This window comes from Pantherophis guttatus, chromosome 7, assembly GCF_059756535.1.
Source record: "Pantherophis guttatus breed Tessera chromosome 7, ASM5975653v1, whole genome shotgun sequence".
NCBI classification, from domain to species: domain Eukaryota; kingdom Metazoa; phylum Chordata; class Lepidosauria; order Squamata; family Colubridae; genus Pantherophis; species Pantherophis guttatus.
The window spans coordinates 39,517,694-39,661,872 of NC_142069.1; the positions used below are offsets into that span (position 1 = coordinate 39,517,694).

General features: G+C 37.7%; 1 protein-coding gene across 2 annotated transcripts; it reads left to right on the forward strand.

Annotated features, from left to right (window-relative positions):
- The first annotated feature begins 20,218 nt into the window (after positions 1 to 20,218).
- Positions 20,219 to 79,375, forward strand: KITLG (KIT ligand). Of its 2 annotated transcripts, XM_060694633.2 has the most exons (10): positions 20,219 to 20,804; positions 53,984 to 54,097; positions 62,645 to 62,707; positions 65,501 to 65,683; positions 66,631 to 66,790; positions 68,146 to 68,235; positions 72,762 to 72,871; positions 74,509 to 74,585; positions 75,044 to 75,130; positions 78,165 to 79,375. In XM_060694633.2, the coding sequence occupies exons 1-9, from the start codon at positions 20,790 to 20,792 to the stop codon at positions 75,081 to 75,083; spliced, it is 852 nt and encodes a 283-aa protein (XP_060550616.1). In that variant the 5' UTR covers positions 20,219 to 20,789; the 3' UTR covers positions 75,084 to 75,130; positions 78,165 to 79,375. The 2 variants fall into 2 exon arrangements, with proteins under 2 accessions (XP_060550616.1, XP_087730149.1); XM_087874023.1 differs by lacking the exon at positions 53,984 to 54,097 and having other exon boundaries at positions 20,514 to 20,804.
- The last annotated feature ends 64,804 nt before the right edge of the window (positions 79,376 to 144,179 follow it).

Here is a 144,179-nt window from a genome sequence, read left to right on the forward strand (position 1 = left end):
ATATCAAGGGACTACAGTAGGTTCCACATGTTTTTTTTATAACTCTTTGCACATTGAACCCCTGATGAGGGCATCTAAAGATCCACTATGTAGATGTGATGGAAAATTTGATTCTGATGTTGTACAACCTTCAATGACCTTTGAAAGATATGAACTCAACCAAGAAAACTTATACATGTTGTTCTTTATGTTGCAAGGCTACTGGGAGAGTTGGAAAACTGTGTGATGGAAATTCTACATTCATGGAAAGCAACATTTTTAGAATTCTTGTTTGCCAACATGCAGTTATAAACTAAATAAAAGCGAGGTAGTTAAAATACAACATATATTACACAATACATAAATAGAACTCTTTAACCTTCCACAAAATTACACTGTGTTAACAAAGATCATATTTTGCTGAGAAGCAGCTGATAACACACTTTCAGCACAATAAAGGATCAGAACAAGCCTGTTTGATCTTTTTTACAACATTATTTAACTGAGTTTATGCTACACAATTATTAATCTTTTAATCTTTTTGTAAATAAGGGCGACCTTTTGCCCCAACAGGCATAGCTTTGCCTCAGGGTCAGAGAAGATCATAATAGTTTAAGATTAGGTGAAGAGCCTAAGCCCTTCTTTTCCATAAAGGCTATGCCCATCTCTTTATCTTGGAACATGCTTACTTGATAGAAAGCTCCAATGAAAACAGGCATTTTAGTGAGAATATTTTCTGATTATATACGGTACATCAATTTAAGCAAAGTGTGAACTTTGAATTAACATTTCTTTAGAATTATTGTTCTACAAAATTGGTCAGTAGTAAGTAAAATAATAGATTAAGTTGTTCTTATCACATATTTTCTAGGTCCTCTTAGATAAACTATTCTTAAAATAATGAGGTGGTACACTGCAGGGGCAGGTTTCAAAACCCATCGCTACCAGTTCGCTCGTGAGAGCATGCGCGTTCTGCGCATACACAGAACGTCCAGGTGGGTGGGCGGAGCCTCCCGCCACCGCTACTACTGGTTCGCCCGATCCAGGGTGAATCGGTAGTAACCCACCACTGGTACACTGTCATAGAGCAGAACAGAACAGAACAGAGCAGAACAGAACAGAATTCTTTATTGGCCAAGTGTGATTGGACACACAAAAAATTTGCCACTGGTGCATAAGTTCTCAGTGTGTCCTCAGTATGTCCTTTAGTAAGGACACTGTAAACTATCTTTACTAAAATTATCTTCTAATCCAATTTTAAAACAACTTACATTGATGAGGTCCATGCAATTTGCACTTTTCCATATGAAATGATTTGGTTAGGTAACATCTCTTATGTGAACTTATGTGTTACTTTTGAATTTAAATGATAATGCTAAGAGCTGGATACCAGAGCAGTATGGGCATGAGCAATAAATGTGATTTTTTTAAAAAGATGAGGTCTTAGCTTCAACATGAAATCACAGGGCATCCTATGCTAAGTCATTTTCTGATTCTATCATCTGCAATGTGAGAATAGCAATCCTGACCTACAGTACATTATAGTGGAACTGGATACAGGTAGTCCTCGATTTATGACAACAATTGACCCCAAAATTTCCATTGCTAAGCAAAACAGTTCTTAAGTGAGTTTTGCCTATTTTACAACCTTTCTTGCCACAGTTGTTAAGTGAGTCATTGCAGTTGTTAAGTTAAACATGGTTGTTAAGTGAATTTGCCTTCCCGTTGAGTCTGTTTGTCAGAAGTTTGCAAAAAGTGATCACAAGACCCCAGGACATTGCAACCATCATAAATACCAGAGCCACAAATCTCTGACACCATAGGTAATGATTAAAAATTATGATTTATTGCTCAAAAATAAGCAATAGTTTATTCAGTGGTGGGGTTTTTTTGTGCACAAACAGAAAACAACAAATCATATCATAGCTTAGCAAAATGTTTGAATCTATAATTACTCTAGGAACATCTATTTTCAAAATCTGGTCCTGAGACTACTGACTAAAATGAGGTCATACAGTACACAATTCCCTCTACATTCCTACCATTTGATAATGCTAAAAAGCTCCTTGCACTTCAATTATGATAGTCATTAGACTGAAGTAATATACTGTGGCCACTAAAAGGGTCAGACAGCAATTGGTGTGAAGCAAGAGGATTCTTTTGCAGTTCTCCTATTCTGGATTATATGCCAGGAAGAGACTAGAGAGGAAATAGCATTATAGGGCTTTAAAAGTGAATTGAACTGTTCTTCTCAAGTTCTTTTAGAATTATTTTTTCTTAGCCTGTAGAACAGATAGTACGGTACACATTTTTTGTTATTCCTTTTTAGGAAGATGTCAAAGCTAAATTATTTTCTCTATAGACTTTACTGCTCTGAGGTTTGTTGCTCAAGATTTTTTTTAAATTTATTTTTTATTTTATACACAAACAAACACATAATACAGTACATCAGTCCTTCCATGTGTCATCTCGGTGTTTCTTCAGTGACTTCTTCTTCTTGTCACTGCTCTGGGTAATTTTGGTTTTTGTTTAAAAGTGGGAAGTAATCATAAACAATTTTCCTTTAGCGTTTTCCTACCAGTTTGTTACCACGAGGTTTGTTTGTTACTGGACTCAAGAATAAAAGTTTTGTTTTGTTTTTAAAAAGCAGGCTATGCATACTTTATTTATGATCTAAGATTCTCCTGTAAAATAATGCTCAGAAGTAATTGAAGTGCAGGTAATTATAGAGGGAAAAATTATTAATCCTAAGGCTATTGTGGTGCTATCATATGAACTGAATTGCCTCATAGAATGTGCATATACTATTAATAATCAAGTTTTTTTAATAATTATCAGAAACATATTTTAGGAGGTGGGGCCGATGACAGCTTTTCTGAAGCTAATCTGAAGCTAATTGTTCGTTTTAAATGAACTTGAAAACTGTGTTTTGTTTGAAATCTTGGAATTCATCTTAGGTGATTCACATTTCCTGCTGTCCTTGCCCTGTTTACCTTTTCCATGAAATTATTATTGAAAGTTCTATGTGGCAGACCCTTTTTTTAAAAAAAAAAAATAGAAGGATGTTGAATTTTATAAACAATTAGCAATAAATTGTAATAATATTATAATCTATTGAAGTATCTATCCCACATCTCAATACTTTCTACTTATCCCAGATCATTTCATATTCAACCTACTGCAGAGTACATAAAATGCTGATAGGTGACAGATCTTTAGATGTGGTGGAACTCCAACTTTCAGTTATATTTGGAACCTGCCAGATTAAGGAGGCCCACTGTGAGACTCCATGACATTTGCAATCTCTAGCAACTTCTAAACTCAGTGGAAGAAGAAATGGGTTGAGATGCTTAAAATAAATAAATAAATAAATGTGTTTCACTTGGATCAAAGCTGTGGATCCTTTTATTTTTCCTGATGCTCAGACTGTATGGAGCATTGTGCCCCAAATGGGAGAAGTCAGAAATTCCTTTTTGTCTCCTTTTAATAACTAGAATCTTTTTTTTTTAATTGCAAAAGTTTTACAATTACATTTTCACCCCTTTTTTCACCCCCCCCACCTCCCTCCCCAAACTTCCCATCCTCCCTAACCCTCCCTAACCCTCCCCCCCAGACTTCCCTATTATGTACTCAGAACTAATAACTCTAATATATAAGCTTGAACCCATCCCTCCCCCTGTGTAATTTTTCCTCTTTGTCTCTTTACATTAAAATTTTTCTAATACATTATTTTCAAATAAAAGCTATTTGATACTTTCTAGTTTGGTATTTGTTCTGAACATATTCTATCCACCTTTTCCATTCCCATTCATAAATCTCTTGTGGACAATCTTTTAAATATGCTAAAATCTTCGCCATCTCTGCAAAACTAGCCATCTTCAAAGTCCATTCTTCGATAGTGGACAAAGCTTCATTCTTCCAATATTTACCTATCAACAATCTTGCTGCTGTTATCATATACAATATCAGTTTTATTTCACCCCGTGTAAAACCCTTAACTATACCCAATAAAAACAACTGTGGAGAAAATTGAATTTTTTTCTTCAAAACATTCTGCATGACCCACCAAATTTTTATCCAAAAAGCCCTAACTTTCCTACAGGTCCACCAAACATGATAATACGTAGCATCTACACATTCACATCTCCAACATTTTGGCTGAACATTAGGGTACATACATGACAACTTTTTAGGATCTAAATGCCATCTATAAAACATTTTATAAAAATTTTCTCTCAGTCAAAAGATTCTAGTTAAACCTGAGAATAACTAGAATCTTTTGACTCCCCCCTCCCTTGCTCCACTTTTTGATCTCCCCCCCAATCCAAATAAAATTAGGTCAAGGATTGGGAAAAGTCTCATGCCATAAATTCCCTATTCAGACCATACGTCATTCTTAATGATTCAAGTAGAGAATCTTACATACTGATATGTAAAGAGGATATGCAAAAGAATAAAGCTAATACCTCACACTTCTACTACAATTGTTACTACCCCAATTTCACCAAATTCTTGGTGAGCTTTGCCTTTGATGAAGACAGTAAGCAATGTCCCTAGTAAGGTCATTTATGAATATGTTCAAATACTGAAATTGAATCTGCTGTAGAAGGTTGGATCTAATCCCCACTCTCACCATATACTATCTACTTTGGTCTCAACAGGCAACTGTGCATTTCTTACTAGATGTTCAATATTCTGAAGTGGCTAAGATTTGTGTTTTAGAAGTGACTATATTGAACAAAATTCAGTTTATGCTTAGTTTATGAACATATTTTTTCATTTTGGATGCTTTATTGTTTTATGATCAAATGTGGTCAGCCTAAAATTTAATGTTCATTTTGGTCACATCAGAATGCACTACCTTTCTCTTGAAGCTTTACCCAATGGGTCACAGGGTTTTCTCATCTTTTCTAAAAATACATTGTATTTTCTCCCTGAAGTGTCTCTTTGTCAGCTTGTGTTGAACTGAGCACTAGAAGTCAAGATGAGAACAGAAACTAGATATAGCTATAGGCTGTTTTTGTATGATTTCTATACAGAACAGGTTAATAAATAGCCACAGGATTGCTAAAAATAACCTTCCTATACAATATAAGGCAAAGGGTTTTCATGAACCAGAAAAGAAGATATAATAATGGAGCTGAACAAAGCTAATGCCCCTTAATTCAAATTTGATTCCAATTGTGATGTAAATCTAGATGAATTAGTGTAGGGTAATTAGTATAGCTAGTCAAGATTAGGGTGATACAAGTATCCTTCTACTTGATTACAAAATACTGTAATCAAAACTTTTCAGGAATTGATTCAACCACTCTCTCCAAATTCTAATCTTTTTCTCTATAATAATTTTAACTTGGTGTCTATGTGAATGTAAGCCTGAATCTCTCCATTTCTAGCGTAATACACACCATGAGCTTTTCTGCACTACACCCTTCAGATATTTGTCTCCCTTGCACAAACTGTTTAGAAATAAAACTAATTTATGAAATCCCTTTCTGAATTTCAAGCACTTCCTTTGCCTTGGTCATGGTGATAACTTGATGTGCTGTCTAGAGCATGCTTACAATGACCTCTGATTGATGCATTATCTTGCTTCTCTACTCCTTCTGGACCAGTGAAAATTGTAAAAAAGAGCTTTACCCACCCACTTTTTTTTAAAATCACTGAGCAAGAAGAGGAAAGTGGCAGAATTAAGTTCAAAAACATAAACAAAATCCTTCATTTTTTGGTTCCTACAATGAATAGTGTAAAAAAAAAAAAGCCACATACATTTTATCTTTGTCCCACTGTTGAAACTGTACAAAATAAGAAAAACAAAACAAAACTTGCAGTGAGAGGCAGTCACTAGGGATTTCAATGGAGAAGGTATTCACACCACAGTAGCCAACTGGAGTGGAAGAGCTTGGTATAAGGTATAATTTGTAAACCCAACAACCTATCTTAAGCCAGTGCAAGACAGAAAACACTATTTTTGATGCATAGCCAGAGAAGGAAGACAGAGTCAGCATGAGCTATAACTGAAGTGGATTGAGGATAAAGTCATGCATTCTGGTATTCCAATACTGGTAGATGGAAGGTTTCTCCCAAAATATGCCAGGTCAGTCTTTAAGATCTCTAGAGGATTTGCATGTGATGCTGAGATAATAGGTGGCCTTATTTTGGAATTCCTGCTTTTAAAGTTATGTGCTATACAGATACATTATTGTAAGTTTCTATTCAGTGTCTACTTAAAATGGCTTCACCCAGATTTTTGTTCCGTTTGATATATTGGCTCCTGCTGATTTTAAATATTCTGTGTTTTAGTGTAGTTAAAAATGATTTGTAATATCTTAAATTAATAATTTCATACTTTGGCATATTTATATTTATAAATTCTTAGTTTTAGATTTAAGTTACACTTCACACACAGATTCACTAGTGTAGTGATATTAGAAAACATTTGTCACTTAATACTAAGATCCCTTCTATGTTAACGAATGCCTCATATTTATTTATTTATTAGATTTATAACCTTCCCAAGCTCAAGGCAATATACAGAGTACTCCTTCTTCCCATGGCATGCCTGTCAATGTTTGTGATAAGACTGTTGTGGTAGGATAATATATTTGGAACAGGTTCAGTACTAAAAAGCACTCTAACTTTAGTTGTTTAAAGATCAGGATTTTTCTTTGGGATTCTTTGGAATGATATTGAAATAAATAAATAATCAATAATTTCTAAAATATAAACAGTATTCAGAATAGCCCCTTACCTAGTGAGCATAAATAAAAGGAAAAAAAACTTTATATTTATCATTGTAAATGAGATTTAAGAAAAAAAGACAGAATAAATCAATGTTATTGGGCTTTGAACTCTAAGTTCTATTAAGGTGATGCTGAAATACTGTGGAACAATTCTAAGAATCTATTTCAACCAATTTTAGTTCCAGTAATTTCAATGGGAATGATTAAGTATTGCTCTTTCTTGCAGCCCTGATGTAGCAGAACTTTGTACTTCATTAAACAAAAAGAATGACAGTATAATGACACAGATTTAAACTGTGTGCAGAATTCAGTTAGCTGTTCATTGTTTGAATGTCCTACATGCGTCATTTAAGTATTTCTGAGAACAGAAATATAGACAGGTGATGTATAATGTGACAAAGATTACATGGATTGGCTGGGCATTAACACCTACCCCAGGCACTTCCTTATGGACATTCCTCAGGCCTCATATTCAATCAAGACCTGACATGGAGTGACACAACTCCTTGCTTGCTTTATGCTTCAAACTTGTTGCACCTGAATTTAATCACTGAGACGACATAGGTAATAACAGAAGAGCACAAAAACTCTCTGAGGTCATATAGCCTAAAAAATGTTTTGTTTTTTTAAAAAAGAAGATCCTTTGCTTCTTTTGATAGAAATCAATGCCACGTTAGAAAAAATTTCCAGAGAGATGATATTTTCCAACTAATACAACAGAAAGACTTGCAATGATACCTAAAGAATTAATAAATTTATTGTTGCATAAAGCTGTTTTATTTGTTCACTCCATTGCTATGCCACTTAAATCAACTATTGACTCGTGGCAGTTTATTTTTTCACCAAAAAAATTCACCAAAGGAACTGTCAAAAGTGAATAAAAATCAATACAAACAAAAATGTACAATATAAAAACCCATATTAAAAATATCATAAAAGTGAAAGTACAAATCACAGGAGAGGGTGCATAAAAATGGTACCTCAACAATGGCACCATCTAAACAGGTCCCTGGTCACCTGGGAGACCCAGACATGACAATGTAGCAAAGACTTGAGGGTCTTCCAGAATACCAAAAGGGATATAGTGAGTCTAATTTTGGCTGGAAGAACATTCCATAAGGCAGGCATTGCAGCAGGAAAAGCACATATCCTAGGACCGTGATGGTGAACCTATGGCACGCATGCCACAGGTGGCACGCGGAGCCATATGTGTGGGCACGCGAGCGTTGCCCTAACTCAGCTCCGGCCAATGGTACCTGCAACATGCCTACTCTGCCTGATCTAGTGGGTTGAATGTATAATAAGGAAGAGGTGGTCCCTCAGATAACCTGGTCTCATGCTATGAAGGGCATTAAAAATTAAAACCAGCACCTTGAACTGAACCCAGAAGCAACCAATGCAGCTCACAGAGCAGAGCTCTACTCTAGAGGTGCATATACCTATCTGTCTACTGTCTACTGCAGAACTACTTGTCTACTGCACTTTTTACAATAATAATCAACAATAAAACATTTATAATTTACCATCAGCATTTTAAATATCCATTATAAGACTATAATAAAAGTCCCTAGAGCAAACTTAAATCAAATAACAAAAGCAATGCCTATGAAGTGCTGAATAAAGAGATAACATTTAGAAGTGGTTCAGATAGATACCTCTCTAATTTATTGGTGGATAAAAATGTGGGGTAGGTATGGCACAATTAGACTTGAAATATTCTGTTATATCATCCCATCTCAACAAAAGACAAAAGTCTTCATGTGATATTTATTTTCTAATGGGACACTCTTTAGCTGAATTTGTACCGCCCTCTCAACAACACTCTAAAAAGTGAAGGTTGATCCAAGGAGGGCTTCTTCAGGGGGGATCATACCATAGCATTTTTCATGGCTGCCAGCAAAGAGGCATTAACAATTTCCTCAATTCAACCAATCATATCTCCATCTGTTCTCCAAAGCTTATGTAAATCATCAGTTGCACTAGGAAAAAATGCCATTTCAGTGAATGTTGTCCACAAAACTGAACTGAAAGCAGTTTGATTTAAAGTCTGATTTAATGCACTTAAACAGGAAGGAACCTTGCATAACATACAGTACCTATCCCATTTCCAAGCAATTTCAGGTGATACCTGGGAATCTATTGTCCTTGGAAAGAAGTCATGGAAATGAAAGGCGTTGTTTAATAAAAGATTATGGAAACTGAACACAGGTTCACCAGTTAACTTCAAAAGATTCCTGCTCCTATTATATTTCTAAGAAAATCCCTTTGACCATAGAATTTCCGACAGAGGGCAGAAAGTAGGCTCTCTATTTACCTGTTTCAGACCTGGTTTAGCACAGATTCTTCTTTGTTGCACACACTGGAGTGGGATGAATATGTGCAGGAGAGATCATACACTTCAGCCATCACATCTTCCAAGATGGACTGAGAATTGTTTGAACTACAATCCATGGTTCTATCACCCTGGCCCATGTCTTCAGGGTCAGGGGTGTTAAACTGGTGGCCTGCGGGCCAGATGCATCACAGGCCATGCCCACTCCAGCTCCACGAAGGCAAAAAACATTGCAGTACGTCACGTGACATCAACGTGACGTAGTGAGTTTGAGACCCATGGACTATATGAATCTCATTCAAATACACCATCAAAATGTTAATGGCTGTTAAGTGCCTTGTGTCAGCCTTCAAAAGCCAGGGATTTAAGTATCCCAGAAATTTCTGTAAATCTATGTCAAGAAAGACTGACAATTAGGATTGAAACAGATCTGGTGAAGTCACCTTGCCTAACTCCTAGGCTTGTTACAAAATACTTCTAAGAATGACATTCTTAAGACAACACACATACACTTTTTCCTTTTTGCTTTAGGTCATCCCTGAAATACAAATGGGAAAAAGTAACAAAGAAAGAAATCATGCTTTTCAAATAACATTCCAAATAAATAAAATGGATTAAATAGATAAATCAGTACTGGAACTGATAAAACCCTGGGGATGTTTCAGGAAGAATTAGTTACATTTTTTGATATGCACAATATGAAAGGGTCAACTATTATGTTCATATAGAGAGATAGTAAAGAAGGGCGAAGAGCAAAAAGTAAAGGCAATATGATACTGAAGGCAAAGCAAAGGGATTACTTATCCCAGAAGTGAAGGTTAAAGAATTGTTGATTTAAAGATTTGTCAGAATCCAAATGAATAATGACTCCTTTTCTTCTGGTCTGAAACTGTTCCTCCCAGAGGTATGATTGCTTCCCACTATCTTCTTCCTCAGGAATGCATCTAAAACTAACATGCTTTTGGGACCTGATTCTGGATTCTGGTTTTTCATGTTGGCTTTGTACACTGCACACAGTTACATTGGGGCAGCTTATAAATGCTGCTAGACAAATAAATATTTTTTGCATGCCTTGAAGTATTTTATTTTTGTTATTTAAATAATAAAATATTTAAATAGCAACCAGGGAAAATATGAGAGTAGTAGTGATAAGTAGAGAATTTTTTTAAAGCATGCTCTTTCACGAGCTTTACTCTGAGAAATTGCCACTTCCCCATTGGAGGAGCATTTTAATTCCAAGAAGGAAGGTTCTGTGGATGCCAATGGAAGCTTGTCTTCAAACAGCAGGGTTTTGTTTATTTTTTTAAGATGAGTTAACTTTCACTGTCAGGTAAAAGGTTGACTATTCTTTTTCACAAAATGTGATCCTGATCCTTATCAGCCCTCCAGGCCACAATAACACATTAATTATAAAAAAACTACTATGAGAAAATATTTATTGTTGTATTTATAATGTCAAATAAATGGAATTATATTAATGTTATGATGAACATATTGATTATAAAAAGGGACATTAGCAGAGCCTTTTTAAAAACTCAGTGATACTCAAGGGTAGAGGGCTCATTTGAGTCCTCGTCACTTTAGTCAATGTCTGTCTGTCTGTCTATCATCTATCTATCATCTATCATCTATCTATCATCTACCTATCATCTATCTATATCTGTCTGTCTATCTATCTATCTGTCATCTATCTATCATCTATCATCTATCTATCACCTATTGATCTATCATCTATCTATCTGTCTGTCATCTATCTATCATCTATCATCTATCTATCATCTATCGATCTATCATCTATCATCTATCTATCACCTATTGATCTATCATCTATCTATCATCTATCTATCTATCATCTATCTATCTATGTCTGTCTGTCTGTCTGTCTGTCTGTCTGTCTGTCTATCTATCTATCTATCTATCTATCTATCTATCTGTCATCTATCTGTCATCTATCTATCATCTATCTATATCTGTCTATCATTTATCTATTATCCAAGACCAAGTCATAGAATTTAAACATATAGGACACCATTAATACTTGCATAAATAACAGCACATACTTATTTAAAAGGAAAAAAACCCTATAAAGTTAACAATTCACACACAGTGCAAAATGGTTTGTCTAAGCTTAAGGCTACAATTAAAATTTTTGATAGTTCCTTTGAAGCACCTGGTTACTGATCATTCAGTAAGAATACTTCAATCTCCTTATCATGAACAGAGTATATCAGACTCAACAGCAGGTATATTAGCTACAATCACCAGTACAACTACAGAGGGCACTTTAAAAGGATGTGTGAAAAAGACTATCTCTATACCTGAGCAGATACATATTCATGAATTCATTCCATTCAAATGGAAGATTGACATATCAGGTAGCTATCACCCTAGTAGGGAGAACAATCCAAGCTAGGGAGAAGAACTTTCTATGTAAGGGATACAGAAATATATCAGAATGATTGAAGAGTCTCCATGGGCAGAGAGCAATGTCTCTATATGACATATGGGAAAGTTTGGTTCTGTCTACTTGAATGTCTAAGTCCCATACCTAAGGTTAAGTTCTTTGAGGGTTTATTCTAGACCAAAAGCAAGTTGGCATGATATTGACTGTTCATACTGTCTCAGTTTATTTTTGCTGCTAGGTTAGATTATTCCATAGTTAAAGTTGAGGAAGTTGGTTTATTGCAATAAATAGAAGCTTAGTTACTTATTCCTTTCCAAAAATAGTTATCAGTCACTTGCTAGGAAAGAATCTCTATTCTCTTCAAAATTGGCAGGGTGGACTATAAACTCTTCGGAGTTCCCAGATCTCTAGCTTTTGCCCAAACATGCCTTCAAGCAATTTGTCAAACAATACTTGCTTGATTTGGTTTGTTAGGCTGAGAAATACAAGAAGATTCTATTTTCTATATGTGCATGTTTAGGGTTGCTTACTGCCTTAAAATTATAAATATACAGAGTTTAAGGATATTTTAAAAATGCATGCACTATTCTGCATTGCATGCATTAATATTAGCTCTACGACTTTTACTCCTGAGACAGGTGCTATGAAAGAGAATAAAAATGGAAAAATGGAAGCAAGTCAGATTTTCTAAAGAGATTCATAGAATTAAGTCATTTCTAGGAAACTGAATTGAGAATATGCTGAGTAGCCTGTATCAGTGGGCCAACTGAAGTACAGAAAAAACAAAAACAGATATCAAATACAGTTGCTCCAATAAGTCTTCTAAATCTTAGTTTCAAAAGTGTGAGATTGAGATTGAGTGTATCAGTTTATCTAGTTCCACTCATGTTCATGTTTAGAACCTGTAATCTAAATAAGATGGTATTTTCAGTCTCTGCAGATTCTCTGAAGGTGGAAACCCAAGAGAATAAATTTCCCCAATATTACATTTATATTTAAACTTAAAGAATCATAAGATAATAAAATGGCAGCCAGTATCTTGATTAATAGTATCACAGCAGGCAAACAGGATATTTAACAACAGCATTTTACCATACAAAATAGTTTCTAGATTTTTTGTTTTAAGTCATTTTTTATTTATAGATAGATAGATGATAGATAGATAGATAGATAGATAGATAGATAGATAGATAGATAGATTATTGTCCTGGCATTTTGTTTTACAGAGGAAAAAAAAGTAACAGATACACTGATAGCGATAATGATAATGCATGTAATAATTATAACCATAATTATACTCACGTATTTATGATCATATTAATTATACTAGCATAATTATAGTTATAAACAACATTCATATTTTACTTACACAAAACAATAATCTTTCTTCATCTAATTTCTACCTCTTATCTCTAACCATTGATAAAATCTATTCCACGTTGAATAATAGTCTATCTCCTTTATCTTTTATTTTCAATGTCAATCTAACCATCTCTGCATAGTCCAATATTTTCCAAATTATATTTTCATCTGGTGGGGTGTTCTCATTTTTCCAATATTGTGCAAATACAATTCTTCCTGCTATCAATACATGTAGCATTAAATAGATAGTCCCTTTATCATAATTTTCTGGTATTATGCCTAACAAAAATATTTCTGTCTTTAAATATATGCTGCTTGGTCATCTTTTCCAGCCATGTGTGTATTTTCGTCCAATATTTTCTTGCTTTCATACATGTCCACCACATATGATAATAGGTACCTGAAATCTGATTACATTTCCAACATTTGGCAGAAATGTTGTTAAACATTTTTGCTACTCTTTCTGATGGCAAATGCCACCTGTAAAACATTTTATAAAGATTTTCCTTATATGCAGTAGCCATTGTCAGTTTGTAATTTCTATCCCAAAATAGTCTCTAGATTAATGGTCCAGCTTGCACAGAATAGTGTAACAGAATAACAGAGTCGGAGGGACTTGGGGGTCTTCTAATCCAAACTCATGCCATTCCAGACAAGTGGCTGTCCAGTCTCTTCTTAAAAAGCCTCCAGTGGAAGCACACCCACAACTTCTAAAGGCAAGCTATTCTGAAGGCAAGCAGTATGTGTAAATATACCTAGGGTAACACTGAGATTGGTTGTACTTATGATGAAATACCAATGGTCCACATAATGGGTAGTACAGGCCAGGGGTGAAATGTAAAATTTGTTACTACCAGTTCTGTGCACGTGGCTTGGGGGAGGGGGTAATGTGACTGGGCGTGCCCAACTTTTTTAAAAAAAAAAAACTTTTCAAAACATTTTTTCTAATGCTTTGAAAAGCCTCTGCCAATCAGGCAACTCAGCTGGGATAGTCAGAGACTTTTCAAAGCATTTTTTTAACCACATCTTCAGCCAAGAGGTTGCAGAAAAAAATGCTTTGAAAAGCTTCTGATGATCCCAGCTGAGCCGCACGATCATCAGAGGCTTTTTTTTTTAACTTTTAAAAGCATTTTTTCGTTGGAAGAGGTTGTAGAAAAAATGCTTTTAAAAGTTAAAAAAAAAGGCCTCTGATGATCGTGCGGCTCAGCTGGGCATGCGGGGGGGGCGGGCAGGGATTTTTGCTACCGGTTCTCCGAACCACCCGCTGCCATCGCTACCGGATCAGGCGATCTGGTCTGAACCGGGAGCATTTCACCCCTGGTACAGGCCCATTTTAGTGAACATGACAAATGGAAGATTGCAACTTGAACTGTAAGTGAAATAAATGATAAAGGAAGTGAACGAATGAAAGAAATGAAAGAAAAATAGCTGTATGTCTGTGAAACTAACCCAAAGGGAAAATATGTAAGAGGTTTGAACAAAAGTAGTCCAAGTGAGGAATGGAATTGAGAAGACATGCAGGGAAGTGAACCCTTTAATTTAGGTATGAATGAAAAAGACAACATGTTGGTATCAGTGGTGGGTTGCTACCGGTTCACCCAGGATCACCAAACTGGTAAGCGGTGGCGGCGGGAGGCTCCAATCACCCGCCCGGAAACTCCTGCGCATGCGCAGAAGTATTGCAAGTGCGCAAGCGTGCGTTAGCCCAGGAGCAAACTGGTAGCAACGGGATTTGAAACCCACTACTGGTTGGTATGTCAGAAAGTATAAAGTGATGTCATCTAGATAATTGTGGGTTTGCATGAAGGTAGGAAACAGGTTGGTGATAGTTGCATGTTACACGCCAGTGAATGGTGATAATGGAAGGATCAGAAAGGAGTTCAAGGGTGGAACTGGGTCACATTTTGAAATAATGTGATTTGAGGAGAAAATGAATTTGCAAGGTCACATAAATGGGAATCAGATGTAAGAATACAGAAAAAGTAATCATGACATTCAGAGACTGAAGAATGAATGAGACGGGTAAGGGGTCAGTATCTGTTCAGAAAAATGTCAATTCTGAATTAAATATGATGAATATTTAAACATAAGTGTATCCATGCATACACATGGCGTAAGAATTACTGTAAATTTAGACTTATAAAAGACTCTAAGAATGAATATTACAAGCATGATAAGAGATTCTAAATGAGGGACATATTATTTTGGGAATAATTTCAAGAGTGGACCTTTAGGAAAATGGGCAGGGGTGGGGGAAGGAAAGAAGTGAAAGAAAGTATATTGAAAGTAAAATTTCTTGCAAAAAACCTTGAATTTTGCCTGAAAAAATATTAGAAGGGAGATTATTCTCCCAACAAATTGAATGGAAAGTGAATATAAGGAAAGAGGAACAGGATGAAATGAATGTTACAGAACATGCTTTTGTGGAATTGCACTTACAATATGGGAATTGTGGAAAAAAATGCTTTATGGAATGATGAAGAGGAAAATGAGAATGGATGCATACAAAGAATGATTATTGAAAAAATGAGAGTGAGAGAAAGATTCTATGTATTATGAGAATCAGAGAAAAAAATGCAAAGACTGTAAACAGATCAACGAAGGACAGTTAAAATTTAAAGGAGAGAAAATGCAGCCTGAATCAGGTGTAACTAAAAAAATATGACTCAAATGTAAAAATAATTTTATGTTTTATTTTCAAGCACTAAACAAGAAGCATCCAGCAGAGTAAATGGAATTGAAAATAGTTGAAATGGTTTGAAATAAATCTTAGGGGAGTGAATACTGGAAGAAGCATTTTAGATATTTGTATTGGAATTGTAGTGATATGTCAGAATAGAATTGAAGAAAATACTAAGAATGCTAGTATCCAGGAAAAAATGATAAAAGGGGTAAAATATTATGAGAACATAAAACTGTTAAACAATGTTAAGGCTCTTTCTAATTAAATTTGTATTTTATTTATTATGAATGCCTTTATGAAGCTTTAGTCATCCAGCTCCACACATATACTATATATTTACAGTACACATAACATTATAATAACTGAAAATCTCTACAGTATGGATAGATAAATAGTATACAATACAGCATATGCTAAAATATACTTTAATCTTCATCATAAAGGTTGAAAAAAAATAGTCAATTTTTCAAACTTGGGATTTAAACTGAATCTGATAGATTGTTTTCATATTAAGAGGCTATTCACTATTTTACAATTTGAACAGTATCAGTTTTGCTATATTGATTATTTTATGGAGCTTTGCTCTATAACTGTGAAGTAAACAAACAGATATGTTTGCAGGATCCAATCTGGGTCGGTCACCAGGACCAGAAGTTTAGTCTTCCAAGCTTTCAGACTCGTGCTGGAGCCCATGGTTCACTTCTGGTCCCGGTGACTGATTCAGATTGGATCCTGCAACATTATCCTGGAACATGTATATTCGCCTTCATTCAAAACAGACATGTTATTTAGGGCTAGTAATGTAGGTGATATAACAAGAGAAATATTAGAATAAAAATTCTATGATTTATAGCTTTCAATAAGTGAAGATATAATCTCTGCTCAATAAAAGTATCATCACTGTTCTCCATACAAATGGAACAGTAGCCAGAACGAATGACTAAGCTACAGGGATTTATTTCACATGTCTGGAAGCTGGTTTGTAAATTTCTGATTGAAAGCATTCAAGAGATGATACCGAACACAATTTTAAAAATGCAGTGCCACTGTATTTCAGGAAGGAATATGCAGGCCAGATTTTTGGTCTTCCACAGACCCCTGAGAGATTGAGTATGAGAATATGCACCATGTTTATTGCTGCATAGTCCCCAAAGGCAAAGCATCATGGGTATGTTTATAGGTGTCCATGTTTGCAAGTATATTAATTTCTATCAAAACTCGCATCATATTTTTGTGAAGATTTATTCTTTTTGAACATCTTTACTATGGGATTATCATATGGATATCCATTGGATTGTTGGCATTTAATATTCTTTTGGCTAATACTAGACCTAGAAGTCACGAGGCAATGATTCTAGAATGCAGCACCATGATCCACAACTGTTAGTCCCAGATAAATATGTTACATAAAAATCTATGCGGTACTAACAAGATTGATTCCATGGCCAAAGGACTATTAGTACCGGCAATCCGTAGACAGTGATACTAGATACACAATAGGTTCATTCTTTCTGTGAAAAAATATACTTAAATATTGCTTAATAATTTAGGAAATTGGAGACATGTTGAATATGCTAATGATTGGTTCAAGATTCAACCTGCCCACAGTCAGGAATTTACAATCATATTTCAAAACAGAGTCATACTTCCAGATAGCCGCCAGGTAAATAGAAATTTTATATAAAATGCAGATAAAAATTCCATTACATATTTAGTTTGCGTTATCAAACAAAATATTAACAAATAAAAACAAAATAAATTGAATGATACAAGCAACATGGTTATAGTCATAAGTGGAAAGACATAGATAATAGGAAGGAAGAGAATAATAATAATAATGCAGTCTTAGTAAATTATTTGACAACGTTGTGGAAATTAGTTGTTAAGCAGAGTGATGGCATTCAGGGAAAAAACTGTTCTTGTGTCTAGTTGTTCTGGTGTGCAGTGCCCTATAGCGTCATTTTGAGGATCAAAGTTGAAACAATTTATGTTGAAGATGTGAGGGATCTGTAGATATTTTCACAGCCCTCTTTTTGACTCATGCAGTATACAGGTCCTCAATGGAAGGCAGGTTGGTAGCAATTGTTTTTTCTGCAGTTCTAATTATCCTCTGAAGTCTGTGTTTGTCTTGTTTGGTGCAGAGCCAAACCAGACAGTTATAGAAGTGCAGATGACAGACTCAATAACTCCCCAAAGAGCTGCTGATTGAGTTCTACAAACAAAAAAAGTAAATTCTACCTGCAATTATGTTTTGGAAATACCCATGTTAATAGTTAGTACTCTGAAACTGTACTAAAATATTCATTTCTGACAATACAAGTAGCTATACTTAATTCTTGTTCTTTGGAACTATGACTATATACAGTATTTCCTTTGCCAGTAAGTAAGTGCAGTTAGCCAGTTCATTAGAGAGAGTGACTCAACAAGTATTAGGAACTGAGTTAAGGTCTTTCTTTGTCCCCTCACCAGCTCATAACATTTTTCATGCCACCAACTTGCCCTGTCATTGTTTAATCTTGTAGGTCTTGCTGGTTTTATTCTGTGTAATTTGGTTCCTTACACATTTGCTGTTCTGCAAGTCCTGAGTAGATGGAAGAAAGCTCCATCTCATACATCAGTGACAAAGAAAAAAAATTGTTGTCCTAAAAAAATTAAGCTGCATTTTTCCAGGACTATTGTGCTTTTACAAGAAAGATTTAAAAAGGGAGGCAACCATGTAGCTACCTTTAATATGTGAAATTGCCATTGCAGTATGTTTGACAATTAAATTGTGTCTGATGAATGACAAAATGTTTATCTAACATTCATTCATTCATTTTATCTAGTAAACATTAAGGAATCTTATCAGTATAAGAAACATCATTTGTGATATTGAAATAATGTGCTTCACTTCTGAAGTTTCACTGTGCTTCATTTCTGAATATCTCTCCATACAGAAAGAGAAGTTAGGGAGAAGTAAGAAAGTTAGGGAAAAAAACAAAAAGAGGCCCTAGGAAAAGAATCAGGAGTTTGGAATTGTGCTGATAACAGTTATCAGTTTTATGATAATACAGAATTTACATTCATGTTTTTTCCTGGTAACATGAGCGAATCACTGAAATGGAAGGGTCTATTTTTAATTGTCTGTTCCTATACTAGATCCAGGATTGGTATAAAGCTGTGCATGGCATGGACATAACTTGAATGTGGGGAAAATTATAATTAATTACCACTGACATCCACCTGACCCAACAGAATGGGAGGGCAGGGTATGTTACGGATTCCCCCTATTAAGGAAATCCATCTACTGGGACCAAGAAAATGGGCCCTCTCCATGTTGGTTCCCTCCCAGTAGAACATCATCCCCATAAAGATAAGTTTGATTCCCACTGTAATACTTTTTTGAAAGGCCCTGAAGACATAGTTTTGCCTGGAGACCCCAGGGTGATACAAAGCCCGTTAAGTTGTTTGTTTGATTGATGTCACCAGAGGGACAGGGTTTGATGGATATGTATTTGGAGTTTTACTTTGTAAGATACTTAGGATCACTGTGAGTTGGTCGGCCATATAATTTTTTTCTTACTAAATACAATAATTTTTTAAAAAATATACAGATAATCCTTGACTTATGACCATAATGGAAGCTGCCTATCATGGTCATAAGTCATGATAGTGGTAAATCATGTCCCCTACATGACTGGCCCTATTTTATGACCTTTTTTGCAGAGGTCATGAAGTGAATGTCACCGTAGTTAAGCAAACCAACAGTTTCCCAAAGGGTGTAAGGAAATGCCTGTTTTTGGCAATACCATTGTAAGTATGCCATGTGACTGGGGGATCATTGCAAATAGCTGTAAATGCAAGCCAGTGTCAAGTGTCCGATATGTGGTCAGATGACAACTGGGGGAGGAGCTGTTTGGTATTTTGGAACTGTGTTGTAATTACTTTGAACTGTGGCTAAGTGAATGGTCATAAGTCAAGAATTGCCTGTATTCTCATGTGATATTCCTGTATGCATTCAGTTGGCTCTATCCTCTTTGGACATATATTCCCTGGTAGAACAGCTCCATTCACATGGTCTCTCAAGCAATTCCACTAGCATAATCTTCAGAGGGATAAATGATCCATTTGGGTTATGACACTTCTATCGGATCCTTAATTAGTAAAACAAGAATATGGTATGGAGCTGTTCCAAAAGGATCAAGAATGTTGCCACAACAAAGAAGCCAAGCCAATGGCAATGGAATTTCAAATCCATTCTATTGCTAGCTACATTTATTTCCATAATAAAATAAAGTAAAATCTTCCTCAAGTCCATCTCAAGTGCCAGTGGCACTTCATGAACCCATCCCACCTTTTCTTGATGTTTGTCACTGTTTTCTTCTTGGATATTTTTCAATGTCCTAATACAGTCAACATTCCTGAAATTCCTAGGTAAGACTCCATCCCAATACACTATGGGTAACTTTGCTTAGCTTCCAAGATTAGCTAAATGCATTGTGGGCTTTTCCCTATCTTTCTATAAGCATGACAGAACTCTGCCCCGATAACACCTTTCTTCTGAGACTTCCTTGTGATGTTGGCTTCATCTCATTGGTCTATAGGTGACCCACTTTAAGGTATCCTTCACTATACCAGTGCACATTTGCATTTTCCCTTGAACAGTGTCCAAAGTTTGCCTTAAGGTGTGTAAAATGCTTGGAGGAAGGTCAGGTGACTCAAGTGACTGGGAACAGGGGCAGAAGAGGGTGGGGACAGCAAACTGCATGCGGCATAGTTTTCTGCCTACTCAGTGGTGTGTGGATAGCAGTTCAACCCAGGCAGTGGAGAAAGGCTGGGACTCTTTTTTTTTCCCCCTTTCGCTCTCCCCGTCGGCGTTTATATACTGCAATTGTCTGTCTGGTCCTGCTTGATTCCCTTCTCCCCTTTCTCCGGGCTCCTCCACCGCTCCACTTTCCCCGTCCCCTGACAAGGACTCACATAGAAGGCGTGTCCTCTCGGGGCGGTTGCTGCCGCTGCGGAAGGCAGCTTAAAGCTATAAAAGAAGTGATCGGGTGCCGGCTTGAGCTGCATTTCCCGCCTCTGCTTTCCTCCGAAGGACTTGGAGCCGGTGCCGAATAGAGCAGCGGGAGCGCCGCCCGCGTGCCTGGGGGCGAATTGAAGGCCAGGGCACGGCAAAGCCATAGAGGGCGCTAGGCAAGCCTCAATGCGCGGTCTAGCTGCCTTTGCAACATGCTGGAACTACAGATCAGCTAAAAGGACTTTGCACACCGCTGTCGGAGCTGGATTGCAGCGCTCTCTTTCCTTATGAAGAAGACACAAGTGAGTATCCAGTGAAGAAGTTTTGCGTCCCGCCGGACTTGGTGCTGATGGTGGTGATGGTATCTGGACAGACTTATACAGGGCGGGTGGGATGTGCGCTCCGCGGGGAAGGATGAAGACGTCTGGTGTCCAGGCAAGTGGAAGTTTGGCGGGGAGAAAAGAGGGGGTTGCCTTCCATAAAAGCCAGACGAGAGATTACCTTCTGGCTGTTGGGTTGCCTTACAGCAACGAGGCTGCCGAGTTGCTTGCAGAAGCGCCGCTAACTTTCTTTCCCCCCCCCCACTCTTGCGCGTGGATTTGCGTGGCGGAGCATTGTAAGCCGCCTTGAACCAACCTCGCGCTTCTATACAACGGGATCTTTCTGATTAGGGGGCAGGTAGGTGGAGGAGAGGGCATTCTGATGACGATGGCTCACTCTATGGCCGGGGGGGGGGAGGGAAGCATTCTTAAGGCCATTGGGGCTGGTGATCATTTGTCAAATCCCTCCTTTCCTACCCTGTGACTACCTGGTCGTTTCCACCAGGCAGGATTCTGACCAAATAATTCTTTACAGATAGGATGAATCGTGCAAATACTGGATCAATAAGTAAACTGAAATGGCTCAATACCAGCTAGAACTAAGGGGTAGAAGTATTGCTTCTTTAATAATCATGCAAAGAGTGCCTGTTTGGGGTACCCTTTCCTCTTTGCTTTTATCTTTCATTGACATCCCTCCTTTTTTTTCCCATTCCGTATCTGAACATGCTCCTTTCTGTACAAGGTGCATTTTGTGTCATAATTTATTTCAGCAAGGGGACTGGCTGTAGAGGAGGAGAGGAGTAGGAATTGAAAGAAGATTGCCCAGAATGACAAGGAATTGCTGACAAGAATGAACTAAATGTGTTTGGGACTCCCTTGCAATAGATAGATGATAAAAAGATAGATAATAGATAGATGGAATCTCCCAGTATTGTTGCCTTGCCGGTTTTTACACAGCAGTGCCTTCTTCACCCCACCCTTTAATCCCAATGTTTTCCTAGCTACTTTCTTTGGTATCTCCTGCTGTCTTGGCTCATGTGCCATTTTGGGTCTTCCACATGTAAGGAATGAAATGAAGGGATTCAAGCAAGGAGACTTGGGTGGGATCTGCAACATTTATTCGGTGTCATTCAAACAGAAACAATGAAATTAGATTGTTTAATTGGAAAAGTTGTGAAACAGAAAGATCCTATATTTTGGGATCAGTGAGGTGTACAGAAGTATTAATATATCTTTCTTATAATTTTTAGATCTTGCTACGTTTGGAATGTTAAGATGTGATAGGTAGATTGAAAAACATCACATCAGAATCCTGAGGGGAGAAAACTCTTTGTGCAGTCAATATATATTTCATTCAAATTATAGTAGTGGCAGTTGCTATTTAATTTTGTTTAGTTTGTGTATGCTAATGTCTGCTCAGAATGGAAAGTATGAGCTGGATTGGAGAAAATTCTGAACTCTGTACTCTGTACTCTGTATGATGGAGTAAAAAGGCAAAAGTGTTACTTAAAAAGGAAGGCAAGTAGAGTTCAGTTTGCAAGCTGTTGAGTTTCACCCTACAGTTCCATTTTGCACATGTAAATATGACTTTGAAAGTTACCAGTTGCACACTGAAGCTGAGATACTGATTTTACGCTAAAAACTGATGCAGTAGTCTATGGTGGGTTCAAGAGTTCTTTTCTGTGGCTTATGAATCACCTTCTGACCTACCAGCTTTCTTCTAGTCAGAATTCAGAGATATAATTGAACAGAGAACATTTTTTAGGAAAGAAAGATGGATAGTTGCAGACAAATTTCTCTTATCTTTCTGTATTGTGTTAGCTGATGGGGAAAAGGGTCAGAGGTTTAGGTGGGGAAAAAATGTCCAGTTTCAGAAGTTAAAAGAAACCAAGGTAATGGTTTATAACAAGGTAACGATTCACATTTAAGACAAGTGGAGAAGAATTCTGTCAACAGTGCATTGTATTTCTCCGTGTTCTTTTCCTATAATGCACTGTGAGCTGGGATTAAGGAAGCTTTCCTGCAGATCGTGCAGTGCGGGATTTAGGTTGTCATCAGGTTGTAACTGCGCTGGCTGATTTCAGGGCCTCTTCAGCCTCTGAGGGAATTAGTCACTGTTCCATGTTACCTTAGCCATTGTTTTGTACCTTTCAATCTGCTCCATTGTTCAGGCTTCTGTACTGCTGAAAGCTCTGGGGGAGGGCAGTAAGGGTGGAAGGGAGGGGGAAAATGCTACTTGAATCTTTTCTGGTGCAGGAATTTTTCATTAAAATCGGTATTAGATATTGGAATTCAGATTTTTTTTTCTTCTGGAGATTTGGTGTATTTACTCAGAAGCAAGTCCATCTATATCTATGCTATAGTAGCATACTATACTTACTATGCATACTTACTATGTGTTAATCCTTAGATTTAATCATTAGCAATGCATTAGATAGATGACCTGATAGAAAAATACTTATATATGTAAATGTATTTTCAACTGCATATTTGAATGCAATTAAAGATTATATAATTATCAACTATACATGAAGATATAAGATTCTGTGTTCTTTTATTTTGGCCATTTAGAATTTGATCATGCCCATTCTCACTTGGGATGATTGTGATGATGTACTCTTGTTGAAGGATTGTTCTGATGAGAGGATTTGCACAGTTATATGCAACTGTAAATGAATACTAATATAAGAAACAAATCTGTGTAATTGTTGTACCAGAGAAGTATTTCAAAGTAATAATTTCTGTAAACATGCATTTATTTTATTTTTTTTTAAAAAGCAACCTGATTGATAGACTTAAAGGCAATATTTCATAATATATTGGGAGAAGTACTTTTTAGAAGCATGGGGTTGATCGCAACAAGTTTGGAGATCACCAGGCAGACTCAGAAATTTGACCTGCTGGCTAGACATGCAAACTTTAGGAGACCTTAACAGTGGAAAAGAGCTAGAGGCAGAAAGAATACAGCTTTCTTTTGCTGAATGGGTACATTCATTGCCAGCAGTTATATGACCTTCAGGGCTTCTCTGGGAGGACAGTCCGAGTAGTACAGCATTTTTGTTGTTGGAAGAGGCTTTTGGAAATAATGAAATAGATGGTGCACAAAATCCTGGGGGAAGCCAGCAATTTATGGAGGCATAATTGTATCCTATTCTGAAAACATATGTTGCAAAGGGCCGGTATCCATTTAGCTTAGACTTAAAGCCACTCAAAGTAGGCTTTTGTGAAGTAGATGTATATGAAGTTATTCTGTTGAAAAGAACTATGTTCCTATGCAACTCTAAGGTTGATATGCGTGACTGATAAGCCTATATAAATGTCAATTCACAGGTTTATAATTAAGCATAGCCCTCATTTGTTAGAAACAGCAAACACAACAATCAAATCTACTAATCAGTGTTGCTAAGAGAGTATAGAAAGTAAAATGAATACATACAAAGAAAGACTCAGGTGAAGGACTGGAAAAAGTTGCTTTAGAAATCAAAAGGGATGGGCTAAATTGAAAATATAAAGAATTTTTAGTTTCATTTTGGTCTGAAGCTGATGTAAGAGAAATCATCCTTCTCTTAAATTTCATAAACCATGGCTTAGAACTGTTGTTTGCAGCCAAGTCTTGTTAATAGTTTTATATCTGGATGTGTTTGCAGAACTCAATTCAGATAAGTACTGTTGCTGCTATAAGCACTTAACTGTAGGGCATGCAGCATAGTATTATTTATTTATTTATTTCCCACCTTTATTATTTTTTCTAAACAATTCAGGGCAATGGACATATCTTATACTACTTTCTTCCTCCTATTTTCCTCACAACAACAACCTTGTGAAGTGAATTGGGCTGAGAGAAAGTGACTGGCCCAAGGTCACCAGATGGCTTTCATGACTAAGGCAGGATTAGAACTGAAGGTCTTCCACTTTCTAGCCTGGTGCAGTTAACCAAACTGGCTCTTAGTACTGATATATGTAAAGTGAAGTTAACTTGGGAAAAATGGATCTTAACTAGACTTTTGTAAGAGTAGGGATTGAAGAAGGGATTCCGTATAAATTGGCACTTGCTTTACACAGCTTTGTTTCAAAACCGAGACTATTTGCATGGACTGTATCTTTTATAACATTGAGAGTACTTAGTTTGGTACTTTGGCACACTACTCTTAGTGTTTAAAACAAATATCAACTGTTTGGGTTGCTGAAAGACTTCAGCCTCCTGTGTTAACTGGCATGTACATGATTCAACAATGAAGTTATATTTCTATAGTTCAGGCAGGTTATTTGTTAGTTGAAGTTGAATAACCTGGGATAACATGTAGTGAAGTCAAGATTTAAAAATGACAGCCACTTCAAATAAAGCATATCGATTCACTTCACCTATCTTCAGTTGTGTTTTGTTGGGAGGTTCCATATTGCTAATGGGTGTTCTGCAATTTGCGAAATGCCAAATCAATAAATTTAAAGGAACCTAATGAGAGATGGACCCTTCATGGATTACTGCCTTGTCATGGCAAAGGGGCTTGCATAGTTCAATGAAGCTTTGAGCTATGCCATGCAGGGCCACCCAAGATGGACAGGTCATAGCAGAGAGTTCTGACAAAACTGATCCTCTGGAGAAGGAAATGGCAACCCACTCAAGTATCTTTGCCATGAAAACCCCATAAACAATACCAAAACGAAAAAAGATATGACAGGGAAGATGAGCCCCTCAGGTTGGAAGGTGTCCAATATGCCACTGGGGAAGAGCAGAGGGCTAGTACTAGTAGTGCCAGAAAGAGTGAAGTGACTGGGCCAAAGCTGAAAGGACGCTCAGCTGTGGATGCATCTGGTGGTGAAAGGAAAGTCCATGCTGTAAAGATTTTTTCTTCATAGGAACCTGGAATGTAAGATCCATGAATCAAGGCAAGCTGGATGTAGTCAAATAAGAGATGACAAGAATGAACATCGACATCTTAGGAATCAGCAAACTAAAATGGACAGGAATGGGTGAATTTAATTCAGATGACCATCAGGTATACTACTGCAGGCAAGAATCCCTCAGAGGAAATGGAGTAGCCTTCATAATCAATAAAAGAGTAGGAAAAGCAATACTGGAATCCCCAAAATGACAGAATGATCTCAGTTCGAATTCAAGGCAAACCATTCAATATCACAGTAATCCAAGTCTATGCCCCAACCACTGATGCTGAAGAGGATGAAATTGACCGGTTCTATGATGCCGAACAGCACCTTATAGAATTAACACCAAAAACATGATGTCCTTATCATCATGGGGGATTGGAATGCTAAAGTAGGAAGCCAAAAGATAACCGGAATATGAGGTAAATTTGGCCTTGCAGTACAAAATGAAGCAAGGCACAGGCTGATAGAATTCTGTCAAGATAATATGATGGTCATAGCAAACACTCTTTTCCAACAACCCAAGAGAAGACTCTACACATGGACATCACCAGACGGTCAACACAGAAATCAGATTGACTATGTGCTCTGCAGCCAAACATGGAGAAGCTCTATATACAGTTAGTAAAAACAAGACCAGGAGCTGACTGTGGCTCAGATCATGAGCTTCTTGTTGCAAAATTTAGGCTTAAATTGAAGAAATTAGAGAAAAGCACTAGGCCACTCAGGTATGAACTAAATAATATCCCTGATGAATATACAGTAGAAGTGACCAATAGATTTAAGGAATTAGATCTGATAGACAGAGTGCCTGAAGAACTATGGACTGAGGTTCGCAACATTGTACAAGAGGTAGCAACTAAAACCATTCCAAAGAAATGAAGAAAGCAAAATGGTTGTTTGAGGAAGCTTTGCAAATAGCTGAGGAAAGAAGGGAAGCGAAAGGCAAGGCAGAAAGAGAAAGATACACCTAGTTGAATGCAGAATTCCAGAGAATAGCTAGAAGAGATAAGAATGCATTCTCAAATGAACAGTGAAAAGAAATAGAAGAAAACAATAGAATAGGGAGGACCAGAGATCTCTTCAAGAAAATTGGAGATACGAAGGGAACGTTTCATGCAAAGATGGGCATGATAAAGGACTAAAATGGCAGGGACCTAACAGAAGCAGAAGAGATTAAGAAGAGGTGGCAAAATTACACAGAAGAACTATACAAGAACGAGCTTAAAGTCCCTGATAATCATGATAGGGTGGTCACTGACCTCAAACCAGACATCCTGGAATGTGAAGTCAAATGGGCCTTAGGAAATCTGAGCAACAACAAAGCTAGTGGAGGTGACAGTCTTTCAGCTAAGCTATTCAAAATCTTGAAAGACGATGCAGTAAAAGTGCTACACTCAATTTGCCAACAAATTTGGAAAACTCAACAGTGGCCACAGGATTGGAAAAGGACAGTTTACATTCCAATTCCAAAGAAAGGCAATGCCAAAGAATGTTCAAATTATCACACCATTGCACTCATTTCACATGCTAGTAAGGTTATGCTTAAAATCCTACAAGTTAGGCTCCAGCAGTATGTGGACCGAGAACTACCAGAAGTACAGGCAGGATTTCGAAGAGGCAAAGGAACTAGAGATCAAATTGCCAACAAACACTGGATCATGGAGAAAACTAGGGAGTTCCAGAAAAATATCTACTTCTGCTTCATTGACTATGCTAAAGCCTTTGATTGTGTGGATCACAACAAATCGTGGCAAGTTCTTAAAGAGATGGGAGTACTAGACCATCTTATTTGTCTCTTGAGAAACCTATATGCGGGTCAAGAAGTAACAATGAGAATTGAACACGGAACCACTGATTGGTTCACAATTGGGAAAGGAGTCTGGCAAGGCTGTATACTGTCACCCTGCCCTTTTAATTTATATGCAGAGCACATCATGAGAAAGGCGGGGCTAGATGAATCAAAAATTGGAATTAAGATTTCTGGAAGAAATATCAACAATCTCATATGCAGATGATACCACTCTAATGGCAGAAAGTGAAGAGGAACTAAAGAGCTCTTGATGTGGGTGAAGAAGGAGAGTGCAAAGTTGGCTTGAAACTCAACATTAAGAAAACTAAGATCATGGCATCTGGCCCTCTCATTTCCTGGCAAATAGATGGGGAATCTGTAGTGACAGATTTTATTTTCTTGGGCTCCAAGATCACGCAGATGGGGTGATCTTGCTCCTTGGGAGGAAAGGTATGGCAAATCTAGACAGCATACTAAAAAGCAGAGATATCACCCTGCCAACAAAAGTGTGTATGGTCAAGGCTATGGTTTTCCCAGTTGCAATGTATGGCTGTGAAAGCTGGACCATAAGAAAGGCTAAGCGCCAAAGAATTGAAGCCTTTGAACTATGGTGCTGGAGAAAACTCCTGCGAGTCCCTTGGACTGCAAGGTGATAAAACCGGTCAATCCTAGAGGAGATCAACCCTGACTGCTCTTTAGAAGGCCAGATCCTGAAGATGAAAGTCAAATACTTTGGCCACCTAATAAGAAGGAAGGACCCACTGGAGAAGAGCCTAATGCTGGGAAAGATTGAGGGCAAAAAAAGAAAGGGACGATAGAGAATGAGGTGACTGGATGGAGTCACTGAAGCAGTCGGCGTGAGCTTAAATGGACTCCAGAGGATGGTAGAGGACAGGAAGACCTGGAGGAACATTGCCCATGGGGTTGCGATGGGTCGGACTCGACCTCACAACTAACAACAACAACAACAATGAGAGATGGAATAAAGATTATTTTAATAGGCAGTTTTATTCCTACACTTTTCTTCCTTGAATTCAGCATATCCTTTATTTATTAGTCTAATGATACTAAGGATAATCTATTTTAATAAAAAAAGAGCCGAGGTGGCGCAGTGGTTAGAGTGCAGTACTGCAGCTACTTCAGCTGACTGCTAGTTCAGCAGATCAGCGGAACAAATCTCACCGGCTCAAGGTTGACTCAGCCTTCCACCCTTCCAAGGTGGGTAAAATGAGGACCCAGATTGTTGGGGGCAATATGCTATTTAGTATACTGTCTTTGGTGTAAGCTGCCCAGAGTCCTCGGAGAGTGGGCGGCATAGAAATATGAATAATAAATAAATAAATAAATATAGCTTTTCCTGGGAACATTTATCCCAAAAATCTTTTCATTGCCCATTTAAAGCTTGTTAAAAAGTGTAATTATTAATATGTTTAGATTAAAAAATGAAAATGAATCCAAGAGTTGCTGGACGAGGGGTGGTGATGGGCAGGAGTTCTTCCCTGAATATATCATTCGAAAACTACAAGCATCCACAGGCTTTCATCCTCAAATTACTTGTTCTGGCATGGAACCTTGGAGGTTATCAGATCTGCTTGTAAAAATTATTTGAGATCTGTAGTCTGAGTTGCTTAAATATGTAGATAAAAAAATGAATTTCTAGTTTCTTATGGCATTAATACCAATCAATAAAATGCACTGTGACTTGCAATATTTGTAGTTACTCAGGAAATACTTAATGCTTGAACATTAATTTACAAATAATTTGCTTTTAACTTCTGTTGAAGAATTTGTCTGTATTTCTGTATTGACCTGGTATTGATCTGGTATTGATCTGGTATTGATTCTGAAGCTGGCAAATGCTCAGGAAATCCAGGCAGAGGATCAGGGGTGAAATTCAAAGTTTTTTTTACTACCGGTTTTGTGGGCGTGGCTTGGTGGGCGTGATGTGGCTTGGTGGGCGTGGCTTGGTGGGCATGGCAGGGGAAGGATACTGCAAAATCTCCATTCCCACCCCACTCCAGGGGAAGGATACTGCAAAATCTCCATTCCCACCCCACTCCAGGGGAAGGATACTGCAAAAGCCCCATTCGCTCCCACTCCTGGGGGAAGGATATTGCAAAATCTCCATTCTCACCCCACTCTGGGGCCTGCCAGAGGTGACATTTGCTGGTTCTCGGAACTACTCAAAGTTTCTGCTACCGGTTCTCCAGAACCTGTCAGAACCTGCTGGATTACACCTCTGCAGAGGATAGTTTGATATTATACCTTGAAATGCCATGCAGTGGGAAACAATAGAAGGAGGAAACTCTAGGAAAATAGTGGGAGAGAGGCTTATTAGTGCACACTTTGTATTATGTAGTATATTAAGTGGAGACAAAGGAGACACCTCCACTCCCCAAAAAACCCACAAAACAATACCATTCTCTACTTATCTTCAGTGCTGACCATTGTGCAACCATAGGGTTGATGAGCTAGACATGCACATTTTGCCCTCCAGGGGAACTTAATGAAAAAGCATTTCAGTTACTGCTAATCCCTGGATGGTAGATTAGATAGGTCTTTTTCTGATCTAATATGGTTTTTCACTTTACTTGGGTAAATATTTGAAATACAAACAGAAGAATGTAGATGGAACTATTGAGATAGGCATTATAGGTAGCTCTTGACTTACAATGTAATATAGAGCCTGCCCATCTACATAGTTGCAAGTTATGTCAGTTGTAAAATGGACCACCATGTTACAAGACCCATTTTTATGACCTTTTTCGCAGCAGTCATAAAGCAAATTTAAGCCGCAACCATTAAGCAAATTCTTTATTCACTATGGGCTGTTTTTGCAGAAAACCAGAAATAAACACAGCAAAGAAGTTGCTAATTGTGCTTGTCTAAAGACCAGTTATCAAGCACTCAAAATGTGGTCATGTGACTATATGAAGGGGGCAGACATCAGAATTGGGTCAAATGGTTATTAAGTGACAGGTCATACGTTGAAGACTCCCTATATATAAGCAATAACAAAGACAAGGTATAAAGTGTAATATTCATAGGAATTTCTAGAAATTTGTGAGAAAATGCTTCTTTGTTTTAATATTTAGCAATTTCAGCATCCTTGAAGAACATTTCTATATTGTTTGTTTGTTTGTTTGTTTAGAAAATGTATACAGCTACCCAACTTAAGTGAATAATTCTAGGTGTTTAACAACAATACAGATTTAAATCTTTTGGGCAGCAGATTTTCCTTTGAGCTTCCAGATATGCATTAGTAATTTTTCTGAGTCTACATGAATATAGATGTGCGTGCAATGTATCATCTGTTCATCTAATTGTAAGGATATCCTTTTCCAGAGTTTATATTTATATTTTTTTGTAGATAGAGTTTGTACAGAAGAATAAGAAATAGAGAGAGTAGATGGAATACACTGGTTGAGTTCTTCTCTCTTGTTTCCTTGGCAATTAGATCTGAGAACTGAAATAGCTAGTCAGAGAAATATAACTTACAGATTTTTGAAGAACTATTGAAAAACCACACAAAAGTGACTATATACGCTGTGTTTTGTTTCCAAGGCTATATTCATCAGGGCATCGTCTTGATTAATTGCTCACAGTCTGTACTGGATGTACAGGGGCAAAACAGATTTTCTGATTGCTTTCCAGTCCTGAATATTATCAAGAAAACTTTAATTATAGAAGCAGATTTGAGCATTTATGCATTTGTGAACTTATAGATACTGATATGTGATCACACTCCACAACCTGCTGCATTGGTCAATGAAGGAAGACAAAACTTTAAGTATATCGGTAGAGGCTTGATTGCCAGACTTGCAAAATGCCATGCCATTCATACAGTGATCACAGAAGAAAGTATGCAGAGGCAGTTGGTTTCAGCAGCAACTGCTGCCCTTTTGACAGATTCATGCTTCAGTACAAAGTACATAATACTGTATATAAACTATGAAGGTGCAGACAGATTAGCCAAGATACAGTACACTGCATATTAAAAGCATATTGAAATATTCTGACAAACTTTTCTGAATTTGTCTGACATACTCAGAAAGTAGGATTAAGAAATTAATAAATCTATTACTGTTTCTGCAAATTAAGTCTTTTTTTTAAAAAAAAAGACTAACATATAAGATTTTCTGATCATCTGTTTTCTTAAACATGTTGATTGCAATATTGGTAATGAATTGCCAAACAGACAAATGTTCATTGTAATTTTTTAATGGTACAGTTCAGGGGTGAAATGCTCCTGGTTCAGAGCAGATCGCCCGATCCGGTAGCGATGGTGGTGGATGGTTCGGAGAACCGGTAGCGAAAATCCCTGCGCCCCCCCCATGCCCAGCTGAGCCCCGCGATCATCAGAGGCTTTTTTGTTTTTACTTTTAAAAGCATTTTTTCTACAATCTCTTCGGCCGAAAAAATGCTTTTAAAAGTTAAAAAAAAAAGCCTCTGATCATCGCGCGGCTCAGCTGGGATCGTCAGAGGCTTTTAAAAGCATTTTTTTCTGCAACCTCTTCAGCTGAAGAGGTTTAGAAAAAATGCTTTTAAAAGTTAAAAAAAAAAAGTTGGCCACGCCCACCCAGTAACATTACCCACCCCCCCACCAAGCCACGCCCACAGTAACAAATTTTACATTTCACCACTGGTACAGATTTTTTTTACATTTCACCACTGGTACAGATTTTGTTATTTATCTATTTATCATCTATCTAGCTAACTAGATAGAAAGAAAGTAAATACTTTGCTTTCTTTTATCAAAATCTTTCCTCGCAGTTTAAGCTGCTAAGCTGCTTCTTGCAATGTAAATAATACTACGGTACCTTCTAAGAATTGCTTAGGAGCTTATGCTTTAAAAATCCCTGAATATCTCTGACCTTTTTGTGCTATCTAGAATGTATTAGGAATTGTAAATTGCATTACATAGTGTGAAAACAGCAATTTCTTGTGGTGTTAAGGTTTGATTTTGAAGTATAGGGAAGGGAACTGAGTATAGTAAAGATATGGTCCAATTTATCAAATGGAGTTCAAGAGAATTTAAAGGAAGCACAATAAGTAAACAAGGTTGAAACGAAAATAATTATAGGATTGTGTAAAAGAAACATCTACTGAGAATATGGAAGGGTGTTCAGAATGCAAGCTTCCTTCTGTACTGTTTCTTTTCCCAAGAGAAAATCTTTTAAGATCTGTTAATATGTTATTTCTGTCTTGACATTTGGTATGTATCAGCAATAATTTAAGCATATTCATCATATCTGTATCCTTTTTCTTGAAGAATAGCAAAATGGCTCATAGCAGCTCTCGCCACAATAATTATTTTATACACTACCAATGATTATTTGGAAGCTTTTGTTAATATCATTGCAATGTCTATCTATACTTCTGTTTGTTTTCCTTTCAGTGTAATTTTCCTTTTAATGCTAGTTATTTGAGTAATTTTCCTATTGCGATACTCCCTTCAGGCTTATTCTTCATATAATGTTTGTGAGCTATACGTTAGCTACCATAGTTCTACACTTTCTTTTATTCCCATGTGGATCCCACTACCTTCTTTGCCTTCTGTGTAAATGTTTGCCCTCTGTGATCTGTTCATGGAAACACAGTGAGATAAAAATAGCTATTATATTTCTAGTAAACTTAAAATGGCATGAAAAAGGAGTGAGGTGGCTGCACAGGCCTTGAATTGACAAATAGTTGGAACTTGGAGATCTCTGGACAGTGAGATTCTAGTTAGTTAGTAGTGAGATTCTAATTAAGAATCATTGTAGAGTAAAATACCATTCATTTCTCTAAACTGTTTATACTCACAACATCCTGCACGTATATTTTGATCCAAAGAAACATGATACATTCTCAGAGTTAAAGTCAGTAGAAGGCAACTTCCTTTTCCTTGAGCAACATTCATATTTAGGGAGAAAGGGGATTTCTCTTTCAGCCAAATTGCCTGGCCACGATCTAAGCTTCAGAGAAAAAAAAATAATAATCTTGTCCTTCTCAAAGGGGTCTCCTTTCACTTTAGAGGCAAATCTTTGGCCCTGATATGTGTTTGCCACTCTCCTTGAAGAGTAAACCAACTTCTACAGAATTAATGTTTTGTAGGATTAATAAATCAAATTCTTGGCAACAGTCCAGAATGATTTGACATTGCCTTCTTCCATAGTGGTTTTTCAGTCTCATAGCCCAGACTACAACTAAATTTTCCAGATAGTCACCCATCTAAGCTTTAGTGATGTTAATTTTTCTGAGATTAGCAAGATGGCTGCATCTAATAATGTATAGGTCTATATTCCTATCTCCTTTTTTTAAAATGTATGGTTGTTATTTGTTGTTTGGCAGTGACATGTTGACAGGGTTACTATTATTTTATGATTGTATTAAATTGTCTAATTATTATAACTGTAATTGATGCTGATGACTTGTTAAAATAATTACATTAATTAATTTTACAAGTAATGTTACAAGCAGAAATATATTTTTACTCATAATTTTAAAATTCTGCTATATAAAGCTGTGATTTATATGTGCATGCATGTTTTAAATAGAACAAGATCGACACCCAGAAAATAGAAAACGAGGCAGCTCAATTAGAGTGCCATAGCTTTCATTCAGGAGCAACTAGGAATAAAAGTTAATAATGTTGCAATCTTAACAAAAAGCCATAAAGCAGTATAACTACTGAGTGTACTGTATTTGGTTTCTGCAAGCAGAAATTCAGAATTGCATAAGTTCATATACAGTATAATCATGAACCACACTGAATAGCAGGGAGGGAGGAAACTGCAAAAAAATTCTTCTTCTTTTCTTTAACCACAAGTTATGAATTACTGCAAGCTAATTTAATTAAATCCATTTGCATTTCTAGGCCTGAAACTTTTAATTTGCTTTTGACTTCAAAAGAGTATAGATTAGTGAAGCAATGCTAACATTATTTTTTCTTTTTAGTATACTAAGAAAAAGATTTCAGCTGGAGAACTGTGTGTTATCAGCTTATTGCATCAGAGGGCCTCATAATAGAACTTTTTAATGTTTCTTCATATTTAAACCACCAAACTTACCCTACTGGACTATTGGGCTCCCCTGGCCCATAGACAGACCTACTCACAATAATGCTTGTTTTGTGGAGTGTAATAGGCTGTTGGCTGGATTTTTGGTTGACTGTATTTTAGGAGTTTGGACTTGTATTGGTGTAGAGCAGTGTGGCTAACCTTTATGCCATTGCATGCCAGGAGGGGGGGGTGGGGGAGGTTCACACGCACATATGCCCACACCCATAATTCTATGCGCCCACCGCTGTGCCTGCGCACATGACCCCCTCCCCCTGGGAGTGTGTGTCTCCTGGCACATGATGGCCCTATAGGCTCGTTTTTCTTTCTCACCTGGCTCCAGATCGTCTGTATGAGTCTAGGGAGGGTGAAAACAGCCTTCCTCACCACCTCAGAGGCCCTCTGGAGGCCAGAAACGGCCCATTTCCCAACTTCCAGTTAGACAGGAAGTAACATTTTTTGCTGTCCCCAGCCTCCAGAGCCTCTCTAGGAGTGATATGGCTATGTGTGCCATCTGAGGCACGCGTGCCATATGTTCGCCATCATGGGTGTGGAGCTTGGTGCATTGTGGTATGTTTTGGGTCTGATTATCTTTGAGGTTGATCTCTGGTTTTATTTACGATCTGACTTTGGAAGGTTGTTCAAGAGAACCTGGAGTTGTGGAGAAGATTGGGCAGAATCAGACTGACTGTGTTTGTCCTTCTCCCCTGGGTGAGAGCTGGGGTGTGTGTGTGTGTGTGTGTGTGTAAATGTCTTGCTGCCTGGTGGGTGAGAAAGACCAGGGAGGGTGGTGTTTGAGGGTTATATGGATGTAGGGTGAACGTAGAGAAGGATGAGGAGGTGTTTGATGTGACAACTCTGTTGCGGTAAAGAAATTGTAGTGGTTTGAGGGTACTGAGAATGAATGCTATAGCACCTGTCAGGCTCACCTTATCCCTGGTTGTACATTAGTTGAAGGGGGGGGTCCCCTTTCAGATCAATAAAAGAGTTTTGGGGATGGAGAATAGTATGGCTGGTAAGGAAGGCAAGGTACGGCAATGTATTTTGGTGGTGTCAGATAGTGGGAAATATGGCAGGAGACAAGGGTCATGTCCCTTGTGGGGAACACATCCTCAGTATTTAGTACTGGTCTTTTGTCTAGTCCTTGCATTCAACCCATTTACCTAGTCAGCAAATCTGTGGATACCTGAGTTTTAAGCTGATTCTTGTAGAGAAGATTGATCTGACTTATATCACGAAGACCTAGCTAGGTGCAGTTGGTGGGGTTCCTGTCTTAGAAATGTGCCAAGCTGGTTTTGGAGTGTGATACCAACTTAGACTACAGAGACAGGAAGGGGTCTGGCTGTTGTCATCAGAGAATCTCTGGTGACTTTCAGGGGTATCACTCCACAAGTGTGTGATTATAAGACCTTTTTTTAAAGTTGGGCTTGAGGGATCAGGTGAGATTGCGGTTGCTGTACCAACCTCCCTACTGCATAGCAGCTTCCCAGCCTGAGCTCCTGGTCCTTGCTACAGGGCTGGTGATGGAGTTCCTCAGGCTCATAATTTTGGGGAACTTCGAACTGCCATTCCAGGGGGTAGGGTTGGAGGTGGCTGTCTCAGGGTCAGGTTGTCCAGAGCTCAATTATGAGTTGTCTAGAGTCGTATGCTTCTATAGCAGTGTTGGTGAACCTTTTTGGCACTGAGTGCCGAAACAGGAGTGTGCTTGCATGTACGGGGGAGCACCGGAAATTGAAAGATTAGCTCACCAGTGTACACGCACAGGAGCACCAGAAACTGGAAGAGCAGTTCCTCGGCACGCATGCACACGCCGGGAACTGGAAGCTCACCTGGTCTTCCAGTTTCTAGCATGCATGTGCATGTGAAGACCAGCTGGCTGGTGCACATGCATGTGCTGGAAACTGGAAACTCAGCTTCCTGGCATGCACATGCGTGCCAGGAAGCTGCTCTTCTGGCTTCCGGCATGCACATACACATGAAAACCAGCTGGCCGGCACACATGTGCACACCAGAACCTGGAAGAGCAACGGGCGACTGTTGGCATGCCCTGAGAGATGGCTCTGTGTGCCATAGGTTCGCCATCACTGCTCTATAGGGAAGCAGATTGGTCCACCCCAGTGACTGATTTTCAGAAGGAACTGCAGGTTATAACTAGGATCTGCTCTTTAATTCTGCCAATTCCTAGTTGCTGCTTGGAATAGAAAGGTGACAGGCTTTGATTACATTCTTGTGACCTGTCCTGAACTGTGGATATGCCCCTCCCCTGGTATATGTCAGAATTCAGAGATGAAAGCAATTAAGAAATAACTAGAGTACCACTGGTAGAAGACAAAGAATGAACTCAACCGAACACAGGTAAGAGCTGGTATTATAGCCTACCTCAAGGTGATCTGTGCAGCAAAGTGTAAATACTTATCCACACTAATTGCATCTGCAGATAATCACCAGGTGACCTGCAGGGGCATACAGAGGCATTTGCCTAGTTTCTGGAAGACAAAGTTGCTTGGATTAATTTCCAGTTAGATGTTGGTGTGGCTGCTGGTCTGGTGGAGATGTCTGTTGCAGATTCTTGCCCAGCTGTCTGGGAATGGTATAACTGTATTACACTTGAAGAAGTGGACAGGACCCTAGAAAATATGACTGCAACCATCTGTCTTAGATCTGTGTCCCTCCTGCCTTGTGAAAGTTTCCTGGGAGGTGACATGTGAGTGGATTCTGGCAGTGATTAATGCTTCTCTGCAGGAAGGGGTTGTGCCCCAGCCTTTTATGAAGCTGTGGTCTGCCCTCTTCTTAAGAGGCAATAGCTAGACTCATCTTATTCGATAATTTTTGTCCTATTTCCAACCTTTCCTTTTTGAAGAAGGTTGTTGAGAAAGTGGTTGTGTTGTAGCTCCAGAGGTTCCTGGATGAAACAGATTATTTAAACATCCCAAGATTGTTTTTCAAGAGGCAACTGGCCTTTCTGGTTTTTCTCTGAAGATGTTTTGCTTCTCATCCAAGAAGCTTCTTCAACTCTGATTAATTGGACCCTTTTAAGTTGGCATTCAGGCCTGGTTATGGCATGGAAATGTCATTGGTTCTGCTTTTTGATTATCCCTAGTGGAAGTGGGATGGGGTAGTGTGTCCATCCTTGTTCTATTTGACATCCTGGTTGTCTTCAATATCATTCATATCTTTCTGAAGTAGCTGCAGGGGTGGGAATGAGGAACACTGTTCTCTTGGTTCACTTCCTTCCTTTGGCCATTCTCATTCAGTGTTGATAGGAAGTGAGAAGTCCCCCCTTAGGTTAGGTACTTTCTCTGCTCCTGTGTAACATCTACATGAAACCACTGAGTGAAATTGTCATCATTTGCTGAGATATTATCAGTATGCTGATGATATCATGATGGAATATAGTAAGGAGGTGGAAGGACACATGTGAAAGAAAGCAAGTGAAAACAGCTCCTCCCTAATAGTTTACAGAGTATATTGTAGATGTCAACAGTTGACAAGATGTTGTCTATAGGGGTGAAACTATAAAGAACTCAGCTTGGAAGAATCACCAAGTGTCCTTCTTGATTTTGGGCTTGCAGATTTTCAGCTGTATGTCTCAGCCTACAGTAAGTTAAGCAATGTCCAATCCTCCTTCTTGTAGTGCTTGGAGACTGTTAAGGGCTGATTGGGAGCAATGGGCTGAAACTGGTCTCTGGTAAAATGGAATGGGTCTGGATTAGAGGTTTTTGGTCCAAGGATATTTGCCATCTTTGGCCCTGGATGGGTTGCATTGCTCCAGATGGACTCATGTGTAATTCATGGGTTCCCTTGGACTTGCAACTCCTGCTGAAGGAGCAGGTGGCACTTGTGGCCAGGAGGGCCTTTGTGCAACTGTGGATATGAATTAGCTACACCCTTTCCAGGACTAAAAAAGCCCTCCTCACAATCATCCATGCCCTAGTCATCTCTCAACTTGACTACTGCAATGTGCTGTACATGGGGCTGCCCTTGAAAAGTATTTGGAAGTTTCAATTAGTTTAATGTGTGACAGCCTATGTGGTTTTGTGCAAGTCTAGATTTGCACATGTGCTACTTCACTTGCAGGGGCTGCATTGGTTGCCAATTTGCTTCTGGGTCCAATTTAAGCTATTGGTTGCTAGCTTTAACATCCTATATGACTTGAGGCCGGATTAGTTGAAGGATTATTTTCCCCAATTATATCTACCCAATCAGTGGTGAAATCCAATTTTTTTTACTACTGTGCCTATGGGCGTGGCTTGGTGGGCGTGGCTTGGTAGACATGGCAGGGGAAGGATACTGCAAAATCTCCAGTCACATCCCACTCCAGGGGAAGGATACTGCAAAATCCCCATTCCCACCCCACTCTGAAGCCAGCCAGAGGTGGTAGTTGTCATTTCTCCGAACTGCTCAAAATTTCCGCTATCAGTTCTCCAGAACCTGTTAGAACCTGCTGGATTTCTCCTGTACCCAATCCTGTACCCAATCCACCAGAGTAAGGAAGTATGTTATGTTACATTATGGGTCCCCTCTATTAATGAGGTCCATCTAGTGGGACCAAGAAGCCTTTTCCATTATTCCTGTGGAATATCATCCCCACAGAGATAAGATTGGCCTCCTTGATACTCTTCTGAAAGGCCCTGAAGACATGGTTTTGCTGGTGGGCCTGTGGGCATCAGGCTGATACAGAGCCCATCAATTGGTTTGTTTGATTGTTGTCAAGGGATGGTGGTGGTGGTATTGGGCTTTGTATATGGGTTTTATTTCTGTAAATTGATTGGAATCTCCATGAATGAGTTGGGGGCAGCTATATAAATTTTCTTAATAAATAAATCTGCTGCTGCAGTTCTAGACTTCAGTCAATTTATTTTAAAATAAATGTAGTTCTACATATTAATAAAGGAAGAATGCCAACTTGATTTTAGTTCATCCTTCTGCCCCTTCCTGCATCTTCAAGGAGAGCCACAAAGAGTGATAATTTTGTATTGTGCTCAGCTGCTGAATTGCAACCTTTCCCTGTAATTCTACTGACTATATGTTGCCTACTATTACTCTTCTGAATTGACTTTACCCCTGGTGATTTCAAGGACATCCGTTCTGTCTCAACACATTGTTTCTAAAATATTAAAGTGTATTATGTGTGTCTTTGAGTATATACGTCTCTCTTTCTGTGTGTATGTGTGCTTCAGCAGCAAAAGACCAAGGCTACACTTTAAGTTCCAATTAAACTGATTTGTTATTCATGCCAATGTACAGTTAGTCAACTAACAGCACTATTTTGACAGTAGATAAGGGTTAACAGAATTCAAGAGGGGTTGGACTTGTGGCAATGTAGAAACTCTACATTGCCTCTGATGGCGAACCTATGTCACGTCTGCCTGAAATGGCACGTGTAGCCATGTCGCCCGGCACGTGCAGCATTGCCCGTTCCCCTTCCAGGTTTCTGGCGCGCATGTGACAATCAGTTGGCCTTTATGCGTGCGGCAGTGCCAGAAACTGGAAGAGCTAGTCTTCCATTTTCTGGCATCAGCATGTGCGCCGGCCAGCTGATCGGTGCGTGCACATGTATGGCAGTAACCAGAAGACTTGCTTGCCTTAGCTAGGATAAGTACCTTATCTGGAGTGCACATGCCCCCTGGGCAGCTCCTCCTCCTGGTTGTGGCCCTGATGAGTGAGTGCCTGCGTACAAAGTGCTCCCTTTTCGGCCTTGTTGCCTTGCACGCATGTACACTCTCCTTTTTCGGCCCGCGGTGCCGAAAAGGTTCGCCATCACTGCTCTAGACTGATTCCTCTTTTGACTCCTCCCCAGGCCTTGCCACACCTCTCCCCCCACCCAACACACCCACACCCACACCCACCAAAACCCAAAGCATAATATCTCGATATTAAACTGGGATCACAAGTTGCCCTGCTCTAAAGGCTCATTTTAAGAGTTTTCCTAAATGACAGCAAAACCAGGCCCTGTGGATTTTGAAGGGAGCATATATTATCCCACAGCACATGGGCAGCTTCAGAAAAGTGACATTTCCAAGAACTTTCAAGATAATATAATGTAAACTGTGCACTTAAAAACACAGTGGTACCTTGATAGTCTACTGCTGTGAAACTCATCAGATTTGGTACTCAACACATTTTGATGTCAAGATTCTGTTCCAATACTCATTGGTTGTTGGTTACTCAATACACAAGTTATAGCTTATCAATGATGGCTGCCTTGTGATTCACTATATTATTCCTTATGGGAAAAAATTGTTTGGTACTCATAATGCCTCCCAAAACCAATTAATAATGAGTATTCAGGTACCACTGCAAACTTTAAAAGGTTTGGGTAGCATATGAGCTATATGGAAGATGGCTTTAGAAATGGGACAAGGCCTATCTTATTAATTTCAAAGGGCACTTTTGAATTTCCAGACTTTAACTCTGCAAAACTCATATCTTTATTTCAGAGGTCTTTCCATAATTGACAGGAATTGGAAAGAGAGCAGACTAAAACTAAAAATATCACCCACTGTCTCCGGATATTTTTATGAATGTGTCCTGTTATTAATAACCTGTTCCAAATCATGAATACAGTAAACTTGCCTTTTCCTTTTTATTATCATTCTCTTTCTCTACTATGGCACCATCCAGTGAGATAAACAAAGTTCATTTTATTGTATTTTCTTACATCATGATATTAAATTAAATCTGGAATCCAATGTGGTAAACAAGACCTGGGAGCCTGGGTTCCCCCCCCCAACCATAATTCTTAGGGATTTTAATTTATTTTAGGTTCCAACGAAGCAGATGGAAAAAGCAACTGAAGCCAACATTATTTCTTATAGCTAAGAAAATTTGAAAAACACTGCAATAATTGAAAGTAAAAGGAGACTAGCCTCTTGTCCGCAATCCCTCTCCAAAAGGCCTGGTGTTATTAAAGCATATGTAGTGAAGACGCCCGTTATAGTCATGTATTCAACATGTCTTGGTGGGGCTTTTCTTGATTTTTTTATACTGCAACATACTTTTTCTGTACTGATATGCTTGGGAACTAAGGAAAGCGTCAGCCTTTTGCAGGGCTTCTTTTTAAAAGATGGCTATTAGTAAGGAGACTTTTTCCCAAGCACAGGCCACTTTGAAGTATAAAAGTCAGTTTCTCTGTGGTTTTATGTATAGCAGCAGTAAATTCAAAGAAATATCAAGAGTCTTTACATACCTCAGGAACAGAGATATGATATGATGTGAAAATCTTAAAATACAGCACAGTCATCAAATAGGACTCTGCTTACTCTGGTACTACTTGCAAAACTAATTGTCTTATGACACATTGTGATAATCAACTTTCATTCTTTCATTGCATTTCTCTTATGTTTCTGCTTAATTGTTTCCCATATTGCATAATATTTCAACTTTTAGCAACATCAACTATTAAGAATCTTGTTTTGGGCCATTTTATATAATAGGGAATTTTGCCACAGGTCCAAATTACTTCCAGACAAGCCCATGTGACACTTTTGATATTTACCATTGGAAATTGCCACAAACCAAAGAAGACATAGTTAAAGCTATTAGACACAAACAGTTTCCAGTATGTTTTTCTCATGATGACGGTATTCTGCAACTATTGTTCTGGACATCGGGGTTCCATGTGTGCACATTGACTCAGCTCATGATGATCAGAAGCTTTTCTAGAGAGAGAGCCTGCAGAAAGAGTTAATTAAGTCAAGGCTTGATACTTTTCATGAGACACTTATGGGAATTATTTCATACTGAGAACGAAGTTATGTAAATGCCAATATTGTCTATGAACATTCCAAACATGATTCATAAATGAAGAAGCTGTACAGTTGTGTCACTGATTGTAATCTATAAAAGAAAAGGCTGTTGGTAAGATGAAAGAGAAACAGCACTCAAAAAGAAAACTATTTCTAAAAGAAAGAATACAACTTGTTAACTAGATAATTGGGCTTAATAAGGGGGTATCATACATTTTGACAGTAGATTAAATATGTATGCGCATAGAAAACATACATATGAACATAGCAAAATATCAATAGTAATATACTGTAATAACATTTAGAATGGGAATACTGTACTGCCCATTAAAAAAAAATAAACAGGGCTTTTTATATACTTTTCATACCTGCAATTTTTCCAAACTATAAATTAACACATCTAATTTTATATGAAATGTTAATCATAAATAGCTTTTAGGAACATCCCAGTTCTTGATAGATTGGGGGGGGAACCCCAGCCACAATTGTTTGGTTATGCAATAGTCTGCACAGTTTTGAAACTTTGGTGACTAAATTCACTCTGCATGTTAAACAAAAACCAAATTGAAAACTTTATTCTTCCCACAGTGTGTGAGCCCAGATGCACACTACATTAAGCATAGCTTCTAAACCTACTTCAGTGGAAATTCCCACACAGAACTGGATAAGTAATCCAGGTGGAATGACTGAGCAGATTGCATACCCTCTCTTTATTAATTGATCATTTATTGAGGATAGGATCACATGATGTCATTCTCTACCAATATGCCGTTTACTGGGAAGGTTATTATGCAGGGTGATCTCTGGTTGTTTTCATTTATTAAGTTTATTGATGGATCAGTAAAAATATGTACATGTCCTTAAAAAGAAAGAACAAAAATGATCCAGGAGAGATAATTGGTTTCTTCCCCAAACCCCCATAACTTTAACCTTAGACTGTCTACTGTTGACCTCACCCCATTCCTAAGAGGTCTGTAAGGGGCATACATAAGGGCACCAGCGTGCCTACCATCCCTGTCCTAATATCCCTTTTTATTCGTATCCTTTTTATGTATTCATAATCATGTTTATATTTTTATCAGTTATGACAAAGATAACTGAGAAAGAAAGAAAGAAAGAAAGGAAAGGAAAGGAAAGGAAAGGAAAGGAAGGAAGGAAGGAAGGAAGGAAGGAAGGAAGGAAGGAAGGAAGGAAGGAAGGAAGGAAGGAAGGAAGGAAGGAAATCTACCTAGCAGAGCTTTGGTAATTGTGGTGCAAATAAAAAAAAATCACTATAGCCAGAGTGGAGAAGCAGGTTCAAATCCAGAAAAGGGGTTTTTAAAGCTATTTTCCAGCCAGTTTACACACAGGAGAAAGGCTGCTGAAAGTTACCATGTCGGAAAGTCTGTAATTAAAGATAAGAAAAGGCTGCTTTTATGGGAAGAGAAAGGAAATAATGGCTTGGTCCATGACTTTCTCTTGCCTGTGAGGAGTTATGGAGGTATTTTGTTAGTTGGATCTGTAATAACTAGGAATCTGCTGGACATCTGGTTAGCATTCCTATAAGAGGGAAGTGAATATTGCTTATGCTTGCACACATTGCTGAGTATTGTATTACTAGAAGCTGTAGTATTTTTTACTGGTGAGGAAGAAAAATATTTTGATAAGAGGAATAACACTTTCCACTGGAGAGGTATGGAATGGAAAGGGAATAAATAGTTTTATCTAAAAATAATATTTTTTATTTTATATGTGGATTAGGGAAGTGGGAGGTTTTGTATTGTATATATCCTGTGGCAGCCTTACATAATGCATATACATACAAAGGTTAGTGTATGTACTGTATAATACCATGATGGCGAACCTATGGCATGCATGCCAGAAGTGGCACGCAGAGCCATCTCTCCGGGCCCGTTGCTCTTCTGGGTTTCGGCATGCCAGCCAGCTGATCTTCACGTGCACGGGAGTTCCGGAAACTGGAAGAGCAGCCGTCTGGTGCGCATGTTGTTTATTCCAAAAGAAGATTCTTTAAATTCATTAAACTGCTATTTAAAACCTCTTTAAGAATTAAAGTAAATTTACCAAGAGCAGTAAAACCTGTCTTTCCGAATAGCTGAAAAGCAGTTAATAAGCAATTTCCTTATTGCGTAAAGGTGAATCCTGTATCCACAAAGGCGCCAACCGGAGTTTGGGCAAAGATGGCATTGCCTGGTCCCCAAATCTGTAAACCTGTTGGAGATTGCTGTTTTATCCTCACCTTGTGAGAAGCACTTAGTAGGAGCACTTGTGGATGAACTGTGGTGATACAGTGGTGAGAATGCAATTTTGCAGGCTAATTCTGCTGACTGCCAAGAGTTCGATCCTAACCAGCTGAAGGCTGACTTACCTTCCGAGGTTGGTAAAATGAGGACTCAGATTGTTGGGGGCAATATGCTGACTCTGTAAACCGCTTAGAGAGGGCTGTAAAGCACTGTGAAGTAGTATATAAGTCTAAATGCTATGGCTATTGCTATACCAAATCTTCTCCCTGTTGAGAGAAGAATTCTAAAGAGCTGGTCCACCTATGGCTCTTTGTTCCACTATGGTCATGAGAGCAGAGTCATCTTCAGTTCACCAATTCTTCCTTGAAAGTCCACCATTTTTATTTTCAAAAAAAACAAAACAAAACAAAGGTTTTGAGTACTGAAGCATTCTTAGAAATAAAAATGGTGCTGAAAGCTTGCACTTTGCTTTGTAGTATTCAAACTTCCTTTTTGTATAATAAAAATATTTTTAAATATAAAAAAATCAGGTATAACAAGAAGCCTGGTTGTTTCAACAGAACGTGCCACTATACATTTTGATGCTTATGGGGCTAGGTTCGGGATCCATTCCAGATGGATGGAACCAGAATCATTCCAGATGATGGCGAACCTATGGCACACATGCCACAGGTGGCACGCGGAGCCATATCTGTGGGCACACGAGCCAGCTGATTTTCATGCCTTCTGGGCCCACCAGAAGTAGGAAAACAGGCTGTTTCCTGCCTCTGGAGGGCCTGGGGGTGGTAGGGGTGGGGAAGGCCTGTTTTTTTGCTCTCCTGGGGAGGGCAAAAACAGCCTCCCCCCCAGAGAACCTCTGGAGGCCAGAAACGGCCCATTTGCCAATTCCCAGGGGGATCAGAAGGCCCATTTTTTGCTCTCTTCAGGCTCCAGAGCCTCTCTAGGAGCCTGGGGAGGGTGAAAACAGCCTTCCTATTTGGCAAACGGACCATTTCCAGCCTCCGAGGGGCCTCCGGTGGGGTGGAGAAGGCTGTTTTCACCCTCCCCAGGCTCCTAGAGGGGGGAGCGCAGGGAGGTCATATGTGCATGTGCGGGGGGCGGGGCGCATATAATTATGGGTGTGGGCATGCGCACGACCCCCGCTTTTGGCACGCGATGGCAAAAAGATTAGCCATCGCTGCCCTATACTATCCTTGTGTCACGTTAACATTCTACTGATAAAGGGTCTGCAAGCCAAGATTGAGATTGTACAGGATTGATATTAATCTAGGTTCCTCACATAGATTGTTATAGTCTGTTCGCTAGAACAAGATTCTCACATATTGCAGTTTTTTTGTTATCATATAATCCCATATAGATGTCTCCAAAATCTTTGCTCAGAGACTCCAAGCCATTTCTTCTTCAAGTGGTGATAAATTATACTACAGAATGGTTGTGTATCTATATTATAATTTAAAGTGATATTAGTGTGGGACGGCTAAGTACTCTGACATTTCTAGTGTAGAAAGTACTCTCTAAGCCAATTTTCACCAACTGAAAATTCTGCATCAGTACTAAAATGGCATCATAGGATCATAGAACTGGAAATGATCACAAAGGTCATCTAATCCAATTCCATGCTCAATGCAGGATCCACTAAGCACTCTGATAAATAACCATCCAACTTTTGTTTGAAGGCCTCTAGCGGAGAACTCACCCACATCATGAACCACTGGACATCAGTGATACATTCAGGAAATTTCTCCCAATATCTATCATGACCTTCATCTACCTTTTAGTTTTACTTCATTGCTTCTGGTCATTCTTCTGAGTGACATTTTGTTACCATACTTCCCCTTAGTCATCTTTTCTGTGGGCTAAACATATGCAAATCCTTCAACTCGCAACTCAGTTGTGTCATCAGACATTTAAAGAGGAAAAATAACTTCTATTGTTTTTGCAGTTCCCAGGTGAAGTGAGTAGAGCTGACAGGTTTCTGTGTGGGAGGAAGAAGCTGTGCATCATAATGTCACCTTGTAAGCTTAAACCTATCATCCTGGTATCACACTTGTTATTGTATTTTCAGGGAATCCTAGCACAGTCCTTCTAGGTAAATATTTTAGGGGACAAAGAAGTTCTTTGCAATTAGTACAATTCATCTCCAGTTGCAAAGATCTCAGAAAAAGATGTTTTCATCTTTACATTATTACCCAATTCATGCTTCTGTTAATCTACTTCTACAATTGGGTTTGCAAGATTACATGATTTATATCAGAACGTTGCTAAAGTTAAGCAGTCCAGAAATTTTTACCCCCAAGACGAAAGGAAAGGAGAATGATGAAATTTATGTAATTTGAATGCTTAAATATATGAAAAAGTAACTAATTTATTTATTTATTTATTTATCAACAAGTATAAGGAAACAAGTAACAGTATAGACATAGACATGGACATATGAAAAAAATTGGCACAAATAAAAGGATAAAAAGAGCCATAAACACATAGGATTACATATAAATGGGGACAGTAGGACAGGGAGGGTATGCACGCTGGTGCACTTATGCATTTTATGTATTTATTGATAATATTTCTTCACCCATTTGCTCATATACAGTTCTCCATTGTTAGATCTTGGACTAGGAATCTGAATTATTTTATGAGAAAAGACCAAATAACTTTAACCATAGAGAAAAGGATTGACAACCAGAGAATAAAAATAACAAAGGAAATAATAACCTTCTTCCCCCAGGTAGGGACTGAAGAGTATAAATACTTAATTGCCCACCCTGTCTCTTGCACAAGAATACTTAGAAGCTCATATTGTTGCAACTAGAAGATTTCTAGTGGGACACAAAAGAATCATAATAGGTTTACTTTATAGTTCTTTATAGGCATCTATTTGCACAAAATAATTGCCAACATTACTCATTAAGTAGATAAAAGTTGGTTGTAATCTATCATGCGAGCAAAGCACATGTGCGGAAGGCCGTGTGCATGTGCAAAAGTAAGCACTCATATTTTTGGTGCATGGTGAACCAGTGGTAAAATTATGTAAAACCCACCTCTGAACCAAGGTAAATAATGGGTGGCATACATGCATATTCAGTGTAGAGTTATACTATTATTATGGTTTGTTGTGCAGTCAGCCAGAAGTTTATACTGGATTTGGTATTTTCATCCATCTATCAACTCTTTCCCAAGAATCTGGGTTAGGCAGATGTTGTTTCATAAAGTAGAATGTAAACTGTGATGCCACTGTTTGCAATTTTCTGTTGATAAAGTTGACAATGCCATTGGTGTTCAAGTGGTGCTCCAGATGTTTTGGGATTGTACTCCAGGCATCTAATTACTATTGGTGTTACCTTTGTTTTCTTTTGCCACAGCCATTCTATTTTCAAGTCTGTATTTTGTGATTTTGTCCAGTTCTTTCTCTTCCCTTTGGCTGCCATCTCAGATACTGTAACTTCCAGACTTTTTTGTCTTTCTTATTAATAATAGCTAGTTTGGGGTTTTGTGAACTAAAAATCCTAAATAGGAAGACCAGAAAAATAATGATAATGAATCATGCCCTTTGCATCCTAGATATTCAGTTATAATTGCACTTGTGATGTACATAAATTGGTTTGTTTCTTGAAGTGAGCTGGCACTTTCATTTGATATTACCGTATTGGCATTTTTAATGTTTGCGCTGGCCATTTTTTGAAACAAGCTTCAATACAGGCAATCTTATTCTCTTATTTTTGTGCTGTTCCAGATGCTCCATGACTCTACCTCTTTAGTTAGAGAGTTTTGTTCTTTCTGAGGCAAAGGAAAGTATGTCTGGTTTCCAAATGAAAACAATTATATAGCTGTGCTGGCTTCCCCTGCTGTCAAATCCCCTTGGTTTGCCTCTACAGTCCAGGTTGCTTCTGACAAGGCTTTGATTTCTTTGCCCTGGTAGACCTTTGAATTTTTTTTTTTCAAATTCTGATTCTGTGAATATTTTATTTTGTATTATGAATCCCCATTGATTTGTTAGCCTCTGTTCTGTGATTTCTGATTTTGGATATTGTTCTTCCCAGAGTTGGTGATTGTCATTTCAAATATCCTTCTATTGTTGGGCTTGATTCACAATAAGAGAACATTATTTCTTTGGTTTTTATCTCTGTATATTTGTGATGGGTAAACCCCTTTTTTCCAATAGTTCTGCAACTGTTGGTCCTGGTTGCTCAGCCAACAGGACCTGTAACCCATTTTTCACCAGATATCCAGGAACTCAAACACCTATTGTGGTCCTTGTTGACCCAGTTGACAATGGAGCTGGTAGGAGATTCTCAAATAAAATCTTTCTTAGCTGTACTTGAAGATATATACATTACACACACATACACAGGTATGTATATAATTCAAGGTGGCAAATGCGAAGGATCATAATTCATTGATCAGCAGGGGCTTTGCAGATAAAAGGTCCAATCCTTGGCATCTCCAAGTACAGCTGAGAAAGATTTTTATTTGAAACCTTAGACCATTATTGATACTCATTGTCACTGAAGATCAATTGAGCTAAAAAAACAACTGTTTTGATTTCAGCATGAGAGCTCATCTCTGCATTCCCTTCTCTCCAAATCCGTTAAAATGATCTTTTCCTTCCTTTCGATTTTTTGCCATGGATAGGAATGATTTATTCTTTACCTGATCTTTCTTGGGCATTAGCACATTGAAACCAATGGTGGTATTCAGCCAGTTCGCACCACTTCGGGAGAACCGGTTGTTAACTTTCTGAACAATTTGGCAAACTGGTTGTTGGAAGAAATCATTAGGGCAGAGAACCGGTTGTTAAATTACTTGAATCCCACCACTGATTAAAACCAAACACAAGGCCTAAAAGCATTGGAGTTTTCTAAAGAATGACATATTAACAGAAGTAAAATGTACCTTCCCCCTCCCCATCCCCCAAAATAGGAATAGTAGAAAAACAAATCTTAAAATAGAACCTGGATCTGGTTATGAAATCTGCATTTTAGTTGCAGTTATTTTTGTTCTGCTAAAGAGAGATTTTTTTTGCTTTTTCTTAGTTTAATATGTCCTATAGATCTGAATAGATAACTATAATATTGGAATATTAATGTGTTAATGGCAAAAAGTGGGAATTAAGGAAGACATCCTTAGAGGATATTGCAATAAGACCTTTAGATCAAAGCTGGGAACATGCAGTTTCTCCTACAAAAGATCTATTGTAGTAATCTGGAATTCGAACCCTAACTAGATGCATGTTAGGGTTCTTCTGAGATTCTCACATCCAATGTCCTAATAAAATATGCATTTCTTTGGATCTTTTCTGCATACACAGCTGGAAGAAATGTGATTTCTGTCACTATTGACACTATTTAAATGCATAGTACTAAAAGCAATACTCTCAGGCAAAACACCACTTCACTATTTGTAAAACTTTACAAACTCTAAAATTTGTAACTATCATTTATCATAGGGGCATTTTCTTAGTTTTAAGGAGAGAGGAAATAAGAGAAGAATTATGTTGGAGACAAAGTGTGATATATCTATATATCTATATTTATAACCATGTCTATATATCTGTATATATCTATTTATCTATTCACCAAATAGTAATGACAACATCTGTTGTTTATCAATGATAGCAGTATAACCCACCAGAATTGCCGTGATAATAATGATAATGAAACAGTTGCTAGTTTAAGCTGCTTTAGCATCTATGTAATCTGTTCCAACATTTATGTTGGAAGAATAACACCACAGTAAAAACAACAGTTTCTTCTTAATTTCACACATACTTGTTGAAAACATATTCCAAACTATTAGCAGTGTAAAATTTGGCACAGTTTCTTGGCAATTGTAGAAGCAAAGAACTTTTAACTGGATTACATTTATGGAAGACATCTTGTGTTTTCTTTTCTGATATATCAGTTATCATTCAGAAATGTGTGTTTCTTTCAACACACCATTTTCATGAGTTCCCTCAAATTACATCCAGGATGCTTAGAATCGCCACAGAGCAGGGCTGTAGGGAACTATATTTGATCCCCCCCCCCCCCGCTCTTCTGCTCCACAGTGCATTGGGTGTTTTTCATTTAATGTCACACCCAGGGCAAAAGTCATTTTCTTGTGTATGCAAGTGCTTCCTGATATTTTTATGAAGCTTATTCCTATGAAGCTATTTGCCTAACGAATACAATATATTGCCTGCAGAACAGGGTGCTCGTGGGTGCGCTTGCAAGCGCAACACTTCTACACATGTACAAAACAGTCCGGGTGGGCGGAGCCTCCCGCTGCTGCTGCTACCGGTTCGCCTGATCCGGGATAGCAACCCACCACTGCTGCAGGATTCACAGACTTGATAACAGTCATCTAGAATCATTGTTTAAAACGGCAGGAATGAGTGCAGCTTGAATTAAGTTGCTTCTCCTTCTCCCTTCTTACGTTTCTATAAGTATAGGAAAGGAGATTATACTTCAATAGCAAAATGCATGCTTTACATACAAAAGAACCCAGTTCAATCCCTTACCTTTCTAATAAAAGATATTAGAGAAAATTATTGTGTAGCAAACTTAAATAGTTATTGCCAATTAAAATATACTGCTGGTAGCTCCATATATAAAATTAGAGATGGATTGGGGTTTAAATAGATCCTAACCATATAAGTTTGACCTGTGAACCTCACTATCCAAATCGTATCTGATATTAGACTGATAGATGACCATTTTGTCTTTCTATATAGCAGAAAAGGATTGTTTTGATGAAGAAAATTTTGCAGAAAAAAATGTGTTAAATATTATCTTCTCCAGATAGGTGTTTTGTAATCTGTTTTACACTGGTGATCCTCTGAAAGTCATATTCATTACCTGAGCAAATTTGATTATTCTCTAAAGCAGGGCTGTCAAACTCCTGGCCCATGGGCCAGATGTGTCATGTGCTGCCCACGCCCAGTTTAGCGAAGGGGGGGAAGTCCCGATACATCACATGATGCTGCTGTGATGATGTGAGTTTGACACACCTGCTCTAAAGGGTATTTCAATCAGTAATTTTCTTTTGTTCACATTTTGACGGGAACCAACTTTATCTGTACTTTCTGGTTTTAATTTGCTGATTAGAAAACAGTTTTTTTTTTAGAATTTTGTGCTTCTCCCAAAATTGCAAAAAATATCGGCATGAGCATAAGAATAATTTGTTTAAGAGCATGTATGTTGCATTTTAAGAATTCTACTTAAAAACCAGTTCTAGAATCATTTGTTAAAATTGTAGGTCAGTGTAGAAATAGTAGAATAGTCAGGCTAAACTAAAAATATAAATGGATGCAACAAGAAGGTGCTCTTAGAAATACATGCATAATATTATCCAGTGTGAATATTTCTTAAATTTATATGCCACCCATCTCAAAGAATAATAGTAATGAAGAGGTTTTCATGAGTATAGTTCCACATGGGTTGTACATTGCAGACAGAATCCTTGATAATGGAGAGGTGCTTCTCATGAATTCTCCATAGGATACATGTAAAACTGTTCTCCATAGAGCAGGGCTGTCAAACTTGGGCAAGATGCGTCACACGCTGACCACTCCCACACCCAGTTTAGTGAAGGTAATGTGACGACGCCTTGACAATGCGAGTTTCACACCCCTGCCATAGGGCTTTCAAACTTTTCTTTGTTTCAAAGGTAACATTGGCTAAAAATTCAGCTTCAGCTGGAATCATAGTATCAATTAAATCGGTGTTTCTCAACCTTGACAACTTTTAAGTTGTGTAGCTGGGGAATTCTGGGAATGGAAGTTTACACATTTTAAAGTTGCCAAGGCTGAGAAACATTGAATCAACAGGCGGATGTGTCACAGCTGGAGAGGAGACTGATCTCAATTTTTTAATGTCATTGTTGTATAGTTGATTGTGGCTGAATAAAAGCTAATTAGGTTTTAGGATAAAGTGTTAAATCTAGGATTGTTCTCAGCTGACTCTCAACTCAACTGTAAAACAGAACCTGGAGAACAAAATGTTTGGTGCTTCTCCGTTTCTGTGAAATCCTGATGCCCTGCAGCTGCTGCTATTTGAGAGGCCATGCCTATAGTATGAAATTGTTGCCAAGCAGAGAACTGGTTGGCTTGTTTGGCTTTAACCATTCAGAAACTTTTGAAAACTGAGTTACTCCAATGGCCTTGTGGTAAATGATAGGATATCCTATACCACTCGTTTATATTCTAGAGCAGGGGTCTCCAACCTTGGCAACTTTAAGACTTGTGGACTTTAACTCTCAGAATTCCTCAAAAGCTGACTGAGGAATTCTGAGAGTTAAAGTCCACAAATCTTAAAGTTGCCAAGGTCGGAGACCCCTGTTCTAGAGCACATGGTTTTAGGCATATCTGTATGTTTTAACTTTTCTACTTGACTTGTTTATTCTTAATGAACTTAATTTCTTGGTGTTAGATTTCAACAGAATGGGGTTTATTTTAAAAAATCTTGGTTTGGTGTGTGTGATTTAGACAAAATTTAAACAATAAATAGGTGCTTTATGCATTTGGTTTTTTTTCTACAGCCTACTCAGAAAAGCTTAAGGTGTTCATTTTGACCCAAAGCACCTCCCATGAAAAAAAAAACTAGTTATTACAGATGACTATGTGTATGTTCTTACCTGTTGTATAGCTCCTACCATTTAATTAATCGAATAGATAATCCTGTATTATATTATGAATTACTGATGAACCTCTGTAGTGCATTTCCATTATAGAATGGTAATTTTGTAAGCATAAAAAGTAACCATCTATGTGGTGAATTAACGTATTATAGATTTTTTATGTATCTATTCCTACTGTCATCATAATGCAAGCAGTGCAAACACTTTATAGTTCTGACAAACTTTTTATGTGAGTACTATTACAAAAATGAAAAAGAAGCTAGTTATTATTTCTATTTTTTTCACCAACTTTTTTTTTCCAATTGTGCAATTTGTTTTTATGTGATAAGGTAGTCAAAATTATAGGCATTATTCCAATGGTCCCTTGGTCACTTCCTGATAATTCTCTGCTTGGAATTTGACTTTAATTTCAGCCATAGCAAAAAAAAAAATAAAAAAAAAATCAAGGCATGTTTTATACCAGTCTTTCCCAATTCATCACGATCAGAATCTATGTAAAATAAGAATTTTTCCTTCAAAGTAAAAAAAACCAACAACCATATTTTTCTGCTTTTTTTTTCCTGAGGTTATGAAATCTTGATAGATTGAGGACATGATTAAAGTTTTAAAGATACCACTTTTAAAGTTACCACATTTGCTTTGGAAGTTTGTTTTGGTTGCTGAAACTGTTGCCATCTAAGTCCACATGTTGCTTAACACTTGTCTCAAGTTTTATAATTTACAAAAATTGTTTTATTTAAAGAGCCAAAAACAACAACATGTCTCTGAAGTATATTTATATGTTGTTATTATGTAATTTGTCTTTACTAAAGTTACCAGTTTACTCTCTCTCTTTTCACAGACTTGGATTATCACTTGCTTTTATCTTCAATTGCTCCTACTTTATCCTCTTATTAAAGCTCAAAGTCCCTGTGGGAATCCGGTGACAGATGATGTAAATGAAATTACAGTACTTGTAAGTGGTTTCTTTCCAAATTTCTCACTAAACACTGTTCTGCACGAGATGAAAGGAGATACGCTTGGCAGAAACATGGAAGCTCTTTTTTGCTTGTCTTAATTATTAGTTTCAGTTCATTTTTCTCATGTAAAAAAATCTAATAAAGTTATCTTAATTTTTAAAAAAATGAAGAGAGGACCCTGCAAATCACTACAAAATACATGAGTCTGTTTCAAGCCATAAAATAACTATGGTGTTTCCCAAGGACCCTTTTTTTGCCTGCCTGTAAATTTTCCTCTGAAATCTGTGGTAGTCTATTACTAAATTCTCTTCAACTCTAAGGAATATTTTCTATGCTTTTTATCATTGGGGTAAATCAGTGGTGGGATTCAGCCAGTTCACACCACTTCGGGAGAACCGGTTGTTAACTTTCTGAGCAGTTTGGCAAACTGGTTGTTGGAAGAAATCATTAGGGCAGAGAACCTGTTGTTAAATTACTTGAATCCCACCACTGGGATAAATATATATGTTTGTGCCTAATTTAAATCATCCAATCAAGACACTGAAAGTAGGAATGCCCTTTAGAGGCTATTCAGAACATAAATTGGAACCAGAATCTGGGTTGTTGAGCAAAGCAGCCATGAAGCAAGACACTCACACGACTGCAATCTCAGCTGTCTGTCATTAAGCAATTTCTTGCATCATTAAGTGGACAGAGTCTCAAGTAAGGAGTGCTAGATTCCTTGAGTGGGGGAGATGCTGGGAGGCCCACTTTAGCACTGAAAATCCTCTGCAAGTTAGATTTTCAATGCCAAAGCAGAGAGATGCTTATGTACTGCCTGAGCCAGGTCTTCCTTACACAATTTCTGCCTCTCTGCTAAGGCATCTGCTGAAATCAAGCATGAGACTCCTTAGGAACAAGGGGTTTATCTTGCCTCGGGGGTGGGTGGGAGAGGCTCAGTGCAGGCTGCACACAAGTGCCTCTCTGGTGTGGAACTAAAAATCCTTCCCGCAGATAACATTGACTTCCTTTGGAAGCCAGCATGGAAGATTGTAAATGATGATCACATGATTGTGGGGCACTTGGGAACCTGTCATAAGTGTGAATGGATTGAGTGGTGGGATTCAAATAATTTAACAACCGATTCCCTGCCTGAATGACTGGCTGGGTGGGCATGCCAGGGGGTGTGACAGGCAGCACTCGGCCTCCTGCAACCCTCTGGGAGCAAAAACGGGGCATGGGGGGGGGGAACATGCTGCCCACCTACGCCCCATTTTGGGCCTAGAGGCCTCTCTGCAGTCTCCTGAGAGTGAAAACATGCTTCAGGGGCTGCCCCGCCCCCCCGTGGCCCATTTTGCACCTAGGAGGTGTCCCTGAAGCCTCCTGGGAGTGAAAACATGCCACGGGGTCTGCCCTGCCCCCTGTGCCCCATTTTGGGCCTAGGAGGCCTCCCTGAAGCCTCCTGGGAGTGAAAATGGGGCATGGGGGTGCCACAGCCCCCCGTTTTGGGCCTAGGCTTCCCTGCACTTACCTGGGAGCCAAAATGGGGTGGGTGGGGACTCCTGGAAGGGGCAGGGAGGGTAGGAGCCAGCCAACAATTTAACTACCAGTTCGCCCAAATCGGCCCAAACCGCACTACTGATTGTGAAGCACCCACATGATGAAGGGATAGTGGTGCAATGTTTTTCAATGGTCAGAACTGCTTTAAGACCCTTTCTGAAGCTATCATAATTTTAAACTGTTAAGTGACCAGTTGTAAGCCGAGGACTACCTGTAGTATATATTTTGCCTCATGGAACTGGTCTTCTATAGTTCAGCTTCCCTCTTTTGTTGGGCCATTCCTCATAGCCAATGTCAACATTTCTTGGCTTCATAGAAGATTATCCACTTTTCTCCAAGGGTCATAAGTGGTTAGGATGAGATGGGGCTGGAGATTATATTGCAGTCATTACAATTTTCTACTAAATGCTAGCTTGGGAGTTGTTGCTCTAAGAAAAGGCAGGGAATGGAACAATGTTACAGAATACTGCTTTCAGCAAACAGCATATGAAGGAAAGTCAACATCATTCAACTCTGGCAGTATAGACTGAATGAAATATTGATGCAACTTTCTATGTTTTTGCAAACTCTATTTAACTCAGGTCATACATTATGCAAGCACAACCAATTACTTCTTTTCTTGGCATGCTGATGGTCCCTTTCTTGTTAGAAAAAGACATCCAAAGATGTGATACATTTTTACAGAAGTTGTTTCATGTCTGCAGCAGTCAAGACCCAACAAGCCAAAGCAGATCAACTAATCTTAGGCTGTGACCTGCTAGAGATTTGATCCTTTCTTCTGTTATATCTTTTCCTCATCCCTTCAGTTTCTAATCAGTCCACAAATCCAAGTTTCAACAACTCCTAACAATATCTCTCTCTCTCTCTCTCTCTCTCTCTCTCTCTCTCTCTCTCTCTCTCTCTCTCTCTCTCTCTCTATATATATATATATATATATATATATATATATATACATATATATACATATATATACATATACACATACATACATTACATACATACATACATACATACATACATACATATATATATATATATATATATATATATATATAAAGTTTATTGTCATTGTACGTATATACACAATATACCCATACGACAAAATTCACATAACACCCAGAGACGAAGGCCAGCACACATGACAATTCCCAGACACACCCCCACCCACGAAAAATTTCACACTCCTAAACCACCCAAGCATCCACACAGCAGACCAAGTAATGCTGTCCAACAGCTCACTGATGGTGGCCCTTTAGTTCATTGTTGAGTGCAATTATAGCTCTGGGAAAAAACATTCCCATCAGATAGCATAAATCAGTTTTCCTATGGCATGAACAATCCCTTTTCCAAGTGTAATATGAATGTGAAGATCCACCAAGTGAAAATAATTAATTGATTGTAATTTTTAAAAGTTCCTTTTGGGTTTTGTAGCATGTAAAATAATGCTAGTTTAGCTATCAACTGCTTCTTATTACAAGGAATGTTATCTCATAAGGCTCTTCTAGAGTCTTGTTATCATCTAAACTAAAAAGTGGTCAGGCATCTTATGGCATTGGAAGACACAAGGAAGCATAAATACATTTTCTCATCATTAGTAAAATAATCAGTTCACTTTGAGTTCAAAGCAGAGCATGCAGCATAAGTAGGGTAGAAAGATTTTTTAAAAACCTAAACCTAAAAATTGCAATGGTGAAAAGATAGGAGGGTTAGAAAGAGAGTGTGGGACTAGGAAATTCAGACATGATATTTCTATAATTTGTCATTAAATCCCAGCATGGTGACTCTAAATTTGCAATTGAAATAGAAATTGATGTCACACCAAATATACTGCTATAGTTCAGTCGGTATTTACATACGTTAAGTAACTTTAAGTTCATGGATTTTTGTCTGAATAAGACAGCATGTCTTTTCAAAAATCTAAATTTGTTGCAAGGCTCCAGCTATGTATCAGTCTTTCTCTTCCCCCCCCCCCTCTTCTGTAATAGTTATTAAAATGTTCATACTCCTTCACTTTGTAATCTTGGCTACTTAGTTTTTTTTAAGCTGTGCATGAAAAGAGCTTGACAGCCTTTGATGCCAGTAAAGTAGGTTGTATACATAATGCATGTCAATTCTTGTTGTGCTTCTCGATCTGGAACAGATTTAATCTTGCACTGACCTTCCTTAAAAAAATGCATGGTTGCTGACATTGTGAAGCCTCTAATTTCTCTGAGGATACTGAATAAAGAAAATAGGAACTTCTCTTTTGCTTAATGTGTGGCTGATATTGGACCTGGCTAAGAGATCCCAAATCCTCTTTTGTGTTCAGATGAATCTGAATGATTCTTTTGACCATGCAATCACCCTTTTGCCTTCCCTCCTCAAATTTACATGAGAAGATGGGTATCTTCCAAATCTATAAGATGGTTTTGAAGTTGTCTCAAAATCCTGGCTTCTTCCAGAGCTGTGAACCATAATTTTCTTATTTGGGGAAAAAAAAGAAATTATATTTAGTGTAAGATTTCTCAAATGATTGTATGATATTATTGAGGCTGCAAATCAAATGTGGATGGGACCCAGAACTAATTTGGGGAGTGAGTTTCAGAAAATAAAGCAGTGAAATCTGGATCAAGTCATCATTTGTCTTTACTCTAGTGTAAAAAAGAAGGGAAAGGAAAAGCACCTATACAATCCCTCTATTATATATATCATACAGTTTGTTCTTGAGTCAAAAAGGTATAATGCAGAATTATGTAGGAATTAAAAATTAATGCAAGATCTAAAAGCCAACATTGTATAGAATAGATCTAGTTTGGAACTTAAATTGGTAACTTACATAACCATTGATTTATCTGAATTTACTTAAGTTTATCTAAGTCTGAATATAACCTAATATTTGATTTTGAATTAAAGCCCAGATGTGCTTTTGATAAATTATTTAGGTATACCATGTTTTCCCGAAAATAAGACCTTGTTTTATATTTTTTTGAACCCTGAAATAAGCGCTTGGCCTTATTGCCATGCGCTCAAAAGCCCAAGGTTTTTTATCAGGGGATGCCTTATTTTGGGGAAAACAGGGTACCCATTTCTAAAATTAATTAAAATGGAACATGAAATCCCCATAAAACTCCAAATTTTGGGGGTTTTAAATCTGAGCCGAAATTATTTAATAATTTTAATTATTTTTAATTGATGTCTGTCTTTGTGCTTTTAATAGGCTGTACACCGCCCTGAGTCCTTCGGGAGAAGGGTGGTATAGAAATAAAATTATTTATTTTATTTATTTATTTATTTATTTAAAAATGGTTTAAAATATTGGTCCTTTAGCTATCAATAGAAATTGACAAATTTTATAAAAATTTCACAGTCCTAGAAAATGTTTATTTCAAAGTAATTTTAATGTGTTTTCTTTTGGTTTGAATATCACTTGTTTGACAGGATTGTGAGATGTAAATGACATTATCTTGCCAAATACTAACTCTTTCATTAATTGAGTGATCTATTTATTAATTAGACAAATGAGTCTAGTACCACAAATTTAAATGGGAAGATAACATTACTTTGATTAGGTACTAGGTGAACTCTAGCTATTTACATACCTATTAACTGGGTTATTATTAGCATTGACTAATCCTTAATTACATTTTAAATTGGCTCATTCTTTCTGAAAACTGTTGGGCAGTAATACCCAAGAAGCCAAACTCTTCTCTAGCAGCTATTCTGAAAAAAAAAATCATGCCTGAAAAAAATGGCAGATGCCATTCATTTTAGAATGCAAATGAGCAGCCCAGAGTCTACAAGCTGCATGTAACCCCCAAAACCCTACAGGCCTATAAAGCCATAACAGAATAAACATAACCATCATTTTCAGACCCATTTTTTTCACTTTACAAAATTTTGGTGGATTTAAGTGTTTAAAAGTTATAACTGTATCACTTAAAAAAGAAAAAGAAACCCATTTTTAGTTTTATATTTTGCAGAGTTTTAATGGATTGATTAAAAGTTAGAAATGTATCACTTTTTTTAAAAAAAATCCTTTTTGAAAGGCCCAATATAAATTACATTAAATAAATTTCAAGGCAAACCCCTATTGAACCTTTCTTCTAGCTCAAAATTAAAGAAAAAAGAACCTGGAATGTTTGATTTTACCAACTCTGGTGACGCCATGACATCACTGGGTACTCATCCCCTGTAACCCCTAAACAGGATATAAAAATAAAATGTTGCTCATTCTTCTTCTAGGGAAATTCATTAGTAGAGTAGAAGTGCTATAAGTTTTATATGCAGAAGTTATAATTTAGGATTTATTGCACTAAAGCATGATTTGTTTTTATTTTTATTTTTTTATTTTTTTTTATTTTTTAAAAACATAGTCGCTAGGTTCTCACAATACACCAAGCCATAAAACATGAAGAGTCAGTGCAGTGTAGTGGTTAGAGTATGACTGGAGAAATCTAGGTTCAAGTTTACTCACAGCCACAAAAGTTCATTAGGACTTGAGGCCATTCATTCTTTCTCAGCCCAATCTACTTCCTAAGGTGGACATTTGGAAGGAAAATGTGGGAGGAGAGAATTTTATGCATGCTCATGAAAAGAAGGAAATGTAAATATCTGTCTAACACATAAATAAACTAGAATGACCATATGCATATCACATAATTGGCCAAAAATCAAATTCACGGCATTATACCATAGTGGTTGCCTGGAGTTACATGATGATCTTTCAGCTCTCTGTGCAATCATCAATATGATGAGCTCATTTTATGTCCAAACTGAGAGATGAAGCCTACTAAATAATAATCTGTGGTTTGGAGAAGCAATTATATAAGAATGCTCAATTAATAGGACCTGGATTAGATTCGTTACAAACAAATTTTGCCAACTTAACCTTATCTCTTTTGACAAAGTTGGAAAATACTAGAGACATAGTGCACCTGGACTTCAGGCGCTTTGACAGAGTGCCTTGTGATATTCTCCTTCATAAAATGGGGAAATATGAGATACTGTACCTCTGTTAGATGGGCTTACAGTTGGCTAAATGATCACGTCCAAAGAGTGTTCATCACTGGCCCCATTTAATCTTGGAAGGAAGTATGTGGTGGAGTGCCACAGATCTCTGTCCTGGTACTTGTGCTGTTGAATATTTTTATCGGTGACTTGGGTGGTTTCTTCACTCATTGGTAACATTTGCAGGTGACTCATACATTTTTAATGAAAGGGAGAAAATTCAAAAAGCTCTGGACAGGCTTGAATAGATGACAGAAATGAGTAGAAAACAAAGAAACATAAATTTATGCATCTAAATAGGAAGAATGTAAGGCAAAAATGGGAGAGTCCTGGCAACAGTAAAAAAAAAAAAAAAAAGGATTTGTGTATACTGGATGACCACAAATTAAACATGAACCAGCAGTATAATAGAGCTGCTAAAAGCATAAATGTTATCTTTGGGGTATTAACAGACGATAGAATCAAGATAACAGGGAGTAGTTATTTCATTTTATGCTGACCTGGTTGGAATAGTGTCCACCACACTTTAAAAAATACAAGAACACATTAGAAAAAAACTTAGAGAGGGAGTTTTGTGAGGAGTATGGAAATCAGGCCCTGTGAAGAATGGCTACAGGATCTGTGTATGTTTAGATTACAGAAAATATTACTAAGTCAAATTATGATAGCAACCTTCCAATTAGAATACAAAGGCTTTCAAGGAAAAAGGAAAGGCTATGGAAAAAATGGGACAACTCATCGCAGCCAGATCAGCACGGCGGGGTCACCTGTGCCAACTCATTGCTGCCAAGCCACCGCAGGACAACCACACAGCCAACTTGCCATGGGGATAACTCACTGCAGGTGGCCAGAGGAAGAGTTGGGTGAGTCAGCAAGTAGGTGGGTAGAGCACAGAGTGGTCTGCCATGCCAAACTCCAGGCCTTAGAGCCTTGGGACAACGGCAGTGGGCAGAGCAAGCAGCAGGGAGGTGGCAGAGGCTGAGGCATCCCATTTTCACAAGCCCCACTGCCGCTGCTGCTACTGCTGTTGAATTGCACTGTGTTCCGGGCTGAAGAGGTTGAAGATAATGGCAGGGAGGTGGCAGTGGGGGTGTGTGTGTGTCCCATTTTCACATCCCAGTTGCCACTGCCATCCCCAGCATCTTTGGCTCAGAGCTTGGTGCAGCAACAGCAGCAATGGCGGATGGTGTGAAAATGGGACGTCCCTGGCCACTGTCACTTCCCTGCCGCCCATCCTGTTCACCGCCGCCCTTCCTGACTACTTTTGCCCAGAGCTTTGTGCAGCAGCAGTGTCAGGGGACAGAATGAGAAGCCCCTGGCCACCACTCTGTGCTCTGCCCATCCTTTCATTTGCTCACCTGCCTGGCTCTCTTTCCAGAAACCTGTGGGAAGTTATCCCCACTGCGAGTTGTTTATGTGGAATTTTCGTGCAGCAACTTAGTGGCAGTGAGTTGGCAGAGGCAACTTGGCAATGATGAGCTGGTGGTGCTGAGATAGCCACAGCGAATTGTCCTAGACCCATGGAAAAATATACTGACCCACTACAGAATTCAGATAAAACAGAAAAACAAGCCATTGTGAGACTTAGATCATTCCCCCCTTTCTCTTTCATAGGCAAGAGAACAAAGCAGAACAAACTTCAGTTTGATATTTCACATACAAGAGACTCTGACAAACAATAAACCAGGAGTCAACCTCGTGCTCTTTATCATTCACAGTAGCAAAGGATTAAAACAGATACTGTATAGTCAAAAATACCTGAAAGACAATTCTTCAACAAGGAACTGGAAAAAAAATCTTTGAAAATAAATCTGGTCTGAATCAATTGGGTGGTACATAATTCATTAAAAAAATATCAGCATTAAAAAATGTTCATTACACTGTCATGCAAGTGGCATGTCAGGTAAACATGTTAAGTTGCCACAAGCATGATCGGACTTTAAATGTTTAGCTCTATTTCTTTTCTTTTTTTTCCCTTAAATAGCTAAATTGTTTTTCATGTTCTTTATTGTCTGTAGGTTGGAAATCTTCCACATGATTATTTGATAGCCCTTAGATATGTCCAGAAGACGGACACACTGGTATGTAAAGCTTTTTGAATTATTTCAAAATATTAACATATGCAGCATCAAATTTTCTTGCTTTTCAATTTTTGGAAATGCAAATAGATTGTGAACTTTTTAAGTCAACGATTTTTCAAAAGGTTTTTCGTATAAAATTATATTTTGGCCAGAAACCATTACATTCCTGTTGGTAAATTAAACGTTTCCATTTAAATTCTATTAAAATTTAACATGCTGCATTTTAACTGTTTTTTTCCCATATATTTTATTTAATAATAACTTGAAATAAATATGCACAAAGGAGCAATATAATTTTAATTATTTGTATATATGTAGTAATCAGATGAGTGAAGCAGCGTATGACTCAACCTATCTAAATATTCAGTTATATAAAATGAATCATTTTCCCATGGTAGATGGGAACAAGAAATCTTTGATTTTATGCAGCAGGAATATTGTAAGATTTTTATGCCTGCATTTCTTCTGTCTCCTCTAAATTCCAAACATGGAGGTGTGTGGTTACTGACATACTCACAGTATTAATAAGGAATTCAATTTTGTTCATCTAATTAAATTGTAAAGAACATAATATTATAAATGGTTTCCTGCCAAGCCTCTAATTTTTCCTGGCCAAAAAACAGATATATAACTGCAATGTTTTAAGGTTGTTTCTTTGCTGCTAATTAAAAGCCTAATTAAATCTCCTTGCTGGCAGAGAGAATAATAACTTTGTGCGTGTGAGAGAGAAAGATAATCATCTTTAGTGAGTACTCAAAAACATCTTGTGAATACACTTGGTTTTATTTGCCAGTATTCTATGGGCTTAGAAGCACCACCAGTTCCAACTTTGGAGGAATCATTAAAAAAAAAAAGATATGTAGGTAGAGCCGTGGTGGCAGAGTGGTTAGAATGCAGATTTGCAGGCTAATTCTGCTGACTGCCAGCAGTTTGATTTTGACCAGCTCAAGGTTGACTCAGCCTTCCATCCTTCCGAGGTAAAATGAGAACTCAGATTGTTGAGAGTGACTCTGTAAACCATTTAGAGAGGGCTATAAAACATTATGAAACATTATATAAATCTAAGTACTATTGCTATAACACTTAATATACTATAACAATTAAATTTGTCCTGTAATCTACAACTCCTACACTGCAGAAACATATGGACCTCATAAACGAACCCCACTCTGTCAAGGACATAGGAGTACTCATCTCAAATGATCTAAGTTCCAGAGCTCACTGTAACAGCATTGCCAAAAAGGCATTAAGAGTTGTTAACCTAATCTTGCAAAGCTTCTTCTCCGGTAACATTGTACTGCAATCTAGGGCATACAAAACCTTTGTCAGACCAATTCCTGAATACAGCTCATCTGCCTGGAATCCACACTATATATCGGACATTAATACAATTGAATGGGTCCAGTGGAGAAGAGTACTCCACTCCTCTGCTCACAATAGAATCCCTTACACCACCAGGCTCGAAAATTTGGGCTTGGACAACCTGGAACTATGCCATCTACGGTCTGACCTAAGCATAGTATACAAAATTGTCTGCTACAATGTCCTACCTGTCTATGACTACTTCAGCTTCAACCTCAACAATACACAGGCAAACAATAGATACAAACTCAAAATAAACCGCTCCAAACTCAATTGCAGAAAATACGACTTCAGCAACAGAATGGTCAACACCTGGAATGCTCTACCTGACTCCATTGTTACATCCTCTAACCCCCACAGCTTCAACCTTAAATTGTCTACTGTGGACCTACCCCATTCCTAAGAGGTCCGTAAAGGGGGCGTGCATAAGCGCACTAGCGTGCCTACCATCCCTGTCCTACTGTCTCCATTTATTTGTACTCATTCCTTGTTCATGTCCATGTTTATACTTATATCTGTTATCTAGTACATGATCGACAAACTAAATAAATAAAATAAATAAATAAATAAAAAATTAGGCAGGAAAGCCTTATAGGGTAGAGATCTCAGTAGATGCTCAATAATATCTTTTAATACTAATAATACTAATTATTTTTAAATCTAATAGTACTTTCAAACTGAGTTTGATGTTCATAACTGAAAATCAATGTTTGTCCTGAAATATTAATGGGCTTTGGTACTATCAGGATTCAAACAATAGTGTAAGTCAAAATCAGACAAACCTCATTATGACTTATTGTGATGTATGAACACACTTTGTGTTAGTAAAATATGTTCACTGTCGAGGTGAATCCAATCTATATATAAATGAAGCAATATTATTAATGCATAGTGGTTTTGACATGTAATTTGTATTCCTGACATGCAACATGAAATGCATCTCATTTTAAAATATAGGACAAATTCAGTGCAAATAAATATTGGATTCTGTAGTCTGAAAATGTTGCTAAGAAAACTGTATGGAGCTTTCCATGTCATCACCAGGAGTCAAGATTCATAAACATATTGAGTTCGGATGAACAAGATAAAATAGATCTTGTTCATCCCAATAAAGAATAAAGAGGTGAAATTAATGGACACGAGAAACAAGTAGAATTAGCAGAAATCTGCTGACAGTCATAGATCCATGCATATTAATGGCAGTTGAATATTAGTTTAACAAAGTGCAAAATAATGCTTCCAATGCAGATTGAGGTGAAATAAATGCTTATAAATGTTGATAGGTGGATAGATAGAAAATGAATGAATGAATGAATGAATGAATGAATGAATGTATGTAACAATGTATTGAATTACTTTTTTACAATTGTACATTATTAAAGCATGCACAGAATATAATATATTTTTTCCTTTTGTTATCATTTCTGACAGCCTTACCACTGTTGGTTGCATTTGATGGTCCCTGAATTGTTAAACAGTCTAAATAATCTTCTCAATAAATTTAAAGAATTTCCAGATATGTCAAATGTCTTGAGTAATTATTCAATTATCAATAAACTAAGGCGGATCATCAATGATGTGATGGCATGCTTACCTTCTACCACATATAATAAGGTAATAATCTAAATCTGAACTTTCTTCTATATTACTAAATAATATCCTGAAATAAAAATGTATAAAGAATGGGTGACTGTAATATAATGTTTTTGCAGAGGTTACCTTGCTACTATAATAAACCAAAGATTCTTAATGTTTTATTAAATCATGACTTTATATAAGTAATTCCTTCAGTTATTTATATATTTAATTATGTATAATTTCAATTTATATATATCTATGCATGTATCATATTTATACCCTCCCTTGTGTTTATATGATTGTAGTGGAACATAAAGATAATATATAAATAATTATTGCATGCAATTCAATTTCTTCTATCCCTGTATTTAAATAAATATGTTTATTTAACATATACACAATATTTTGTACATACATCTGATGCATTGAAGCTGTGTCAGCAGGACTTATTTCAAATATAATCTCTGAGTAGTAAGCATAGCTTGCTTGCACTGCTAATAAATCTGTGGAAACAACACTTTGCTTTTCATAGTAATAGATGAAACAGAAATTTGGGAATAAGAGTTCTCCAAGATACATGCCATCCTCCCCTCATTATACACCTCTGATTTAAAACATAAAAGATGATATTGAAACATAAAGAAACTATAATGTCTAAAGCCAGCTTTAAACTTAGCTGCTTCAATTTTCAAAGTAAACCAAAACAATTCCTGCTTTAGTATTTTAATTGTGTATTTAGTATTTATATAAAAAAGCTTTTCAGTTGAATATGAATTTGCATGTACAGTTTTCATAATTGTTTCTGGAGTGCTGCATTTTGATATGGCCCAAGGGCTAATCAATAAATAAAGATTGATTGATTGATGTACAGTTTTCACTTCTGTGTTTTGACACTTGTAAATAATGTACTCACCTAGGAAGTGCATAGTGATAGACTAGGTGGCCTTATTTTTAAAAAAATGGGATTCTATCCTCTTTCTCAGAATTATAGCCAACATGATCATCTATATGAAGAAGGTAAATTTGTTCCAGAAGAGTTCTTCAAGCACTTTTACAGCATTATTGAGGCCTACAAAATCTTTTCAAAAAGACCAGAACAAAGTGACTGCATTCTTCCCTCAACAACAGAATCCTCTCCAAATGGTAAATGCTTTTTTATATATAGAAATATCCACAAATGTCATGAATCACCTTTAATGGATTGGTGCCGATTCAATATGAGCTTGTATTATACAGGGTAAATGTAACAGAGTTATATGCTGCTTAGAATAGAGCCATCTAGAAATATCAGTAATAAACAGTGCTTTGACTTTATAGACCTGTACCCTGCTTTATCAGGGTCCTAAAGACACTGAGCATGTCAGCTGGAAAGCTGACAGCCTGGGTTTGAGACCAGAGTGCTGCGCGACAGGGTGAGCTCCCAGCTTACTTGCCCCAGCTCCTGCCATCTAGCAATTTGAAAGCATGTGAATGCAAGTAGATAAATAGATACCACTTTGGTGGGAAGGTAACAGTGTTCCATGAACCTCAGCACATAGGCATGCTAGCCACATGATCACGGAAGTGTCTGCGGACAACGCTGACTCCCTTGGCTAAGAAATGGGGAAGGGATCAAAATCTTTCTACAGTTTAGCCCATTATTCTCTATATTCAAAACTCATGACTATTTAATTTTTAAAACAAAATAAACAGTGGAATAAATTTATTTACCTCTTTATGTCACTTTCATCCCAATCTTCAATTGAGAAGGTTCCTGAAGGGTCTGCATGAAGATTTTGAAAGAGCAGTCTTTCCCATAGGTTTTTTTTTATCAAAAGCACAGGTGGCTAGAATAAAATTGATGGTGACACAATGTTAGCATTTTCAATCTGACTCTTTGATATTTAAAATATTCCTCAACAGAATTCCATAACAATGTGTCTTAGGAACATAAAGCAAGCCTTCAGGATTTTGTAGAATGATATTTTTTTTTAACATAGAATAGCAATAGCACTTAGACTTATACTGCTTCATGGTGCTTTACAGCCCTCTCTAAGCAGTTTACAGAGTCAGCATATTGCCCCCAACAATCTGGCTCCTCATTTTACCGACCTCGGAAGGATGGAAAGCTGAGTCAACCTTGAGCCTGGTGAGATTTGAACTGCCAAATTGCATTCAGCAGTTGCAGTACTGCATTCTAACCACTGCACCACTGTGGCTCTGAATATAAAAAAATTAGCTGCTTTGTTTCCATTATAGCTATTTACTTCTGATCACATAAACCTTTTTTACTGAATTGTCTAAATGTTATAAAGCAGTAAAAAAAAAGTAGGGTTCCCCCCCCCCATTGGGTCCAGCTTTATTGTAATGGGAAACTCCCACATGTGGTCCCAGATCAGGCTGGGAAGAATCATACAGGAATCCTGAACTAGACGACCCAAGGGTTTCATTCTGTGTTATACAACTTCCTATGTGCTTAAAATATATATAAAAAAACTGACATATTATTTCTGTCTCAGATTCAAGCACCAGTGTCACAGAGCCATTTTTATTACATCCTGTTGCGGCCAGTTCCCTTAGGAATGATAGCAGTGACAATAACAGCAACAGTAAGTGTAAACAACTGCTTTCAATATTGTCATATTAATTGGGGAGGTGGGGAAGAAAAGCAGACATATTGTGCAAATCAGTTCTGTATCCTCAGGAATCAGGATCCATTGGTTAAATAAACTTCCTTGCCAGCAGAGGAAAGAAGCAAGTGGCAAACATGTCTAATAGCACTCAACATTAATATGGCTCCTCAGCATGAAACATAGAGCTTGGAGAAGAAGCACATGGTTTTGCTTTGGTTGGTGCTAAATTTTGGTAATGAGAATTGTAGGGCTTTTATGGAAAATGTAAAATTGAAACAACATACATAAACCTCTTTTAATTATTTCATAACCTAACTCTTGAATGTCATTTAATGGCAGCAGAATGAGGTTATTTTTCCTCATCCACCTCTTCCTCCCCACTCCCTTTCTGCTTCAGCCTGGGAAGCATTAAATTATTAAAGCTTGATGAAGCTGTGAGAGAAATAAAAAACCATGTTTTTTTTCTAGAGTCTAAGAACAAATGTAGTGCTCTATCCCATTTTTTTTTAATTAAGGAGGCTTACTAGTTGAGAAGATGAAGAAGCTTCTTTGTGATTTTAACATTTTCTGGACTATATAAGAATCAATTTCTTGCATTGCCATATTGTGAGCCCCAAAATCTACCACTTCAGTTTACTGTCTCAGGACTGTATTTTGTAAAGCTAGGGTCAGGCATTCAAGTTATTTTCTATAAATATTTCAGAATTAAGAAACAAGACAGGAATATCACTGAGAAAGAAAACAATAAAGTGAAATGAGGACACAGCAAATATATATTTGTGTGTGTGTGTCGTGTCTGTGTCTGTGTGTGCATGTATTCACAAAGATTGCATTTTGACAAACACCTATTTAACAAGCTACAAAATGAAACTTTAATTCTAACAGACAACAATGATAAAGTTAGTAGATCCAGATATCCTGTTTCAAAGAGATTTTTAAAAATGTGTTATGATACTAACTGCTAAAATCACCTTTAAAGAAAGAAATTAGAGGATAAACAAGAAATTAGGATAGCCAAAGAAATGACATGCCTATATTTCTGATCACTGAGGGAAAGCACTGTAAAATGAACAAACTAGATTTTTTAAATATGTAGAACAGCCCTTCAGTTCTTCCAGAGTATCTGGTCTTCTGACAGAAGAACTTTGATGGGGAATAACAAATGTTACAGAGAAAATAGAATTTTGCAAGGGAAGTATTTTGCCAATTTTTCAAATCTTATGACAGTGTTAATAAGAATGTAGTTGGGATGAAAACCCACTTCCTCTCTAATGGACTCAAAGCAATAATAAAATTAAGTGACAAGTCATCTTGCAGATTCATACCCAGTCAAACAGGATAAGAAAGAAAGTTATTTTCCACAATGCTAAGAATACAGCAGTGAATACTACATAAAGGAAACTATTAAGGCAATCACAGTTATCAAATCTGACTCCTACCATATCATATAGAATGAGTTTTCTGCATGCCTTTGGTGCCATCTTGCAGATATATGGATTTCCACATCCAAGACCTGGCACACGTAATAAAAATAGAGATGATGGATTTGGTCTTAGGTCTAAATGGTTCCAATTTGATCTCCATATAAAAAAGGGAGCAATTGGAACAACTGTCTGCAATTCTGGAAAGCCTTTGTTGGTCATTGTAGACAATGCTGGTTAGATTGATCATATCTAACTTGGTATAAGGCATTGTTCTCTAGACCTACTATGATCAAATATTAAGATTTTCACCTTTTATTTTCTACAGTTGACTTACTAGGTGTAAAATAATCATCTAGGAATTATGCAGGCATGAAATATCTGTTCTACTTGATTAAAATTTCCTGTTGGCGTTAGTACGCCTCAAGGGTCTAAGCAAAGTTCAAACATTGTTGGATAAATCTGCATAAAAGCAAGATTTAGAAAGTTAGATAAGTTTATAAACCATGAATTGCCAAACTGTATTTACAGTGAAGCTAAATAATTGGCTTAAATAGGAGTATGCAGGATTTTTAGCTGAAGTAAAATGGGCAATAAAATCCTATAATTAGCAGATATTTTGAATGAAAAAGTGTATAACATGAATTGAAAGGGGCAGTATCCTTTTAGCGTTTTTAGTGGCTCCTTATCTAATTTAATATTGGCTGGAATTACATTTCATTTCAGCGAGATTGAAATTTTAATTGTTCATCTATAGATAACTAATCAGAGCTAGAAGGCACAACACGAGTTTAGTCTGTCCATCATTAAAAAAGAACAACTTGAACAGTTAGAGAATTGATATAATTTTAGCAGGAACCCAAAAGTCTGAAAGGGAGAGTGCATTCTGAAGCTAATTAATGAAGGTACCAGTTTTATAAACTAACATCTTCACAAGGGCATTTATAAACATGGCTATTGCAGTAGGGTATATCATTTGTGCTTACAGAAAGATATGGTGCTGAATTGTGCACTGAACCATTCATACAGGGGAATGCAGATGGTGGATTTGGTCCATACTTCTCCAGCTTTGAAAAACAACAGTCAAGTAGACAGACTGTAGCTAGATGTGTGAGCTTTGTTTTTAATTTTTTAAGAACTCCAAAATTGGTCCTTTAGAACACATGAAAAATAAAGACTCGCAACAAAATTTACTAAAACAAATCTAAATCCAAGCCCTGTCCATATGAGTGATGTAGCCTACTTATTTTGTCTTTTTGTCCTATGTACTATATCCCTTGGCACTCTGCTTCCAAAAAAGCCATTCTAATAATATATATACATATTAATTTTTGGTGATTAAATAGTATCCTTTGTATGCAGTATTAAGACAGCATAGGGCTAATGTGCAAATGAAGTGAATTATTCAAACAGCAGAGGCTAATTATAGACTGTATGTCAGAATGGATAGATAGATAGATAGATAGATAGATAGATAGATAGATAGATAGATAGATAGATAGATAGATGGATGTGTGTGTTTGTGGGTGTGTGTAGAGAGAGAGAATATTATTACAGAATTACGTCTTTAGAAAATGCACATTAATTCAACAAAAACCTAATAGTATGCATAACCCAAATACTATAGTTACTCCCATGTTAGGATCAAATGTTAACTAGATGTTAATACTTGCCAGAATTAGAGTTCTTGTCCAAGAAAATGAATAAGAGGAATAGTCAAAGAATCTCTAAACTGATGACAAAGAATCCAAATGCATTCCAACCATGCAATGAACACAGGTATAATGGGCTGCAGAAATCACAACATACTAGTTTCTTACTGAGAAGGACAAATAAAGATAGCCACTGATTATTTTTTTCCTTTCCCAGATATTTCTATTGGCAAAGTGGATAAAACTCAATCTCCAATCCTGTTCTCATCTCAGGATTAACTTTAGAGTTTCTTGCTAAATGAATTGTAGAAACCTAAAGCCATCAGGTGCTCTTTGCAAAGATAGCAGATAGGTAATGTAAACACAAGCACCTACAGAAATCACTCAAAGACACTGTCTCTATATCTCAGCTCATGGGGACCCATCATATCTGTCTTTCACTCCTCCTCACCAGACCTTATTTTGTTATGGGGCGTATATATGCATATGATGGTTGTCCTACATAAGAATAACACAAAAATATTGGAAGCCACCATACATAGATATAGGAGCTGAGTCACACCAAGATTCCAAATTAAAAAAAACTGCCAGAGACAGAATAAGAAACTTATTCAATGCTATCTTAAGGTCATTGCTTCAAACCTGTGTTGATCATGGTTGGGACAATGGGTTTCAGATAGACAGCAGGCTACTGCTTCTTTTAGTCATTTTAGCTTCTTTTAGCACTTCTTTAATGGCTTAGCAGATAGCAAATTTAAGATATGTGGACTTCAACTCTCAGCATTCCCTTAATCAGCATGCTGGCTGGAGAATGTTGGGAATTGATGTTCACATGTCTGGAGGTTGCTAAGGTTGAGAAACACTGTTATAGGCTAAGTCTTAGTATAGCTTGCCTTTCAAATGTTCAGATGAGCAAAAGTCCCCCAACTATTATTTCAGAGGCCAGTGGGGCTGCTCTTGCTAATAGTACTCTGTTCTCCAGTGAAGAGCGGGGAAAATCTTTATCATTTTTCAGTTCCTGCTGCTCTGCCTCTTGAGAATTCACATCTGTGAACTTCTAAGCATATTTTTCTGATAAATTATGTGGTCTAGTTTAAATGGGGAGAAGAGACCTTTAGCAGAAAATCTAGCCAAGAGAAAACAAGAAGATAACTTGGTAAGTGTTCCTTTGCAGATGGTTACATGGGATTATAAAGTTGCCAGAATGTTTGCCTTTCCCGAGTGAAGTGCAAATAAAGCTGTGAATTTCAAGCAGCCAAACACTTCCTAATAAAACCACAAACTACTTTAAAGATATCATTTACAATGTAAAGGAGTAGAAAAGTATTACCAAATATATGACTCACAAGCTTAACATTGTTACCCTGGAGATTTTGTTTTGTTTTAATCTATCTTCATTAATCCAAAAAACTTTTTTTTTAAATTCCAGAAGCAGAATTGGACTTCCTCAGTAAATCTAGCAATCAAGTATTGAGCATAGCACTTTCATCATTGTTGGCTTTTGTCTTCGGCTTTGTTTTGGGAGCCATATGCTGGAAGGTGAGAAATATCAAATATATGATTAATTAAAGAGGATATTAAATTGAAGATCATATATGCCCTTGAGTGAAGTACCCTGTTAAGCAAACATATCAATAAACCTTTTTCAGACAGAATTTGAGGAAAGGATTTTTAAAAAAACTTTCTCTGTTTCTAGAAAGCTTTGTCATTTTACTTTCCTTTCCTTTCCTCTCTCCATCCTGTCTAGAGGTAGACGATTTGTTGACAGAGGACAGTTCTCCAGTGTGGAATTAGATTCCCTAGTAAAGAGGAATAGGTACTGATGTAGAATTGAATGCCAGTTTGGAATTGGCAACAGCAGTGTGATTTCATAGACTTGCAATGATAAATATTTTTAAAATGCTGCAAAATTCACAAAGCTTGGAGGACTGCCATGCCCAGTTGATGTAGTGAGTATTATCCAGTAGAACAGGAGTCCCCAACCCCCAGTCCATGGACCAGGCTGCACAGACAAGTGAAGCCCCATCCGCGAAATACAGGCAGCACACGAAACCACACCCCCTCTGGTACATGGAAAAACTTCTCTATGGAACCAGTCTCTGATGCCCAAAAGATTGGGGGCCATTGCAATAGAAGACTACTGAAACATACTCTTAGCTAATGTACCAAAGGTGCTTTTTCCCTAACTGGACTTTCTTGTTTTTTCTTTTGAAGACATTTCACTTCTCATCCAAGAACCGTTTTTAACTCTGACAGGATAGTAGGGAATGGAAGGATTTATATTCTTTGCAGACAGCTGGTAATCTGCATCCTTTTAGTGGGTCGTTGAAGCATTTGGAGGTTTATCTGTGTCCTCGGGGTCACCTGAGTAGTGCTCCTGGTTCCTATAGTCTGCATTTTTTCCTCTGGAAAACCATTCCTACTCCCACACAATTCAAAGGCTGTTCATCCCAAATGTATAGCTAAAAGTCTGTAGAGATTCTCAGCCGTCCAGGTCATGGTTGTCCCAAAGGTGCTTTTTTCAGGAGGCAACTGGACTTTCTTGTTTTTTCTTTTGAAGACATTTCGCTTCTCATCCAAGAAGCTTCTTCAGCTCTGACAGGATAGTGGGGAATGGAAGGACTCTTAGCTAATCCACACAATTAGGACTATAGATGTTCTATAACATTTATAGTCCTAATTGTGGGGATTAACTAAGAATAATATTATTTTTCCCAAGGTCAAACAACTGTGATTTGAAGTTCGAGGGATTGTGCTGCCTACAGTTATGAAGAATAGTATCACAATGAGTGGCATAATGTGACCCTTCTGCAACAACTAAATAATCACAGTACAAAGAAGCACAAGGGCTATTCTGCCTTCATATCTTTCTGCTATCAATAAATAGTAAGAAAAAGTTGGGCTGAAAGAAAATGTATATACAGTCACGCTTGTGTACAAAAGCAGTGGCAAACAATTTCCATGCTGTATGGTTGCCAAGAAAACTACATGGACAGTGATATATGATCTCCTAGAGATGGGATCAATGCAAAGTAAAGGAGATTTGACTTTTATTCTTTTCCTCTTTCAGCTGAGTGACAACATGCTTTTAGTATTTCATTTTTTTAAAAAATGCAATTGATTATATTGTATTTTTTCTACATTATCATAAGGCCTGTTTTCTTATTTTTCTATAGAAAAGGATCTGCAGGCATATACTACAAATTCACCAGACTACACAATCTAACATCAACCAAGATGATAATGAGATAAGGTATTTTGATTTAATGTTTAGTCACTTGTCTGATAGGAGACTATTTCCCCAATTTCAACATATGTTTTGGAAATGTTGGTCCTGAAAGATTCTAGATATGTACCCCATGACCTGTGTTAGGATTTGTAAAGTTGCAATCTACACAGGTTTACTAGGGAATGGCTACACAATGGGGCATTCTTAATATGCAAGCATTATAAAATTGCAAAATAGAGAGTTTAGAAATCTGTGTTGTTGACAGTTCTGTTTTAATGTCTAATTAATGCATTTCCCTCCATGCACTAAATATTGTTATATTCTAAAACATTATTTCCATACGAATGTATTTTAAAATAGGTAATTGTGGAACGCTCTTAACAAATAAGGGCTGTTCTCCATCTGAAATTATTTTCATAATTTCAAAAACGCATTTGTCACAAAAGACTGAAAAAGCACTTTGCTTTTTATTTCTTTTTCAGTATGTTGCAGCACAAAGACAAATCGCTTCTACAAGTGTAGCTGTTTCTTTTTTATATATACACTGTTACTGCTTCACGTCTAGGCAAGTATTGAAACAGAATATTTGAGTTTATCACTGAGGGGTTTAAAGTGACTAGTTGACTGAACTTTGTAGTAATTCTTTCAGGGTTTTTCATATAAACCTATATACCATCAGAAGCTGAACATTGCTGCCCTCATTGACAATACAGCCATAGTCTATAAAGTAATCTCCCTTCTTGCTCTCTTTTAAATAAGCATTTAAAATGATGGCTTATTACATGAACATCTAAGCCTTTGCACTGGGACACAGGGACAGGTTGTGCCTCTTGAAGACTGGAATTTCATCTTGCATTGGCAGGTTTTCCTGGCCTCTGCGTAGCTCAGCTATGATGCAGAAGGAATTCCTGACAATTTCTGGGCAACATTGGCTTCTTTTAAGACCTGCCCATGTGGTATCAAAGTAAACTCACAGTTGTTAATATGGATAGCTTTGGACTTATGGACAATTGCTCAGTGACTGTTTGGAGTTACAAAAGGGCTGAAAAAATGGACTTACCACCTGTGCCACAGTTACGTGATGAAAATTCCAGTGATAGCCCGACCATACTTACATCAGGGGCAATTCAACTCCCCCTTCACCTATTTCTCTCTCCCTCTCCCTCTCTCCCTCTCTCCCTCTCTCTCTCTCTCTCTCTCTCTCCCTCCCCCCCCATATCATTACCCTTTTGGCTGGCTTGTACTCTGTTTTGAAAGGCAGCAAGCAACCTTAGAATGACATGGCTCTGAGGCTGCTTGCCATACCTCAGGAAGCCAGAGCCACCCCAGTCTGCTCTAGCAAACACCAGAAAGCATTCATTATATTGCCCACTTGTCTTTGCTTCCCAGCCTCAAGTGCTCCCCACCTTAACCCAGCAAGCACCAGCAAGAATTCTTTTGCCCAACTGCCTTCTCTTCCAGTTTCCCACTTCAACCTTTCGCCTTTTGCTGCTTCCCTTTTGGATCCAGCCTCTTGAGAGAACATTGCCTACTTTTCTACTTTTTTTTCCTCTTCATTCCAAAGACAGTGATTCTTTGTAAAGCTGCACTGTCTTCATAAAGCTGCACTCTCTTTCCAAAGGCATTCCAAAGACAGCACAGCTTTACAAAGGCAACACATACTTCAGAAATCTGTACTGCCTTTCCTAAGGTGTTCCAAAGATAGCTAAGTTTTACAAAAACATGCTGCCTTCAGAAGAAGGACAAAGTAGGAAAGTAAGAAAGGTTTGTTGGAGAATTCGGGCCCAAAACGGAGACAGCAAAAGGTGAAAGATCCATGCAGGGAACCAGGAGAGAAGGCTCTGGGTGAAGAAATGTTTGCTGGGGTGGATTGGGAGTGAACAAATGCTGCTGGTGCTTCCTGGCCAGATTACGGAGTATATGGGCCTAGAGAAAGAAGGTAGCTGCGTGAATGAATGCCAGCTCAGGTGGGCTGAGGCAGCAGAGGTTTCTTTGGTCATGGCAAGCAGCCCTAGAACCACTTAGATGTTGGGTTGCTTATTGCTAAACAAGGCAGGATGCAAGCTGGCCAAAAGGTTATAGATGGGGGAGTTATGGACATATAGGGGTAGTTAAAGGCAGTCTCTTGACTTACTGAGAGTTAGGGCTGGTATGGACCAAGCCCAGAATGGCTTGGATTGAGCTAGCTACTCGGCTGATGACCCACATTTCTTGGTTAACAACTGCACTGGGGAGTCCTGGGATTGCCATTACAAATAATTGTAATCACATGACATCTTGCTTTACAACTGCATCAATTTACAATAGCAATCCCAGTTGCAATTGTCATAAGTCGGGGACTACCTGTACACATGGCATGTAAGGAAGAGCAAGCTACCATTTATATCAATTTACTATTGATACAGAAATAAACTATGATCATTTTATCTCTGATGTATGAACTGAACCACTAAGTTTTAATATAGGTTCAGCTAATGCTTCAGAAAGATTTAAACAAATTGTCTGTACATACAGATATAAGAGTACAGCCATGTTTTGATTGATTAAATGCATATATTGTGCACATGTGTTCATGCATCTGCACAAACATACAGATGCAGCCATCATATTTCTATTTTCAATTCTACTCTGCCCAATTCACAAACACCAATTTTCTATAAATTTCATTCTCTTATTTCTTCTGTCTCTGTTCTTCATCTCTTCTTTCTATTCTGATTTATCATGTGGTTTTCTTCCCTAAGGTGGCAACTCTTCATCGCTATATCATTTACCATATATGTCATAGTAAATTGATAAGATGTTCAAATGATAGCAAATGAAACTGATATGTTGTTAATAGTTGTACCAGGTGGGGAAAATATGAAAGATCTGCCTTGACCACCAGTTTTCACTGGGTATGTGTGTGGCTGTATCGCTCATTCAACATTCTTGGTCTATGGACTGTACTTTGTTAGGCAGGGTATCCACAAGGTATGATCAGAAAAGTCAAATTGGGGGCCACAAAAATACGATCAGAATTTTTGTGTGTGTTGCACATAAAATGTGCATAAAGAACCAAAAAAGTTTTGGTCATATTGTTGTGGTCATCAACTTTTTTTAAAAAATCATACTCTGTGATTTTAAAAATCACAACCTACCCTTAGGAGTGATGTTTAGCTCCCACTCTGAAGATACTCTCTTTAGCCAAGCCTTTGAAATGTATTCATTATTCATTCATTTATCCACCCACCCACCCATCCATCTATTTGTTCATTTTCATTAATTCATTCTTTCATAATTCTGTTTGCCTTACTTTTATATTTTGCTTTATCTTTATACATTTTTAAAAAGATTAGTAGCTGCTTTAAGTATAAAACAATTGGAAAGGGTAGTGGCTGTAAGTTGAATAAAGGAGAAGGAAATCACATTGTACTTTGAATCAAGTACTGAGTAAAATTGAAGGCTTCCTTGTTTGGGATTCCTTCATTATCAAGGCAGCCTTATCAAAGCATTTCTATGTGAAAGTATCTTCTACTAAAATGAGAAGTTGAACATTTGTCACTGAAATAGCTTTTGAAATATTGAATCTTTAAACTTTTTCCTCCCTTCCCTTTCTCCAGGCAGCTAACAGTTCTAAGTTTGCTTCATAAATGAAGCAGCTTTAAGCATATTTGTATTCCTTTTGGAGTGACAGACTGAGTCTGCATCTGTTGCTGTTGCCTGGGACTCCATATTCACAATATAGAACTGTGGATAAAAGCTGTGTTACTGTGAAATCAATGTGGAATTCAACATCACTAGAGAAAAGAGTCTACAGCAAAAAGGATTACCACTTTTAATGCAGAACAAAGTGTATCTTTGCACCTTGGATCTGCAGTGGATTTTAGCAAATGCAGTAAGAAGATTTATGTGATCCAAAATATAAGGAAGTTTGTATTGGATGCACAAATGAAGACTATGAATAGAAGAAATATGCGGAAATGGACAAAAATAGGAAACTTCAGAAATGTATATGTCTTGCAAATAAGTTTATGCAATGGACTAATGTGCTAGTTTTCTTTCATCAGTGGAACTGGGCTAATAGTGACGGAAAGTTTCATTTAAAATCAGATGCAGTAATTTTGAAAGATATAAGTGGAGTTTAATTTTGTGTCAAAAATTTTATACAGTTTGACAATGTTGTGAATGTCTGTTCAGTAGAAGTGATCTAAATGCAAATAGTCTAGGTTGGCCCATTGATGGTTGCAAGGAAGATTACCAGTTATGTTCCAATACATGAGGGTGGGGGGCAGAATATAAATTGTTATCTGGGATAACTATCATGAAACTGAATCAAAGTACTTAAACTATTCTTGATACTAACAGAAATTAGGTCGTCTCAGAGATAGTAAGTTTACTTTAACTTTTTTTATATGTCCTTGAATATTTTGAAATAAATTTTAAAAGCAGCACCCATTATATCATTTTGAATTCTCCATCAATTATTATTCCTTCAGCTCAAGTGGAAAGAATTATTTGTCTAAATATTTCTCAGCCTTTTGATAATTGTAACAAAACTGTGGACAACAATTCCCAGGTGAAAAATTACCAGTCATGAACTTCAATAGAACACTAAAAACATTGAAACCTGTATATAATGTTAAGTTATTTTTTTTCCTGAAAATGGATTTGAAGAATTTTATTTTCTATGAAATAGTTGGATTGCTGTACATTCCAAACTACTAATCCAATAATAAGTTTAAACTATTGTAAGTTTAATTAAACTATTGTTAAATTTTCCTTTATGGTGCATTGATAAAAAAAACTGTGCTTAATAAATGCTTTATTTAAACTTCCACATTTTTAGATTTATTTATTTTCATATCTGTGACAGTCTCTTAGAAAGCTATAGGACATATTTAGGATTGACTATAATAACATAAACCTGGATTCCTAATTTTGGCTAATCTTTGAAATATATGGCCTGTATCAATATGCTGTACTAGGGAGAAAGGACAAATTATTTGTAAACTAAGGTACAGAGCCGTTCTATTTATTAAGCAGCATTCTCACAGTACTAGGCAGAGTGTTTAACACTGAATCTAAAGGTATAATTCCGCATATAAACAATACTATATCATAGTCAAATCAAAATCTTTAAAGATTCAGATATATTTTTCCATAAGTCATTAGTATAATATTATTGCATAGAAATAATCTTGGAAACTGAGTGGCATAGAAATATGTGTAATACATAAATAAATGGACAAATTCTCTGCCAGTACTTTGCATAACTTCTCAGGATTGGGGCTTGGTTAACCAAAGCTTTTTGGTATTATTGAGCAAAACAAGGCCACTTGCAGAAATTCTTTCATTGCTGTATTACTAGGAAAAAATATTTCTTCTTATGAATTTGCATATGATGATGCTAATTTTTATGTGGAATGCAAAAGAGGTAATTAGGAATAGCCTAATGATACCTATTTCAATCCGTTTGTTTTGACTCATTGTTAATACAAATGTATCAAACTTGTCTATTATTTTTTCAATATCAAACTCATCAGATAATGCATTATATAATCATTAAATAAAAATATTTTTCATACATATTTGAAACTACAATTTTTACAATTATCTAATAATTTCTCCACATTCTTTGTAATTTTATGTAAATTTATATAATCTACTATTAATTAATCTACTTACTTGTCATAGGAGAATGATCATCAGTCATAATTGTCCTTTTTCTTGGAACAATATAACATTCTAAAATCATGTTATCTTAAATTATCACAGCTATGTGACATTCTGAAAAGGATTCATATAATCTCATCATATGTTGTTAAGAATACATGTATGTGGATTATTAAGGCTCGATGCATTTAATGCTTTTAAAAATACATTAGTATACAAGGAAACAGTCTTTAATTTAGATCTGCTTGTTAATTCACAAGGATTTTCATTGTTTGGTGATTCAATAGTTCCCTGTAAAGAGCAGAATACAAGTGGAGGTAATTGTAGTTGAATCCGAGGCCTTGTGATGTGGTGGGGCTTACTCTTAGTTTGCTCAGTGGGGATTCAGGCTTTCACAGCACGAGCCTTTAGAATGAGGATTAATTGAATCAACTGTTCCTGGACGGAAAAAGAAGCAAGAACATCAAATATTTTACAGCATCTTATAATAATTTACATCAGAATTGCAAACCTGCTACTCCAATTCAATAGCGAACAACATTTTGTAACTGTAACAGGAAAAAAAAAACAAATCTAATTTTCCATGACTTCTACATAAAAAAAAATAATATTTAGCTCAATAAAAACAGGTACTTTTATCTTAACCCCAGTCTCTGTATGATGTAAACCTTCCTAACTATGCTTTTTATATTGCTACTTTGGTTTACATTAGCCTAGTAAGTGTATATAATTCTAGTTGACACATTAACATGGAGTGTTTCCATATGGGTTATCAGCAGCTGTTTTGGCAAGAAATTAAACTTGAGAGTTTAATTTTATTTCATTGTGGCAAAACCTGTTCAACAGTTCAGAGTATTTAAATTTTCAAACTACCTGTTCACTTATCTAATAGCTACACACCGGTAAATAAAATTTAACTGAAAAGTTAAATTGTATAGGATAGCAGTATACGAAATTATGGGTAATGCACACTGAAATATAATTAGTATGATAAAGAATTTATGCTGATAGTAACTACAGCATAATGCAGACGAATGTGTTGAATATGTCACTTGTTAACTGCCCCTGAGGCCCCAAGTGATTTTACAGAGTGGAGAAATCTGATGCATGCAGAAGCAAATTTGTACTTCCTTAGGTTTCTCTGGCAGAAAATTAAAGATACTTATTTTTCAACTGATAGATTGCAGTTTTTTTCTACAGGGAAAAATAGAGAGAGAGAATGGGCATTTTCTACAAAAATGCATTCTTGACTTTACCAATCTGAGACAATTCATGTTTTATAATTTCTAGCCTTTTTCTCTAAGATATTTAATAGTCTCTCATTTGTATTCACATAATAACTCCAGGATAAATTAATTCTGGTTCAATCAGGATTATCTAGTCCAAAATTCTATCCACCCAGAACATTCACAAATAGCATATAAACCTGGCTTTCCAATCTCACTCATATTCCCAAAATTTGTCTGATTTTAATTGCTGACAGACAATGCATACAGTTATGTGTACTGTTATCCTTTGATAACTTTATCACATGAATCACTTTTAAAGTCATCCAAGTTGTAGAATGTAACTACAACTTTAAAAGCCCATGTACTTCATTTCACCTGTCCTAAATCTCCCTTTATTAAGATCCATTTGATATCTTGAGTTATTACATCATGAGATGATGAGGTAATGGGAGAGAACATTATTCTACTTTCTTCACACCATGAGTAATTTTATATAGCTCCATCATGTTTTCACTCATTATTTTTTTTTAATTAAAAGCCTATATCTCTTCCATATAAAATTTCAGAGTTTCTATTCTAAACTTTTCCTAACTCCATAATATTTGGAGAAGAGGTGAGCCAGATTACTTCCACACAGAAAGCACTTTCTTTTTGCTCATGCAAAGACAACCATTTCTAAGTGATGTTTAAATATCTGGAGTAAATATAGAACCTTGGAAATTATAAGGATTTCAGACCCTTATTTTTGTTGTTCATTAGATGTTTCTCTTCTTGAGCAATAATGAAGTATATCAACAAGTGGGCATTGCTCCAATACCTGAAAAAATGTGGGAGAAAAGCTTATGTTTATAAATGTTTATAAACGTCATGTCCTATGAGCAGCACCCCACACCGTTGCCTGTATTGCCTTCTACTTTAATACAGATGGCAAGCACCTATGTGGAAGACTAAAGAAAAGTTAGCAAGACACAATAAATGCAGACATGAAAATTGCCCAGTTGGACCAGGATGCTGCGTTTGATCATGAAAGATGGTGTTTGTCCATCTGAAAAGTGGACCCTGCACCTGCAAGAATAATGCTAGGAAGATGATGATTTATAGTAAGCTAATGAAAGTTACTATAAATTATCTTTAAATTATTTGAAATGCTTCTTAAATTTCTTGACATCTGGATTAAGTTGCTATTTATGACTCACCTCCTGCCTTTTGATTGTTTAGGTCTCCTCTACCCTCCATTCCTTTCCCAGCCCTTCATAGTCTCCCTTAGTGTGCTTGTCCAAGGAAAACGTATGGTGTGTTTCTGATTGTGCACCACATGTTCCAAGCACGTAATTACAATCTAGATTTTCTAGGAAGCTGTAAAGATTAGCAAATTTATTTTCCTAATAATTCCTTCAGTGCAGTTTGCCTTTTCCCAACAGCTGTGTGTTTCGTGAAGAGGGAGGTGAAGGGCTTCTGAATTCATCAAGAGAAAATAGAATTGGACTAAAGCTGGTGCCAAGGGGAAGAGCCCAGTATTATTTCTATTACTCTGAAGTGTAAACAGATGAGATTGGAAGAAAAATGACTTTGAATTTGCTTTGTAGGCAAGGGCCTCAAGAGTAGAACAAAGAACACATGGGTCAGTAACTCAGTCAGTTACTGAGCACAACAAAACTTTCAGTGGAGTTGAGAAGAAGCAAAGTATTTTCTTACTACTTTCTAAATGTTCCCTGTGTTTTACTTGTTGGGGGTACTGTCTTTAAGTCAGCTTCAATAACTTGGACACAATAAATACCCCGCTCTCTAAGTAAGTGTCACTCTATTGACTTGACAATATTCCTGATAAATTCCACAGAAAAAGAATTGAATCACAATACATATATATATAACATTTTTTCCAGGCATATGTGAGAGGTTCAGCTTCTGGCTAGACTCAAACACAGAAGCAACATTCTGTCTTTTTTGGCAAAGGGAGGCATTTTCTTGACCTCATGAAATAAGATCCTCGCTATTACAAATATCTCTTTATTTGCAATCAAATGTGTCATGATGCATGCACTGTAATTGTAAAGTAAGCCAAATTAAAGAAATCAAGAACAGAATATTTGTTTTGTGTCCATTTTAAGTGATTATTGAAAACATGACCAAACAGTTTGCATGTTAGAAATTATTTATTCTCACTTGCTCTGTGCAGAACATATTACTTGGTGATTTTTTGCATTAATCTGTCTTGTTCATTCATTTAAGTAATAGTTTCAAGACTATAATTCATAGGCTGTGTCTATGTGTGTGTATTCTACATTGATGATATAGCTGTGGTATTTCCCTTTGCAACTAGATCAAATAAGAGAAAATTAATTCATTTTATTGAATAACTGATTATATACTACTATTTTCTTGCTACTTCTCATACTTCATATTGGATTTTTTAAAACACTGTTTAATTTTAAGGTCTTTTATTGCTAGTCTTTTAAATATTTTCTTTTGACAGCACTGCAAGAAATTATAACAGATTATAATTGTTTTGAGGTGTACTTTTTAATATTCTATGTATCCTAATCTTTGTATAAGAGCAAAAAAGCTTATTTCATTTTTTAACTTTTACTTTCTCCAGGGATCAGGGCAGGATATTTAGTTGTTGCCAATATTTTATTTCAGAACAACTCTTTAACTTAGGCTAAGTGCTCTTCCAGGCAGAGATGCAGTTCTTATGATAGATGATAAACCTCCTATCAAATATTTGACTGATCAAATGATGTTGTGCCTGAACAGTTACCATGGTAAGATTTCCTGGAATATTCTTGTACATTCACAAACAATGTGCTGACAAGAAAATCAATTTTAAGTAGTTAATACTACAATACAGGAATCTTACATTTCAGTGCCAACAGGTGTCTACAGGTTCAGGGATGTCTGGCCAATAACTGAGCACTAATTAGTCAAAATTTCTCAATCCTTAGATATCAGAAGAACAGGTAGTGATTGGCTATCAGTTTGGTGTGAGCATGACTCACACATATCTAAACATAGCATCTCAAAATCTGTAAACATCAAACCACTTTGGATGATTCATGGCTGCATTTTAAGGTACTATCAGAAGATCTGGGCAATGAAATGAGGTTCATCTTAAAGAATTGTAAAGATTACTAGCCCAAAGTGACTTTGGGCAGGGATTCAATCCCAAATTCCTAGTTCAACATTATAAGTGTTTTTAAATAACAATGAATTGGATATATCACTGAATGTACCATAACCCCAGCAGGGAGCCAGAATTAAGCACTGACTGACCTGAAGCAGCCAAAGCATCCCAGTCACAAAAACATTCTAATTTATTTCCATGTAAAACAGCAGTCTGAGTTTAGGACTTAAAATATCCTAATTGCAGAGCACTTTTTCCTGCCTTCAAAATTAGCATAAAGTTTTGTTTTATTTTGATTTCCGAAAATGGTGGTGAAAATTGAATGCTTGAAGATAGGAAAGAATAAAGAGTCTGAAGCCTGAAAATGGAAGCAATATTTGAAAACAATTCTGAAAATGAACTTGAAAAACTGCAAGGTGATTCAGAATTGTGCCTCAGGAAAAGAGGTCCAGACAAGCTAAAACAAATATATGCATGCTCAAGAATGAGCAATAATATTTTAATGTTCAGAAAATTAAATCTGAAATCTGAGTACCACTGTATTCAGAAAACACCAGAAATAGTGTGAAGCTTTCTGATTTTATCAAAGAACTCTTATTAGGATCATTACTGAAAAATAAATATGGATTAGAGTTAATCAAGCTTCATGATGAAGTTTCCCCTGAATATGTAATTGCCAAAGTGGAGGTGTGCCAGCATGATTTGAACATGTAACTGAAAGGAATTTTCTAAAACAGCTAAAAGGGAGAAAGATAGTCTGCCATCTATATAAATAAAAATGTAAATGTCCGTTTGTACATAACTGCACATCTCCAAAAGTTCTTCACCGATTGCTTTCAAGTTTTGACACAATGTTGCATTCGACTACGGGCGTGTTTTTATATACCTATTGTCAGCACTTCAATCTGCTTTTACTCTAGTGCTGACATAAGAGGGAGAAGAGTGGGGCAGCTGGCAAGAAGACGCTTGACATTTCACCTACTTATTTCCCTTGAAGATAATATCCCCTAGGAGATGAGAGGGAGGGGTGACATTCCTGGGAGTTTAAGTAGTAGATATGTGAGGAGAGTGATTTGGAAGAAGGCCAATGAGACAAAGAGATTTGGGGAACGGAAAGGGAGGGTTTGGGGTCAGGAAGTCAGAGTTGGCTACGCCACAATCAGGGGCAGATTGTCGTGCTTAATAAAATGAAAGATTTTTTCAAAGACTATCTGTTTGGAAATGCAATTTATTTTATTTGAGACGATATCGAAACCTGACACCTATATTATATACATGTCACACCTGTGACAGGTAAAAACATGAAAAACATTGACAAACATTGAAAAACAGTGCCACCTGCTGGACGTAAAACCAACATGGCAGCCTCCCATCCCTGATTACGCTCAACAGATTTCTGCTCCTTATATTTAGACTCTCCATATTGCTTCCAAGAAACTTCGCATTTGGAAGGCAGAGACGCCCGAGGGCCATATCCTGCCACCAGGCTCGGCAGATAGGCAGCCATCTCCCCTCCGGGAAGCCCTCGCAACCGGCACTTCTAGGGCTGGGTGGGGCCCACCCGAGCCTGGCTCTGACCTCCCCCTCCCCCGCCACCCCGTGAACTAGCCTCGCCCGCCGTTGCTGCCCATCCCCCTCACCAGCCACTCTCAGGGTTCCCTCCAAAGGATACCTGGCAACGAGGCTGCCTAGGTCCACCGAGCGGGAACCCTCCGTCCCTCGCCTGGCCCGAATCGTGCCTAGCCTAGCGCTACCACGGGCCCCGAAGTCAGAAAGACCAGCTGCTAACTGGTGCTATGCGAATCCGCTTTCTTCCTTCAGGTGGAAAGCCCGAAACCAGCCTCGAACCCCCGCTGCACTCCCTCCCTCCCTTCCCTTCCCTTCCCTTCCCTGCTATGCATCTCCCCATTGAGCCCCCAGAGAACATCTGTGTAGGGAGGACGGAGGGGTCCCCTGAGTTTCTGCTATGGTGTGGAGAGCTGCGAAGGCCTGGCCTGAAAAGGTAAGGGTGATGGGGGAGGGGATGCAGAAGAAGCCGGGCCAGAGACAGAGATAAACAGAGAGTGTGGGAGAGAGAGACATAGAGAAATACAGAGAGATGGGAGGGAGAGAGAGACACATACTGAGATACAGAGAGAGAGAGTGGAAGAGAGAGAGAGACAGAGAGAGATACAGAGGGGGAGAGAGAGAGACAGAGATACAGAGAGGAGGGAGAGAGAGACATAGAGATACAGAGAGAGGGGGGGAGAGAGACACATAGAGAGATACAGAGGGGAGAGAGAGACACATAGAGAGATACAGACAGGGGAGAGAGAGAGACATACAGAGATACAAAGAGAGAGGGGGAGACAGAGAGGGAGGATTTGTGGTTCCCATTGTTTTTTAGCAACCGGTTCTCTACCCTAGCTGCGTAGGCGTGGCTCGGGGGCTGTCATGTGACTAATGAAAGTGAGTGACGTCGAGTTGGCCACGCCCACCAAATGTTCATGGAGAGTTTGGAATTTCAGCCTCGCTCTTTTAGCCCAGCGGAAGCACCAGACTGGGCCACAGCAACACGTGGCCGGGTACAGCTAGTTATTATTTATTTATTTATTTATTTATTTATTTATTTATTTATTTATTTAATTTGTATACCGCCCTTCTCCAACAGGACTCAGGGCGGTGAATAGCCACGATAAAAACACAACATATAAAATTTTAAAACAATTTAAAAAACATTAAATAATTTTGGCCATCAATTTAAAATAACCCAGTTAAAACCAATTATAAATTTAAAACTGCAAGGATGGGGTCAAGCCAGCCCGGCTAGATGAAATAGATGTGTTTTCAGGGCCCGAAGAAAAGTCTGGAGGTATGGTATCGTGCGTATCTCTGGGAGTAGGTTGTTCCAGAGGGCAGGTGCCGCCACAGAGAAGGCTCTCCCCCTGGGGGTCGCCAACTGACATTGTCTGGCCGACGGCACCCTGAGTAGGCCCTCTCCGTGCGAGCGAACTGGCCGGTGGGAGGCTATTGGCGGCAGAAGGTGGTCTCGTAGATACCCCGGCCCTAAGCCATGGAGCGCTTTAAAGGTGGTCACCAACATCTTGAAGCGCACCTGGAAGACCACAGGAGGCCAGTGCAGCTCGCGCAGGAGAGGTGTCACATGGAAGTGCCCTGTTGCTCCCATAATCCCCCATGTGGCTGCATTCTGGACCAACTGGAGCCTCCGGGTGCACCCCAAGGGGAGCCCCATGTAGACAGCATTGCAGTAATCCAGGCGGGAAGTGACGAGTGCCTGAGTGACCGTGCAAAGGGAGTCCTGATCTAGAAAGGGACGCAACTGGCATATCAGGCGGACCTGATAAAAAGCTCCCCTGGCCACAGCTGTCATATGTTCTTCTAAAGACAGCCGTGTATCCAGGAGGACGCCCAAGTTGCGAGCCCTTTCCGTGGGGGCCAATGATTCGCCCCCAATAACCAGTGATGGCACCAGCTGGCTATATTGGGACGCCGGAAGCCACAGCCACTCGGTCTTGGAAGGGTTGAGTCGGAGCCTGTTTCTCCCCATCCAGGCCCACACGGCCTCCAGGCACCGGGACATCACTTCAAGGGCATCGTTGGGATGGCCTGGGGTGGAGATGTACAGCTGAGTACATCTATTATAATAAAGGAGGATACAATGAAGAGAATGAAGACATTATAAAACTAAGATGCCTACAACAGGAAAAGATAATGAGGTCCAATAACTTTATGTATAAGTCGTATCTGCACAGAAAGTACAAAAAGAATGAAATAAATACAAAGAAGTAGCATTTTTATAAACACATAAATTCTTATTTGATTTTAAAGAAAAAAATTACTGGATAGTTATATATCAATCACGTCAATATGTCTGCAACAAAAATAATCCTTGCCAAGAAAAAATTAATTTAGCAAATGGAAGGTTGATAGATGTAAATGGAAAAGGCAGTATTCAGTGGAAATGCCTGATAAATCATAATGAACGCAGGCATAAAATAGTTCAAGAAACATATGGTATGCCTGAACTGGATGCAAATTGGTCCAATGGTTAAGGCATTGGACTAGGACCAAAGAAACCTATATTCTAATCCTGGCTTAGACACAGAAGTCAAATGTGTGACTTTAGGTCAGTTATTTCCTCTTAGTCCTAGGAAAAAGGAAGACAGTGGCAAACCATTTCTAAAAAAGTTGCCATGATTTTGTCAATGGAGACATCTAGTCATCAGATGTGACTTGAAGTTGCATGCACAATAAATGAAACAAACAAAATGTTAAAAAGTCATGATATTTATGTTGTTGTTTACCAAGCACATCTAAATTATATTAAAGTAACCCAAACATGTTTACAATCCCCAAAGCATTTCACAACTTTTGAGCACCCTTAACATTTGGAAATTGAACGTTGAAAAATTTGACACGCCCTAGACATACCCATACTAATATACACAATGTGGCTTTGAAATTGTGCTTAAGAAAGGACTTTGCACTATTATAACGGACCATAAAGTAATATCAAAAAGAAAACACTGTGCAGTTAATTTGCTGGAGCTTATGCAATCTAAAGTAAACAGAGCAGCAGAATGCATATATAAAAATAAGCCTGCACAATAACATTATAGCATTTAAATTTTGGTCATAGAGATCAAACTCTCAAAGTCCTGCTGGGCTGCCTCATCATGGTGGAATGGGGATGTTCCTGGGAGGGATCCCAACTGCCCACTAAAGCAGGCGGACACCTACATTGAGCAGTGGTGATACAGGAAGATGCTGGATGCAGATTATCACTTCAGTGACAATGACAAATGAATCTTACTGCTTGGGAGAAGGCAATGACAAACCACTCCTTCATTTTTCTAAGGAAAATATCATGGAGCAATATGATGGGTGATATAGTGCCAGATAATGGATCTCTCAAGTTGGATGGCACTCAGCATGCTACTTAGGAACAGTTGAGGATACTTCAATCAACAAAGTTCTTACTCAAGGCACAAATGACCAGGTTCAAATTATTGTACTTTAGAAACATTATGCAAAGATTTAGCTACCTGGAGAAAATTCTAATACTGGGAAAGGTGGAAGGAAAGAAAAGAGGACAACCTGCAGCAAGATAAATGGACTTGGTTACTGTAGTGATGAACGCACTGCTAGAAGACCTGAAAGACCAAGTTAAGGACAGATGGAGAAGATCTAGCTATGTCCTTGACTTACAACAGTTCATTTAGTGACCGTTCAAAGTTGCAATGGCACTGAAAAAAGTGACTTATGACCATTTTTCACACTTAGGAACTTTGTAGTATCCCCATGGTCACATGATCAAAAGTCACGTGACCATGGCAACTGACTCATATTTATGATGATTTCAATGTGATCACCTTTTGTGAACTTCTGACAAGCAAAGTCAATGGGGAAGCCAGATTTATTTATCAATCAGGTTACTAACTTAATGACTACAGATTCACTTAACAACTGAATTAAGAAAGAAAGGTTGGCAAGAAAGGTCGTAAAATGGGGGAAAACTCACTTAACAAATGTCTCAGTTAACAACAGAAATGTTGGGTTCAGTTGTGGTTGTAAGTCAAGGACTATCTGTAACTATTAGGTGGCACATAATCAATCAATCAATCAATCAATCACACACATGTATCTATCTTTAAGAAAATAAAGGATGAGGACCAAGCAATTGAATTGAATGTTTGTCTTTGCAATAAACAAAGGAAACCAAAGTGTGAGTGTTGTCTCAGAGCAAAGATAAAAGGAATAATTTTTCCAGACTTAAATTCAAATAAGCTAGCTAACCATTGGAACTTACTTTTTCAGGCGTTTGTGATCCATGCCAATCAAAACACGGCATCTATTTCTTAACTAACATAACTAAAATATTTAAGAAATTCAAACCGTACTATGCTTATTCTGAAAACAAATTCAACAGAAAAATAGAGATATTAAGATATTAATAAAAGGTAACATGTTGCAACTGGGAATTTTAAAAATATTTTGAACAATAAATTCAGAAAACATCAAAAAAGTTCTTATAGCCTTGAGAAAAATAAGGCTGCAAAATCAAAGCCTGTTAAGCATGATAAGGTATCTTCTGATAAGTAATCTTCTGATACAAGATTACCAAATGAATTCTGGAGAGAAACCCAAGAGAGCTAATTATCTGTAAATGCATTTACCAAAAGTGCAGATAAAATTGCATGTGAGTTACAGAAAGGAAGCAAGGGTATCATACCTAAGGGTATCTGGATTCAAAGCTTAGTCATATAAGAGATTATTGAAAATGAGTGTGAGGAATCTGAAATAACATTATGTTCAAAAGAGACCGCTAATACTTAGTCAGACTTGGATCCAATTTAGAATTAATAAGATTTCAAAGAACTAATAAAGGTATTTAAATAAAGAATGAGCTGCACCAACAGTGCAAGAGAGATGTTTGATTCCAATTCAGGTAAAGAATAGAGGGACTTCCAGAAGCTGAAACCCTTAAATGGAGGGTACAATACTTGCATAAAATCCAAACATGCACCCTAATTTACAATACCTATCAATGGGCAAAAAAAGCCATAAACTGTAAGTGTTACTCTGATCCAGATATAGGGATTAACTGGGAATATGCTGCATGCAAACCAGAATGGAGTGTGTGTGTGTGTGTGTGTGTGTGTGTGTGTGTGAGAGAGAGAGAGAGAGAGAGAGAGAGAGAGGGAGAGAGAGAGAGAGAGAAATAGGGGGGGATGTGCGTGTGTGCATGCCTTTAAATAATTGCTGACTTCTGACTGTACAAATCTCTGCAGGTTTTTGGCAAGATTTCTGAAGTCATTTTCCATTGCTTGCTTCCTAGGGCTGACAGAGAGCGACTGGCTCAATCTCATTCAGCTGGCTTAGTGCCTAAGGAAGGACTAGAACTCCTTCCTAGTCTCCTGGTTTCTAGCCTGGTACCTTAACCATTATGCCAAACTAGGTCTTCATGGTGCTTCTGAAAGGGAGAGATTGGCTAATAATAGAGTCCTTCCAAGCACATTCAGAAATCAGGAATTTGTTTTCAGATCCAGGATCAGGCTTCCTGCCTTCTAGGAACATGAAGTGATGCATGTTGGAATTATCAATTTCAGCCACATTTGCAAAATAAAGCCCCCAAGGAAAAGGCATGAAGGATGCCTCTCAGAAAAGGAACTGTCAACTGCGCTCCAACCCGCGCATTCTCTGTAATTGTAGTTAGCAAAAAGAAATTGAAAACATTAACAAAAGTCATGTTAATGGCCCCATCAGAGCCAGATTTGGAGGAATAGTTGGAACCAGGACTGTCCAACAAAGATGGCAGACCTCTCTTGGAATGTTTGGAGAGGCTGAAGATGATGCTGTCTCACATTCCTCAGGCATTGGGGGATGTGGTTGACAGAGAGCTGCCTGACCTCACAGATACAGGGGAGGATCGGCTGCTAACAGGTAGTGGGACTGATAGGCAGCAGATCCCCTCTGATGAGTAACAGCTGCCTCCCCCATTTGATCCAAGAGTATGAAGAGCAGAGCATAGGCAAGCTCAGAGAAGGATTGCGAAGCTACTTGGGAGAAGGTCACATCACCACTCCTCACAAGGAATACCTGGAGTGGATCGATTTAAGGAGAATTAGTGGAGCGTTAGTCTTTGCCAGGAACAATTGTTTCTTTTAGTTCACATTCCCCAGGCTTTGACTGGTGCCTTCTGCCTAGCCTTGCCTTGAGAACTGCCATTTGCCTTATACCTTGCCTTTGCCCTGAGGACTGCCTTGTGTCTTGTACTTTGCCTTTGCCTCGCGGGCTGCAGTTTGCCTCATGGACTTGCTTAGCGAGGTGGACTGGCCTTGGGAACCTGGACCTTGCCCTGTGAGCAGAGGTGGGTTTCAGCAGGTTCTGACCAGTTCTGGAGAACCGGTAACGGAAATTTTGAGTAGTTCAGAGAACCGGTAGTAAAAATTCTGAGTGGCCCCACCCCCATCTATTCTCTGCCTCCCAAATCCCACCTGATCGGGAGAAAATGGAGATTTTGCAATAACCTTCTCCTGGATTGGGGAGGGAATTGAGATTTGACAGTATCCTTTCTCTGCGACATCCATGAAGCCACACCCACAGAACTGGTAGTAAAAAATTTTGGAACCCTCCACTGCCTGTGAGCATGTTCCTACTCTGTGGATTTTCTTTGTTATATATTCCTTACCAGTTGTTGGAGGGGCGTTTGTTGGAACATTTACTTAGAGCCATAAAGGACTCTCTAGAGGCCTGTCTTGCCTTGATGACCTGAGTCATAACAAGTCATTATCTCTCTGAGAGAAAGAGGGAGAGACGGGAAAAAACATCTCAACCTCCCCCCACTCCACCCCACACAAATAGAACTGCATAAATGACATTATGCATATGAAAATGTCCAGAAAGATGCAACAAATGTTGCAATCCCCAAAATGGAATCCATTAGCCTCTTTAGAAGAAAGATTTTTTCTTGTAATAGAAGCATAAGCCACTAATCCTGACCTGATATACAGTTATTCTCCTTGTCAATGCAATCTCTTGAAGCATCCTTCACATTTATCATGCCTCTTCCTTTGGGCTTTCTTATGCAAATGTGGCTGAAATTGGTAATTCCAAATTCATTTCAGGTTCCTAGAACCGAGAAAGCCTGATCCTGAAACTGAAAACAAATTCCTGATTTCTGGATGTGCTTGGAAGGACTCTATTATTAGCCAATCTCTCCCTTTCAGAAACACCACAAATCTCCGGCCGCCAGCCTGCTGCCTTGCCACGAATCTGCTGTGTTCAGCCAAGAGACTGACCCTTTGGCACATGGATTGGCTGCTGGGACATGCAGCTACTTATCCCATACAATGAATTAGACAGGGACAAGTGTCCCTCAGCAAATCACCTGGGACGAGGATGCAAGGGAGGAGTGCTGGCAGAGGATCAGCTGAGAATGAACATCTGTGGTGGATCGGCTGTAGTGAGTGGGCCCACAGTGAAGTGGGCACAACTATGTGACTGCCACTAATTGTCCCATTCTGCAAAAGGAAACGTAGAAAAGGTAGTGTTTTAATGAACAGTAGAGACTGCTTGTGCAGAGTCTGAAGGTATCTTGTGAATATTCCCACAATCCCTAGCCTCAAGCTGTATCTTACCATCCTAGCCAGCAATGGGGGGCAGGGGATCAGAGGCACACAGAAGAGATTTGGGGGGGGGGGAGCTAGAGAGAGGAAGAGGAAAAAAATAGAGAAAAAGATCATTTATTTTCTTGGGTCAGGATTTACCATTCAGAATCAGAAAAGGGGAAATAAAGCTATCATATAATTTCAGTAGGACAAGAGATCCTTAAAGGATGTGTGAATATTAGAATGTGTCTAAACTAGCACATCATTATCTAAAGTTATCACAAAACACAGCAATATAAATCAAAATGAAACACAACACAACAAAACAGAGGTTCAGTTAAGTATGTCAACTGCATAGCCTTGCTGCTGAAATTACACAAAAAGCTTCCTTATTCATTTTTCATTTAAGCAGATTCAGTGTTTTCCACTTCTGCAAGTCAGCTCTTTAAAGCACAGGGGAATATGCAAACTATGTGTATCTGTCAGAATTTCTTTCGCAGTCAGAATCCTACATTTTAAATAATCCATGCTTGGCGGGATAGTAAAGGCTAGTGCCAAAAAAACAAAGAGGATTTGAAATATAGGCTACAAACAGAAAAGCTGTGTCTCATAATAAATGATTTCTTGAGGGTGAATACGGCAATTTGTTACAAAAGAAATAATAAAGAGCATATGATTTTAAATACTCTTTTTGTCACGAAGAACCAGTGATCAAACACTTAAAAAGAACACAATAATAAGGAAAAGGCTTCACTAGCCTTCTGGAGATGGAAAATTAATAGCTGGAAATGAAATTATTTATTTATTTTATTTATTTATAAAATTTATAAGCTGCCCATCTTACCTCAAGGTAATTATATAGGATCAGAAAGTTGTTATTTGATATTCTAAAAACTTCAATATATTTACACATAAAGTATCTGAACAAACTATAGTTGACTGCTAATTTTAGTCACTATGACTTTATTGATTGGAAATTGTCATGAAGAGTAAAGGGACCATCTTCACAGAAATCTCGAACAGTTTTTTTCTTCTTCTGTTCAATCATGTCCAATTCTTGAAGACTGGCTGGAGAAAGCCTTGCAGTTTTCATGGCAAGGTTTTTCAGAAGTAGCTTGCCTCCTTCTTAGGGCTAAAAGAAAGTAACTTATCCAAGGTAACCCAGCTGGCTTTGCACCTAAGGTGAGATACCCCAAAGGTGCTTTTCAAAAGGCAACTGGACTTTCTTTGTTTTTTGAAAAAGCATCTTTGGGATAACCATGACCTGATGACTGAAAATCTCCATAGACATTTTTCCTGTCCAGTGAACATTGGAAGAGAGAATTTCTTACCATTGATAGATTACATTTCATCAAGTAAGTGTCAATTCTGACTGACTGCATAGCTAGATTTTTCTTCAGTCTGGTCCTTCAGTTCTTCCAACACTGCACTCAGTGTCACTGTAACTGAATCTATCCATCTTACTACTCCTTTCCATTTTCCAACATTGCAGAGTTCTCTGTAGAGTGAGGTCTTCACATAGTATGTTCAAAGTATGATAACTTTAGCCCAGCTATTTGTGTCTCATGTGAAAATTCATTTGATGATCTATTGTTTGTTTCATTGGCTACCATGGTATCCTCAGGAATCTTCTCCAACATCAAAAGAGTCAATATTGTTTCTATTTTATTTCTTCAAAGTCAAGTTTTTGTTTCTTTAACGCATCAGAGAAAACCATAATTGAACAATTCTTATCTTTATAGACACATCCTAGGATCTATCTTTTCCAAGTCTTCATTGCTATTCTACCAAATGCTACCCTATGGAGTTGCTTTGGTGTTGACAGTTGATCATACAGCAAAGTACTTCAGTTATATTCAATGTCAATTAAGTCTGGTTGTGTACCTGTTGCCATTAGTTTAGTCTTCTTTTCATTTAATCTTAGATTTATTTTTCTTCACTGTCCTACTTGACTTTCATTAGTGGGGTTATAGAACATTTGCATTTTTAGCTGTTAAAATAATGTCATCAGCATTGTGCAAATTATTACTATTTCTTCCACCAATTTTAAATCCATACTCATGTTCTTTTAAGTAGTATACTGCATATTCATTGCCTAAATAAGGCAGAGGCTTATAAAGTTATCTCACTCCTTCATCCTAGATACTCTGTCCATGATTTGGCATCTTAACCTGTGTTCATGTTTTGCATCAAGACAATGATATGTTCTCGGATTCCCATTTTTATAAGCACATTCCATACAGTATTGAAACATAGTTATCCATATTCTAGTTTCTACTTGTGAAACTAGTGTTCTACCAAATGATAAAGAGGTACAATTAAACTTAACAGAAATTCTATCTTGCACAATTAATAGGGACAATTGTAATTAATTCATTTAACAAGAGTGCTAAGACCACCTGTATAACAGGAAACAAAACCAATTCTATTAATAGAGGATCTGGTTGCATTTATATACCTTCCTTTCTTGATTATATTTTCTAACAGTGGAACATCAAAAGATAGGTCAGTCAAAGAATCTAGGAAGATATCCATATCCAACCTGTTTGGGCAGTTCCTGACAGGTGTATTTTTATTTTAATTGGTTGCCCTTTATTCATTTATAATCTCCTTTTGGCTGTTTTATTGATATTTCTATTGTGTTTTATATTATTTGTTCTTTAGGTTTACAGCAGCACTTTCCAACCATTCTTTTTATATAGACCACTATATCAATATTGAAAGCTTTTGTGGATCCCTAACTAAGCAAACCTTTCAAAATATGCTCCCTCTTGATTAGGCTGGATAAAAGCCATTTATTTTTAGATTTCTGTTTTCTGAAATGTGTAGAATGCATACATTTTGGTAAATAAAATCATTTTGCAAATAATAATATAAATATTAAATATGATACACATGAAGGACATGAGATATTGTTATCATTGTCATCATATATCATTTCGTCCTTACCACACAAATCACTTAAAAAAGAGTATCAAATCACTTAGAAACCAGTAAGTGTAGCTGTTAGATGAGCTATTGCTGTATATTTTAGTGAAGCCAAACAAATAAATGAATAGGACTTTTTATGCACATTTCCATTGATAAGTTAAAATAAGTCGCTATTCATCTAATGAATGAATCAGTTGGTAAGTTGGAGACTGATACAATAGGAATCACAGAGATTTGGTCCAAAGATAGAATAGTAGTTGGCCTACTAAGCTAGACAGATTTTGCCCTGAATGTAGCCAATGAGATGACCTTGTGAGCCAGGATTTTGAGGTCACTGAGTAGGCAATGATCTACTATTATCCAGGATAATGCTCAGACCATGTTTATCCCCTTTCAGAAATTTATGATTTCCTTGGAATATTGGCCAATATAAAAGCAGATAGAATTTAATAGCACCTTATCTATCTTCCAGCAGCATTCCGAGTTAATGTTTTATCATGTGTCTGATAAACGGAAGCTACCAGAATCTCTCTTGAAAGCTATTCCTGATAAATAACTTTCTATTTCTCAGCAGTTCCATCCAGAACACCCCTTCCTTCAAATAGGAAGAAATCTCTTTTGATAACATGATTCATTTCTAAGTAGATAGATACATAGACATTAAAGTGTTAATGCATTATATTTATTATACATAAGTGCTACCCCTCCTCCTGCCCATCTAGTAGCATGCAAATGCAAGTAGATAAATAAGTGTCACTTCAGTGGGAAGGTAACAGGGTTCCATGCACCTCAGTGTAAAGTCACGCTGGCCACATGACCATGGAAATGTCTTCAGACAACACTGGCTCCCTCGCCTAAGAAATGGAGATGTGCACTGTCCCCCAGTGTCATACACAACTGGACAGGGGAAACCTTAACCTTTACCAGTACCTATTATACATGAGCGTTATATTTATTTATACCTTTATGTCTAAGTTTTATAATAAGTACATTTTAAAATTAGCATTATTAAAATATTATTATTATTTTTAAACCAATTGGCACAATGTTGTGCTTCAAAGGGGAAAAAACTGTTAAAAACAGAAAGTTTAATTACAGAAGCTTTATACTCAGTAGGTTAAGAAATATATAGGTAATGCTCTACAAAGACCTTGTATTGCTTGGAAGATTGAAGGAACAGCACCCTTAGATTGAGCTGAAATTTTCTATAAAAGGAAAGGAAGACTTTTGTTTATTTGCTCTTTTTTTTTTCTCTTTGGCAGTACAATGGTGGGAGATGATTTGTTACAACTTTTCCCACAGAGCAATCCCTGGGAGTACATTGCTAAGGAATACGTGTTCTCATGATTCTACAGAAATAGTATCTTTGCATTTTTTTTTCACTTAAAACTATTAGGCTGGACTCCCTCCAGCATTACATTAGTGTAATTTCCCTTTGTTACTGATAATTTTAGGAAGCTAACTCAACAAAACTAATTTATTCTTTATTATTTTTAGTGATGATATAAAAACATGGTCCTCAAGAGCCAACGGAGTTAAGAGTTCACATTCACATTTAATTATGTGAAACTTTTTATTTAGTCTTTAAGAAGGTGTTTTTTTCCTCCTCTTAGTGTTACAGGTTAATACAAAAAGCCCTCTCTCCACCAATCATGTTTAATCTAATGCACAAAAAGTTAAGAAATATTTATATAGCTTTGCAAGCCATCCATCAACTCACTGGCACTAATATATACAGTCCATGAAACAGGCTGCACAATAGCAGGAAGAGTTGGTATATCCCAGAGGCATTCTAGATTCTGTGGATTGTCTTCTAAAGCCACAATAATGCTAGCTGTTTCTACCACTCATCCAAGATATAAGCAGATTGCCAATTTTTTTTCCCAAGTTATTCTTTAAGTTCAGCGTAAGAGTTTCATGCTCTTTTCTGTGGACAAAAACTAATTCTCCATAAATTACTGCTTAACTAATGAAACAAAGGATGTACTAATTTTAGTTCAGTGATTTATGAATCATGAACAACATAAGAAAACAAAGTCTGAACAAATAAAAAATTGATTGAATACAAATGTAATATTCATATAATGTCTGCATTACAAACATCAAATATCTTTTCCATAATTAACTAAGACTGAATAATAAGTGCCCTAATTTTGCAAGCCACACCACAGAATATGTTAACTTAAAGTGTAAGAGTCTCAATGAAGGAAGGAAACATAGCATTTTCTGTCCTGCCAGGAAAGGAATATTGAGTTTACAACAATCTTCTGTTAATAATCTTTTTGCCATTTTAAAAGCCTTCTTTAAAGTCCAGAGACAAAGAAATCTTCTTAAGATGTACAGTATGTGTATTAGTGAAAATCTACAATGGAGACATGAGTTTCCCATCCAGATCAACTTCCTATCTTTCATGTTATCCAATGAAAGAAAAAATAATGATTACACTATCAAATTAATTACAGCAATTACTAAATATGATTATTTATGACTCATCTAAAAGTATGCGGGAGATAAAGCGTTAGTTTGTGAATCTGCAAATTCTCAGCTATCCCTAACATATTTCATGTTTTTGAAACTACTTCATTTCCAGTGGAGCATATTTGGAACCAAAGGTCTACCACATTTACAAACTTAATTCTCACAGGAGCCAACCTAATCTTTCAAGAAACCAAACATTATCAGAGTAATTATTTTATTTGCATACTTGTGCTCTCCAGTGACTCGTATTTAGAGAACTAGCATTAAAGAGGTTAGCCAGTGATTGATAGATAATACATTATTCTAATCCCCTCCCGTCTCTCTGAATCCCCAATCTGACTGTTTTGGTGGATCATAAACTGATCAATCAATCAATCAATCAATTAATTTATTATTACAGTCTTAGACCAGAAACATATAAGCTGAGCATAAAACAATTAGTCCCAAAACAACCAATGTTCTCCTAGGCTACATCAATAAAAAGGTAATATCAAGATCAAAAGAAATAACTGCTATTCTATGTTGAACAACTGCACCTAGAATGTTACAACCAGTTCTGACTATATTTTAAGAAGGTCATTGATAATAAGAGCATGTCTAGGGAAAGTAACCATAAGGTAAATGGTCTGGAAGAGAAAAAAAACTTAAGAAGAATGATTGAGATGGTGAGTACATTTGGTTAGGCAAAGAGAAAACTGTCCAAGTGCCAGAAAATCTATCATATGGATAAATGGAACAAATTTGTTCAGAATTGTCCCAGAAGATAAGGAAAGAATGGTTTAAGTTAATTTTGGTTGAACATCAGGAAAATTAGGCTAATGGTAAACCTTTATGGAACAGACTATTTTGAAAGAAGTTGCCTTGAGCAAGGGATTGAAATAAATAATATCTAAGGCTGTGATGGCGAACCTATGGCACATGTGCCACAGATGGCACACGTATCAGTGGGCATGCAAGCTCAGCTCTGGTGCGCATGGACATGCCAGTCAGCTGATTTTTGGGCCTTTTGGGCCTACCAGAAGTAGGGAAATAGGTTGTTTCCTGCCTCCAGGGCCTCGGGGGATGGTGGGAAAGACCTGTTTTTCTCTCTCACCTGGCTCCAGAGTTTTTCTAGGAGTCTGGGGAGGGTGAAAACGGCCTTCCCCACCCCCCGGAGGCCTCCAGAGGCCAGAAACGGTCCATTTGCCAACTTCCAGTGGTACTGGAAGGCCTGTTTTTTGCTGTCCCCAGCCTCCAGAACCGATCTAGGAGTCTAGGGAGGATGAAAACAGCCTTCCCCACCCCCCGAGGTCCTCCAGAGGCCTAAAACGGCCTGTTTGCCAACTTCCGGTCCCACCCGGGGGGGTGGGGAAGGCCGTTTTCACCCTCCCCAGACTCCTAGACAGGCTCTGGAGTCAGGGGAGAGAGAAAAATGGGCCTACCGGGCCATCACGTGCCAGGAGCAGGGGGAGAGGGGGGGTTGTGCGCACATGTGTGGGACGCATAGAATTATGGGTGTGGGCATGCACGCATGAAACTCCCCCACCCCCCTCCTGGCAGCAATGGCAAAAAGGTTAGCCATCACTGATCTAAGGTATCTTCCAACCCATACATTTTATGAGATTTTTTTTCATTTTAATGAGATACTACTTCTATTGTTTTTTTAAAAAAATGTTTTTAAAACTGTTAGCTTTATTCAAAATTAATGTAGTAGTAACAAACACCAAGAATAATAAACTAAAGCAAGAAGAAAGGATGACTTAATCATTCCACTTAATCATTTAATTCAATTATTATTTCAAAACTGTCTTCAAGCACATCCTATAACTATTTAAGACAATCAAATAAAACAAAGTAATAAAGAGATGATTATATTTTTGTATTCCTTTGGGAACACTGTTCATTAAAAAGAAATTCCACAAACATACCTCAGTGATGCAATTATACATGCTTTTTATTCTAATACAGATTGGCTTTCCATTATTTTAAACTCTCAAATACCAATATTGTACATCAGATCCAATTGGGTCTTTCCAAAACTAGCAATTCCTTGACAAGCTGCAACCATAAAATATCATGCTAAAGGTTTGTGTTTTACATTTAGCAATAAATACAGGTTTAATAATTAAAGGATCTAGCTATTTATACTTGCATAATTTCTTCTGCTTCTTTAAAGATACATTTTCTGAAATTTATCTCTTATCACTAGTGGTAATTAATACCCCTTACTCAGGATCCTCTCCACCATGTTCAGGAAATAGTTTTGTTAACAATTGAGATCTGCAAATACGTATTTTGCTACATATGGAAAGCTTTTTAATATTCACAGAGAATATTAAAATGTTTTTTGGTGGCATTTTACTTCAGTTTTCTATAGTGTTTTTATTTCTTTCCAAAGTAATTCTTCCATATTTTTGAAACACTCATAATTCCATTATTTCCATGATATGTTTTATATTTCGAAGGAAAGTTCTTTTGCTGCTCTGCATTTCTAAATTGGGGTAAAAATTCAAATATTCTACTATAGCTATTAATGCTGAGGTGGTGTATATTTGTTTTTATAATGTTTGTTCTTTTCAATCTGGATTTTATATTTTTTTTTATATTGCTTGTTTTTATATTTGTTGTTTGATTGTGAGATGTAATCCAGAGTCACATTTTGTAAGATAGGTGGCTATACAAATATAATAAATAAATAAGTTGAAAGTAGCCTTAGTCCCTGCCCCATCCATGCTCTATTTCTGCTCAAATCGGATTCTGAATCTAAATAACTACATCGGGATAACAAAGGGCTTCCTGTATCTCTTTGCTATCATCTAGTGGTCATCCAGAATATTGCAGGTTAATTATAATATGCTAGTTCAACTATTTGAATGTAGTTAGATGGATGGATGGATTTATATATTCATTCCAAATTTATTTTTATACAGACACACATTGCACAATTACATGCTTACATATGTAAGCAAGCAGCAATGTCTTCTGATTTATCCATAAATTATATCTTCCTGTTACACCTGCTATATAATCAAATTCATAACAATGATCCAATATAGGACAGGAATATTCGTATTATTACTCGCCTCTCTGTCCTCCAAAAAATTAGTCAATGAATGATGAGATTCCAAAACAGATAAACCAAAACAGATACATACATACATTTAGATCTATGGTCTTTAAATTTATTGGAGATAATATTCATTACTATTTTATTTCATTTGTATCTTCCAGTAAAGAAGTTAAGTATGGTTCTGCAATCTAATTAGGTGAAGGGATTTATCTGGCCAGGTTAAAATTATTGCAGTTTAAAGGGTTAAACAATTACAGTTTTTCATGGAAGCGTTAATGAGAGTATGATATTGCATATGTGGACCAAATTGGAGTGGAAGGAATGGGTAGGTTCTGCTTCAAAAATGATGGAGTCATTTGAATTCTTTATCTGATGTTTAGATGGTCTGCAATACTTTGCATATGCCAAAGAGGGTGAAGCAGCATACCAGGTCAGTTTTAAATTCACCCTTAGTAATACAGAATTCATAATGTAAATAAACTTCAGTGGAATGAGGATGAATACTTCTCCCATTTGAGAAGAAACAGAGAGCAAAACTGCGAGGGGAGAAAAGCCAAAGCAGTCTCCATATATTAGAGGATACCTTTGACTAGCTTTGTTGACTGAGCCCTTGCTCAGATTTATGTCAGACCCACTGAACATGCCTCTGCCAAGGAAGTGTCATAGTGCCTGAGAACCAAGGACATTTTACAGTAGAACCAAAGGGGTGGTGAAAGGAAGGATTATTCAGCAACTGTAAAACTAAAAAAGAAAAAAAAAGAAAAAAAAACTAATATGTCCATGGAGATCAGATGAACTTTGCCATTTTGGAAGAAGTTTGCAAGCACTGGTCGCTTTTGGAAGAACCACAGAATGTAGGAAATGTATTATCTTGATTAGTTGAATTCTGGCACACTATTCTAAACCCAGTTAAAAGACAGCTTCAAAAAAAATGAACAACAATACTTTTACATTCAGAAATAAGGTTTTTCATCTGTCAGAGGTAGAAAGAGTCGTGGCAATTACACTGCATGTAAAGATATAAGTTTCTTCTGCTTAAAGTACCATAAATGAAAAATATTAATTGGCAAGTATAGATTTATATAATTTATTTTTATTTTTATTTTATTTTATCTTGAATTTATATACCGCACCTTCTCCCGAGGGACTCAGGGCAGTGTACAGCCAAATAAAAACATACAATATAAACATTAAAAACAGTTAAAAGGATATATATTAATTTGGCCCCAATTTAAGATAACAGACCAATTAAAAATTAAAAAATATTAAAAAATATGTTAAGCCAGCTCGGCTTGCTGAAAAAAGAAAGTTTTAAGGGCACGGCGGAAGGCACCGAGGTCTTGGATCCTCCTTATCTCTGGGGGCAGCTGATTCCAGAGGGTAAGTGCCCCCACAGAGAAGGCCCTCCCCCTGGGGGTCACCAGCCTACATTGTTTGGCTGATGGCACCCCAAAGATGCCCTCTCTGTGGGAGCGCACTTGTCGGTGGGAGGTCATCGGTAGCAGCAGGCAGTCTCAAAGATAACTAGGTCCTATGCCATGGAGCGCTTTAAAGGTGGTAACCAACACCTTGAAGTGCACCCGGAAGACCACTGGGAGCCAATGCAGCTCATGCAGGAGTGGTGTTATGTGGGAGCGCCAAGCGGCTCCCGTAATTACCCGCACGGCCGCATTCTGGACCAGTTGGAGCCTCTGGGTGCTCCTCAAGGGGAGCCCCATGTAGAGAGCATTGCAGTAGTCCAGGTGCGAGGTGACGAGCGCCTGAGTGACTGTGCACAGGGAATCCCGATCAAGAAAGGGCCGCAGCTGGTGAATCAGGCGAACCTGACAAAAGGTCCCCCTGGCTACAGCCGTCAGATGTTCCTCCAAGGACAGCTGCGAATCCAGGAGGACTCCCAGATTGCGCGCCCTCTCTGTGGGGGCCAAAGACTCACCCCCGATAGTCAGTGATGGAGTCAACTGACTATATCGGAATGCCGGGAGCCACAGCCACTCAGTCTTGGAAGGGTTGAGCTTGAGCCTGTTCCTCCCCATCCAGATCCATATGGCCTCCAGGCACTGGGACATCACTTCAAGGGCATCGTTGGGGTGGCCTGGGGTGGAGATGTACAGCTGGGTGTCATCAGCGTACTGATGGTACTTCACCCCAAAGCCATGGATGATCTCACCCAGCAGCTTCACATAAATGTTGAACAGAAGGGGCGAGAGGACCAACCCCTGAGGCACTCCACAAATGAGAGGCCTCGAGGTCGACCTCTGCCCCCCTGCCAACACAAACACTGGTTGGAAGAGTTGGGGATGGGGGGCACCGATCTGAGAGAAAGGAGGAGAACCACCGTAACATGGTGCCCCCCATCCCCAACTCTTCCAACCGGTGCAGCATGATACCATAGTCGATGGTATCAAAAGCCGCTGAGAGGTCTAACAGGGCCAGAACAGAGGAGCAACCCCTGTCCGGAGCCCTCCATAGATCATCTACCAACGCGACCAATGCCGTTTCCATGCTGTGCCCAGACCTGAAACCCGACTGGAACGGATCTAGATAAGATGTTTCCTCCAGGAATTGTGGAAAGTGTCACGCGATCACACTCTCAACAATCTTCGCAACAAAGCGAAGGTTGGAGACAGGACGATAGTTGGCTAATACTGCTGGGTCCAGGGAAGGCTTCTTGAGGAGAGGCCTCACCACCGCCTCTTTCAAGGCGGCGGGGAAGTGACCCTCACTCAACGAAGCGTTGATAATTCCCTGGAGCCAGCCTCGTGTACCCTCCCGGGAAGCCAGTACTAACCAGGAGGGACACGGGTCCAGTAAACATGTGGCCAAACTAAGTCTCCCCAAAATCCTGTCCACATCATCAGGCATCACAGAGTCAAACTCTTCCCAGGTAACATTCTCAAGACTATTAAAATTAGGTGTCTAATAAGATCATAGTAAAGACTGGTGGTGCAATTCTGGAATTTAGAATTGGTTCTCTGGACTGTTATGCAATGTTTTATTCCACAGGGATTCCAAATTACCATTAAGATGTATTGGGTAATACTGGCAGTAACGAATAGCCCAGATCATTAATTCCCATTGTGATCTACCTATCTACTCAGTGGATTGAAGACCTGATTATGCTTGCTACTTATGAGCAGATTGCCTATGGACATACACTTTATATGGACAAGTATAATAAAATGTGGGACTCATTTATGCAAAATATAGTAGGTTTAAAAAGTGTGAGAATTATATAAATATATTAGAAATAATGTACAATCTTGTATGTTTGCATTAATTACCAGTATATAGAGAATTGTAAATATTTACTCTTGTAATGACATATTAGACCAGTGATGGCTAACCTTTTTGTCGTCGTGTGCCAAAAGTGGGGGAGCAGGGGGGAGTCACAGACGCGTGTGCCCACACCCATAATTCAACGCGCCCTGCCCCACCACGCTCCCCTTGCTTTTGGCAGGCAATGGCACAGTGGGCCCTGTAGGCCCGTTTTTCGCCCTTCCCAGGCTCCAGAGGCTTTCTTGGAGCCTGGGGAAGGTGACAACGGCCTTCCCCACCAACCCCGGAGGCCGGAAACAGCCCGTTTGTCAGCATTCCAGAAAAACCCCAACTCCATGTAAAGACGCAGAAGCAAGTATTTTCCAATGCTGACACCGTTTGCCAACTTCTGGTGAGCCCAGAAGGCCCGAAAATCAGCTGGCTGGCGCACACATGCATGCTGCAGCTGAGCTAGGACAACACTTGTGTGCCCACCATTATGGCTCTGTGTGCCACCTGTGGCACGCGTGCCATAGGTTCGCCATCACAGTATTAGACTCTATATTTTAATTTTTATTGCATTTTTTCACTTATATTAAGCATGCATTTTTCATTATGTATGTATCTTTGTGCTTTGTTCCTTTTTTTATTTTTCTGTAATTATTTTAAAAGCAACATTTATATTTAAAAAAATCCTATTTGACCTACTCTGATCTAAATACACTTTGATTCACCAATGTGGAAAATGTTTGACTTTAGCAGTAAAACAAATATATTGAAAATATATGTGGGACATGGGTATAGTAAAAGTTTTTCCCCCTATACTATAAATACTTCCTCATTATTTTCTACTCAAATAGTGTTTATGCTGAAGTAATCACATAGCAGTCCAAGGGAGGCTCTATTAAAATCTAAGTTATAAAGTCTGCCCCCACCATTTTTTGTGGCTATAGTCCTACTAGACTCAAGGCAGAGATGACCAGACTCAAATTATCCTACTTCCGGTAGTTATGTGAAGACCCAACTCTCTGGAAAAAGGCTCTAATGCTGGGAAAGGTGGAAGTAAAGAGAAGACAAGTACACCTAGCATCAAGATGAATGAAGTCCATGATAGTAGCAATGGGTGTACCATTGGAAGATATAAAGGGCCAGATTAGGACAGATTGTCAAGCAAAAAAATCTATCTATGTGATCACGAAGAATCAACAATAACATGGCACATTAGCAATTGTTCTACCAATATTAGGGAGAAAGCAAGCATATAAAAGCCAAATCTAAAGTAGCAGGCACATTGGAAGAAGTAGTACATTATGGTATGAAAGGTAAATCCAAAATCTTTTATATTGTCAGTGAGTATAGGAACATTACCCAAAAGACCATTCTACTCATATGTTCCTGACATCATACCAGTATGTGTTTGTTGATTTTTATGGAGACATATCCTAAGGTTTGCTGGAATAACAATCCCTAAACTTCCCAAAACAGCGCTTTTAGAATTTAGTCTTGAGCTCTAAATTTATATAATCTTCCTATTTTAATGTAATGTTTGTGTTTTATACTTCAAATGCAGTTCTCTTGCTTGTAATGCTCTGAAATCCTGGGTAGCAGACTTCATGATGAAACAGAAAGCTAACTGGACACTAATAGACATGTCAGTGAGCTAAGAAAAAGGTAGTGCATTTGAGCTCCAAGGCAGATGTGAATTTGAGTTAAGCAACAAGCTTTTTATTTGATGTACAGAGCAATATATGATCTATCTAGGAAGACAGAGTAAATGATATTCAGTAAAAGCAGCTAAGCATAAATCAGATGATCAATTATACCTCTGATCTTTAGAAACAGGACCTATTAACTGTACTTAAATACTTCCAGATTCAGTTAGACTTCATTTAAAACTACTCTACAGCAGTTTACTCTGGGGACCATTAGCTCTAAAATGGCTTTCTAATTCATATTATTCTGACTTCCAGGCATCTTAAACATACAGCCTTCAATATTTTTTGCCTTAAAACATATTAGAATATAATAACTATATAGAAAGGGGGGGAGAGATGATTTAAGGGTAAAATTATACTAGATGAAGAAATACAAATACAGGGGGAAACAGACAGTTCAATCTTATCCTGAAATAAAATTCCAAAACTTAATTAAGATTCAGTATATTTTATATTATTATTGCCTTAATATTATTTGCCTCTCAGAAAATAATATTTTAAGCAATACAAAGTCCCACTTTTTCCTGTTTAGGTACTTCATTTGTTTTCAGTTTTATGCAATATTTTAAAATATTTTTAAACCAAATAAAACAATTAAATGAATGCTATAAATCTAGATGAACTTGTAACAGATAACCTTAATATTGAATATTAAATAACAAACCTTTCCAGAACAATTTAGCATGTGCCACAGCCAGAAAATATAGGATTAAAATAAGGTGTAAGATTAGTACATTAAAAACTGCTTGTGGTCTCTTTTACCACATAGAACCGTACACAGGTAGCTGCATTTGAAAGATACTACTGAGAGCACCATTATGCTTTCCCTATCCTGACTGTAAGTACCATTTTACCTCACTTTACACCACTTACTGGTGGCCAGGATTCTGCATTGAATATATTTTCTAATTCTCTTGCATGCATTGACTAGAATTATTAGGACAAAAGATGTCACATGAATCTTACCGACTATTAAATTCATGCTTGCATATTCTATACCAGTGGTGGTTAACCTTTTTGGTGCCAAGTGCCCAAAGTGAGTGTGCGCACGTGCGAATGCATGTGTGTTTGCCAGAACACCCAAAATGCAGTGTGAGCGCCCCACACATGTGGCCCCCTGAGCATGTGCACATGTCCCCCCATGCATCACCCCCCTGCGCTCTGTTTTGGCTTCCAGGTTGGTGCAGGAGGCTTTCCAGCCCAAAACGGAGTCCTGTTTTGGGCCTGGAAAGCCTCCTGCACCAACCTGAAACTCCTGCGCATGCACGTTTGCGTCCCTGTATCCGCAGCAGTGACCCGAAGACCAGCTGGCCAGTGGGAGACATGCACGCATGCATGGTGGAGCTGGGCTGGGGCGACAGCTGGTGTGCCCACAGAAGACTCTGCGTGCCACCTGTGGCACACGTGCCATAGGTTTGCCATCATGGTTCTATACCATCTTGCCTTTTTGATGCCACAGACAAGCACCCTTCCTTATCTGTTAGCTTACCTCAATAGATATGACTAGTCTACCAGGCTGGCCTTTGGAAGGTAAAATCTACCAGATGGTACGCCCCACATTACTGCATTAGGAAAATGACCATGAAGGAGATATATGGGCTCTGCTCTCTAAGCAACAGGGGATAAAGTATTTTTAAGTCCAGAACAAACAGGTAAAATTTAGAAGATCATCCCAGATTCATTGAAGTATAAGAAGAAGGTGGAAGTATAGCACAATCAGACTTGTAAGATTCTGTATTGCAGCCAATCTAAAAAAAGAAAAACACAAATAGCTGTAGATGTCCTATGGAGTTAATGTCATAATCTGGTCTATTAGTGGGGATGACAGTCACAGTCCAAGCACTGTCCCTTTGGGACTACATTTAACATCAAATACACATAAAACAAGAAGGAGGATTGTATCACACTCCTATGTACACCATCTTGCTGATTTGGCCCCATTTTCCCAAGGGGCTCATGCAAGTACATTAAATTTTTCTTAACTAAAATGCCTCTTTTAAAATATTGATTGCCATGAAACATTCTCTGTCTATTCATGAAACAACTGAAGTTTTATTTTAAAATTTATATTTACCTTCCTTCAAAAATAGCAAAAGAAAAAAAATTAAAACCAGTAGTATTAATCAAATTCGTTATGCAAGAAAACTGATACAACTAAATAATAAATCTGGTAAAAATAACATTTTCAAACTTAATAACATTTTTTAAATAAAAATTTGGTGTCTGGTCATTGGTGTAGAGTAAACATTCCAAAGTTTGGCTAGAGAAGTTTATAAAACTTGAATTTTAAACGAATGAACATTTGATGAATGAAGGCAAATATACATGTCCCAGGATAATGTTGCAAGATCCAATCCAAGTGTAGATGAACTTCTCAGAGAAGTTCCCTGAGGATAGGCTCCAGCACGAGTCCAAAAGCTCAGAAGACTAAATACCTCTGGTCCCAGTGACTGACCCAGATTGGATCCAGAATATTTGAAGTTCTATTAATTCTTTTCAATGCACATTTCCTCTTGTCTTCTGCATTTTTAAAATATTTTTTCATTCCTTGGTATCTAAAATTATAACATGTGATAGATATTTCAGATCATGTACTAGTGAAGTCTATAGCCCATCTGAAAATAATTTACATAATTTATAGACTTTTTTTCAAATACTATCTGAATGCATATTACTTGAACAATAATGATTCTATTAAGGAGCTGAAACAGATATTTTTAGATCAAATGCAGCACCATTTTATCACTGTCTTTGAAAAAGAATATTGCTAAAGAGGGGTTTTTATTACTGAATATGCAAAGTAAATGATACAACTATTAGTTAAAATTAGAAGAGAAACTTGATACATTATGCATATCTTAAGCAATAAGCACTGTTAAATATGAGTTTAACAAATTGCTGCATATATATTACATTGTACAAAACCATGATATTTGGAAAACAGAGAAAAATCTAGTGGCATTTACACTTAAATAAATTAAGCAACATATGCTTGTGCTTTTGATATACAGTACATGGAATAAGGCATACAGATTAAGGCTGTGCATATCTTCAAAGGAGTGCTTTGCTTCAATAATGCATTGAGCAAAGCTTTCTTCCAAGCTGTTACATGAAGCAAAGTGGCTTCTTGCTTTTAAAAGCAAAGCAAAATGGACACATGGCTTGGCTTTACCTCAATCCTGAAACCTTACCAAGAGCTCTGATTTCTGGAAGAGGCAGTCAGAAGTCTCTTCTAATGATTGGAACTGCTACTCAAAGCTTTATATGGTTTCCAAGACATCTGAATAATTATGTGAAAGAAAGAGATGGAAGATGCAATTCCGCATAAGAAAATAAGGCACACATTTTTTCTAACAAAGAAATAGCTGTTCAGTGGTTGGTTGGTTGATTGGTTAGTTGGCTGGTTGGTTGATTTATTGATTTATTGATTTATTGATTTATTGATTTATTGATTTATTGATTTATTGATTTATTGATTTATTGATTTGACACATTCATTTGGCTGCCCATTTAACCAATGGAATTCTGGATGGTGAATAATATAGTATACACTCTGTATTAATTTAAAAAAAAAACGTAATCAGTGGTGGGCTGCTGCCAGTTCGGCTGCTGCCAGTTCGGTGAACCAGTAGTTCCGATGATCAGCTGGCCCCGCCCACCCACCCCTGCCCTATCCTAGTCCTATATTTCCTTCTTTCTGGCTCATCTGATTTGCGCGGCACAGCTGATTTCCACTCCTCCGCTGTTCTACTTACCGGGGCTGCCTTAGAAGGTAAGCAGCTGAGCTTCAAACTGCTGTATCACTGCACGCAAGCGCGTTAGGCAAAGCGCGTACTCACCAAACCGGTTGTTAAACCGGTTGCAGCCCCCCACTGACCATAACCCATGTTACATGTAAATATCCAGAAATGCCAGAGCTCCATTCTTCCCAACCTTGGGGAAAAAACCAGGTCTTCACAGCCTTCTAGAAGGTCAACAGGGCTGTGGTCACCCATATTTATGGGGGCATGATATTCTATAAGGCAAGTGCCATAACAGAAAAGTCACTCTTATCATTCCTTGAACATTTTATCACTCCATCTATCACTGCATTCATAAGGACAGAAACATAAAAGGAACTGTTAACGAAAGAAAACATAGGATTTGGTACACAACCTTCTAAAAGGATGCAAATGACCAACTGTCTGCAAGGAGTATAAATCAGTCATGAAATGCTACCGGTTCGGTCCGGTTCACCGGAACCGGTAATAAAAAATGTTTTTTAAAAGTTCCGATGATCAGCTGAGCGGCCCAGGATTGTCGGAATTTTTTTTTTACTTTTTAGGCATTTTTTTACTACCAACTTGGGCAAATAGGTAGTAAAAAATTCTTTAAAAAAGTAAAAAAAAAAGGCTCCAACGATCACAGCTGTGGCATGCAATTGTCGGAGCCTTTTTTGGGGGTAGGGGATCCGGTTTTGCTCTCAACAGGCTTCCGTGAAAGAAAGAGAGAGAGAGAGAGAGAGAGAGGGAGGGAGGGAGGGAAGGAGGGAGGGAAGGAAGGAAAAAGGAGAGGAAGGAAGAACTACAAACCTGGCACTAGACGCAGCTTCAGAGGATAACCCAGGGCTGGAAGGGACCTGGAGGTCATCTAGTCCAACTCTGCTCCAGCAGGACATTGTTAGTGAGTTTCTATCTTTTGATCCCCCAGTCACATGGTTACATAGCCATGCCCATGCAGTCACATGACCCTACCAAGCCATGCCCACCAAGCTACGCCCACAGAACCGGTAGGAAAGAAATTTAGATTTCACCACTGGTATATATTTTATTTATTTATTTATTTATTTATTTAATTAATTAATTAATTTTTATATATTTATATATAAATCCTTCCATTCCCCACTATCCTGTCAGATCTGAAGAAACTTCTTGGATGAGAAGTGCAATTTCTTCAAAGAAAAAACATGAAAGTCCAGTTCCCTCTTGAAAAAGCACTTTTGGGACAACTTGCACTATGTCTTCACTACAGCAGGGACCTGGAGGGAAATCACTCCCTTAGATTCTACACATACAGGAAAGGATTGCCCAACCTGGGGCAGCAGATTGCTTTTAGAGGAGGCCAGCTTTCTTTTCCCCCATCACTAGATCTCTCAATTTCTCTATGTACAAGAAAAATCAGCCTCTTTCTTCACGAACAGAGGAAAGAACCATCTGATAAAAGAAGAAACTGAATCTCCTCTTTGAGGGTCTGATCTATTAATGATGGAATGAGAGCTCCTCAGAAGATTCAGAATCTCCTTCCAGGTATAATATACTGTAGCCCTTGGGAAATATCTCAGAGGCACTCCAGCTGATTCCTAGACTGCTATGAAGAATCAGAGCTGCCTTGATGTTGTAATAATGGTTCCTCAAGGATTGATCACAGCAGAATTCATTTCCGGAATCAAAGTGGAGTTTTGGCATAAGTTTGAATATGTTATCTTTGGAACAAGAAACGAAGAATGAGCAAGAAAACTCCTCAGCCTCTGTCCTCTTATTGCTGTAATTTATAATACTAAAAGAATTATGATGAACCAGGGAATCATTAACAGACAAGGGGAAAAAAGAATTCACCTGAACAAACACTGATGAAAGCATGACATTAATTGCTTTCACTGGGACTGCAATAATATAGTACACCTAATAATCTAGCGGCATCTCGACAGCTTTTCTCTCCAATATCTCACTTCAGATTATTGCCAAGGAAATACATAGCATCATCCTTGCTTCCTAAACAGTATGTTATTACCTCCTACGTTTTTGCAAACAATGAAACTGTGAAAGGTAGTTGTAGGATTTATGCAAGTTCATTCTGCTAATGGTTTGTGAATTGTGAAACATAATTATTCACTCAAAAGAGATGTTATTGGTCATGAGTTTTAAGCATGGGAGGAAAAACCTGCAAAAAATTACTGATACATAGAAGAGAGCATAAAGTATTATTGGGTTGTTTTTTTCCCCTTCAACTTGAAACCACAAGAGATATGGCCAATTACAACACAATTACTGGAGTGGGCAAAGTCAACATTTTTCACTCTTTTAAATGTTTTGGGGGCCTGTTTTTCAGTAGCAAATGTCTATTATGTAGCAATTGTAACCTTAATAACATGTCTTTGATGTAAGCACTCAAAATCATTCAAAAATAACTTGAGTACATGTGGTAGGTATGGCATTCATGTTCAAAAATAAAAAACAAGATAGCTTTCACTGGCAAAAGTGGGAACTTTCAATTTTAAGTAACAGTTATCCATCTCCTTTATTCAGTAGGATGCACAAAAAGCAGTCTAAACTAACATCCCTTATTGCCTAATCAAGCATGACCCCTTCAAACAAATTGTAAAAGGTTATCACAAATAGTTAAGAAGTGTTACTTTCTATTATCCAACAAAGTAACTTTAGCTCCCATGCCCTGTGTGAGTCAACATTATTAGCACTACCAAGTCCTTTTTGGAGAAATTGATGGTTGTGCCCAGTGGTGGGTTTCAAATTTTTTTACTACTGATTCTGTGGGTGTGGCTTAGGGGCGTGGCATGGCGTGGTGAATGTGGCTTGATGGGTGTGGCAGGGGAAGGATACTGCAAACTCTCCATTCCTACCCCACTCCAGGAGAAGGATGCTGCAAACTCTGCATTCCCACCCCACTCCAGGGGAAGGATACTGCAAAATCTCCATTCCCACCCCACTCCAGGGAAAGGATACTGTAAAATCTCCATTCCCTTCCCAATCCAGGGGAAGGTTACTGCAAAATCCCCATTTCCTCCTGATCAGCTGGGACTTGGGAGGCAGAGAATAGATGGGGGTGGGGCCAGTCAGAATTTTTACTACCAGTTTTCTGAACTACTCAAAATTTCCATTACTGGTTCTCCAGAACTGGTCAGAACCTGCTAAAACCCACCTCTGATACATACATATTAAAAAATATCTCATTTGTCCCCTGATTTAACAGGCCTGAAGCTCTGTAGAAGTGCAGCTTTGGCACCTTCTACAAAAGACTATCATTGTGTGCTGTGAGTACTCAATTAACTCTGCATTAGTTACTTAGTGGAATATTGGTTATTTATTAGAGGCAGCAAAAGAAGCCTGGCACAGGAATATGCAATACAGAAGAGCAAATGACAGAGAAAAAGGCTGGCACAGAGGAAACAGAATTTACAGACATAACAGTAAGTAGCCAGTGTAGTTAGGTGGTCAAGATATTGAACTATGACTAAGGTGACCAGACGTCCTGCTTTTGGCGGGACAGTCCCGCTTTTGAGCAATTTGTCCCGCGTCCCGCGGCGTTTTAAAAAAGTCCCGATTTTTTATTCTGCCTCCTGAGTCCCGGCTGCCTCCTGAGTCCCTGCTGATGGCTAGAGGGAAAAAACCTGTTTAAACTCTTGCTGCAGAGCTTCAAAGGGCCGCCCTATGTTGATTAGCTCGGCTTCCCCCTCTCAGCTGATTTGCGCAGGGCTCTGCTCTTCCTAAATTGCTCCAGCAGGTTTTTTTTTCTCTTTGTGCAAACCAAGCTCAAAACGAAACTGAAAGTAAAACAGGCTGTTGGCTTTGCTGTTTGCTTGCAACGTTGGAAAATTAGGCAGCAGATTTATTTTCCTTTTTCTCACCAAAAAAGGTAGGTGCAAACAATGGGAAATTATTTAGGGCAAAAGAGGAGAGTTCAAGATTTTAAAACACAAAAGAAAAAAAAGCTCTTTTTAACTAGGGAATTGTAATAATTGAGATACGATTAATTGTATACTGTGTTGAAAGCAGAAATGGTTAAGTTGTGGTTTGGAGGAATATATGGGGGAAATTATTTGGTTTATTATTATTGGTAAATATAATTAATTGATTTGTAAGAAATTGGATTGCATGGAAATAATTGGAATATTCATGTTCATATTGATTAATATACAAAAAAGATAGTTATATAACTAATTGATTTATATTAAAATGTTGAATTTGTATTAAACAACTCATATTACATAATTAACCAACGTGAGGATGGATATAAAAATAGATGACAATGGGAAGGAGTATAATATAGAATAGAAGGGAAAAATTGAATTTGATTAAGATTAGAGATGAGGATGAAGGGTAATATTGTTTTTTTAAAAAAATAGATGAGGAATAAATATGGCAAAAAGGAAATATAGAAATTGTAAATTAAATTGAAATGACTAAACACTTTAAATTTGTGAACCAGCCAAATATTCTGTTCAAAGAAAATACATTGTATGTTTGTATGTGTGTTTCTAATTATTGCTATTTATTCATATTTGTTCTCTTTCATTCTTTAAAGTTTAACAATTCATTCTTTATCTTAATATCTTTATATTTGTTTGGGGTTGGCTTTCTTCCCTTTCATCTTTTTTATTGTACAGCAATCTTTCTCCTCAAACCTACCACCTCTCTTTTCTTTCCTTCTTACTTTCTCTTCCCCCCACCCTCTTCTTCTCCTCCCTATTTCCTCTTCCTTTCTCCTTCTCCTCCTCTCTTCCTCCCTCTCTTACCGTCACTCCTACTCTAATTTCCCTTCCCTTCCTTCATCCCTCTCTATTACTGTATCCTTTTATGCATATGGACTACTCAGAGGGCTGAAAAAGTTATTTTTGACTGGTCCTCACACTTTTGACCAGTCCTCGAACTTATGACTGTCCTCACATTTTACATTTTTGCCCTATCTTGTCATCATGGTGAAGAGAAGCAGTTGTGAAATGAGTGACATGGTTGTTAAGAATGCTGCACGGGCATAAATGTGAGGATGGTCATAAGTGTGAGGACCAGTCAAAAATGCGAGGACTGTCAGAAATGACTTTTTTCAGCCCTCTGGTTAGTCCTTTTGTGCATATGGACTACTCGGAGGGCTGAAAAAGTTATTTTTGACTGGTCCTCGCACTTTTGATCAGTCCTCGAACTTACGACTGTCCTCACATTTTACGTTTTTGCCCTATCTTGTCACCATGGTGAAGAGAAGCAGTTGTGAAATGAGTGACATGTTTGTTAAGAATGCTGCACGGGCATAAATGTGAGGATGGTCATAAGTGTGAGGACCAGTCAAAAGTGTGAGGACCTGTCAGAAATGACTTTTCAGCCCTCTGAGTAGTCTCTATACACATAGCCATGGCCACCCGGTCACATGACCAGCTAGCCACGCCCACCCAGTCACATGGCCTCCAAGCCACGCCCACACAAGCCACGCCCACAATGGTGTCCTTCTTACCAATGTTAAAATCTGTTCACCTTACCCTATACACATAGCCATGGCCACCCGGTCACATGACCAGCTAGCCACGCCCACCCAGTCACATGACCAGCTAGCCACGCCCACAAAATAAGCCACGCCCACAATGTCCCTCTTTACCAATGTTAAAATCTGGTCACCTTAACTATGACTGATGCTACAAACCCAATATCAGCCACAGAAACTGCCTGGGCATGTTTGAGTTAGCTATATTTTCTTGGAAAACTTATATCCCCTCCAAGCTTTTTACTTCTGCACATGCCATCGCAGAAGCAAGGTCCTCTGAATGTAATGCTACAGTATACTGTATGTATGGAGTGATACAGGTGGAGAACCTCAAACTCCTGTATTTAAGATTTTGTTCCCTGTTTATTTATTTTGAGATAACTATTCTGGGAAGCAGAACAGACAAGTTCAGCTTAAAATTGTACCGAGGAAGGAGACCATATGCCTAAAGCCTATTAGTCACTGACATAGTGGAGGAATAGGCATAGTGGAACAGCAATAAATCATTTCATTTTCTAGTATTCATAACTATAGTATCCCTTTTGTCTCTGCATAAATAGGCAAGATCATTTCAGTTTAAGACTGCCCAATGGTAAGCCAGTTATCTGGGAGAACTTCTTTATATTCTGAGCCTCTGGGCAGGGCCTGTCTTAATTGCAACAAACCTTCTTATCTGTATTAGAAACTGAAAACAGCTATAGTATGCTCAAAATTTTAGCATCAATAACCTTCCCCATTATGCCATAGACAACAAAGATAAGATGCTCCAACTTAAATGTCATCTACTTCATTTCAATAAAAGCATGCTTAGATACTACAGGAATGTAAAAGGCCCATATGTGATTACCATTATTATAGCTTCTGATCTAGATAGCTGATATTCCACTATTGTTAGTTTATATATTGCCAACTTCTAAGAAAGTTAGAATATTACTGTGGCTACAAAAGTAATACAGTGTGAGACCCAGTGGTGAAATCTAAAATTTGTTACTACCGGTTCTGTGGGGTAATGTGACTGGGTGGGCGTGGCCATTTTTTTGTTTTTACTTTTAGAACCATTTTTTCTACAACCTCTTCGGCAAAGAGGTTGTAAAAAAATGCTTTCAAAAGGCTCTGACAATCCCAGCTGAGTTGCCTGATCGGCAGAGGCTTTTTTTCTTTTAAAAGCCTCTGCCGATCAGGCAACTCAGCTTGGATCATCAGAGTCTTTTAAAAGAAAAAAAGCCTCTGCCGATCAGGCAACTCAGCTTGGATCGTCAACCTCTGAAGAGGTTGTAGAAAAAATGCTTTTAAAAGCCTCTGACGATCCCAGCTGAGCCGTGCGATCATCAGAGGCTTTTTTTTTTTTACTTTTAAAAGCATTTTTTCGGCCGAAGAGGTTGTAGAAAAAATGCTTTTAAAATTTTTTTTAAAAAGCCTCTGATGATTGTGCGGCTCACCTGGGCATGTGGGGGGCACGCAGGGATTTTTGCTACTGGTTCTCCGAACCACCAGCCTCCATCGCTACTGGATCGGGTGATCTGGTCCGAACTGGGAGCATTTCACCCCTGGTGAGACCCCAAGAGAAGAAACTGTTGAAGGAAGAGTTCAGTGACAGCAAGAAGAGGTAGCCTGGTCCAGATTAAGGCATAGATTCACTGGGAGTCTATAGTACCTAGGAATTTAGTCTTATAGTTTTCAAAATTATGTTTTCATTACTGATGTGCATTAAGCTTTCCAGGTATCTATGTGGTTCTTGCTTCTTTATCTTGCCAATTACATAGGGCTTGACACAGTGTTCGGATTCATTCAGTTTGCACCACTTCGGGAGAACCAGTTGTAACTTTCAGAACAGTTTGGCAAATTGGTTGTTGGAAGAAACATTAGGGCAGAGAACCAGTTGTTAAATTACTTGAATCCCACCACTGGCTTGACATATATATCAGCAGTATAGTCTGATAATTCTTAACCAAAGTGGACAATAGCAAGTCTTTACGATATATATGGTCCAAGCCAATTCTTTTTTCCTTTTGCAGAAATCAGAAAATGGAGGCTCCAGGGTCAAATATTTAACTTTAACCTTTTATTATGAACTTTTTGATGATCCTGAAAAAATCAAAATCTGCTATCCTAATATAGTTCACCAGTCAAAATAATTACATCAGTTTGCAAATCAGTTTTCTTGAACAGCCCATACAGTATTAATGCTAAATAAATAAATAATGATCAGTCCAGTGACTAAAACTACCATAGACAACTATATGATTAAAATTCTACAGAAGTATTTTGCTGCCCACTAAGCAGTGAATGGCTCAGAGAGAGGCACAAAATTCAACAATTTACTGATGGGAACAACTCTACCTGCCAAAAAATTGTGAAGTTTGGATTGGAAGAGGATTGTACAGTTGAACTTATCACATAAACTAAAAAGGACAGCTAAAATATTGTCTTGTATAACTTATCTAAATATTATCTATTATCTTATCTATTTGGAATATTATTAAGTTCATCAGCCAAATAAGGAAATCAGCATGAATCCAATTTGATTCTAGTTCCTTTGTTTCAATGTAACAACTGTTATTGACAATACATTTGCTGTAATGAAAATTTGAACTTAGTTAACATATTGTTGCATTCATTAAAATGTACTAAAAGTGTTAAAATTAATATTTTAATATTTTGCTCTTGTTGCATAAAGTTGAGATTTTTTAAAAAAACAAAAGAACCCTGGAAATCTATCAAAGAAACTATAAAGATGTGTTTACAGTGTTCTTCGAAAAGAGCAGCAAGAACCAAATATCCTTTTTTGTGGTCTAGTCTGGATTCCTGTTCAGAGCGCAAATGTGTTGTCAATTTCCACTGTCCTAGATCTCAGGCCAATGTCAGCCCAAAACAATTGCTGCTTGAAGCTAACAAATGATTAATTCTCTCCCACCCTACCAATAAATTCCATATGCAGAAGCTGACCAGAGAGACAAATAGATCTTATATGAACACTGTCAGTGTTTGGTTGAAGCATGTGGCATATTTTATCTTCCAATGTCTCATCCTAACTTTGGTCATCCTTGAACTTACTTTTAATTATTTAAAATTGTCCATGTCCATCATGCATGGTTCCACCAATACTTTCACATCAAAGATTCAGTAAAGAGATATGTTCTCCATGTTCTAAAAATAATTTATCGCATAAGGCCATTAATTCTGAAATAAAGCATAGTACCAGAGATAATCTTAAATAGCCTAAGACACAATCCAATATGAATCCTGAGCCTTTGTTAAGTTCTTAGTAGTACATTTACATTTTATGTTAGTGATTTTGTGTTTCCTGTATTTTTGGGTTCTCTGAGAACATTGTTCTTAATATATTGACTGTGTGTTTCCTGTACTTTTGGATTCTCTGAGAACATTGTTCTTAATATATTAATCCAGCATCTTAATTCATCTTCAAAGGGTTAACAACAGATGTTAAATATTTTTCACTGGAAGCATTCAAGAAGTGGGAGGGTGATCAATTACTAGACAAAAATAGCACTTATAAAACTCATCGCTTATTTCTGGAACAAAAGAAATACAAAATATTGTTTATTTCTGCTTCCTAAAGATTTGATAGTTTTAACAACAGGAATATTTGTTTGCAATTAACTACAGTTATAAAATGTTGTTTGTACAACTTTGTAAAATTTAATTCAAATTTGTCATCAGCTAAAACAATTGCTAAATCCCAGAACATAGCCACATTATCTGCTTGCAGCAACTGTTCTACAGTGAGGGCAAGAACATCCTGCACAAATCTGAAGTTTGTCATTCCCAGGATGGTCCAAATTTTCCAAGTTTCTTGGAGTTCATAAACATCACAAGAGAATTCTCTCCAGCTGGCTTCCTGTCCATGGCTTCTTTGACCAGCTGCAAAATATCACAAACTCTCCCCTCAAACTCTGGCAGAAGACAGTGTATGTATGAACTCTTCCAAGGATATGGTTCAGCAGCCACTTCATCTGGTCTAGCAATGATTATCACTGTCACTTGAGAATGCCACAATTGCTTCTAATCTGCAACCATCCATCTACCATCAAAGTAAATCAGATTTGGAAACCAAAGTGGTGAATACGAAACCTACTTTTATTATAGGATTACTATAACAGAATCTTATGTCTGAAAGCAGCTACCTGCGCCCCCTATTTATCCTAGAAAGTAATAGGAAATTTCTTCCTATCCATATAATTACTCTCTAGGGTTAAGTGGGGGGTGGGGGAGAGATGGTTGGGAGACAAATATGGAGGTCATTTTTTAAAGTATAATATGATGTTCAGGTCTGCTTATTTAAAGCAGTACTTTATAATGAAAAGCAATGCCATCTCACTACTTAACTCTGGTCTTTGCATGTCTGTTTATTTAGAAAATAAAGATGGTAAAACTCCCAAATGAGAAACAAATAGCAATAGCAAGCAATAACACTTAGACTTATATACTGCTTCATAGTGCTTTTACAGCCCTCTCTAAGCAGTTTACAGAGTCAGCATATTGCCCCCAACAATCTGGGCCCTCATTTTACTGACCTCAGAAGGTTGGAAGGCTGAGTCAACCTTGAGCTGGTGAGATTTGAACTACTGAACTGCAGCTAGCAGTCAGCTGAAGTAGTTTGCAATACTGCACTCAAACCACTGCGCCATCTTGGCTCTTGATCCCATTGCCATTGTCCAGGGAGGAAGAAAGGTGAAATTTAGAGGGGGCAGCAGGGATTTATGGTATTAGGAGAATGAAGAATTGAAGATAATAAAGTGGTATGGTTTTGGAGGTGAATAATAGGTGATAAAAGGAAATAGAAGACTTCAAAATAGATAAAAACAGTCCAACTATGGAGAGAAAATGGGGAAGATAGGATATGCACTAGACAAGTATATGTCTTGGGTATTAAGTGTTAGAAAGGAAAAGGAAAAAATGAAATGTAACATTACAAGCTTGTTATTGTGGGGAAGAAAGTGTTTTTTGATTATGCCGACTATGGCAAACATTTTGTGAATGGACACTCTTTACATTAGCTATATAATACCTTTGAGTATTTGAGATGTTTGAGAAATTCCAGATATGTCCTCTAGAATGTAAACATTTTAACAACATTGCAAAAGCTAGCTTGAAATGTCTGTTTGACTCTATCCAGTGTATCCAAAAGCATACATGTTGTTAAGATACTTCAATGGGATAAGAAGCAAACATATTCTTGGTTCTACTTAAGTTTTCTAAACAATTTCTAGGCTTGTTTGTGATGTTATAATTTAATTGCATCTGTCCAAGACAGTTTATACAGAATAAACTATTAAACTCGCTTGCCTGTCTGTGCTTGCCTGCACTAAACATAGACTTCCATCAAAATGACAATAAAATTTATTTCAGCCAGGAATGTCAATAAACAAAGGAAAAAATTGATGGAAATATTTTTTTAAAAATGTTCAGAAAAATATCCAAGTAAATTAATAGTTAAAGTATGAATAACATAATCAAGAAAGAAATTTAACAGAGGCAAGTGAAAAATGTTTTTAAAAATGGAAATATACTGAATATACTGTGTGAGGCAACAACTGTGCCAATCCCATTCTGGAGACATGGTAAAAGGAATACTGAGGACAACAATGTTTAGTGCAGCCTACTTCCACTGTTAGGGCTATTTTCATGAACCTTAAAAATCAGATTCATTTAAATATTATGCTAGATAAAAAAGAAATATGTTGTTTTCATATGTCCTTGATTGAAACCATTTCCAGCTAGATGCAAAAAACTGGAAATTAGAATCTGAACGAGACAAAGGCAGTAGAGATTAAGTAATCAGACATTATTGACATCGAAGGAGGCTGAATCTATGAAGAACTGAAAGAGAAAGACTATAGAAACAGTTATATACAGAAACTGATCAGATAATCAGCAGGTGTTGCTTGTCTTTAAGAAGCTGACAGATTCTGGAAAGACAGCGAAATGGGATGTCTGTGTTTTCTGGTCCCTGACAAGAAAGATGACTTCAAACAGAAGCTTTCCAACCTTTGTCTCAAAAAACACCACCAGAATAATATTTTTAAGGAATTATCCATGAGAACCTGTCAAGGTATTCCAGTCAAACTCATTTGTACTGTGCCTGAAAGTAGTGGTGGTTCCAACAATATATAAGAAAAGAAGCAATGGTCTCATGGAATGCAGGATTATTCTGGTTTTACTATAATATACAGCTGGGGAGTTTCAATACTATCTGTGGGAATGGACTGATAAAAAAAAAAAAACTTATACCAGGAATAAAATAACAGACTTAAATATAGTCAGCTTCTTTGACTCTATCTTTTAAAGATTTTTAAAAAATTAAAAAGGTAAAGGTTCCCGTCGCACATATGTGTTAGTCGTTCCCTGTTAGGATATGGTGTAAGCCTAACAAGTTGTCCAGGCAATATATGTGTTCTATAACTTTAAATGTATTCTGTAACTTTAAGATGTAGTGCTGAGTAATTGTACTGATGAGTCATTGTAACTGACTGCTGACTGACTCCTGACTGCAATTATCCTAATTGTACTGTTGAGTCATTGCACTGCTGACTTCACTTATCTTAAGTGGATAACTACTAGTGTAAACTGTATATAAGGAGAGAGCCGAGCTATAGTCAGTCTTGCTTGACTTATTGCTTGACTTGTTGGTTGGAACTGTTACTGTCGTGTGTGAAGAAGCTCTCATCGTGGATGGATATGCTACCATTGTGATTTGTTACCAGCGTTGAATTGCTGTTTATTACCTACTGCTGTTTGTATGGTAAGAAGATATCTGTAACTTCAGACTGATTTGAATGGCTAAAGACTTGGATTGACTAAAAGACTATGCACTTGTTTTTCACTACAAAGTAAAAGCTTTGTTAAGCCAGTTTGTATGTATTGTATTCATTGCTCTCAGTACCGTTTCTCTGTGCACTTACTCTGCTGGTTGGTAACACAACAATATCCTTAACATTGGTTATGGGCCCAGAGCCAACCAGAATTAACTAGGATTGTTCAGAGCAAAACTGAGAATTACTGTGAATACTACAGAAAACTGTGTTTGTGAAATATAATCCAAGTGAAGATGGCATAAGAACAGTTATCGAATATCTCCACGATAACCCGGCTGGATGGAACAAACTATGTATCCTGGTCTACAAAATGTAATCTACTTCTGCATAGAGAAGGACTGTGGGACGTAGTAATTAATCCACCAGATGTAATAACATGGAATCCTGATGATGAAGAAGATGTGAAGAAATTAGCCAAGTTTACCAGAGACAATAAACAAGCTCTTTGCATAATTGGACTGATACTGAGTGACCAGCAACTTGTCCATATTCATGGCGAAGAGTCTGCTGCTAGGTGTTGGACCAAGTTAAAGAGACTATATGCTCGTGACACTGTGGGTGCTCATATAAATCTCACATGGAAATTGTTTAAACAACATCTTCCTAAAGGAGGAGATATGATGGCTCATTTGGAATCCATGACCAGAATTTTCCAGGAGCTGCATGAAAAGGAACTTGTTTTCTCGGAACTACAGCAAGTTTATATAATTCTTTCTTCTTTCGACGATAGTTATGATGACTATGTTTCTTCATTGGAGGTTTTGACCAGAGATGACCTCACATTGGCTGGCATAACTGGTAGGTTGTTGGAAGAATCCAGAAGAAGACAAGAAAGGGATCAGTTGAGAGTAAACCAACCAAAAGAAGACAAAATGTACTCAACTGCCTATGTTGTAAAATGATGTTTTGCTTGTGGGGCTAAAGGGCATATAGCTAAGTATTATAAGAATAAGAAAATGTCTGTTAGGGACAATAATAGACCCAAGAAGGGTTGTAATTTAGCTATATCCAGTTCAACAACTAATGTTAACCAGGATTGGTGGGTTGTTAATAGTGGTGCTTCTCAATCTATTACTAAAAATAGAAACAATTTTGTGAAAATGAATAAGAGTAACCAACATGTTAGATTAGCAAATGGTTGGAAAGTTAAGGTAGCTGGTGAGGGTGTTGCACATTGGTCATTTAGTAATGAACCATTGCCTATGTTATATATTCCTGGATTAAAGTATAATTTACTATCTGTTAAATCATTATTGCAAGTTTGGTTTACAGTAACGTTTAGAAATGATAAATGTGTAATTGAAAAAGATGGAAAAGTTGTTACTGCAATATTAGAAAATGATTTATTTATTCTAAGAGAAGACCCAGTATTAGTAGCAAATTCTAAATCGGTGTACAGGAATGATAAACCACATGATGAATGTATCCATCTGTTGCATAGAAGACTAGGGCATATAAATTTCAGGACGTTAAAGAAAACAGTTCAGCTATCTGAAGGGATAAAACTACAATCATGCAGTAAGTATTTGAATTGTAATGCCTGTAATCAGCAAAAGAGTAAGGTAACACCAGCAAATCGTTTTAATGGTTTTAAAACCAAAAAGCCATTAGAAGTAGTGTTTGTAGATTTGATTGGACCCAAGAAACCCAGTATTGGAGGTGCCTGCTATATTCTAAGGATAGTAGACCATTACTCTAGGTACGGATTCTGTTATCTTATGAAAACGAAATGTGAAACATTCCAGCATATAAATAACTGGCTGAGATTGGTTGAAAGGAAACAGAAGTATAAAGTAAAGTGCTTAGTAACAGATAACGGTACAGAATTCACTAACCAAAGGTTAGAGAAGTTTTTGCAAGAGGCAGGTATACAGCATAAACAATCTGCTCCGTATAGACCACAACTCAATGCTTATGTTGAGGAAAGGGGTCAAACATTACAAGCCATGACTAGAACAATGTTGGCAGATTCTGGTTTGCCTGAAACAATATGGGGTGAGGCTGTTATGTGTGCTAACCATGTATTAAACAACGTGGTACATTCATCTACTGGTGAAATACCATTTACATTATGGCATGGGAGGAAACCAAATCTTAGTTACTTACACACATTTGGAGCCCCAGCTTGGGTGCATATTCCATTTAATGTGAGAAGGAAGGAACAACAAAGAGCCAGAAAAATGTTTTTTGAAGGCTATGATTCAAACCATAGGTCTTTTAGATTTTGGGCACAGGGAACGACTAGTGTTTACTGTAGTGCAAATGCAAAATTTCTAGAGCACGAAGAATGGGAGAAACTTGAGGGTGCAGATTATAGACAGGATGACAATAATGTTAGCATTGAGCATCAAATGAGTAACGATACCCCTGATGAGGATATAGATGATGTAGAATCTTCTATTAAGGTTGAAGAAGAGGAGGTAGTTTTAGGGGAGGATGAAATTGAATCACCTGCAATGAGTCCTGTATTGCCTAGGAGATCCAGTAGGGAAAGACATCCACCTGATAGGTATAAAGCAATGGTAGTTTGTCAGGTTAATATAGAACCTTCAAGTTATGAGAATATTAGGATGTATCCTGAAAAAGAGCAAAATGCATGGAAGGAGGCAATGAGTAGAGAAATCAACTCATTAACTAAATTAGATGTTTATGAGGATGTGAAATTACCACCTGGAGAGAAATTGGTTGGTTGTCGATGGGTGCATAAAGTAAAAAAAAGTATAGATGGGACAATAACCCATAAAGCTCGCCTTGTAGCTCAAGGTTTCGCTCAAATGGAGAAGGATTTTGATGAGGTGTTTGCTCCGAGTTTAAGAGCTAGCACGTTAAGAACTATGCTAGTGTGGGCTGGAAAGAATAAGTATATTATTAATAATATAGATGTAGAAACAGCATACTTGCATGCTACATTAAGACATACCATTTATATGAGGAAGCCATTAGGAGTGAAAACAAACGATCAAACTGATTGTTGGAAATTAAATAAAGCCTTTACGGTTTAAAACAATCAGGGTTTGAATGGAACCAGTGTATAGTGAAAGAGCTGAATAATATTGGTTTTCAGGAAGGTGTAGCAGACAAATGTCTCTTTAAAAGAGAGAATAATGGTTTAATATCGTTTTTGCTATTGTTCACGGACGATGTAGCAATTGTAACTAAAACTGACAAGGAAGCAATGGATATTGTTAGACAGTTACAAGATAAATTCAAAATTAGAAATTTAGGACATATTAGACACTATTTAGGTCTTGATATTGCTCAAACTGCTAGAGGGTATAAACTGTCACAGTCTAGCAAAATTAGTCAGATGTTGAAACGCTATAGCATGGAGCTATGTAAGCCAATTAAAACGCCAATGGCACAGGATTTTCAACATGAAGAAATCCAAAGTTCTGGATTTAGTAAGGAGATCTATCAATCGCTGATAGGAAGTCTATCGTATCTTAGCAATTGGTCGAGACCTGATATTTCGTATAGCGTAAACCAATTAGCAAGATATAATGCAGAGCCAACAGATACACATTGGCAAGCCGCAAAGCGGATATTAAGATATTTAAAGATGGCAATGCATTATGCATTATATTTAGAACCTAACCGTGATCTTACACTGAGTGCATATGCTGATGCTAGTTTCACTACTGATTTGACCACCAGAAAGTTTACATCAGGTATTGCGATAATGTTAGGTAATTGTTTAATAGGATGGAAGTCAATAAGGCAGAAACATATTAGTTTATCCACTATGGAAGCAGAATTTTCCTGTTTGTCACTAGTATGTACTGATTTGATTTATTATAAACAGTTAATGATTGATGTCGGATTAAAAGTAGATTATCCTATTATAATTTATGAGGATAACCAAGCTGCTATAAAAATGGCAACAAATTTAGCAGTTAAGACAAGATCGAAATATACTGATATTCGTTATTTGAATATTCGTCAGAATATTCAAAGTGATATGGTTCAATTGGAATATTGTATGTCTGAAAACAATATTGCCGATAATTTCAACAAAGCGCAGGGTGCAATTAAACATAAAATGTGTTGCAAAAGCTATGGCTTGAGAATTTGAACAGGTATATATTAGCCTGTCCAAAGGGGAGAATGTTAGGATATGGTGTAAGCCTAACAAGTTGTCCAGGCAATATATGTGTTCTATAACTTTAAATGTATTCTGTAACTTTAAGATGTAATGCTGAGTAATTGTATTGATGAGTCATTGTAACTGACTGCTGACTGACTGCTGACTGCAATTATCCTAATTGTACTGTTGAGTCATTGCACTGCTGGCTTCACTTATCTTAAGTGGATAATTACTAGTGTAAACTGTATATAAGGAGATAGCCGAGCTATAGTCATTCTTGCTTGACTTCTTGCTTGACTTGTTGGTTGGAACTGTTACTGTCGTGTGTGAAGAAGTTCTCATCGTGGATGGATATGCTACCATCGTGATTTGTTACCAGCGTTGAATTGCTGTTTATTACCTACTGCTGTTTGTATGGTAAGAAGATATCTGTAACTTTGGACTGATTTGAATGGCTAAAGACTTGGATTGACTAAAAGACTATGAATTTTCACTACAAAGTAAAAGCTTTGTTAAACCAGTTTGTATGTATTGTATTCATTGCTCTCAGTACCGTTTCTCTGTGCACTTACTCTGCTGGTTGGTAACACAACAATATCCTTAACATTCCCGACTCTAGGGGGCGGTGCTCATCTCCGTTTCAAAGCCGAAGAGCCAGCGTTGTCCAAAGACGTCTCCATGGTCATGTGGCCGGCATGACTAAACACCAGATGCACATGGAACGCTGTTACTTTCCCACCAAAGGTGGTCCCTGTTTTTCTACTTGCATTTTTTACATGCTTTCGAACTGCTAGGTTGGCAGAAGCTGTGACAAGTAACGGGAGCAAACCCCATTATGCGGCACTAGGGATTCGAACCGCTGAACTGCCGACCTTTCAATCGACAAGCTCAGTGTCTTAGTCACTGAGCCGCTGCGTCCCTAATTTAAAAATTTAAAAATTACTCAATTTTAAAAATGTAATTTTTTTAAAAAAATAATTTAAAAATTACTCAGCCTAATTTAGCCTTAGCACATCATCTAAAATATAAAAATACACTATGGAAGAAATTGCCTTAATTTATTTATTATATAAATTGCCTCAGCTATTTAACACCATAACTCTATAACTCTATAATCCTTGCATCAGAGGTGCGGTATACTAATTTATTTATTTATTTATTTATTTATTTATTTATTTATTTATTTATTATTCGAATTTCTATACCGCCCTTCTCCTTTCGGACTCAGGGCGGTGAACAGCCAAAATAAAAACATTTATACATAAATACAATTAAAAATAGATTTAAAATAATTAAATTTGGCCCATAGTTTAAAATTTATCAATTTAAAATCCATATCAAAATTTAAAACCAACCATAAAATCATAAAATCAAGAGAGACCGGCTAACTGAAAGAGATGAGTTTTTAGGGCCCGACGAAAGGTCCGGAGGTCGGAGATCACTCGTATCTCTGGGGGTAGATTGTTCCAAAGGGTAGGTGCCACCACAGAGAAGGCTCTCCTCCTGGGGGTCGCCAGCCGGCATTGTCTAGCCGACGGCACCCTGAGGAGGCCCTCTCTGTGGGAGCGAACTGGCCGGTGGGAGGCTATTGGTGGCAGAAGGCGGTCCTGTAAGTACCCTGGCCCTAAGCCCTAAGCCATGGAGCGCTTTAAAGATGATCACCAACACCTTGAAGCGCACCCAGAAGTCCACCGGAAGCCAATGCAGCTCGCGCAGGAGAGGAGTCACATGGGAGCGCCCAGTTGCTCCCATAATCCCCCGCGTGGCCGCATTCTGCACCAGTTGGAGCCTCCGGGTGTACCCCAAGGGGAGCCCCATGTAGAGAGCATTACAATAGTCCAGACGAGAAGTGACGAGTGCTTGAGTGACTGTGCGTGGGGAGTCCCAATCCAGAAAGGGGCGCAACTGGCGTATCAGGCGAACCTGCTCATTAATAGGGGTATGCTTCATAGAGATATTTTTCCTGTCTGCCTTGATGTGCAATGCTTCAATGGATCATATAGTGATATTCTATTTTATTAAAAAAATGGAGACCTGTTTTTAGAAACACCTAATATACAGTCTCTCCATTTATTTGAGCCACAGAGCATACAGTTTATCCAGCTTACTTTAAGATCCTGCAAGTCCCTTTAATAGTATTGTGGACATATGTTCTTACTTCTGAATATATGCAGTTTGTTCTGAGGCTCAGCTTCAGTGTTCCTTTTCAGCTCCCTTTGAAGATAGTCCAAAACTTCAGCTAGCTCAGCAAGTAGTAGCAGAAGGTTTAAATAGGACCAAACATCTAGAACAGATTATAGTCTTTTTCATCTTCTTCTTCAGCATCCTCTGATTCAAATCCAGGACTAATCCAAATTGTTTGCAACTGAGAAGACCGCTTAGGGCTATCGTTATTTTTAGTGGTAAACATTCTTTTATGACAATCATCCTCTAAAGTAGTAAAGACACAAAATGTGTGTACCATAATTTCATATATATATTTTGCCTAATTATAGGCAGCACACTTTTACACAGCATACATGTTTTACCTTACTGTGATTTTTAATGATATAAAATAAGAGCCGAAACTAACACTGATTTGAACTAGTTTTAATTTTGGACAGTAGCATTAAATTTTTAACAAGTATTGTTATTGTATGAAGTAGTCATTTTTCCCAAGAAAATTGCATGTATATGTCCATATAGTCAATGGGAGTTTAGTTTGACCCTCGGTAATCTTATTTTTAGATTTATTTTCTTTTGGGTGGGAGGAATATATTGGGGGTTTGGCTGTGCTCTGATTGGATGGGAGTGTGTTCTGTTTGGGTGGGGGCTTGGTTGTGCTCGGGTTAATCTGAGTTGTAGGGGGATTTGAATTGGTGAGCTGCGTTGTTGTTCTTTGGCTTCGTGTTCGTGAATATATATATAGATAGATATAGATACACAAAGAAGAAATCCCACTTAGACCCATAGTTAGCTCCATAGGCTCACCTCTACAAAACCTAGCCAAATTTCTTGCCAATGCAGAATCCATCACTTCACACATAAAAAACTCATTTCAGTGCATAGAGATCATAAAGAAACAAAACTTACAGCCCAGTTACCTACTTGTGAGCTTCGATATCATATCCCTCTTCACCCAAGTCCCAAAGAAGCCTTGACAGCTATCCAAAACAAATATAAACCCCCCAAGCACATCCTAGATCTGACCAACCACTGCCTATCCAACACATATTTCATCTATAAAGGACAAAAATACAAACAAATAGAAGGAGCACCCATGGGATCACCCCTCTCACCTGTCATCGCAAACCTCTACATGGAAGATTTTGAAACCCAAGCCCTTGAAAAATCGGATCACAAACCCAAACTCTGGCTCAGATACGTAGACAACACCTTCGTAATCTGGCCACACAGGAAAGAAAAACTGGACGACTTCCTCACACACCTCAACAGCCTACACCCCAAAATAAAGTCCACCATGGAAACAGAAGCTAACAACCAACTTCCCTTCCTGGATGTCTTAGTCTACAAGAAATCCAATGGCTCCCTAGGACACACCATCTACCAGAAGAAAACACACACAAACCGCTATCTGCACGCACTCTCACACCACCACCCAGCATTGATCAACTCTGTAGCCAAGACACTCATCTCCAGAACAAAACGCTTAGCTGATGAACAACACCTAAAAACTGAACTACATACTCTCACTAACGTACTAACATCCAACGGATTCCAAAGAAACAAGATTATCATCCTAATCCAAAAAGAGACACCCACTAAAATCCAAGACAAAGAACAAGAAAATGGCAAAGCCCTCCTCCCATACATAAAAGGCACCACAGACAGAATCAGCAAGATCTTCCACAAACACAATATCAAGACAGCATTCTGCACAAACCGAAAAATATCCACCATCCTAAGAAACCCCAAAGACAAAATCGAGTTAGAAAATCAAGAAGTATATGAAATCCCACGCACTGCCTGCCCCACCACATACATCGGACAAACCAACAGAAGAATAAGTGCACGCATTGAAGAACACAAGAACTCAGTCAGAAAAGAGGAACCAACTTCTTCCCTGGTCCAACACCTCAAAGCCACAGGACATGATATTGACTTTAAAAAGACCAGAACTATTGCCAAAACTGAACACTTTAACAACAGAATAATCAGAGAAGCCATCGAGATAGAAAAATGTACACACAGCATGAATAAACGAGATGATACCTCCTGCCTACCAGCCATTTGGAAACCCGCCCTTATTGACAAACGAGTCCCTAACACAAAGAATGACACCAGACCCACACTCACGAGAGCCACACAGGATGTAACCACCACACATCCACGCAGAAAGCAGACTGAAACCCACACTGATGATGAGGCACGACCGCGGACCAGAAGCCAGACCACAGCTGCATCATTAGTCCCTTTAAACCCCTCCAATCCATACATGAAGCAGACTGACACCCACCATGAAGAGGTAGCACGGCCACGAACACGAAGCCAAACAACAGCAACACAGCCCACCAGCTCAAATCCCCCTGCTACTCAGACTAACCCGAGCACAACCAAGCCCCCACCTAAACAGAACACACACCCATCCAATCAGAGCACAGCCAACCCCCCATCCAATCAGAGCACAGCCAAACCCCCAACCAATCAGAACACACCTCCGCCCAATCAGAACACAGCCAAGCTCCCACCCAATCAGTTCACACCCCCACTGGCAGTTAAAAGGAAGAAACAGCTGCGATCACACACATTGCTCCTAGAAGCACGAAGCCGAGAACACCAGCCTGAAGATGACGAATGAGACTTCGTCGAAACGTTGCCAAGAAACCTCCAATTTTACGCGGGAGAATACCCGAATAACCAAAGACCTACATATATATATGTGTGTGTGTGTGTGTGTGTGTGTGTGTGTGTGTGTGTGTGTGTGTATTTCATTCATTCATAAATAGATATAAATATAAGATATATATTCTGCTCTATATATTTCATTCATAATTTAGACCTTCACTTTTCTGCATGTTTATCTATTCTATCTCATAAGATTGTACTCTTCAGATCTATTTCTTCATTCCTCTTTCTCTTAGTTTCACAGACACATTAACTTGTTTATTTTTCTTTCTTTCATTTCATTTCTTAGTTCATACTATTTATCATTTACTCTTTGTTACATTTCAAGTTATACATTTCATGTACAAGCATAATCTCTACACTGCCATAAATGAATAAATGTGTGGTGGAATCAGTATTTCTTCCCTTTGAATGTTTCCATTTGTCTGGACTATCACAACTCTACTTCTACACTTTTACTACAAGACTACAAACCTGATATCTGATGTTCATCTTTAAGAGATGGTGGCATCCTAAGGTGTCCTTCTATGTATACTTCTCAATCTTGTGATGCTTGAGACCAAGTATGAATAAATTGTTGGAATAACTTCCAATGTGTCAAAATCTATACACAAGATCTTGTTTGAATTGGAACAATTGCTATCTGAAGAACTCATTTAATATATATTGTTTTGGAAACATGGGTTGTAAAATATAGAAACTCATCAAAGTTCAGTGCTCCTCAAATAATCCTTCAGTTCCTAAACTTTGACTTTTGAGCTGTGGTGATGGGATGGAAATAGACAGAAATAGCTGGGAACTTCACAAAGATCAGCTCTCTGGAGATTTCATTTAGTTTCTGTCCATGATTGAATAAGCACTGTTGCAAATACATATTAAGAACATTGCACTGTCGTAATTTTTTCCAGTACTTACCAAATAATATGGAGGGGGGGAGGGAAGGAGGATTATACAAAAATAACCTATTTAGTTAGCAGTGTATATTGATTCCAATGTAAGAAAACAGGTAATAATACTAAATACAAGGTATAATTCTTACACTTTGCATATGAAACCAACCTTGTTGCATTATTCCTCTTACCATCAGCAGTGATGCCATTTGAGCCTGGCCACCTATCTGGGAACTTATGGACAGGGGACAACTAAATATTTAGGCAGGTCATACTAGAAGGATGTTCTCTTCTTTATCTATCAGGAAGGGAATCCAATGTCTCACCATTGCCAGCATGCACTCAAAAGATCAACAGATTGGTTTTTTAAAAAACCCTATATACAGCTGAGGTTTCAACTGGCTGGTCAGCAACATTTGTCTTTCGATGGCTGAAGCAATGATGGAGACAGACTTTTACAATAAGATGATTTCCAATAATAGAGGAGCAGTGATGAAAAGGGAAAAGACTAATAGGAAGGAAAAAATTAAGAGGAAGCAGTAACTGGAAGAGGACAATGAGACTGCAAGAAGAAAAGTGATGGGAGAAGGGAGTAAAGGCAGCAGGGGAAGAAAGTGATGGAAGGAAAGCATAGAAAGAAAAGAGGAGAATGATAGGAGGAAAAAGAAATCTTTGCAGAGTGGACAGTGCATTCCTTTTCACCATAATTCTATATTAGTTTGTTACTTGGACTTTATATACCACTGACTGCTGAAAAGTTGTGTTTTCAAGTGAAAAAGAAAGCTAGGTCTTTCAGTTCATCAGGGAGCACTTTCTAAAAGCTCAGAAGGTTAATGTCCAAGCCTAGAAGTGAAACAGCAAAATCCAATCACCTTCAATTCTTCATTTGTTTATAGCTGATAGACAGAATCTTGCCAAACTAAAGCTATAACTTTCTAATCAGCTAGATCAAACCCACAGCATCACATTGTCATTACATGACTTATCTCAACTTTTCCCTCCTTCACTAAACTGGGGGTGGGCATGACCAGCACATGGCATATCCAGCCCACAGGCTGCGAGTTTGACACCCCTGAGCTAGATATATCCTGAAAGATTGTAGTAGGATGTGATTACCCTGGACCTTTTCCCCTTCCCTCTCTGGTTTGGGACTGCGCAGTCTCTTATTCCAGGCCTGTTTCTGGGAAAAATCCGTGTTCCCAAAACTCTTTCTCTCTGCTCCTGCTGGTGCACATTTGATCACAATTTGACAGTTTGATTGTGACATGAACTTGCCTCAGTGGGGAGGGGTAGTAGGTAAGTTTGAAGATGATATTCCCTCAGATAACCCACATCCAAATTCATTAAAGGTATCTTTAATGAGTTCATGATGTATCTTTTCTGGAAATATTCAGCCCCGATAATGAAATTGAAACAACATTTATTTATTTACTTATTTAAAATATTTATATAGTTGCCCATCTTACAACCATCTTTGGGTGGATCTCAATCAGAAGTTAAAATAACCTAAAAAAGTGTATTAAAATTATAAAATTAAACACAGTCAAACATTAAACAGAACAAAAATCTGACACCAAATCAAACTTCTAATATATGTTTCTTTATGAAACAAAAAGGGTTGACAGCATTACCAATCTGGCTTTTGAATTCTCTAGTTCAGGGGTCTCCAAACTTGGCCGCTTTAAGACTTGTGGACTTCAACTCCCAGAATTCCCCAGCCAGCATGGAAGTCCAATTCCTGGAAATTGAACTTGAAACTGATCCTGTCAAACCATACAAGAGGATTTACTGGACACCTTTTAAATTGTCTTTGCATCAGTGCAATCAATGAATTTAGCTTTGATCATATGTTGTTACCTAGTATAGCTCCAATTAAATCTACCTTTGTTAATATAAAAGCTGCCAAGTTGATTTCTCTTCTGTTTTTCACTAGCCAAGTAATTTGTGGATCTTGCATATAATGGAAACAATTCAATCATAACAGTTGGGATATGGACACATACGCACACAATATGAGTTTTGAAAAGCATATGTATTCTTGCTTTGCTTCAGCATGTTTTGAGAGAGACTTCATGTGTTTAATGCTACTTTGTACCTGGTAAACCAAGTTTAATATCTGAATGCTCCTCATTAACACTCAGCAATTTAACTTGTACAGTTATGGTTGTAAAACCAACTACATGTTTCTTCCCTCCCTCTTATTTTCTAACTAAATTGCCAGGTGAAGAATTTTCAACACCTGAAAGTGTGGACTTTCCATTGCTAATATTGTATTGCCTCTCTAGATGTAAAAAAATATTTCTTCTAATCATAAGAGAAAATTAATTGTCATTATTAATAGAGCTGCTAAATTTGAAGTTATGAGCTCATTAAAAAACAATTCCATACCTATGTCTCAAAAAATGCAGGCTATTGTTCAACATTTTCAGAGATATTGTTTCAACATAGAATTTGATTTTTCCCCCCTTCATTATGTTAAAGTCATGTAATAATGTCAATCCTAAAGGAAATCAACAGTAATTGTCCTTTGGGCAGACAGATGCTGAAGCTGAAGTTCAAATACTTTGGGCACCAAATGAGAAGGGAAGAGACATTGGAAAAGACCCTGATGTTGGGAAAGATTGAAGACAAAAGAAGAAGGGGACAGGAGAGGATAAGATGGTTAGATAGTGTCATCATTGCCATGGGCATGGGTTTGGGGAAACTCAGGAAAACAGTGAAGGATGGAGGGGCTGATATGCTGTGATTCATGGGCTTGCAAAGTGTTGGACATGACTTAGCGACCGAACAACAAAATGTAATAATGACTACTTGATTATTGCTTTCCCACTAAACAAAAGCTTAGCATGATGTAGAAGGAAATCCCACAGAATAAGAATGATACAATAAAAGTAGCAAAAGTAATAATAACACCAGACATTTAGTACAATGGTTGAAACTGAAAGCTGTAATTGAAAAGCAACGTTTTCATAGCCTTCCTCAAAAAGAAAAAAAAATCAAGAAACAGGAACCATTCATATTTTTGGTGGAGTGATTTCCACAAAAGGAACACGCATATGTATACCACTGTATCAGAGGTGGGATTCACTTACCTTCTCTACTGGTTTGCAAATGTGAGTGTGAGTGCGCTTCATTTGCACACGCCACCTCTGGCTGAGGAATTCTGGGAGTTGAAGTCCACAAGTCTTAAAGTGGCCAAGGTTGGAGACCCCTGTTCTGTAGGATAGTGCAGTGTGAGAAGGATTAAGGTTGTTCCCATTTACTGTAAACTCAAAAGGAATCTAGGTTTCTCTACTTCTCAGGAATTTTATAAAAAGTACATATTTAAGAAATGATTCAATTTCTTGTTGCTTTTGAGTTCTGCAAAACTGGAAGTTGGAGAGCAATGAAAACTTTTGGCACATGAAGGAAGCTAAAAAAAATAACAAGCCCTTGTTGCAGATGTCTCATGTCACACTCAGAATCACTGATATGTTTATTTCTGTTTCCTAGGAAATCCTTGCACAAAATACTACAGCCTAGCTGTCATAAAAAATTACAGCCGTTTATACAAGCTGAGAATATAGAGATTGTATATTTCATATAGGCATTTAATTACTGTCTATGCCTCCCAATTCAGAATTAATACAATGATTATATTAAAACAAAAGGATTAAAACCAACAGCAGAATCAGCAGACAGAGTGAAGGCTTTAAAAGTAAATAGAAGGCAATATGATACCAAGGTGATAAGATGTGACTGCTGGTTCAAGCTTCATTATATACAGTGCAGTGGTGGGATTCAGCCGGTTCTCTCTGGATCGCGCGAACCAGTAGTGGCGACTGCAGGAGGCTCCATCCACCCACCCGGACATAATGCGTGACTACTGCGCATGCACAGAAGGACATGCGCATGTGCAGAGATGGTGTGTGTGAGCGAAGCGTGCTTGCGCTCACATTTGCAAACCAGTAGAGAAGATAAGTGAACCCTAAGCTAAAAGTATACATTAGAACATTTAATTAACCCATCCTGTCACACAAAATCTGAAGTTAATCTCATACTAAAGTAGGTATAGGACTCAGCTATTTGCTAGAGCAATTTTTAAAACATTAAATATAGCCTTCACCATTTTATTCCCTGCTGCCCATGAATAACATAACATAAATAAGACTGAGTTCAAAGAAATCATATTACTATGTCTTTCAATTATGTGAATCCAATTTGCTACAATAAAAAACAATATTCAGTTCTCCTAAAAAGAAAAGAAAAATAGAAATCCTAAAATAGTTGGGGGGAAAAATCCAATAGAGCCACCCCATAGTGACATCATTGCCAAACTATTTTAGGAGATCAGGGATCCTCATTCCCTGTGTGTTCTTTAGATACAAAAAAATTACCTGGTCTGTCCATAATCAGGCTAGGATTGCAGGATTTTTCCATTGGTTGTATATGCTGAACTCGGAACATATTTTTGACACACCTTAGTTTACATTGCAACTTGATATATGAACTTTAACAATTAAATTACTGTATGCCTTTTAAAAAAAGTATAAAATTCAAATGGCTTTTTCCGTTCTGTCACTTATTTATTAGGTTAGATTGTTTCATCTCAGTATGTATGAAATGGCAAGCAAAGGAGTTGCTGCTGGTTCCAAGCCAAGAAATTTACCATTTATTCCTAGTGGCTTTTCTCCAATTTCATAATGCATCAAATTCTATCCACGCAAATGCTTAGCCAACTTATTTTTAATATCGATTTTTTCCTTACAGTATCTATTATTGTTGATATTTTTATTAATTTATATATTGCCCTTTCTCCTTAAAAAGTATAGGATAGCATACAAAAATATATATATTAAAATAGTAAACATAGTAGCAAATCAATGTTTAATTGCACAAACAAGTTTACCAATGCTAAAACATACATGTTTAGTGCCTACTTTTTTAAAGTTATGAAATGCACTTTTGAAAGATATGAAAAACCCAACTTCATTATTTTTATGTGAAGACAGAATCCAAATTAATATGCAAATGAGGAAAAGTTTTAAATGTCACTTGTTAAAAATCAAGATAAGCAGCAAGATTTATTTCTGTAAATGGAGCAACTGTATTGATGCCAGTATTTTATATTCAGAGTGTCCAAAAAGAACATAGAGTTCTCCTGCCTTCTCCTGAATCCTATCATAGGTTTATCTAAATTGCTGCTGTCAATGTTGTGGAAGCCATTGTTAAATATTCTAAGATATAGAAGCACTTTATTGGCTTTTTTATAATTTATAATAGAACACACTTTTGTATATCCAAAGGGAATCTCTAGTTTGCAGTGATTCTCCTTTACAATAAAAAAAAAAATCCTCATCAGGATAATTATATTATATAATTATAGACAATTATAATAATCTATATAATGATTTTAATTGATAGAACCCAGATCACCAATTTAGCCCTGATTAAATTGCTGTATCAGAGGTATGTCTGCATCTGATATTCTGGCCTACAAAGAGCTCTGCAAGGTCATGAAATTAATTTCACATGTAGTTTTCCAAAGGTGTGATAAAAACAGAACTGTTATGGAATCCAATTGCATTCCATGGACTCAGCAATCAAAAGAAAGTAACCATTTTCACTAGTTGACTCTAATTGAAAGTTTAAGTAGTCCTTGACATATAAACTATTCTAACTCTAAATTCCCATTGTTATGTAACAATAGGATTTATGTTTGAAATGTTAAGTCTGCTTTCATTTCATTAAGCAGAATGACTGGGTTCATACATTACTCAGTGTTACAAAAATGCACCTATTGTGGTTTACAAACCATAGTTTTTATAGCTTAATTTATGCCAAAGCAATCCATTTTGATTTTTCAATAAATTCTGATTAAACAAATATGTGGCTAAATGTGATATGTTAACTCAGCCCATTTCTCTTACCCTTTTCTTATTCAGCTTTTTGCTGATATCTAAGGGGCTCTTTTCAAAAGCTCCTAAATGGTGTAAGGTTAATCAGGAAACCTGCAGTTAACCCAGTGACTTTTTTTTTCTTTGATCATGATAACAATAAAATGGCTTCATTCTCAACATGTTTTGGATGAAAGAAATATGATTTAAATCATTATTATTTAAGTAACTCCACCTTAATTATGCTAGGTATAAGTTGATCTGGAAACCTTCTTTGGCAGGTTTCTGCTCCATTGCCCTACAAGCAATAAAGATCTTTGAGATAGCAGAGTGGTTCTTATTTCCTGTCTTTGCCAGTGTCCAAGGACGTAATACTAATCTTGAAATCCTGCCAAAACAATTCTCCAACTAATACCTAGCATAATTAAGGCAGAATCATTCTGAAGCTCTTACATTGCAAGGTGGTTGAATTATTGGAAGGAACAGGAAGGGAGATTTAAGTATGCTCCCTACCAGCTTTCCACAAGGAACTCATAGCAAGAAGTTGGAAGTCAAAAGAGAAAATCAATGAACAAAAATGGGAACAAAAAGACCAAAACATCCCCCCACCAACAGCAATCAGCACCTAGATGAGGACAGATTAACTAACTGAGGACCCAGTTTGTGGGGGCAATAAGCTGACTTTGTATAAAATATACAAAAGTATGAAGGCTATTGCTTAACGCACTGTAAGCCGCCCTGAGTCTCCGGAGAAGGGCGGCATATAAATCAAATTTTTTTTAAAAAAAAAATTCCATTATTAACATCAGGCCAACAACCAAGTAAACAATACCCCAATCAAGGAACTGCCTGATAAGGCAACAGTAAACAGTAAACAGCCCAACCAAAGAATCTTTAAGATTCCCAGGGCAGGCCACTAGAATATAAACTGAGAGCAAACCCCACTCCTTACTAGCACTGATGATGTTATAAGGTTGGATAATGAAATGTCTGCAAGAAAACAACCAAGCTCAGAGAGCACCAAGCTACAAATATTCTCCTTTATTGGAAGTCACTCCCATTCCCATTGCTTTGTTGCCTAATAGTGGTTACTCTTTTTCTCCGTTTAAGGAAATATCTCTGAAATTATGACTCAGTTGGACCCAGTTGTCTAGTTCTACCATCTACTATAGCAATGATGGCAAATCTTTTCGGCACTGAGTGCCCAAACCAGAATGCACATGTGCACACGCATGCTGGAGCTCCGGAATCTCAAAGATGCACATGTGCACTGGCCATTTGGTCTTCTGGTTCCCAGCATGTGCATGTGTGCCGGGCAGCTGGTCTTCGCATGTGCCCGAACACCAGAAACTCAAAGACCAGCTGGCCAGTGCACATGAGCGCACCGGAAACCAGAAAAGCAACTGGCGATGGCACGCATGCCCACAGAGAGGGTTCTGCATGCCACCTCTGGCACACATGCCATAGGTTCACCATCATGGTACTATAGTATTAAGATATGGGAACCTTCCAAATTTTACTGAAATAAAGCTGTTGCAGCTCCATTAGCTGGCATATGGCATGATAGTAATAGTAGTTCAGGAACAACTGCAGGCCCATAAATCTTTGATCTTCATTGGCTGAAACTAAATATCTATTCAGACTTCAGAGACTTTAACATCCATACAAGAAATATCAAGAATGTTAGCTTGAACAGCTTGCATTCAGCCCTTGAATAAATACATAATTGTTAGTGGCCCAACTGTCTCTTGAATTCAAGATAAAGCTTGAATCATACCTTACAAAAAAAGTTAGAGCTAATCAGGGAAAATCTTTTAATCTGCAATTGTAGCACTAGGAAACAAAGTGATTACAGAGAAGAATCACTGCATCCAAATAATGCGAAGTTGAATTTTGCTGTATGTAACCCAGCACAATGTAGCTAAAGTAGTTTCAAAATGAACATTATATTAAAATGCTGAAATTAAACTCAAATAATATAAATTAATCTCTGTATTAATTTATTCTGTAATAAATACATAATTCTGGTATAATTCTGTAATAAATTAATTTCTGAAACTTAATGGTCAAGAAAATTGTTGGCAAACTTCAGTAAAATTCCATTTATTTAATGAATCAAGTCCGCCAAAAAAGATATGGATACTTAAGAATTCTTTCTTTATGGATGTGAAAGGAGACCAGAACAAGAAAATGAAGGCAGATTTACCTTTCAAAGTGAGACTGAATAACATCTATTCTAGGAAGTGAAATGATTTATGAAAATCTTCTTCAACTGGATTCCCCCTCCCATCCCCTAAGAACAATAGATTATTGTGCTACAGCATTGAAAGACAAATGTAAAATCTGTGAGTTTGGAAGATTTACAGAGTCCATAAAAAAGGAAAGGCTGTTTTAAGAATGATACCACAACTTGGAAGAGAAATTGTTAGGAAATCAAAGCTTCGTTTTAATGAAGAATACAGAAAAAAACATAGTCTCAATGCCAACAAAAGGATTAGATGAAATAACAAAAGATCACAAGGAAAGCCTGATGGATCAGTCAGAGATCCATCTTGTTTTGTAACTGGCTTCCCTCATTGACTGAGCAGCTACATCCAAGAGAAATCAACAAATAGGCATCACAGTAATTCACTTTATTGCATTATAGTTGCCAGAAAGAGAAATTCAGAAACATTCTGCTTCTGAATGGGAGATTCCATATCAATGTTAGGACTGTTAGCCATTGATAGATCTATGACATATTGGTCTGATCCACTTTTGCAATCACATAAACCAGATTAGGCAAATTTAAGCACATTGGGAATTCTGGGTGGATGAAGTTGTCAAGAATCAAGATTTGACTCCAAAGCATGTAATAGAATATTACAAGAAGGATGTAAATGATGCCATTTCCTTGAACTTTGTAAAAAAGTCAAGCTTCTTTTCTACAGTAGTAGAATGTCAACATGTTTGCATTTGTACAAAGTCTAAAATAATTCTTGCAAATTCTTTTCAAAGGATGCATGACCCTGTTAACAAGGTGATTCAACTATCTTATTTTATAAATATCCAGATGTACTAACAAACTTTTTACAATCTCCTTTCTAAATAATAACTTACCCATTTCTAAAATTTAAGAGAATATAATAATGATGTTTTTGATGTTTTTGCCCAGAATGAACGCTGCTTTAGAAAATGCTTGATATCTGTCTGTCATTACTATTTTTTTGACATTACTATTACTATATACATTACTATCATTACATCTATCTGCCTGTCATTATTGTTGTACTATTGTAACAAGAGAAACGCAAGAGTTCAAAAGATGGTGTGAAAAGAAAGCCATAGGATCTCATTTGTGCATTTCTAAAGTGGGCTGGATTGCCATTTTTACAAGATTTCTCATGTAACAATTAGTGATCAAAGCATGCAAATATGTTTATCTGTTGGCACAAGATATTTTAATTGGCTCAAGGAATGAGAAGAAAATTGATGAGAAAGGGAGAGATTATGGTGGGGAACAAGAAGTGATAGAAAAAGCTTGAGGAAAAAGAAGAGGCAGCCAAAATCGGAATTGTGATGATAGTACAGGTTTGCCTGAGGCCCAGGTTGACCAGTTTATGTATGCTAAGAGTCAAATGAAAATGTGTCAAAGAAACCAGGAACTGCTTTAGTTACGTCCTTGACAAGGAAATTTCCAATACACATGGGGACTTTACACAATAAAGTTTTTATTGGCAATTCTGAAATATTGTGAAGCAATAAAAATAAATACAGTACTATTGTTATTAGCAAACATGTTGGTCCTTTTTGTTTTTACTGGTAGGAGGGTTGATGTCTCCCAAATGGGGATCAGTTAACAGTTAAAAAAAAGATTTTTAAAGAACAGATTGCACATACATACAATTCTAAACCAGACAGTATTTTCTGAATACTGTAATGAGTACACCGTCATTAATCTCTAGCTTTTATGATGGACACTTAAGATGGAAAGATGCTGCCTCAGACAAATGATACAAACCCAAAAGTGTTGAAATTGATGGATAACTTTGAAGAAAGTTAGCACCCACCCCCCTCCTAGAAAAATGAAATATTTTAGGAAATATTAAAAAGGCAGAATATTATATTTCCCTGGATGAGAAAAGGAGAAACATGTTTTAAAGACAAAGCAGCTCCCCCCGTTTCAGCTCCAGGGTGATGGGATTAAGACATTGCCCTCAGGACATGATAGGATTAGCCCTCTACCCATCTAGCAACAGAACTCACCACATGGCATCTGGGAAGATTGCATCACTCAGCAAGATTCAAAGTTACCTCTGCATGGCCCCATGGGAGTCTGACAACCAATCAGAATACATTTCTTACACAGGAACAGGAAGCTCCAAGGCAGGGCCCAAGAGAGGGTATAAATCTCTCTCTTTGTTTCTCCTACATGCTCATTTTGCCCAGGACCTCAAACCACGTGGTCCTGTCCACCATTAAACCATCTTTCCAAATCCCTCCATGTTTCCAGTTTCTTTCTCACCACTTGGAACTGAACCCAGATGGACATTTCTTCCAACAACTTTCACAAGGTTACACCTGATTATCATCTTGATGTTTAAAAAAATCAAGGAAGCCAACTGTATCTAAGTTAGAATACTTTCTTGTTACTAAGGTAGTCCCAGGGAAAAGTAATTCCATCTGATGGTATAAATCATGAGATCTTACCAGTTAACACTGCCTTTATCTTTGCAGCAGAAAGTGTTGCTTCCTTTCCAAGAACATCCACAATATTCATCCCATTTTTGGAGCACAAGTTATATAGAACAGATAATTGAGTAACTCAAGATCCCACAGAAACACAGCTTCTACGTTAAGTATCTTTTCCACTTTTGGCAATGTTTAAGCAGAGAGTAGATGGCTATCTTTCAAGAAAGTGTTGTAAATCTACACTGTTATTTAATCACCAAACTCCTGCCAGTTCTGAAAATCTATAGCATGAAGTTCCTGAGCAGAAAATTCAACAACTAACACCAGTCTTAACTTCTATTGCATGCATCATGCAAAAGACATAAAATATTTAAAAGTTTCAAAGGGCAAATAATTTTGCCACTAAAGCTTGGATTGTTTGATATGAAATGTTAAAACTTGCAAAACCAGGTTTTTATGTAATATGTATTTCAAAATGTAAAACAACAGAATTGTGAAATTTACAAATCTTATCAAAAATTCATATGATTCTAATAAAAACTGACATTAATGGATGAATGGATAAGTTGACTGGTTCTATGAAGCCCTACAACACCTTATAGAATTAGCAACAAAAAATGATGTCCTTAT

Coding starts and splice junctions, on each gene's coding strand:
- KITLG (XM_060694633.2), top strand. Junction 65,684..66,630: donor CTTCTACCACATATAATAAG/GTAATAATCTAA, acceptor CCTCTTTCTCAG/AATTATAGCCAACATGATCA. Junction 68,236..72,761: donor CAGTGACAATAACAGCAACA/GTAAGTGTAAAC, acceptor TTTAAATTCCAG/AAGCAGAATTGGACTTCCTC.